We start from the raw sequence: 126904 nt of genomic DNA on the forward strand, positions 1-126904 counted from the left end.
CTCACTGTGTGTAGCTATATCATCCGTCATCATTTAAGACAAGATTTAACAAGACATGAATTATTGATAGCCTCAGACACAGTAGGTGTACAAGAGGACAACAAAAACAAATGTACATACATGTAAATAAGACAAATACACAGACAATATCATTAAATATGTGGATACATACAGATTAACATTTATATTTTACACATTCACTTTCATATGATATCAGCAATTTTTCGTAATAAAGCACACACTCTTTTGAATAATTAAACATTACAGAAAGACAATAATCCACCAAATTTACTCATATTCGGTTGCTTTGAGTAGTCATCTGGGATGTAACGAGATCGTAAAACATAACCGTTGGATTATTTCACTGGAAGAATATGTGAACTTCATCTCCCACCCCCTTTTTACAAAGATTACATATTCTTTAACTCCGTGTGACTCCAGACCACCTTCCAGTTTCTATTGGTAGTTTTAAGTTAGGACATCTTAATTTTGTCAAATGAATGCGTTCTGCTGGGGACAATCTGAGAAGATATGGTTCAATTCTGAATTCATGTTTAAAATTGGAATAGAATTCACCACGAGATATGTCAATTGGTAAAAACCAAGATTAATAGAATTGATCACATAATATCTGTTTAACTGCGTCCTTAAGCCAGTTAATATTTACTTTAAAGTGTTCGTTCCATAAGTAACTAAGACCCGTATCATCCAAGATAGATTTAACATGATCGTTATTCCACCTAAATTTGATTGGATTATTGTCATGCAATTTTAACATAAGCCGAAACATTTTATTTGACAGTCTTTCTTCTTCTTCCACAGTTCTTGTCCAAAGGCTAATAATTCTTACTTTGACTCAACTCGCCATAGACCATAAAATTTGGAGTGCTGCTTCTCAGCTTAAGGATATTTTTACAAAATTTAAGATGCACCTTTTCAATGTTTTGTTTATTTTCAACACTCCAGGCCTCAGAGGAATATAAAAGTATCGGTGTTATCAAAAGTATCAAATAACTTCAACTGTAAATATATTGGCAGTGGAATGTTTCTTAGAGCTTTTTGGGCTTGATCTATTAGACGCTTTCGTGTAACAGTGAAACTGCCGTTGTAACTGAAAACCGTGCCTAGATATGTATTCGACTCTCCTATTTCTATATTTTTGTTATATATTTGGAATTGAAAATGTTGTTTACACTTTATTTTACTGAAGACAATAACTTTCGTCTTTTCGGTATTAACTTGTAACTTCCACTCTTTACAGTAATTAGCAAACACATCCAATGCTTTTTGCATAGCTTCCTTTGTTTCTGACATTATAATTGTATCATCTGCATAAAGCATCACAAATATTTTGACATATACATCAAACATTTTTTAGCATGAACTTTCTATAAAATCTAGATTTTGTACTTCATTGTCTTGCAAAAACATTTCTAGATCATTTAATAAAATTGAGAACAAAAAAGGCGGCAAGTTTTCTCTTTGATTTGCACCAACTCCACAGTTAAAAAATGCAGAGAAATTACCTTGATGCTTAATACAAGACTTAATATTCTGATCCATATTGAAATAACTGAAAATATTTTCCCTGTTACATTGGATTCTTGAAGTTTTAGCTACAGACCATCTCTCCGAACTGTGTCAAATGCTTTTTTAAAGTCAACAAATGTGCAAAATAATTATACCTTTTGAAAAATATATAGCTTAAAGGGAGTGTAACACAAAAATGTTGTCAACAGTAGAATAACCCTTTCGAAGTCCAGTCTGTGATTGATATAAGAGTTCAATCTCATCAGAAGACTTATCAAGTCTTTCATTCAAAATGGATGAGAAGGTTTTCCCTAAGCATGAATTTAGTGCAATTCCTCTATTGTTATTTGGATCCGATACCAAACCTTTATTCTTATATTGTTCTTATAAATGGGTACAATAATTTCTTGTGACCAAAGTTCTTGTACAATACCTGTATCGAGTACTAAATTAAAAATCTTTGAGTATACAGGTATTAGCTCCAAAAACAGTGTTTTTAAGATATTCATTAAGAACATCATCAACTCCAAATGCTTTGCCATTTTTTAGATTTCTAATATTTTTTATTTTAACTATTTCGTCCTCAGTGATTGGACCACTAAGTAATTCGTTTAATATAATTGGTAAGTTGTTAACAAAATTTTCAAAATTTCTTGAACTCTACTTCGGCCTTCATTTTGTTATCAGTCTTATATTACATATTCCTGAGCGGGTGTACGCCAATGATTATCATTTTTCATCAAAAGTACACTGTAAATATCAAGCTATGACACAAAAAAAACTTGTTTTTAAGGAAAAACAGTATTTTCATGAAAAATAATGCTTCAGAAAAGGTGTTTGTTTTGTGAACTCAAAAGAAAAGTGAAAGTAGAAAAGGTCTATTTTTAGTTTGACCAGTCCTGGTGTACCAAAGTTTGTGCCTTTGTTCTAAAATGGACCTAAAATTATTTTTTGACATTTGAAAAACAAGGTCAAAAGTTGAAACTCCTTGTATATTTTTTTTTTTAAATCATGAAAATTTAAGGTATACTATAGAAGCCTATGGGGAAAAGAATACTAGACTGAGACCTGATAACCACAGTTTTGGTGGAAAGTGAGATTTTTAGTAAGTGAGTTTCAATTATCCTAGAAGCTTTCAAACAACAATATATCATATTTAGTACTAAATGGAGCAACCTTAAATGGAATCAAGTGATTCAAGGCCTTATTTTTACTTTTATGGCATATTTTTACTAAATTTGGAAATTAGCAATGTTTTTTATGGATTAAAAGATGACCAATGGATTGCAATTGCTATTATCAAAAGTTTTCTAAATACAACTATATAAGGAATAAATAGGGTGACTTAAATTGCTGCAATATAAACAGTTCTGATTTTTTTTTTACATTTTTAATACTTGGAGTAGAGACTTGACTTGAAAATCTTTGAATTGCACTTGTTACACAAGACATATAAAAACTGAAATATTTTTTGCATTTTCACTTTTATTCTACTTTAACTGCTCAATAAGTGCTGGACTACAGCTATTTGATTGATTAAAGTGAAAACTGATCATAAAACATTTTTGATCTCATAAATGACCATTGCTAATGGTACTTCCATTCAAATTTTAATGTGATTTATAAAAAAGTGGTGGTAATGACATATAAAAAATGAATTTTCTTCAATAGTGTGTGAAGTAAGTAGAAACTTTGATGTTTTCTGTGTATGTTATTTACTGTTCTTGCAAAATATAAATCTGTGTCTGTGAGATAATTCTCATTTTGTAATTACTGAGTACATTTATACATGCCCAGGGTACCAAATGTGACTGAAAATCAGCATTTTGGGAACTAAGATGTCTTTTTCATTAAAATAATGATAATTATTCAACATTTTGACTCTATTATACCTTTGTGTAAACAAGAAATTCAAGTTTGTGCAATTGGTTGTTTCAGTAAGCAGACATTAAATTGTCAAGAGGCTCCCTTGTGTTACTGCTAAAAAAGGGGGTCCAAACTTGACTTTTGTGAATATGGGCCATAAAAATTGAGATTTTGGAACAATTTGGTATTCATAGAATAGTTAAGGCATTTTTCTTATTAATACAGACCACTTTTAATGTTTAAAAAGGTAACTAATTTTTTTTATCAAAATTTGTCTTTTTTGCAAAATTAGACATATTTGACTAAATACTGTTAAAGGGTACCTATATGAAAATTGGAACAAATATTCACAGGAAAGCAGGAGGACAGAGATATTTTTGTCTTTAATTGGGAAATTGAACACAGTTATAGAAAAGCAACAACATTTAAAGATATCAAAAAATTTAGTAATAGGTATCAGTCTTGTATTACATATTCAAAACACGAAATCGTCCCATTCCGGAATCGGACGGCCTGAAACGGAATAACGTGGAATCTCGCGTTATTCCAATCAGGACGTGTCCCATTCCGGAATGGGAAAATTCCGATTTCGACCGTAACATCAATGATGACTTTACAGATAGAGTAACGTTAACCTGGAAGCCCGGGTAATATTTCTGTTCCATAAGTTTCTCTCAAATATAACCCCAGGTCACCAGTGATTTCTTATATTAAAATTTTAAAAAATACGTTGAAAATATTTTACAAATTACTTATATCTTCTTTAGATACAAATGCACAATAATTAAAGTAATTTAGATAATTTTATCTTTGTTTTTATTTTATTTCTTAAGCGGCAATATACTCATGTCGTCGCTGGTGACCCGAGTCTACATTTTTAGTTATCCTAGGGTCGCTTATGATATTGACCAGGGATACAGATTAAAGTATACCAACTGGTGACGTAAAAGACGATCTCTATAATTCTCTGCTATGCCAAATGCTGAAGTCGTCAAATACTCAAAAGAAATCACTAATGAAAATCGTTTTATTACTAGTGCAACATGAATCCACTCATTATGAAACCTATGATAAGGCTACTAAATATCTCTATTCCTTCATGATATGTAGTTTTCTATAGGAAAAACCGCCTCGATAGTTTCAGTCTGTTTGATTTACGAAATGCATGAAATATCAGCCATAGGACGTTAAACCATAAAAAATAGCCAATCAATCTTTTGTTGGTTAACAACCCAATTAACACATAATATTTCGCCCAAATCCCTATTGCCCCATGACCAATTCTAGATATCGGTGCATATTAATCATCACCCAATTTACCTTATAAGCACGGACTATTCATGTTACGAAAACTGCTTATCATTTTTTATCTAATACATTATTTTACATTTTTAAACATGAAAAAACTTCATTTATTATCAATGTAAAAATATTATCAAGATTCATATGCACCATTATCCATGTCCCCATACTCCCATCCCCGTCCAATACCCCATTGAATTGAAATGATTTTTCCCTTACATTTGCTGATACATCTGCATGCCAGAAACGTACTTTGAGCTGTAATTGAAAACAAATACAAATACACTTTACCTTTGTCAAGTGACAATATATATATATATATAAAATTACAAGCTAACATTTTATCATCAAAAGATACATATAATTTTCGGCTATGAATGTCTTCGTGTATGCATCATTGTGCTTCCATTTATGTAATAAAGTGGTAAACCTTCGCTGCATTACAACTAGAACTGGTAGTGACGTTTTCACAGATTGCAGCAACCAACATCTCGATTTTGTGCCAAACATTCCATACGACACAACACGTCTAGATCTTTCCAAGAATAGATTCCAATGTCTCAAAAACTATACATTTACGGGTTTGAGCAACGTTCGATACCTTCAACTTCATTCATCCAGAATATCTGTTATAGAATCGAAAACATTCCATGGATTATACAGACTAGTAGATTTGAATCTCAACAAAAACTCTCTATATTCATTACCAAGCACTATGTTTATAGAAACTCCATCTTTAAAAACTTTAGATATTGCGGAAAACTCGTTCGTGTCATATCCTGAGGACGCTTTACAGCATCTACCGAATTTGGAAATACTAAAAATTAACGGACTGAATAACAGAAGGTTTGGATATGGATTTCAATCACTTAAAAAGTTGTATTACCTTGAGTTTTTTCCGTGCATTATTACAACACTGCAAAACGAAACATTCATTGTTTTTAACGAATCACTAGTTACTCATTTGAAACTCAATTGCCTAATTGGAAAAATTGAGGCCGGTGCTTTAAAGCCATTCGCGTCATTGAGTTACCTGTATATTGAGTGGAACAGACTTCGGTTATCGAAACTATTGACCTTGCTGACTTCATTTGAAGATAAAAACATGACAACAATTGACTTCACAGGAAATTTTGTCATTTCAGGGGAAACCGATGTTTTGCAAGCCTCAACATTTTCTCTTTTAGGTGTTGCATGCATCAAGGAAGTTGACCTCACGCGAAACCAGATAAGTGTAATTCAATCTAAGGCGATACAACAAATGAAATACAAAAATTGTTTGCAAAAGCTTATACTAAAAGAAAATGCTATCGGTAAACAAAATATTGACTTCTTTTTTCAACTAAGTCTTCTGAACAATCTTTATTGGTTGGATCTTTCAAATCAAGCAAGTGTCAAGTCGAGACGGTCCTCCTGCAGCTCTGCAACTTCAAGTCTGGTCGAAAAACGACGGCAGAACTCTGCAGCATCCGGTCTGTTAGAGAAACGACGGCAAAACTGTGCAACTTCAAGTCTGTTAGAAAAACGACGGCAAAACTCTGCATCTCCAAGTCTGTTAGAAAAACGACGGCAAAACGTTTTAGGGGAAAGACAAATTACGTTTCATTTCACACTTCCAAAACAACTGCACCACTTAGACATGTCTAAATTTAGTGGAGGAACTAACAAAGTGGCAAATGTAAATTTTACAAATGGGTATAATTTAGAATACTTGAACTTGGCTGGATTGAAATTTGAAAACTGTGCAGGTCATATTCTTGGATTATCTTCTTTAAAGACACTCTTGATTTCGGAATTCAACTGCAGTATTCTCGATTTAAACATGCTCCGGTATTTGCCTAATTTGACGAGTTTAGTCAGTAGAAAAACATATTTAAATGTTGGTTTGAAGAATGACACAGAGGGAAAATTTTTGCAGAACCTTAACGTTCTGGAAGAGATAGACATTTCAGGTAACGAATTTGAGTTTCTACACAAACAAATGTTTGAGTCTCAATTTAAATCATTGGTTTCTTTAGATTTATCAAATAATAAATTAACAAAAATACCTTTCAACATAAACAAATTTAAAAAACTAAATAAATTGAACCTTGCCAAAAATCAGATAGATAATTTCGAAAAAGAAGACATAAACCAGCTGGACAATTATATGCTGAACACTGGTAATATGTTGCATCTTTTATTAAAAGGTAATAATTTCGATTGTGATTGTGATTCAATCCACTTTATCGAATGGCTTCAGAACACTAAAGTAATACTAGATAATATGGGGGACTACCCATGCAAATATATTGACAAAACCCGCAAAACAACAAAATATGCTTATGAAAACTTAGAGCAAATGCGAAATATTTGCATGAGTAAAATTTGGTTGAATATTTCAATTATTCTTGGCGTCATTCTTATTGTGATATTTACTACAAGCATAATAGCATATAGATATAGAATAACAATTCATTATTGGTATCTGAACATCCGCCGGAAGTACCGCCATTATTCAGCGCTTGAAGGGGATTGTAGTGTATACAAATATGATGTATTTGTTGCCTATTGTCAAACTGATCAAGAATGGGTCTGTGAAATTCTTGTAAACTTCCTAGAAGAACAGAAACACTTAAGACTGTGTCTACATGACAGAGATTTTGCTGTTGGTAAACTTATTATGGACAATATAATGGATGCTATATCAGAGAGCAGAAAAACCTTGATCGTGGTTAGTTGTGCGTTTCTTGAAAGCACCTGGTGCACTTTTGAACTCGATATGGCACGAATGAAAATGTTCCGGGAAAATAGGGATATGCTAGTTGTTATCCTGCTGGATAAGCTCTCCCCATCACAAATGCCCGTTTCTTTAATGAGGATCTGGAACAATGTCACTTGTCTAGAGGTCGATGGGGAAAGTCGTCGATGTCAGGACAATACACATGGAAACTTGTTCTGGAAACGATTGTACGAGGCTATAGTACTCTAGTATAGTATATAAACAACAAATATTGTCTTTTTTTATAAGATTTACTCTTCCACAATTAGTTCAATAAATTATGATCTGATAAAAATTAATGCCAAACATATTTTTTTATTTTTGCTTTCGTTGAAAGGATAGTTCTTAGCCAATATGTACGCATTTATTCGAGGTATGTTCCTCTTTTATCAAGAGGACCCGTCCTAATGAAGTGCAAGATAAGATGGAAATTTAGAGTAATACAGCACCGAGCATATTGCTTAAAGTACAGTTCCATTGCCAGACTGTGACGAGGGTTGTTTAACATCATTAGTGTGCAAGATAGAAACATGATCAAGGAAGTTCGCTGCTCAGTTTTAAGTGGTAGTCTTTTTGAAAACTGGACAGAAGATGATTCATGCATGTCAAAAAAAAAAAAACACACCGAATTCAGTTATATTTCTTGTTCAGAGACAGTTACTGACCACATAATCAGTCTTAGTTATTCATTTGGTTTTTGCGCTTTTGAGATAAAAATGACATAGATTGTGCACGCAATTAATTTGGCACTTTGCAAGAGTTACCGTTCTTGATTTGGTTGATTTTATTGGGAGATGAATGTATGAATTTCTAAAAATTACAGTTCGGAATTGTTGGTTATTGTTCTGTGAAAGTTTACTGAAAAGGCATCATTTGTTTGGTGGGTTTTTCTTCACCATGAATCACCTTACTAATGACGGTGTCTGAATTATATGTGGACTGGTACTTATAATATCAAAGGGTTGTGAAATCTTTCATAATTGGAACAATATGGATAAAAAAGAATGATTGGTCAGTGTGCTCGTTTTTTACTTCAATTTTGACGGGAAAAAGATTTATCTTAAGTTTTCAAAGGTTTTATCTATTTAAACCCCGAAAAAAGTATGTCATAATAATCTTCCCAAATAAGGATAAAAAATGTCATCCTACCCCTCCCCCATAAAATAAAATGAAATGAATTAAACCGGCTTACTCTTGGATTAAGGAGGTAGACCTAGGGTAAGGGATACAACTGTTACAAATAATTGGAACGTTTGTATTCAGCATTTGACACCAATCTCATGAAAGCACCAAAGTAACTTGGACTGATTTCTTTCAGTTTCAATGAAAGCTTTGATAGGCTGTGGTGAAATTAAATATAATACAAACATATCACTGATTTCAAGAGTTATATCCTTTATCCTAGGTCTACCTCCTTAAGGTGTGTTTAAAACTGTGAAAAGTGGTGTCACTAAGAATCATGCAGTGATTTATTGATGTCAGATATTTGATCCAAATTGACTTCCATTTTTGGATTTAATGGAAAAAAAAAAAATAAACAAAATAAAAAACGGAAAAATATTTTTACCGTTACCATATCAACGGCCACGCCTTAGCAACCATCGCCTAAAAATCCCAAAAATGTCACATTTTGAATGTAATTTTGATATCTAATGGTGGAAATTAGTCATGAAATATATCTGGAGTTGGGCAATTTTCAATAAAGTACAAAACAATCTGATTGGTTTGAATCTGATTGCCATAGCAACCAAAATTCTTAATTTTTTACTTTTTGAAATATGTCAAAATAGGCTATATTCAGCCCCATTTTGCCAAGACAAGGAAGAAGTCATGATAAAAATATATACAGGGTTGTGTCGCAGGACCTCTTCACTGAAACACATAAAAAAGAAAAATATGAAACCGATCTTTTGTTTTTTTTTTTGGTGACCAGGACCGAAATGACTCCCCAGGGAAACCTTTTCTTCTTCCTAACTCTTTTTTTTATAAGATTTGTCCGTAACTTTTTTTGCGTTTGTCCTAGACTTCTAATACGACTTTAGGCTACGCCTATGATGGACGGAGCTCAATGTGTGCAATCAAGCTTTCGCTAAAACGCACATGGAAGGCCGCGTGGTTATTTGGCGTTGGGTGGAGTCTCATTCGGTGAGAATAATGTGTGACACTCTTCTTGGAAAGCTTAATACATTTCTACACAGCCAGTAATTTCCAAATTATTATTAAATAAATAAATAAATAAGTATTAAATAGAATCCATTGACGTATTCAAAGAAAAAACAGCATCCCTACACTTGCTACACATAGGATGTCGCTAACACTACGTCTATAATACTTGGTATGATGGTATATTCTCTGTAAGAATCAGGATTTAGGTTAATCACACTGGAAAAAACACACCTGTCAGTTTTTCCAAGAAATCTTATTCTAATTGTTATCTGTATTGCAGAAAGGGAATTCGTTGTATTGTTTTTTCAATGGTGTGAAATTTTAGGCATAAATTACAGTAAAATCTCTCTGAACCGACCCCGAAGAAACCAAAAACCTGTCTACACCGAACCCCAAATAAATAAAAAATCTGTCTAAAACGAATCCCAAATAAACCGAAAACCTGTTTACAATGAACCCCAAATAAACCGAAGACCTGTTTACACCAAACTTCAAATAAACCAAAATCCTGTCTACAACAACTCCCCGAATAAACCCAAAACCTGTCTACACCGAACCTCAAATAAACCAAAAACCTGTCCACATCGAACCCCAAATAAACCGAAACCCTTCTTATCCGACACTTTTTGTGTCAGGTAAAATGAATTTTGAGGTAGTGAAAGCGATAAATTCCCGATACTAGAGCAAAATTCAATTCAATCTCCTTCGTTGAACCTGATTTACAGTCCAATATATTATATGCTCTGCTGTACAGGATATGAACGAAGTCACAAGGCATTAACACGTTACAAATCCGCGGAGCTGTGTCTTTTCTACTATATTAATCTGCATGACGAGGCGAGGTCAAGTACTAAGTATTACAAAAATCTAAATGATTTGGAAAAGTGCTAGGATTATGGTAGATGTATCCTTAGCAGAACGAATTTAACGGGCAGAGCATGTTTTCATTCTGTGTTTGTTTCTAAGTGTCTGATTTTATATAAAACATAGTACTTTGCTGTTAGTTTTGGACAGACACCCCTGATTTGTACTAAAACTCAATAATATTATTTTCACTATTTTACCATGGCTGCTGGATTTTATGACAATAATCACTAATTTTCTTTTAAATTACATGAACCTCCATACACGAAGGATAAAGAAAAATGTCCTTTTTTGAATAAAAATGCTTGCAATTTCTGTAGAAAGGAAAGTTGACGATAAGTTTGCAAAAACGGTAATTAGAAATTATTAAGATAATCCTTGATAATCCTTTGTTCAAAGCTCCGAACAATGTCTGACGTTCGAAGTTCACTCTAGATAGACGATGCAACCCTCTTAGAAATGCAATAATCTTGCAGTCGGAAATAATGAATGATTCTACTTGTCGGTTTCCGATTGTCAAACGACGTTTGATTTCCATACTGTCACAGAATTTCGAAAGACCTGTCTGCAGCGGTTAGTAAGAGAGGAAACGAAAGTCTGTGACTGCGTGTAGCTTGCCTTTGTGCATGTGTAACATATCTAGGGGTCAACCTTGAAATTTACAATGTTATCCGATGAAATCCATTTTTAAAACATATGTTGTAGAGAAAAATATTTAATATCCTCACTCATCAAAACAAATATTCACGTTACACTAGATGATTTTTCAAATTGAGTTATAATTGGTCTATAATTTTAAATCTTTTAACCTCTGTTGGCTGACAAAATTGTTTATTGTGGCGAATATAGGAATGCTGAACTCTGTTAAACATAACACCTGTCTCTTTCAGACCAATTTCTTTTATATCCCATATGTGTTCGGTTTAAATAAGTTTTACTGTACATTATCTTCCTGTAATGTTTACAGTGAAACCTGCGAAAACCGAAACCGTTTCTGGATTTTCATATGCAGTAGGTACAAAATGTGATAGGGTGTATTTTTACTACTTTATATTTATTTCATTATTGTGTTTTGCTTGCCAGATATTGTGTATTCATTTTAATTTCCGTCGTCTTCTATATATGGTTTCTAGTATGTTTGAGGATTTGATCAGTAACACTTCGTTGGGCTTGGTTGTACTAGTTTCTTCGTTTACAAGTTACATTTATAGCAACATTTATAGCACGGTCTTACGAGTTATTCAAATAGACTTTGAGCCCTTAGGGCGAGAAGTCTATTTGGATAACAAGGAAAACGGTGCTATAAATGATTTGTAATATGACTTGACCACACCCATTAACCGATAATTGACCAATGATAGATATATACAGGCACGGGTAGCTCGCGCTCTCGTTCCACGCTAAGGCATTTTCGTCATGGAGTCCATATGCAATATTTATGCTAATGAAGTTGGATATTGCATGGCTGAGTCTCGGGTTGATACAGCGTGTGATAAAGATTTTTACATGTAATATTCAGTATATATAATTTGCGATACTGGAATTACTTAAATGTTGTATTTTTGTAATTTATTTATTTTTTTTACTGAATAAAGATTTAGAACCACAGTGGCCGTGTTTGATACGACCTGCTTAAAGTATTCTAATAAATAAAAAGCTATTTTAAGAAGTGTCTAGTTTTTACAAGTTTGGGATTACTCGAGGTTCGGTTTATACTGGTTTGGGATTACTTGAGTGTCTGGTTTATACATGTTTGGGATTACTCGAGTGTCTGGTTTTTACAGGTTTGGAATTACTCGAGTGTCTGGTTTATTCAGGTTTGGATTACTCGAGGTTCGGTTTGTACAAGTTTGCAATTACTTGATTCGGTTTATACAGGTTTGGGATTACTCGAGTGTCTGGTTTATACATGTTTTGGATTACTTGAGGATCGGTTTGTACATGTTTGGGATTACTTGATTCGGTTTATACAGGTTTGGGATTACTCGAGGTTCGGTTTGTACTGCTTTGGGATTACTCGAGTGTCTGGTTTATACACGTTTGGAATTACTTGAGGATCGGTTTGTACAGGTTTGGGATTACTCGAGGTTCGGTTTATACAGGTTTGGGATTACCCGAAGTTCGATTTATACGGGTTTGGGATTACCCGAAGTTCGATTAATACAGGTTTGGGATTACCCGAAGTTTAATTTATACATGCTTGGGATTACCCGAGGTTCAGTTTATACAGGCCTGGGATTACTCGAGGTTTGGTTTATAAGGTTTTTGATTACCCATGCAAGGTTCGATTTATACAGGTTTGGGATTACTTGAGGATCGGTTTGTACAGGTTTGGAATTACTCTATTTTTTTACAGACAAAAAAGTTGCAATAAGAGCTGTTCTATACAAATATTGAAGATTTGCTTCAAGCTGTGTTCAATATCCACTTAAAATACTAATTACAAAATTTAAATAGCCTTTTTCTGAAAATGAATAAACATTGGAATAGTACAATTTTAAAAATGCACGAGGAAATTTTTAAAGAGAAATGTAATTTTCCGAAAAATGACTAAACAAAATCATAACAAAGTAATTATGTTTGTCGATGCATTCATTTTTTGTTGTTTTCAATTAAGATAATAAAAAAGAAAACCAAACTTGATATCATATATTTAAACAAAAAACTAGTTATCCTTAATATCTTCGGACTATATGCACGATACAGAATTGATGGTACACATGTAAAACGAATAATTGCCGAAGCCGAATTTAGAACAAGAGATCTCATCTCACAGTTCTCTCTTCAACTCGAGGCGAATAAAGGACTGTCTTCTCCCGGTTCACACTTTGAACCGAACCCACTTGGATGTCAGACCACTGACAGTTATTTGAAAACATTGTCTGGTGACCTAAGCACAACCAAGTCTGAAGGTTTTTTAGTCAGAACAATACAACTTGTGAGTACACTTATTCTTGGAACGATGTTTCATATACAAGGATAAAGAACTGTGTTTTTTTTCATAACCCCTCCCTATATATAATTTCCATGTTTCTCATACACAATCTTCTCAATCCCTACATAGCATTTCCTCATTCTCGATTATCCGCCTCCTAATTCCCAATAATCCCTTTCCCCTTACCCAAGAATATATCTCCCATTTCACTAAATCCCATCTCTTTATACCCTATATACAATCCCTTAATTCCCATACACAATTTTCTCATTCCCTTTTCCTACACACAATCTCTCAATTCCCCAAATCCCATCTCCTCACTCCCGTACACAATATCTCCTCGTTACTCACACCCCATCTCCTCATAACCCATCTCACCATTCCCGATATTTCTGGTTATAAGTTATTCTTGCATACATGCAATTTTTCGACTAAACTTTCTCATGTGTTTATTCTGATCCTGCTAATGAAAAAAAAAACATCACTCTAAAACTTCCAATTTATTTCATTATGTTGTCATCATGGTCGATGCAAAGGTATTCACGAACACTGTCAGATTTGTTTCAACACAAAATATCTAAAACAGGGTTTTGTTAATACAAGATTGAAGTCATCACTACAGAAGTTTTATGGTCGTCATCATGAAGAATTCGTTGATCGCTACGGTGTATCCGTCTGCGCCATGAAAACAGATTTGTTCAACGTGTCATAGTTTTCCTTCCCTCATTGGCTAACCCGGACCTGGCTTTTGATGAGCAACTCGGCGGGTGTTTCTAGAAAAGCAGAGGACAATTACTCTACAGGTGCACCTGGTCTATGCTCCCAGTTTTTAGTGGAGTCCGAGCTGCTCATTTGCTTTTGTTACTTTGTATTATTTTAGTTATATAACTTTACATTTGTATATACACTTTATGTTCTTTGTTGTGTATGTCTGTTTTCCATATCTGGTCTTTGTCCCTGGATTACATTCTTTGGTTCCCTTGATTACTCTTACCGTAGAACAAAATTTTAAATAATCGGAAACCCTTAAACACTGGGATGTCATTCCTTGTATCAAATACGGGGCTACAGTGTACGATAACGAATGTGATCTTCAACAAAGAAAATCTTAACATACTGAGAACGAGTACATATATTGATACCATAGTTTTCAAAATCTCAGTCAGAGAATTTCTCAGAAAAGATACAATCAATGAAAGAGGAAAAAATCGAAAAAAAATCCGAAATTGCCAATTTTTCATTCTCTGTCAGAAATCGCTGAAAACTGTTTACAAATCGTGCCATGAAATGAATGAATAAATTGTTTGGAAGCTTTTCACAAAAAGGTTAAGATTTGATAATTATTAAGATCACAGTTCAATTGAAAATTCTGTTTTCCCCAAATTTTACATATTTTTATTGGGGTAGGGCTAGTATTTTTCTTCATAAAAAAATAAAAACTTCACATAATTCAAATAACACAATGGATTTCAGAATTATTTTGATTTAAGGAAATCATTGAAACGTTTGAATTTAGCATTTAACATCAATTTCATGTAAGCATCAACGTAACTTTGATTGATTTTATACTGTTCCAAATGAAAGCTTGATAGACTTTGGTGAAATTGAATGCGATACAAACATACCACTGATTTCAAGAGTTACATCCCTTGCCCTAGGTCGACCCCATTAAGTAATAAATAGGTTTCATGCCAAATAAAAATATCTAACGTTTTGACGTTTTACTAGTCGTTTGAAAGTTAACAACCTGAAAAAACTAAAATACTAAAATTTAAACATGTGACCACCACCCCCTTTTGTTGAAAATTTTATACTTTGAAGTGATTGTCAGAAAGACAGGTTTGTAGAAATCTCGTGAGGTTATACCACTATTTTCTTTATTACAAACGAATTTCAAGTTTGAAATGGTATGTATGTATTTACCGAATTATTGGGGTATCGGTTGAGGTTATACGCCCATAGGAATATATTATATACTTTTCAGTGCGAAGCGCTCAATCAAATTGAACAGACTAATTCGGCAAGCTGAGCAAGATTATGTTTTGTGCTAGCTCACAACGAAGCTGACGATCTAACACATGATCTCCCGCAATAGAAGCTGGATCCAGCACGATACCACGTTACTACCGAGGTGGTTCAGAGCTCGTATGAAGTGAACATCAGTTATTTACTCTTTTATTACACTCCTTGAAACGTTCACCTTTCCCATTTTAGCGTTCGTGCATCGTTTATCGTGCGTTTACATCAATCGTTTTGTATTCGTTTAAACGCACGATACAAGCGTTCGTTTAAACGCACGCTGGGAGCGCTCTTTTAAACGCACGACAGGAGCGTTCTTTCAAACGCAAGATACGAGTGTTCGTTTAAACGCAATATAGAAGCGTTCGTTTACTTTTTACTTTGATTATTTCCCCGATTCAGCTTTTTTTTTTATATATTATTTGCAATTATTAATTAATATATTTTCATTAATTCAATTTTCTATTTACCCTTTCATCGTTATTTGCTGATGTTATTATTTTTCGTCTTTCGTCTATTGTGCGTTTAACGCACGTTGTAAGCGTTCGTCTATCGTGCGTTTGGTGAGGTTTAGCGTGCGTTTAGGTACCGTGCGTGCAGGAAACCTAAACATCTCAAGTAGTGTACGCAGATTCTAGGTCACATTGTTACATTAAAAATACTACAGTACAGTATAAAATTGTCAGTGTTTTCGTCAGGATTTGAAAAAAAAACAGGGTGCTGATCTTAAAAAAGAGTATTTTTACGCCCGCCGCCAACTTTGAAATACAATTTGTATTAATAAAATCTGCATTTTAAAAGACGTCATTGATACATACACAGCATCATAATTTGACTGCTAATTCGCCATATCGATGTTATTTATACAATAACACGTAGGCGGGGATCCATCGATTTGAAAAGTTGGGGGAAGAGGAGTGCCGACTATTATACAGGATTATTTTATCCCTAAAGATGCCGTTGTAAGCAAAACACACAAACACGGGGATTTTCGATCGCAAAACATCCACCTTTCCCTGGATCCGTCAAATCATTAAAGTAAATATATATATTGTAAATTCATCTCGAATCTATTTGTCTTATGAACCACTTTTGGTTATCAACGAACCATTCCTACCATATATTTATATATGCTGGTATTAATTACATGTAATCGACGGCAGCACTTCTGTTAAAGAGTTTTGTTTCCGCAGAAAATTTTGAACTGGAAATACTGTGGTCAAATGCCAGATTTAAAGCGTATTATTGAAGCTGCTTTTAATCATTAAGACCTCCTGTAAAAATCGCTCGACTTCCCGTAAATGGGTATGTTTTAATTTTGAATAAATTCCGAGTCGCTGACAGCGGAGTCGATTGAATAGGCTGCCCAATAAGAACCGAGTTCTTCGTCCGTGTCGATATTTTCCGTATCTATGAACGGTTGGTGACGGAACTGCATCCGACTGAATGAGAATCTCCTTGTCAATGTAAAGCATATACAATGTCTACAAGAACAACGTCTACAGCATTTGCAAAACACACAGCAGACCCCAATCGAAGTTGCTATGGCGACAAAAAGCACAGCACTACCGGAAATTAAAACAGTCAAATAATGAAACGGAGGCGGACAAGAACATATACTAAATTGTGTTTTCTCATTAGAGCAGTCAATATTTGATATCAGTGGTCCATGACTTTCCTGTACTATCCAAAACTGGTCGAGTACTTCTTTTGTTATGGCACTGATTTGATCATAATGAAGATGTGTATTGTTTACGATAGATAAACGTCCATATGAATTTTTACTTCTTTTGTCGGCTTTAAATGCAGACCATGTATCTGAAATTAACAAAATATCATAGTTTACTTCTATATGAAGTTTTGGTAAACTTGACAGGATATCAACTATTGATACTGCATATCTTTTAACATTTATTTATTTGTTTAATACCGAACTTCGCATGCAAGGCTAGCGATAGACGTTCAATTAAACCGGAATTATTATTATTATCATAGGTATCGGACAGGGCCACAGTTCAAATGAATCGGGGAAGCGAATTCAAAGTGAAAGTAGCTTTTGAATTTATTTGAAATTAAAATATGCAATTCAAAAACAAAGAAAAATATTTTGAAATATTATTTACAATATCTAGATCCGGTACGCTGCATTATTTCAAACAAAAATGGACAACGGTTTACCTATCCCATCTCGCCCCTATCACCTATCGTGCCTTTTTTCAATGATTTAACAGAAAGTTAAATAAGTGCGATGCTCGGTTGCAGCTGCTACCTAACTCATATTAAACTTAATTTATGTACATGTTTTTCTTAGTTGTAGAAATAAATCGTTGTAATAATCACGAGACTCGCACTTCCTTGTGATGTTCGAAATCCTGAACTATAAAATGGGTATCAAGCGGAACTACTTAGACTTTCTCGTACACAAAAAAACCTCGAATGCGCTAGGCGGAAGAACCTCTCTGGATTTTTTCCAACTGTAATTTTAAAATAACAGTTGAACTGATTGAATATTTTCCATTTCTTTTATTCTTAGCAACTCTCGTCCCGCCAAAATTCTGGAAGTAGTTATTGTTCTTTATTTTTCAGTGATAACAAATTAAAATAACGAGTGCCACCCGATGAATGGATAATTCAAGAAGAATTTCTTCTTTCTGCACCCGAGGTCATTTTCTAGTGTTACAGAAATTGACTAGTAGGTCCAATTGAAAAGGGTATTTATGTGCATGTGTTACGTGCAATTTTGGTTTGGTACTATTTATCAGAAATTTTTCAGTGTCTTTGACAGCATTTCTTCTGCCAAACTACACAAAAACTAGATACTCAATTAATATCCACGAATTCGAAAATTCACTGAAGACAGCAAAACCTGTCTAAACCTAATCTCTTTTGAAATTTAAAACTGACTCGTTTTTACACAGGTATTCGATTCATCGAGATTAAAATATGCATCTGATTGTTAAAGGCGTGTTAAAAGTAGCCAGTGATTCGGATTATTTAGAGTTCGGATTAGACAGGTTTGTTATGACATGTATGCAAAAGATTTACCTTCCCTTAATGACATTTGTGCAACTAGTAAAAAAACTAATAAATGTTGAATTCATAAAACTAAAATAAAATTGATATCCACTAACTTGTGTATCCCATCCAATCAACACCTTCGTTGTTTCCACCTGCCCCGGAAATGACGTGAACAGGTGCGCGTGGATTAATATAGTTATGCTGGACTACATCTGATCGATAAACCGGCCATAATCTCTCATAAGAATGTTCGTGAGCTTCAATTACCAAATCTACCCCCATGCCGTAGAACAAATCTTCTAATCTGAAATAAAACAAACAAAAATAAATAAAAAAAGCTTAACTATATGAAAGAGTAATCAAGGGAACCAAGGTTATAGCGGTAATCAAAAGAATGTAATCCAGCAACAAAGACCAGACATGGAAAACAGACATACACAACAAAGAAGAAAAAGTGACTAAAATCATACATACAAAGTAACAAAAGCAATTGAGCAACTCAGACTCCACTAAAAACTGGGAGCATGGACCAGGTGCACCGGTAGGGTAAGCGTCCTCTGCTTTTCTAGAAACACCCGCCGAGTTGCTCATAAAAAGTCAAGTCCGGGGTAGACAAACGAGGAAAGGAAAACTATGACCCGCAGATGGATACACCATAACGATCCACGAGTTGATGATGACGAAGGTGTGAATTCATCATTCACAAAGGTGTGAATGCAAATTAGATGTTGTACACAACTGGCATTATTTTCTTTATCTGGAGGTTAACTTGGAGGATTTTTCATCTCATACCCCCACCCCCGATGTTGTTACTTCAAATGTTGTAAATGCAAAATGGAGAATAGTTTAATTTTTTTGAAATTTTGAATTAGACTTCGGAAGAGCACATTTTTTTATCCGTTTTCTTTCTGGAGGCAACAACTTATCTAAAAATAATAATTGTCGTTGTGCATACCCTCTTTTCACCCACTGGCCCCAGAAATGAGGCGTGCAGTCGTCAAGGTTACTGTTGGAACAATACATCGGTCGGTGACCCATGGCAACAATCCATGGCGTCGTATCTCTGTTTTTATTAGCTCTTTGTAGATCTTCCAATAGCCAATCATACTGCAGACAGACGTAGTTTTGATTGTGGGTGAAATATACCTCTGTAGAAAAACTATTGGAAAAAAAATACAATTTTAGATTAACGTTTGGCAATTTAAAGAATTTTTTGTCTGACAACAAACCTTTCTTAACTGATAGTGGTTAAAACACAATAACACCTGTCTGTGTATTCCCATTTCGCCTTAGTTGTCAAATTACAGGTAAAAAAGGTAAAAAAAGTACTAAGGCGAAATGGGAATTTTATATTTTTTCTCTTATCAAAACAAAACTGTAAACTAATGAGATGTTTTTTTTATAATTCCCAAATAAACAACAAAAAATGCTAGTTTAATAATAAGTAATAAAGTGATTTTTCATATTTAAAAAATAAAAAGAAAATGGGTGTAAATTTATCAAAGATTTAATGTTTAATCTCTATTTTCTTATATTAAATCAATAAAATTAATCATCAGTTTTAATTAAGTACAACCACAAGTGATTAAATGAAATATGCTTGCAAAAAATCACTGATAATTTAATTTATTTATTATGGTCATTATGATAAAAAAAATAAGTTTGCTTCAATTAAAAAATTCTTTGATGACATAATTTGAGAATTCTCAAAATGTCAGGAAATGTATAAATAGCCAAATCCACAACAAATGACCATCCGTTTTCTAAACAACAGTGTCTGGAGTACTACTTTATGTTGACTTCCTAGAGACAAATAGAGGAGGCAGACTTCTTATATGGAATGGCTATACGTATAGTATGAATTAATATAGTATTTTGAATTTTGTTTGCTAAGCCAATCAGTCAATTGAAATTGAAAATCTTTAAAAGAAAAAAAAAATATATAAAAAAAAGTTCAGGACATTTTAAATAAATCAGACAGAAAACAAATCTACAATTAAAAATAAACAACAATAAACAACACTAAAAAATCTTTTAATTGTTATACAAACAAACTTGGACTTAATTATATGTTTACATAAGTTCCCATTTCGCCTTAGTTCACTCCAAAAACCACTCAGGCGAAATGGGAATAATTTCATTTAGTAAATTGGACAGCTAAGGCGAAATGGGAACCAGTCTACCCGAACCATGAGTAATGATAGGTAACTCAAGAACTTTGACACGGAGGGTTTCGACACACCCCTTTTTTTTCTCGATGACCATTTTTATTAAAATTTGATTAAAATTTGTACTTTTGTCAGTTTCTGGGCCCATTGATTGAAAATATCACAAAATAATGGCTTATACCACCATCTTATATAAAACAAAAATCGAACCGATTGCTTGAAAAAAACGTACTTGTTTATGTTATTACAACCAAATTGATATATTGAGGCCAACAATAGCCTAAAACCCCTACACCTTTCAATTTTAGGAATTCGCAATTTATTTAGGTAGTGACGTGTGCTAAATAAGACACGAGGTCCATCTTTATAAATTTGATACACTTATTAAAACATATCTGATTACTAAAATTTGCAGCGATGAAATAATAATCTGAATTAAGTCTGAAGAAATCAACGTTCGATTATATACATGCATTGGCAAAAAAATTACCGGAGATTCAGCAGTGGGATGATTAACATGCGTCAAAATCTAAAACATTAAACTTGAACAATACATACACAATGTAGCGAACAGAATTAAAAAAGATAACACAAAAAAACAACAAAAAACCCCAAAAAATCACTAAAAAATATACGCCAGTATCAATTAGTTTATGAACCCGCAGGAATATGATCTTGAACTTGATATCAGAAAGCAATACATCAGGGCCAAAATTTTACTTGAAGATTTCAAAAGAAATAAAATGTATATCTCTCTGAACACATTGACACGACAGCTGATGTACATGGATATAAATAAGAGGAAAAATGAATTTATTGAATCGAAAATAGTTATATTTGTTTCAGCCAGACCTGTGTAAGGATATTTGTGTTCCTGGAATAGAAATATTATACATGTATAAAAGTCAATTGGTTTGAATTTAGGTAGTTTATCGAAATATGTCAGGTAATAACTGAAAATACATGTACATGTATCAAATCGATCATACCAGAACTGCGTGACAGTTAATCAGTAGATACCATCAATTATCTTAGACGATGAGTGTGCCAAATAAATATCTACGAGACGAAGAGATCTCATCCAATAATAATAATAAAAAAAACACATGCTGTAAAGTAAATCAAATTCCCTGTTGATATAGTGTAATTCTGGTACACTGGTGTATCCGTTGAAATGAATTTTACTTTTTTGTACGCTTTCGATCTTTTATTCAGAATAAAAATAATACATATATTTTATCTACCTGATAAAATGTACAGGTCCCATATCAAAGCTGTACCACTGTTTATCTAGAGGCATCGGCCATTTTACTCCAGGCATTGAGAACCTCGTTCTGTAATGATGCAAATCGTTTGCCAATTCTGGAAATTAGTAGTGTTCATTTATATAACCATTTGTGTTAACTCTGTTCAGTCTCATAGCATTCCAAAATTAAACAACAAAAAAAATAAAATAATATTAGATAAAATTACACGTGATTACATAGCATGAACTTCATTAGTTACATATTTGGTGTAACAATATTCGTCGCTGAGAATATTATAACATTTTGTATACAATCCATTTGAACTAAAGATGGATGATAATTTGATTTAAATACAAATACCTGAAATAAAACCAAGAGAATCATCTATTAAAAACTAGACAAATCATTCAAAGAAACCAAAATAAAAATACCAACATTCACACAGAAACAAAATATAAAATTTACGAAATAAACGACTGCAGTAAACTAGAAACTGCTGTTTTCTTGTAACGTGAAACCCCCGAATAAAATCGTGTTATGAGAATGTTTTTGTTTTGCTTTGTATGATGCCCTTATTTTAAGAGGTGGAAGTCCTCAAATGGGCAACCTGTACGGGTATCACCAATTACCTTCGACTCACTCATGATCTGAGCAGACCGAGCAGTTGCGATTTTGCAAATGGAGGACAAGGTGACCTAAAGACATTCTACTTGAACATATACCCAATTTGCGATTAGTGACATACCTCTCTTTATTTCATCATGGTAGAAACGCATTATTTTAAACGCATAAGTATGTTTATTATCGTAATGACATAGAATTATGGGTAGTTTTTGAATGTACCGAAATATCCTGTTTTCGTAATGAAGTTCACTGTGATTTCCGGTTGTAATTACTAAACTTAAACTTTACAGCGGCATCACTCAAAGATCTCTGCCAAGTATCAAATAAAAAAGTCGAGGTTATATTTTCTCTTTCCATCACGCTCTTTTAGTAGTTATATACAGAATGTTATGAGTGTTTAAGGAGGTTAACCTAAGGTAAGGGGCATAACTCTCGAAATCAGTGATATGTTTGATTATATTTCATTTCACCATAGCCTATCAAGCTTTCAATTGAAATAGAATGAAATCAATCCAAGTTACTTTGAATCTTAGAAGAGATTGATGTTAAATGCTTCACACAAACGTTCCAATTATTTATAAGAGTTATGACTCTTACCCTAGGTCTACCACCTCCTTCCCCTAAGAACTTGAGATAAAGGATACTACAGACACTGTAAAGTCAGCCTCATATCTTGACCTACACTTAGAAACCGATGGTAAAGGAAAAACTGTTGACCAAACTTTACGACAGACGTGATGACTTTTCATTCAAAATTGTCAACTTTCCTTTCATCTATGGCAACATCCCTTCAGCGCCTGCGTATGGAGTGTTCATATCACAACTCATACGTTATCCCAGAGCTTACTACGCAGACTTTTGTATCGCTCTACAATTCTAACAAATAGGCTTCTGGTGCAGGGTTATGTTGCTACAAGATTGAAGTCATCACTACAAAAGTTTTATGGCCGTCATCATGAACTCGTGGATCGTTACGGTATATCCATCTGCGCCATGAAAACTGATTTGTTCAACGTGTCATAGTTTTCCTTTCCTCTTTCGTCTACCCCAGACTTGACTTTCTATGAGCAACTCGGAGGGTGTTTGTAGAAAAGCAGAGGACGCTTACCCTACCGGTGCACCTGGTCCATGCTCCCAGTTTTTAGTGGAGTCCGAGTTGCTCATTTGCTTTTGTTGCTTTGTATTTATGATTTTAGTTACTCTCTGTTCTTTGTTATGAATGTCTGTTTTCCATGTCTGGTCTTTGTTGCTGGATTACATTCTTTTGATTACCGCTAGAACATTGGTTCCCTTGATTACTCTTCCAAGAGTTCATTTAATTTTATTTTATGGGAGAGGGGCAGGATGAAATTTTTTATCCTGCCTTTTTGATTTAAGAAAATACAGATCCTTCATTTTTCCGTATGGCCTGAAATTCAGTAGTGCCTTTTTATTTCAAATTTCATGATAGCCTCCACCCATCCCCCCAAAAAAGTCAATCGATGGTTTCCTTTGAAATGGATTAAAGTTTCACAAGACACTTACCATGGTTGCCTGGTGACGTCATGTAGGGGTATCTAGCTGCTATAGGTTGTATCAATTCAAAAAACTCGTCACCAGTCTGTAAAAGAATAAAATACTTATACTAGATCATTATATTCATAATTTACATTGTAGATGGCAGTGAATTACTGAATACGTAAAGAGATGTTTCTTGTGTGTACACACCTTTTCCTTCCAGACATATGTTCGTTAGGTGGCCAAAAAGCGCGCAATATTTTATATCATGATAAACCTGAAGCAACTGTTTTATCATTATACTGCAAGATTTTCAAAAACAAAATCTTTTTTAATATTTCCAAGTCTCCGAATTAACAATTCCGTTGTCCTAGACTTTTAATGATTCTTATGAAAATGCTTATGTTTCTTGCATTTCTGGGTACACTTCTTGAAACGTTCCTTGAATTTTAGCGTTCGCATATCGTTTTGTGTTCGTTTAAACGCACGATGAACACACGATAGAAACGTTCGTTTAAACGCACGATAGTAGCGTTCGTTTATCGTGCGTGCGTTGAGGGTTTAGCGTGCGATTGGGTATCGTGTGTGCGGGAAACCTAAACGTCTCAAGGAGTGTAACATTTTCAGCACTGTAGATGATTGCTTTGCAGTGGTATTTAGTGCAAATAAAAGTCCTTAACCCTTCTTTTCCTTTAATATATTGAAAATCAAAAATAAATAAATAAATAAATAAATAAATAAATAACCCGCGGCAAAAATGTTCGTTAAGTAATAATCAAGGTAACTGAGACTATAGCGGAAATCAACAGAACTATTACAGTTAAATCTGAATTAACGGAAAATATATTTGAATTTAAAATTGGTTCGTTTTAGACAGATTTCGTTTTACGTTTAAATTGTTGTAAAATACTAAAAAACAGTGTCACAGGGTGGGTTATATAGAGTTTGATAAAAATGGTTTTCAATGAAAATTCAAATTATATTTGCCTGTGAATAATGTCTCCAATTGAAGTCAGTATATCTTACAAAGGCTTGTAATTTGACGAGTTTAAAAAATTACAAGAGTAACCAAGGGAACCAAGGTTCTAGCGGTAATCAAAAGAATGTAATCCAGGGACAAAGACCAGATATCGAAAACAGACACACAAAAAAAAAGTAAATGAGCAACTCGGACTCCACTGAAAACTGTAAGCAGGGACAGAATATCTCGTAACTCAGTACAGTGAACGCCCAGGGAGACGCAGAAAAATGATGAGACATATACATATATATGTTAAAGTAAAAGTATATAATTAGGAATTATACATAATTACTGAAAATTTCAGTAAATATGTGTAATAACTAGCATGTTTATAGATTACATGTAATTACTAAAGTTTTCATGAATTATGTATAATAACTAGCATGTATAGAGATTACATGTAATTACATGTAATTACTGAAGTTTACAGGAATTATGTATAATAACTGAAGTGTATCAAATCATTTCGAAATTTAATTGTAAAAGAAATAGTGGAAACAAAGTAACTGTTTGATGGGAACTTCAATCTTTTAAATGGGTTACAGAAATAAAGATAATAAAAGTATGAATGTTTGTTGTTCCTTTGGTAAATATTGGTCTTAAATTCCAGCAGTTTTTGACAGCTCTGTAAAAACTTAATCTGGTTCTCTGATTAATATCATAAGCGACCCAAGATAAAATAACGTCATATTCGCTCAGCCAATCAAAAGACAGAAGACGTTACTGGTGACTCCGGGGTTAATATATTTGAGAGAAACTTGTGGAACGAAAATATTACCCGGGCTTCCAGGTTATGTAAAAACTAAACATGTTGATTCAATGTATGGTTTGTATTATATCCTTTGAATGAACTAAGTGCAGTATATCGACAGTGCTAGCCATGCAACTCCCTTCCAACGTTTACAGAAGTGGCAGTTGAGGAACAGTATAATTTTATTGGCTGTAAATCTGAGTTGTAAAAGGTTTCTTCGTTTGTTTTGTTAAGTTTAGAAACAACAAATCCAATGCAAGTCACTGTGGTTTCGATCCATTTTCCTGGGGGTCGATCCATTTTCCTGTCGTGATTTTGTTGAGTCGGTTCAGTGACAGATCATTAATTCATTATCTTTAGAGATAAATAGACATTCAAATCTGTTAGTTGTCAAGAAGAAATTTACGTGAAATTTATAATTATAACTATATATATTTCTAGAGAGATTTAGTAATTATACAAATTTACTAAAATTTCAATAATTATATATAATTATACATATTTACTGAGACATACAGTATAAAGCCTATACAAAAACGATATATATAACAAGGTAACCTATTCGCTGATTTCACGAGAATCTACAAATTCTCTGCTTTGTTACTTGGTAATTAAGGCTGACCAGTGCTGTCATCTGGCTTCTGTGCTAATTTGCGCTCTATGGTGTATTGACGGTGCTGACGCCCAATTGCTATACATGCTTGATCTACTTACCAAACCTCCGTTGGAATCAAGGTTGTAACCAAAATCGCCGATGTGAAGCACACCATGATAGCGGTCTTTGGAGATTTCGTCGATTAAAGCCGGGATTGTTTTTCGTCCCGATACCGATCCCATGTCTCCATAAACCAGCATCTTTACAGTCTTTTCCTAAAATAAACAACTCGACTTATTCAAGTCTGTGAATACAAATATATTCCTATTTTTAGCCACATGAGACTTCATTAACACACACGTGAAAACACGTCACGTCTGTGACGACTTTTCCGCCATTCCACCATGAAAGACCAGGAAATCACAACCACCCTTGGTTAAGATTTCAATGTTCCTAATTCGGCAGAGCTTTGTTAGTGAACTTTGAACCCTTAGATGTTTGAATTTCTATGTCTTGCATTTTTAGCGGTTCTTGATTCTTTTTCTTGCTTTTAGAATCAATTTCGTGATTATTACGCCAATTTAGAATTCTCGGCTTGCCGGAAAATTCAAGACTACGGAATCTCAGACACATTAGGGTAAGATTGAAATGGCTTCTATGTTTTGCATTCTCGGTGGTGTTCGATGGTGGAGTGCCACATCATATATGAATTTACTTTTACGAATGGATTTTCCAATGAGGGGCTGGTACTTCTCAGCGAATTTTTTATTTTACACCACGTAATATGTATTAAATCAAACTTGTATAGCTTCCTCTGAATTTTTAGAGATGAAATATTTGATAGTTTATACAGTTGTGTTGTTGGTGACGGGAAGTGTGCTTCCTTGAAGGCGAGTGTGATGTTCGAGATGGGGAGTGGGCTTTCCTAAAGACCAGTGTGTTAATCATGACGGGGAGTGCGCTTTCCTGAAGGTGAGTGTGTTAATCAAGATGGGGAGTGTGCTTTCCTGAAGGCAAGTGTGTTAATCATGACGGTAAGTGGTACTTCATTTTACATGTACATTTAAGTTTATTTAATATATTTTTGAAATTTGTATTTGGTTCCACATTCTGTATCTGTTTTGTAGTAAACACGTGTCAATCGAAAATATTAAAGCAATGGTTATCAGAAAAAAAATAATCCTAACAATTTATGTTCCATTGCGTGCAAAAGTGATATCGCGGGAATAAATAGATATCCTGTCAAATTCTTCATAAGTTGTGTCTACTTTTGGCAAGCATAGCTGTTACGTTTATGATATATCACATAAAAAGGTATTGAGTAATTAAAAAAAAACAGTTACCTTTGAAGAATCCATTGTTTTGAAGGAATACAATTCACTTGCGTAAACAGTACCTTCATATTCGCATCGCACTTGATAATGGTATGTCTGGTTTTTCAGCAGTCCCTTGAAAATAATTACATTGTACACCTAGGATGGCCCAAGAACGATCAATGTGCTTAGATGACCTCATTTTCCAGCCAGTAATGCTTCTGAAAGCATTATTTAAAAAAAAAACAAAAACAAAAACAAAAAACAAAAAAACAAAAAACTCGAAATAAGTAATTTGAACAAAAAATAAAATAAGAGTCTTGATAGAAGGATGCTACATGCATCAAAAACAACTGGGTAATCTGAATATGTCATGGGAATGGAACCAGCTACATATAACCTTGGTGGCTAACATTAGTATGCGTGAAAAAAATCCCAACAGCAACCAGTAAGACCGAAAAAGATCGATCAAAATTTACAAGTTCTTGAACAATAACAAGGTGACTTTTGTCATCGCTCACATATTAAAGTTTTGTTAGACTATGAAGAAAATCAAATCTTAGTAAATGTAAAACTGTAAATAAATTATTTTGTTTTACTTAAGCTTTGTTAACTTTTTTTCCCTTGTATAAATAATATTTATTAACCATTTGCATTATTTTAATTATGCCGAATCACAGCGAAGCTGTTTTTTGTCGGTATGTGCGTTTTTAAAGTACCATTATGTGTAAGAATCAGGCAACGGGTGGCACATCATGTTTCCGCTATTTTTCTGTAGTGCATTTCAACTTAACTTGACCTGTCACTATCTTTAAAAAAGGGAAATTTTACAAAAACTATGATTGTTATTTCTGGTGGTTATCAGGTATAATTAATTGATTAATGCAATAAAATCTCTGCGTTTTTTTTCCTTCATGTGCCACACTTTATATACATTTTGCCCAATTCTTAGACGGAGAAGTACTTACAACATAGCCTCGGTCAACCAGACTCAATCACTCACCACAATACAGACTAAATTTACTCCACAGAACTTACCAGTGGTACTCAGTAGAACTGAATTTTTCGGAGCGGAAATTTTGAAGTGTAAATTCATTACTATCACTGGGTGTTTCTGTCTCAAATTTCGACATTTGAATCCACAAATGTTAACAAACTATTAAACGACTGAAACCAATCTACTTATTATACATACCTCTAACAAAGCTCTGTGCAAGAAAGATAACGCTTTCCAACTATCATATTTCATCCTTGAGATAGCCCCCTGAACACTTCTGACGTTTCGTGCTGTTGATATGTTCCCTATTTCCCCCAACAGGAAGTCACTGGTTATATCATACTGTACGAAACATACGACCCTTTCTTTTGTTGACCACACGACAGTCATTGATGACTCGATATTTCCGAGGCTGATATGAATTAATCGAGGAGTCATATCCGTACACAGTGTATCTGAAATATTAGCAATTGTAGATAAAGATTTTAAAAGAAAATTCGGAAGTGATTACTTTGGCAGAAAGGCAAAAAAGTTGTCATCCGACAAACCATGATTTTATATTCAGTTAACCTGTCTTAACCGAACTCTGAGTACTCTTAAAACCTGTCTTAGCCGAACACTGAGTACTCTTAAAACCTGTCTTAGCTCAACATTTTTCGAAGTCAACTTATCGATTTAAGTACCAGTCCGTATAAAATTCAAACACCACCAGTGGTAAGGTAGTTCATGTGTAGAGAATCCCTCCAAACAAGCTATTATTTTTGGGTGTACATATGTTATATTTTTACAAAAACAAAAAACAAAAAAACAAAAAACAAAAAAAAAAACGAGCCTTTCTGTGTGCAGATCTGTACTTTTGAGAAAATAATACCTTTATCTTATCTCGCACTATAATCAACCAAATCTAACCAATGATAATTCTTGCAAAGTGCTAATTTTATGTACACTATATAAATTTCAGCTCAAAAGTGCAACACCCAATGAAGAACTAAGACTTGTTATGTGATCAGTAACTGATTCTGAATAGGAAACAAAAGTAAAATTTGTGGGTTTTTTTACATGTATGAATAACCCCAGTATGATTTTTATATAGACTGTTACTTAAATGTATTTTGAACCTTACCAAATCGAAAATCTGCTCTTAAGGTGGTAGACCTAGGGTAGGGGATAAAACTCCTAAAAATCATTTGAACGTTCGGACAATTTTCACTGTATCATCAATATGCTCTTATAATGTATTAAGTTAAAACCGTACCCTGAATGATCCGTAAACCTTTCTAAACCAGACACTTTTGTCCTTGTCATCCTTGAACCCATACCCGTAGCCGGGAGGGTCGAGGGTTTCGGACGAATCCCCTCTTGGAAACCAATAAGCACTGTAGTTACAGTCGGCATTTAGATTAAAGTCTGACAATTAAAGTGGAGATTGGCACGCTTTGCGAGTCGATGTAATCCTCTCCACAAATTCCTGCCTACGGGCATGCGTACTTGATAAACGGAACACATATATAAATAGAACCACTTCTAATGTCAATAATGTGTTCAGTGTAAACAGTTTTTACTGTACATTTGAATTTCTGAGAAAAAAAAAATTGTTGTTTGACAAGTGTTGACAAGTTTTCCAATTAGACAAGTTTTAATGTAGCATTGTCATACTCCTTGAATTTTTGCAATGAACATATCTTTTATAATAGGGTTTGTAAGTCTCGTCATGTGACTCCGAGGTTTAACGAAAATAGGTCTTAGTCTACCATTCAAATGCTAAGAGATTTGTCATTTTCAGAGCGTTGGATTCAGTAGATAAAAGCAAAACATATTTTCGTGTAAAAAATATCAATAAAATGACAATTATCTATTTTCACATGATTAAAGTGTTAAGAAAAGCGTATCATAGAAGATTTACCATTGTAATACAGCGTTTCGATTTTCCGGAAGTAAAAAATAAAATGCAGACCGGTCTTCGGATTTAATACGTTCTACAGGCTAGAAACCACTAATTCCACTTCCCATAGGCTTCTATGCTAATTTGACAATATTCAATGGCTTCTCTGGACTTTACTTTAACTTTAACCTGCAGAGGACTATATATCAGCATGATTCTACATATGTTAGCTCACAATCCTCAGAATGGCATGTGGGGTTAGCAGACTTGCAGTGCAGTACTGGTCACCGGAAGTGAAAGGTCTATAAATAGCATGGGAAATCCCAGTGTTTTCACAAGATAGGGGTATATTTAGAAACCATTATGGAGATTAGGCATTACATCACAAGAACCAAAATGCACCTATAAAATGTACAGAAATGTTTTTCCTTTCAGAAACTGTTTAAATTTTTTAAATAAGATGAGAACTTTTTTCACAGCACTATGAGGAACAGGGGTAATTTCTGCGTAGGACTATTTTTGCGTACGTTCCAAATGCTCATTGGTTGAATTGGTGGTCTGTAACCTACATAAGAAATTCCGTTAAAGAAAATGAAACTAGAACGGGACTTACAGACCCTATTGAATACAGTTGCAAATCCAGTATTTCAGGTAAGAAGTAGAATATATATTAGCCTTACGAAAAGAAACAAGGGCATGTTGAGGGTATTACATTTATTTATATGTGAGATTATGATGATTTTCCTCGCGGAAGTGTATATTGAGCATGCTCCACACATGCTTACCGACTATTCCACATATAACACGAAGGGTCAATTTGTTTAATTTTTCATTTTAGTTTTACAAAATTTGGTCTTTACATTTGTTTTTTCATCTCCGCATTGAAATTACCAATCCAAATTATATTTAAGAAATTTGGATGAAATATATTATTATATAAATTTGCCAGTGAACATTTTGTACAAAATGACATGAACATATACGATCCTAAAAAGAATTCAGTATATTTTCAAATTTATAATTTGACAAAACCATTCGAAATTTGTGCAAAACTTTTATAAAGAAATCTGTCAAAACAAAACCTTGATAAACCACGAAACCCCGTCTTAACCGAACCAAGTTTAGTAAGGTGTTCGGTATAGACAGGTTTCAATGTACGTGTACATGTAATACTTCTACAAGATTAAATGAGAGTAATGTCCCTTTTCATGAAAAGGAACTACAGATGAGATCAGTTCTATCCTCTCACATCAGTGTTTAGAATTGTCAGAAAACCATTTGTATGACAGATTCAGAACAGTTCGAAAGCCAGCTCTTCTAACATTTCTAGCAGAGCCTGCTCTACTAGTCGAACTGTTCTCCTAGAACCGGCTCTGCTAGAACTGTCAGAAGAGTTGGTTCTACTACTAGAACTGTTCTCGTAGAACCCCAGTTCCCCTGAGAGTTTAGAATTGATCTCATTTGTACCATAATTAATTACATATCAGACGGGTCAATAGGAAGGACAGGTCTTAAGGGACAACGAGTCCTCTTGGCGCCTTTTGATTTTTAAATCTTTGAGGATGTTATTTTTCAAGTTAAAACAGTGAGTAATTATCAGACAAATTCGTGATTTGACTCTTGTTATTCAAAGCATAAGTGAATACAATATTTTTTTTTATCATTTTATGGCGATATGTGGTTATTTTGATCGTCTTTCTTACTGTCTCACAAAAATTACAATAAATATATATATGCAGTACAGATGTTTGAAGACGTAACCTCTCATTAGCTAAACGCACCTTTGAGATAAAAATTATATAGATTGTACATGAAATTTGCAATTTGCAAGAGTTATCATTCTTGATTTGGCTTGATTTGGTTGCTTTTAGTGGGAGATAAATGTATGATTTCCTAAAAAGTTCAAATCTGAATGCAGAAAAGATTGTTGTTGTGTGAAAGTATAGCATATGAAGACGAAGCATCGTTTGTTTGGTGGGTTTTTCTTGACTATGCATCACTTTTTACCATTGGTAGTCTCTGAATTTTACGCGGACTGGTACTTAAGCCGATATAAGGGTACTATAAAAAGTATCTGGTTTAGACAATTGTTAGGATTTTCAGGGTTTTGACTGGTTTTACGTGGCGGTTTCATTATTAGAGTTTTACATGTTAAAAACTGCCCAAATTTAAGGGCGGATCCAGAGGGGGGTTCCAGGCTAGTATTTCATCATTTTTGTCCAAAGTTTGCACGCAATTAAAAAAAATTGTAATAAAAAGGGAGGTTCCGACTCTAGAACCCCCTTGACCTGCAAGAAAACATTATTTTTATGAAATTAAATGGACTTACCTTTCAAAATAAACAAAAAGAAGACAACCCAAGAAGAAAACGCAAGCATGACGAAATTGTATATGTATTAAAGTATTTTGCGATCCAAAAGATATCTTATATTCAGTCTCCGTTTTTTTTCAGGTACTAGGAGTACATGCATATGTGCGCGTGCATGCACAAGTAATTGCGACAAATAATTATCTTTTTTATAATACACTTCGAGGTAATTTCCTTTAAAGTTCGAAGAATTATGATCAATGATCAAAATGAAAACAAGCGAAATATCCGTTGTTTTTTTAAGTGGCCATATCCTGGTTGTCCTTGTCCGTCCTAGATGTAATATAAACAAAATTATTGACAGTGATAATCCAATAAAGATGCAAATACGGATTTAATACCGATTAAATCTTAATCCGGAAGTGTACTTGTACTTGTATTGAGATACTTCGTTAACATCAAATCAACACAACGTTGGATTAAAGTATTCCATTATCTGATCAGTTACTCCATGCACTTAACATTTATGCGTTGATAATTTTTGACAAAGTTTTAGAAGTATTTTATCATTTATTCATATAAATATGATTCATTAAAATATTTTCATATTTAGTGGTCGTGTTAAGATTTGTTTTTGCCTGATGACTTCTCGGCCAGGTCATCATGTCCAACACTGGATTGATGACTCGGGTTAGTGATCATGTTTCTATGCCGCCCCGGGAAGTTTTTCCATAATGTTATTTTTTTACCTGTAAGTATTGACATCATTGAGCGATTTATTGAAATTTTATATGATCTAAATGTAATTAATTGAAATAAACACTCATTAATATATATACATGTACATATACACGGACTACATTGTACAGATCTAAACAGAACTCCTTATAGACTTTGAGAGGGCGCCCACGTAAAAACCAGGCAGTGGGTGACACATGAGAAATTTTATTCAAAAAAATAGTCATTTATAATAATATTTTATATCGCCAATTCATCCTTTCTCAAAGTTGATAGTTGGGTTTTAATTAACTACAACAGTTAAAGAGAAATAAATTACTCCGAAACCATTGAAATTCATTGAAAAAGGGAGACAACTCATTCATTTTGTACAAAATTTGGTTGCTTTCTTATGGAATTTTAAAATCATTTTCTGAGCTATCCATTGTCGATTTAAAGCATGTACTTTTTGACATACATATGATAATTATATACGTACATTACATTGGAACAAAAATTTCAGTTGGATAAAATGTACACTCTACCACCCATTTCACAGGGTCTGCCTGAATTTTACATGGACAACCTCTAAAGAATGGTTCGATTTATACAGGTTATTGCTTTATCAAGAAAAAAAAACCAAAACAAAACAAAACAATACAATAACAAAAACAAAAACAACGAGAATAGGTATAGTGTACATGTACATTGTCAAAGAGACAACAACCCCATCGGGTTGAAAATGTCACGCATGCAGTGTCCTAGTATTTAAAGGATAAACGTTATAATCTATTCTCCCATAGCCGACAACACTAACCTTTTAAAGTTTATCTATATTTTCTTAAAAAAAAAAAAAAAACACATTTTGTTCAAGCACTTTCATTTAAAGATTTAAAAAAAATCACCATGGCAATAGGGGTTGACCATCTTTTTTCTCAACCACCATAACAAAATTGAAGGCACCGGAAGTTGTGACTTTTTTTTGTCCCGCACTCAATTGTAATTAGCACTCTTTTTTAAATTTTCATAGAAAAGTATTTTTAAGGATACAAAAAAAATAAATTTAATTTCTTTGAACTTGAATACTTAAAAAATCTGAGGGAAAAATCATCAATAGAAACTTTGTCACTACACCAATCTAACCTTTTAAAGTTTGACTCAATGCAGGAACTTTTTCCTATATCAAAATGCATGAGTATATTGTTGGCCTTTATATATTATTATATAATTATATTGACAAAGGTTAAAGTTCAAAAGATGCGGTAGGGTAAAACTACCGGTCAATAAATTTGTTAAGGCTCCATCCCCTCTCACCCTCCCTGTACACTTTTTGATAGACACATGTTGTAGAAGTCAATGTATAACGAGTTTTTAAAAAGACAAGACTAATCTTATTGACAGATTTGAATGAATTTTGTAATGTGTGTGCTATTTTTGTTATGTGCATTCTTTTTCAAATATTCTGTCTTAATGGAGTTACCTGACAGTAAGTTTTCTTTGTTGTTTCGGTTTATTCCTTGAGCTTGATTTGACTCACTAAGTTATGTCATAGCCACCAAAGACCGCTCGATGTCAAGCGAGCGACAAGCGAAGTAATCCTTTAGCATGGTCAATTAACTTGCTATTTTAAAGTGTATGAGTTTGTAAGAATCAGGCAAAATGGGAAAAACACAAAAACGTATGCCAGAAACCAGCCTATCTGACAATATAATTTCACTCCAGGATAATTTTCCTATATGAAAACACCTTAAAATTTGTTTGATCTCTGCTCAGAAATAGTTCAATATAATGTCAGAAAAAATGAGATTTTCAGCAGAGTCATCTACCCTTGAAATATTCATTTCAAGTGGATTTCAATGATATTAAAACTCAATTTACTACAGTGAAATGGAATGTCTGTCTTTTTTCTTGATTCTGATGCTACAAATAAGTCAAATTATACTTTTATTAAAGTGGTGGGATTTTTCCATACAATGTTACCCTCTGCCTGATTCTTACAGAGATTTAAACTTAAATGCATGTTATACTTACTACAGGAGTAATTAAGTAAACCGAGAATCCAGCGGTTATCAAAAGAAAATGCATTGTACTTATATCTCTTAAAACCATGGTTTAAATGAACAGCCGCGTGTCTATTTCTATTTACTTCAATATTTTAAGCAAAATATGAAAAAGAACAAAATATATTCTTTCCAACCATGTATTACATTTTGCATGATTCTTAGTTGGTTAACGGTAATGCATGTGCATACTGCTGTTGTGCACCTGCTTTTTGTCTTTTAAGTTATTTTTCTTTAAGTTCGTGGTACATGTTGTATTCTTAAATTTACCGATAACTCCGATGGGAGCAGAGGGCCCTCGTTTGGTATTCTCTAGTTAAACCACCTTAGTTGATTTTAAGGAGGTAGACCTGCGGTAAGGGATATAACTCTTACAAATCATTAGAACGTTTGTATTCAGCATTTTACATCAATCTCATCCAAGCATTAAAGTAACTTAGATTGCTTTCATTCTGTTTCTAAGGAAAGCTTGTTCGGCTTTGGTGAAATTGAATATGATACATGTACAAACATATCACTGATTTCAAGAGTTATGTCCCTTACCCTACATCCTTAAGGTTATGACGAGTTACAAGTGTTACCAATATATTAAAGTGACAAGTCTGGTATTTAGAATTTTGCTTCGAATTATTGTGAAGGCTCTATTAGCATGAAGACTGCTTCTATATATGGTCTCGAAGTAGCGTTCTCGTCCCGCCTACGGGAGGCCGTGGGTTCAATACCCGATCGAATCACACCAAAGAGTCACTGCTTCGCCAACCACGTGGAAGTTTTAGGTGGATAAGTGACGACTGGTTGGCTCGTGATAATTATAATATATCCGAGTGGGCTGGCATGTCTACTTGCGGGATTTTGCTTATGTGAGCTTGTGCACAATAAAGAAACAGCTCAGTGTGTCAAGCCATTACAATAAAAGCAAGATGTATTAATGTTTTGTACACTCAATTGGGAGAAATACGTGTAATGCTATTATGATCTGTTTGTGTTTTAAAAAATATTCTTTTGCTTTGTAACTTTCATAATCGGAGCTTCGAATTCATAGGGGGTGTACCGGTGAACGGCCCAACTCCCCTGAATTTATTTTTTTGTTTGTGAAATTTTTGTAATCTTCTGACTCTACCCTCTCCAATCAATTGTCTTTTCTTGGTTCGCACTGCCTTCAATTCTATTTACGGCCCCTAACCTGAAATACTGGATTCGCCTCTGGATCGAATGTTAATATTATAATAAGTACAATATTGTAAGCGATTCAGACACATCTGGGAAGCTTAGGTCAAGTAATTGGCTTACATGAGCAGTTAATTATAATGGGGTGCTTATTTTGCAATTTGGGTTAATAGTTGGGGCACGAATGTAACGGGAGCATGATTTGACTCACAAAATTATACTACGTTACCAAGTATCGAACTTTAGACTGTTCGGTGACAAGCCAGTAACAAACCCATTCGATTCGATTCGACTAAAGAATTAACCTAGTCAAATAACTATTTAAATCTCGCTATCTACTACAACGCAGGTAGGCCGTCCTGCCACACTCGGATTATTCGCACTGATATCAGAATAATTGGAATGCTAATGAAGGAAATCGGGATTCCAATGGTTATCAAAAAGAACATAATCTAGGGATGACAACTTGACAAAGAAAAAGACACACACACAAAGAATTATAACAAAATGACACAAACATATATAGAGACGAAAGTAAATGAGCTAACCGGACTCCATAAAAAAACAGGAGGCATGGACCAGGCGCACGTGTAGGGAAACGTCCTCCACAATTTGTCACGTCCTGGGTAGACGAACTATGACATGGTGAACAAACTGGCTCGCATGACTGATGCCCATATCGTTTGTTACCAAAAATATTCAGGAAGGAGTTCAATGATCTCAATGGCTAAATTGTATAGTTCAGACACCAATAACATAGGAGAAAGACTCTGACGTAAATTGGATAAAACTGTTTCATCGAACACTGTATCTTGTGCCAGTCATAATTTCTTTTTACACTAGGGGCGAGTAAAACACAGTATATAAGTCATTTGTACCAGTTTGTCTGACTGGTTTACGGTCTTATAATTGAGTCTTATCGATTATGCCACAATTTTACAATTAAATGTAGAATAAAGTGTGTTTTTATTGTGGTTTAGTATTTTAGTGTTGATTGTGATGGAAAACGGATGTTCATCGAATAGTAATAGAACATGTATTATATCGGAATACGAAGCAGCAATATAAAGGTGCTACATGTATCCATGCATAGAAAATGCTATAGCGGTTGATCTTCCCCTCAAATTTTTCTCAAAGCGGGAGATCTTCCTCTCAATGTTATCTCAAAGCGGGAGATCTTCCTCTCAATGTTATCTCAAAGCGGGAGATCTTCCTCTCAATGTTATCTCAAAGCGGGAGATCTTCCTCTCAATGTTATCTCAAAGCGGGAGATCTTCCTCTCAATGTTATCTCAAAGCGGGAAATCTCCTTCTCAAACTTTTTTAAAGCGGGAAACCTCCCTCACAAACTTTTCTGAAAACAGGAGATTTGTCTCTCAAAGTATTCTCAAAGCGGGAAATTCCATTCTCAAACTTTTCTCAAAGCGGGAAATCTCCCTCCCAAACTGTTTTCAAAGCAGGAGATTTGCCGATGTTTTGTATACGCGAAATGATTTATGTTTAGCATATTTAACCCTTATTTGAACTGAATTCAAATTTTCAAATGCTGCTAAATCTTACGCTTTGACATGCGCACAAAAGCGGAAGATGTTTAGTTGTTTTGTGGAATATAACGTGGCTTACACCGGAGGCCGTAGATTTAACACATGTAGCAATATATAACGACAGAGCATGATTACTATGATTACAATGTATAACGCCGCCGTAATTGAACTCTAGAACGCTCGGTTACCGTCCAGTTGAATCACTCTACTCTCAAAACAATGCACAAAGTCCGGAATGAATAAAGGCAGTTCGACTCAGAAATTTATAAAAGGAGTTCCAGTACATATATTGTCCTTTTTTTCACAAAAATAAAATTTTCAAAGGAAGTGGTGGAGGGGATTCCAACCCGTTAACCTTTACTCGCACCCACCACTGGTTAGACATTGTAGGCTAGTATTGTTTTCTGTAAGCCATTTTAGCCACCTGCTTTTCCATTGAAAAATAGTCTTGCAAACGAGGAACTTTTAAAAATATCGCGTACTCAGATTTCAGATGGATGGCAAACAATTCATTTATAAATCCACATGCACATTTTTGGCGAAAGGAAAAACATATAACAGAAGTACACAATATAATAACATAATTTTTAATGAGTATACCTATTATAATAGATAACAAAGGCATTTCATGCCTATTTCATGCATACACGTACACACATATTATACAGATACATGTAGGTGTTAAAACCCTTACATTATTGCTCACATAATTATACAATAGATCCGGATTAATTGTGGACTAACTGCAAAGGGTGGATCGATTTAAAGAATTCATAACATGGGTTGGGGTCCAATCCAGAAATTACAAAGAAAGAGGAAATTCATTTTCGAGTTTTTGTGTAAATTTTCCACTTAATCAATACAATTTTTCAAAAGGCAAAGAGGAGGGGGGTCAAACCACTAGAATTGTCTACTGGGCCCGTTTCTGGCACCTGCATCATTTTGTCATTCGTTAATTAGATAAAACAGGTCAATGAAAAAATTTAACAGAAACACAATTCTTGTTTTTTTTACATTTATGAATTAACAATAACTTTTGTAGCCATATTTAAAAAAAAAATAAATAACACTGGACTTTGCGCTCTTCAAAATCATTACAGCATTATCGAATGCCATGACAAGTTCATTTTTTTTTTCATTAAGGTAATGAGAGATATTATTCTAAATAGACAAATTATACAAATTTGATCAATTCTTTCATATAATTTTTTTCTAATTGCATTATAGTGTAAAAAGTGGCGAGAAAATTTCTTTGCGTCAACGACCTTTTTAAGAGTTCAAAGGAACCTGTCTTAACTAAACTTCTAATGGACTGTAGAATGTGTTCGTTTAAGGAGGTAGACCTAGGGTAAAGGACATAACTCTTGAAATTTGTGATATGTTTGTATCATATTCAATATCACCAACACCTATCGAGCTTTCTTTTGAAACAGAATGAAATCAGTCCGAGTTACTTTGATGCTTATATGGTATTGATGTCAAATGCTGAATACAAACATTCCAATGATTTGTACAAGTGATGGATGTCCCTTGCCCTAGGTCTACCTCCTTAAGTCAGATGTTTGGTATATCTAGGTTTAAAATACTTTAACACTAATATGAAGTGACTTCACAATGTATGTGTTTAAGATGGGTATGGGTTTATTCATGGTTTGATCTATGTTTGACTGCAATTTCAGAGGATGGTCCACAATCAATTCGGATCATCTCTTTATATTTTACACAAATCGACTAAGATTCATCTAAAACTACAATATCTCTTCTACTAAGGCACTATGTGCAGAATTGCATAGCTAATATAAATTTGTAAAATACGGTGCATAGTGAGGTCACGATGTTGTCGTAAAGGGGCAACTATTTTAGCTTTGTGAGGCAAACTCAAACCCCCGTTTTTAAATTTCTGCTCCAGAAATTATAGGTTAATAATATGGTTCTTCCTCTCTTTCCGTTCGTCGGTCCGTCCGTCATAAATTGTGTTTTATCATTATAACCAAAGACCCACTTTTTCAGATCTCTCATTTTTTTTCTCTTGGCATTGTTATACGGATCAAGTTCCAGTAATACCGCTAATCAGGAGTTATACTCCTTTTCATATAGAAATTTTGGAATTGGTTGGCGTTTCGTTCTTTTCTTCTTTGTTCTAGAATTTTTACTCCTATTCACTGCATTTTTTTTCTGTCAATACATATCTTCGTGGAAGATAATTTTTAATGACTTTCAGTCAAATTCTTTAAAAAAAACAGCTGATTTGAGTCCCCCTAAAACCAAAACAGTTGCTCCTATAAAGATTGAGTACAAAAGTTCGGGATTTCGGTAAAAAGAATTTTGTGATATCGTTGTGATGGAAAACGAAGTATTTGTTGTCTTCTCTGTAGGTGTAACTGTTGCTATCCAAATTTCAAGAACTGTAATCGAGATATTCCTGTTGTTTTCGATATCCAGTTTAGAATATAAAACACACACACACGATATGACACTTACATCAGCGCACACCCTGTAATCTAACTCAGATTTAAATTGTTCGTGAGATGTAGTGAATCTTGTCTGGTTTTAATCTCAGATTCATAAGGCCAAAACTAGTATTAAGGTCATCACCAGGACCACCGTTACTGTTATAGAAACGAGGCTAATTATTACGGAAATGAGTGCACGTTTTTCGCCATCCTTTTTGTGTCCCTCACTATAAGATTTTGCAGCTGTCAATGAATAGTATGCAGCGATTGGTCCAAGGATTGGATTAAAACAGAGGGTCACTAAACACGCTAACAACAGATTTGTATTCGGAACATTCTCGGGACTGACAGGAAATAGCCGTTTTTGTTTTTGATTTTGTTTCTTATCTTTTTCAGTTTTCATTTCCATTTCCCGCCTTTTCTGTTATTTTTATACTATACCATACTCTGAAAATAAACAAAGATAAGTTGGTCTTTTTAATACAGTTTTGAAATGTAAAATCATTATGTTGAAACGCTTCATCTCATCTAAACTAAATTAACTTAGTATCAACTTAGATAAACAGTTTATATTTTTTGATTGATAGTAAATCTGTTTCCTCATTGATTGTTAACAGTTTACATTATAGGTCCACATATCGTGAATACAGCTCTTTCAATACTTCTATCATATCAAAGGCGGATCGAAGCACCCTTTATGATCTAAACGTTATTTGAATAACCCCCACTTTTTTCAGAAACTTCCAGTAGACACCCTTGTTCAATCTGTTACTTAACAAGCTCAACAGGCAGATTAATTGATTGCTCGGACGTTAAACCCCAACAATCAATCAATTTGCCTATTGAGCTTGATTAAACATGGTGTCTAGTCTAAATTCAATTTCAATTCAAACTTTTATCGCCATATCAAAATACTCTACGTACATAACCGAACGTAAGAACAGGAGTCTGACAGGTTTGATCTACATACACAATGTAGATAACAGAATATTATACTATTACATAAAAATGAAAATAAAGAAAACAAGAAAAGCTACAAACAAAAGTAAAGGATTTACACAGGCAAATATTTTTCACGTGAAATTTATGTCAATCGAGCTACACATGAAATTCATGTGAAATTCACATGAAATTAACATGATTTTCAGGTAAAATTCACAAAAGACAAATTTCATGTGAAATTCACTAAACACAAATTTCATGTGAACATTTCGTGTGAATTTCACGTGAAGGCTCCATTCACCCGAATTTCACGTGAACTCTGTCACATAGTTTATTTGCTCATTTCAGGTGAAAATCATATGAAATAATTTTGCGTGTGTACAAGAGATCCATGGTTGCCTATCCAAGCTTAATGTCAAAATTAAGCTGCCTTTTTATTCGAAAAGCGAGAAGCATTGACTTGGTTACAATTTAATGTCTTTGATGTGATTCAATCTGGGATCAAACCCACGCCCTCCCCCTCTCGAGGCGATCACGCCACCACAAGACCACCGAGGTGGTTAACTCTATCATCAGAGGTTTTCCTCTGTTTTTAGAATTCTAGATGTGCCAGCACATACAGAGTATGAAATGGTTAAGAAAGAGTAATCAAGGGAACCAAGGTTATAACGGTAAACAAAAGAATGTAATCCAGGGACAAAGACCAGACATAGAAAACAGACATACACAACAAAGAACATAAAGTAACTAAAATCATACGTACAAAATACATTTTGTAACAAAAGCAAATGAACAACTTGGACTCCACTAAAACCTGGGAGCATGAACCAGGTGCACCGGTAAGGTAAGCGTCCTCTGCTTTTCTAGAAACACCCGCCGAGTTGTTCATAAAAAGTCAAGTCCGGGGTAGACAGACGAAGAAAGGAAAACTATGACCCGTTGATTAATCAGTTTTCATGGTGCAGATGGATACACCATAACGATCCACGAGTTCATGATGACGACCATGCAACTTCTGTAGTGATGACTTCAATCTTGTAACAACATAACCCTGTTCCAGAAGCCTATTTGTTAGAGTTCTAGCGCGATACAAAAAATCTGCGTAGTTTCGACAAGCTCTGGCATAACGTATGAGTTGTGATATGAACACTCCATACGCAGGTGCTGAAGGGATGTTGCCACAGATGAAAGGAAAGTTGACAATTCTGAATGGAAAGTTATCATGTTTGTCATAAAGTTTGGTCAAAAGTTTTCCTTTACCATCGGTTACTAAGTGTAGGTCAAGATATGAGGCTGACTTCACGGTGTCTGTAGTTCTTTGGGGGTAGATGCGATGTATCAAATCCCCGAAATTAGGATTGTTTAAAGATAATACGCCATCTATATAGCAGAAACTGAGATTAAAGGATCTAGCCAAACGATATTCTTTCTTTCGGATCAAATCAGCTATAAAATCAGCCTCATAAGAGTGAAGGAATAGGTCAGACAGTAAAGGAGTGCAATTTGTTCCCATTGGAATGCCGATCGTTTGTTGAAAAACACGTCCACCACACTGGACAAATATGTTGCCGATTAAAAATTCCAGCATTTTGTAAACATCTTCCTCTTATATTTTGGAAGATGATTTGGAATTATTTCTTACAAAGTATGATGAATCTCTACCAAGAACTATATATTTGCATCTAGGTATATCATCTTTTTTGGAAAAACAACGATGTATAATGTTTTTAAGTCGGGATTTTAACTGAGTATGGGGAATAGAAGTATACAGTGACAATTGTGAGTACAGAAGTTAAAAGTTTTGAAAGAGGTATGGTGGTACATTTTGCAGATCCAGCTATGAAACGTTGTTTGTATGGATTCTTATGGAGTTTAAGAATCCAGTACATAGACGGTAAATCAATCATCGTCCTTGGTAGAGAGACCAAAAGAGGATAGCACAGATTTATGGTTTTCCACCATCTCTTCTTTGGAGTGGTAGCAGTATAGGCCTTATGAGTGCTATTATTTTCTACGTCTACCTCTGATAATAAACATTGGACGTAAAACGTTTTGCAGACAAAAACAATGTTGTTTTGGGCTTTGTCTGCTGGTACGACAACATACTTGTCATGTACAGTAGACAATGTTTTTGCTACATAAAAAATGGAAAGGATTCTAAATGTGCCCTTAGAGGAATTGTGGAGAAGGTAAAATCCGCTCGAGTGGTGTTGTAAGATAATTATTGACACGAAGCAGGAATGTCTACACACATTTTATAAGTACATTTATAATTAATGTTGGCATGTTACTCATTATCTAAATTACATTGTAATTTATCTTGGCTGGAGATCAATATGGGTTAGTCAACTGCCCATGACGATGTTAGAGATAATTTGCTATGGATGTGCTTAAATATTTCGTCGAAAAATTTCGAAAAAATCCAAGGTTAATGCCAATTTAGAACAGGATTAGTCACCTGCAGTGTCCCACAAAGTCCACAGTGATATCCCGACAAAGTCCACTGTAATGTTCCTGCCTTGTCCTAGGAATCGTCCCCATCGATACCCCTATCAGTATTTCAGCGATATCCTGGCAGAACCTCCACGTAATGTCCAGGACAAATGCCTCGTCATTTTGGCTGATTTGTTCTGATTCTTGAATTTTTATATATTGTCTTAAATGTTATAGTAAACAGATATTAACCCTGTGGCTTTTCATATAACCCTTGTTCTTAGGAGACAAATCATATAGAATGTAATGTAGAATTCTAAATTAATGAAGATAATTCTGTAAATGACACTAAAATACAATAGAAACTATCGTATTTTCAATGTGGATAATCTCCCAAGAGCAGACAGATTGGAATGGAAAAAGTTACATGCTATTATATCATATACTGTATACCCATAATGCAACTTAATACAAAAAAAAAAAAAAATAAAAAAAAAATGTGTAGCGGTGTATCACATATTACAGATTTTGCATGCTTCTTACATAGACTGCTATTTAAATTTTATACATGCATGTGCTTTCGAAAGATAAAACATTGGTTGTTGTTATTTGACCTAATTTTTAACACGCACACACACTCACACACAAACACACACATGAAAAAAAATTCAAGTAAAAAACTTTAAGGCATGCTTCTTTCCTACAAAATGTGAAAAGTGATGATATCTCCTTAACTACATGTATTTTAGCCAAATTCACGTCTAACGTAGTAGAACGATCTGATGGTGTTCCAGAAAGACAATTAAAGACAAAGCTTTAACGGTGTCAGATTCTGAGCAATAACACCATGGCAATGTCAGATCCCGAGCAATAACACCATGGCAATATCAGATTCTAGGATGTTCTGCATGGGGGTTGGGCCACCACCGGACAAACAACGCTTCAACAATCCAAAATCCTTTGAGGTTATCTGGAGGTTGGAGCTCTCCCTCGAAAAGAAAAAAAAATGCCATTGTCCGATTGTAGGAAGTGTCTCGGGGATTTGGACCCCGGGAAAACAGGGCCATCACAAGTGTAACCGTTAAATCCTGAAAATTTTTCTGGGGTTGAAACACCTTTTCATTAAAAAAATGTGCACAAATAAATGATCAGATAAACATCCTATCATAAACATTTTATGTAGATTAACATACTTTACTATTACGTAACACTTCGCCTACTAATCAGAGCCCTATACACTTGAAATCAAAGCATTGACAGAAATAGCACTAATACATAACAGTTATTATCACTGGGATAGCATGCTTGCAGATGTTGGCTGATAATATTGATTTTGACCTTCGAAGTGCATCTTATCAATTGAACGATGTAGACATTTACAGTAAAATCCGGGTAAACCGAACCTCTTTTAGACTAACTTGGTTCGGGTTAGATATGTTTTCGGTTAAACTCGGGGGGGGGGGTTACCACGGTTTAGATATGTTTTCGGTTAATAATTACCACGGGGGTTTACCGCGGTTTAGATATGTTTTAGGTTAAATACTACCTCGGGGATTTACCACGGTTTAGATATGTTTTCGGTCAATAATTACCTCGGGGGATTACCACTGATAAAATTACACTTAAAGTCATAGAAAGGTCTGGTTTAGACAGGTTTTCAAATTTTTCAGAATTACATCTATGTTTAGAATAATTTTACTATGACATGTATTTAGATTTCAATAACTCTCTTTCCCTATCATTCTATCGTAACTTTCAACTCACTTTTCTGCATTCTTAAGAGGAACGAATTGTCAATTCATCTCCAATATAGATCATAAACTGTGCCCACATTATGGAGTTCTTGTGTTTTTCCTGAGCATTACACATTTCTTTTTCAGTTTTGCCTGATTCTTACATATTCTGGCAATAAACATATACATGTATGTTCAGTTATAAAATTAGACGTAGATACTGGTTTGATTGATTGTACATGTTCTACGATACATCAATTTACAACTCTATCCCATAATTACTTATCGGAAATTGATCTTGAGTTGAAAATGAGAGTTTTTAGACAATTTAGGGTCATTGTATGCCAAGTCTAAATTACACGTGCGGTCAAGGCTGTTCAAATTGATCACAGAGGAGAAAAATGATAGTTTTAGGATTACAAACATGGTCGCTGTATGCGCAGTCTACTTTACACGTAAAACTTGCGGTCAAGGCTGTTCTATTGATCGCTGATAGAACTTAAGGGTTGCTGTATACTGAATATCAAAAACGTATGACCAATGCTGCTCAAAAAGGCACTGAAGAAAAAATGAACTTCGGAAAAAAATGTAATTAAAAAAAAATGTATTAAAACTACATAAGATTGCTGCATGCAGACTGTATTAAGAAAAAAGCTATTAAAATTTACCACAGTAAAATGTTAAATAAACCATTTTATCCGGGTTTATTTCATATCAGAAGGAAATAACTTATTTGTATTGATTAATGTGGTATTAATTAATGTGTGTTAAAATGCCAGGAAGGAATTCCCTGTACCCAGTCATTATCACACGGCCAAAATGGCTTCTAAACTCGCTCAACATCTAGAGTCAACTGGCTAGATAAGAAGTTCCCGCCAAAAGGTTGACTGACCAATAAGAAACAAGAAAGAAGTAGGACTATTTGAGTTATAATGATATAGCAGACTACACATATACTGTACATACACAAGCAAAGAAACTGATACAACTAATTTTTATTCATATACAAATCATACAAAAATGTTATATAAAGCATATACAGATCATACTAAAATGTCATATAAAGCATATACAGATCATACTAAAATGTCATATAAAGCATATACAGATCATACTAAAATTCAGTTATATCACACAAGCAAGACCACTTGGAGAACTCGAAATTTTACCTTAGTAAAATAAAACGGGAATAAATTCAACTCATGGAATATGCCTCTAAAATCGGAAGTGAAACCAATAAACGGAATATGCCTCTAAAACCGGGAGTGAAACCAATACGGAATACAACTCTAAAACAGGGAGTGAAACCATTAAACGGAATACGCCTGTGTGTAAAAGAAAAAAAAGGAAATGAAACGAACGAATGGATCTGCCTCCGATTAATAGATTAATTGACGCATTTAAACCAACTTTAACAAGTTTGCTGCAAATAAAGTGTAAAATGATCGTAGCACAATTAGATAAATTACCTAACTGGCATCTTAAGCAACTTTTTCATTTATTTTTTTTGCCTGTTCAAGATATTCGTTGTTGTAGCTTATGAATATACAGTAAAAACCTTTCTAAACCAATCCAAAAGAATCTCCAAAAACCTTTCTAAACCAATCCAAAGTAATCTCCAAAAACCTTTCTAAACCAATCCAAAGTAATCTCCAAAAACCTTTCTAAACCAATCCAAAGGAATCTCTAAAAACCTTTCTAAACCAATCCAAAAGAATCTCCAAAAACCTTTCTAAACCAATCCAAAGTAATCTCCAAAAACCTTTCTAAACCAATCCAAAGTAATCTCCAAAAACCTTTCTAAACCAATCCAAAGGAATCTCTAAAAACCTTTCTAAACCAATCCAAAGTAATCTCCAAAAACCTTTCTAAACCAATCCAAAGGAATCTCTAAAAACCTTTCTAAACCATATCCAAAGGAATCTCTAAAAACCTTTCAAAACCAATCCAAAGGAATCTCTAAAAACCTTTCTAAACCATATCCAAAGGAATCTCTAAAAACCTTTCTAAACCAATCCAAAGTAATTTCCAAAAACCTTTGGAAACCATATCCAAAGTAATTTCCAAAAACCTTTCTAAACCATATCCAAGGTAATCTCCAAAAACCTTTCTAAGCCATATCCAAAGTAATCTCCAAAAACCTTTCTAAACCATATCCAAAGTAATATCCAAACACCTTTCTAAACCATATCCAAAGTAGTCACCAAACACCTTTCTAAACCATATCCAAAGTAATCTCCAAAAACCTTTCTAAACCATATCCAAAATAATCTCCAAAAACCTTTCTAAACCAATCCAAAGTAATCTCCAAAAAACTTTCTAAACCTATCCAAAGTAATCTCCACAAACCTTTCTAAACCAATCCAAAGTAATCTCCACAAACCTTTCTAAACCAATCCAAAGTAATCTCCAAAAACCTTTCTAAACCAATTCAAGATAATCTCCAAAAAAATTTCTAAACCAGTTCTTAGTAATCTCCAAAAACCTTTCTAAACCAGTTCATAGTAATCTCCAAAAACCTTTCTAAACCAAACATGTATGAAAGTTCGTCTTTATTAATGTAACATTAAAGTTAAGTGGGGTTCAGTTTAAACAGTTTTCAGTGTATTATATACTTCGTTTTCTAGACAAAAATAAAAGTAGTTGGTGACTGAAAATTTGAATTAAGGGAAATCTTCGGATTAAACTATATTTATTTTTGCCTGTTGCTAATTCATTCCATTTTAAACAAATTTGGAATTTTGCCGTTTTTAATTTGATAATCAACAAATACATGCAATATTACGGTTAAACTTCTCGTTAGAAATTGATGAATTCTTCCATGGAACCTGTCTAAACAAGACACCTGAATAATCCTGAAACCTGTCTAAACCAGACATATGAATAATCCGAAAATCTAATACCAGACATCTGAATAATCCTGAAACCTGTCTAAAAAAGACACGTGAATAATCCAAAAATCTGTCTAAACCACACAACTGAATAATAAAAAAACCAGTATAAACCAAACACCTGAATAATCCGGAAACCTGTCTTAACCAGACACCCTTTTAAGTCCCCTTATATCAATTTCATACATATTTTTATTCTGTGTAAACTAGCCCAAGTAGGGATTGGTTAAAACAAGTTTCTATTTACAAGTCTGAACCGGAACACCACTGCAGTCTGTTTGGAAGAAAAAAAAAGCAGTGGCGTAAAGCGGCGGGTAAGGCAGGTACAAGTTCCACGCAATTACAGATGTTCAATTTCTCACTATCTTTTCACTACTGACAGGCCTTTCGATATTCTCAGATATTTTTTTAAATCAGACGTCATAAAGCAAGCGGAAAAATCATTCACTTTTTCTCGACATTTCAAGATTCTTGAAATTCAAATACTTGAAGGCAGACATGGATTAATTAGTTCCCCAAAATATGTTAATAATAGTGTGTATACCCAAACCATAGTTGTTTGAAAATTTTGATGAGGATTTTTACCCCCTTTCCCTAATAACAGAAAAAAAACCAAAATCCCGTAAAATTGACATCATATTATTTTCACTAAAGATAAATATCATATGTGCATGTACATGAACCCAAGTATTCATGGTGAACAGGTACATGAAGTATAAAATATTTTGTCCTGGAAATAATTTAGTAGATAATTCCTGTCCGACTTTTAAACTCACTTCGCTCAAAAAGCAATAACAATAAAACCTAAATACATGTATAATGTACTCACAATCTAAATACATGTATAATGTACCTAACTGAAAGACAACCTTCAACAAGGGAAAAAAATCCGTTCTACTTTCACCAAATTATTCCGTGAACAATGCAATAAATGTTGGTGTTAATAAGTGCTTCGTAAACACAGAGGACCGAAACTTTTTTTTCTGGTAGAAATGCAATCAAATGAATAATGATATTCATCCCATATACCACACAGGAATTGATAGACATTTGGTTAGCAAATTGCATAATGTAAACCCACGCAAACGTTTCAAAACACGGAAGCTATTACATTGACGTATCATTAAATTATGTGTATACTAAATTTATTTGAAAATTGTTTGATTTATTTATGCATTGTAACCAACCACTAAAGAATATAATCGTATTGATTTGAGTACTTCTTTATCTAAGGATCAGGCAAAATGTGTGCAAGAAGTGGCACTTGGAGAAAAACAAAGAGAGATTTAATTGCATTATCTAAATATTTATACTTCATAACCTCCAAAAATAACCATCAAAGTATTTGTAAAGTTTGCCTCTTTAAAATAATGATAGGTAAAGTTTATTTGAAATGCACTATCATGGGAAAATGTCGGGAAAATTTCCCTGCACTTTATCCACAAATAAGCAGTCAAAAAATATTTACGTCAAAGATGCTTCAGGATAAATTTAAATAGCTTCCCGGATGTTTCTTATACACATTGAATATATCTGTTGCAAAACGACCAAATTGCGAAAATTTATATGCCAACCACGGCCTGATTCTTACACAAAATGATACTAAAAAATCAAAATTGTTTGCACATACAGGAATATACTAGTAAATGCCACCTCATAAACTGATTGCTTTTTACTGAGAAGGAAAGCTGGTACATATGCTATAATGCAAATATACACTTCATTCATAAATTACATTTCAAAATTGTAATCCAGTTACTCTTATGAATTAATATAGATGGTGTTGTTTCTCCATGTGTCCGGATTTGAATTCAAAGTTCTACCCTGACATGACGAGTTTGTTTATCACTTTCATGTGTATTTGGAGGGGCAGATCCTGAAATTTATAAAAGGGGTAGAGGTTTCAATCCACAAAATGAAAAATAAGAAGTGGTTCCTTTTCGCCCTCATTTTGCACAAAATTAACAAAATGTCCCAATAATTAAGGTGAGGGTTTTAATCATCGGATTCCCCAACCCATTTTTTTTATTTACAACTGATTAGAATCCTTAGCTTCGGGAGAGAGTAATCAAGGGAACCAAGATTCTGGCGGAAATCAAAAAGAATGTAATTCAGGGACAAAGACCAGACATGGAATACAGGCACACACAAAAAAAGATCATAAAATAACCAAAATAATACATACAGCGCAACAAACGTCAATAAGCAAACTGGGAGCATGGACCAGGTGCATCGATAGGTTAGGCGTTTTCTGCTTTTCTAGACGCACCCGCCGAGTTGCTCATGAAATGTTAAGTCTAGGATAGACGGAAGAGGAAAGGTGAACTATGACCCGTTGAATAAATCAGTTTTCATTGTGCAGATGGATACACCGTAAGGAGTTACTGCTTTTTCGACTAGAAAATCGCGGATAAAATACTCGATAGGTCATCTTTGCTTGATGTATCATCATGATTTGTACCAAATACATTAATATTTCGAGAAGCGACGTTTGGGTTGGCATACGCTATTATGGCGTGTTTACGGACGGAAAGAATGCCGGATGAGCCGTAAAAGCATTGAATATATTAGAGGCAAAAAGATCAAATGGAAAAAAAAAATGATATGCCAACCCATTGCCTGATTCTTTCACAAAATGATACTTATCTGCTACAATTTACCAGATGTTTGCCTCACGTCCATTTTTTTTTCTTTTGTCGACTTTAAATTTGGAATTTCTTAAAGTAAAAAAAAAAAAAAAACTACTAGTATAAAAGGTTTAATAAAGTCGGAAATTCCAACTTTAAAGTTCGAAATTCCAACATATAGACAAAAAAAAAAAAAAAAAAACAGTGCACCTAATGGGCTCCGGTATAATAGAAACCAGTAAAAGTTAAACAAAAGTATATTTATTACTTAAGCCTTTTATCCCACTATTTGTATACATCTTACACAGGGCGGATCCAGGATTTTAGATTAGTGGAACGCACAGTTAAAATTTCGACGAGCGGAGCGAGGCGAAAAATTCCTTTAGGTTATTTTTTTTTAATATTCTTCTGTAATGAAGATATCTTTTGTGGTAAAATTAGCGAGAAATTTAAGTTTCAACCTAAATCCGCCATGTTCTACCCCTCACAACCCATGCTTTGCAAATTTTAGGGGGAGCACGCTCCCGCCTGAATACGCCCCTGTTACACGTATCTGCACTCAAAGAGCTATCTGTTATCAAGAAAAGATCAATCTAACAAAAGTTACTGAACAGTGCATAAACACTTGGTACTTGCAAACTTGACAACAACTCGGTTTATGCACGCAAATCATTCTGATGCCAAAGTTCACCATATCCGCCATAACTGCTTTGATCTTTTTTAATAAGTTCAAAGGCGATAAACAGGCTTCCCAGCTGTTTTATATGAATGTCGAGTACAATATGCTTGGGTGTAATGTTATGGCAGAAACCAGGTCAATACAATCCGTTATTTCGTATGCCACCTGACACACTGCGAGCCAGTCCATTTGAGAGTCAGGTGATGCCCTGTAAAACAAAAGCGATAAACAGGATTCCAAGCTGGTTCTGACGAAAGTGCAATTCATTCTATCACACCAGCGAGTGCTACCAAGCGTGTCTATCGAAAGCTCAATACCCTGGTTTTATACGTTGCATCATTCTATCTCACCAGATCGTGTGTATTCCCAAACGCCTCTGACGAAAAGTAATACGTACCGTCTTTTCATAGCACATTCTATCATACCAGAGAGTGCTTCCGAACATATCTAATGAAACGCAATACCGTCGTTTCACAACGTTTTATCACACCAGAGAGTGCTTCCGAATGCATTTTACAAAAGTGCGATAACGTCTTCACATAGCATTCTATCAGACCAAAGAATGCTTGTATGTAACTAAATCAATTACCTGCCTTCACAGTTGGTATTTCTGCGTTGTCTTATTCTTGCAATGCAGATGTTAATGTCGTTTCTACTATAAACTCCCTATAAACTATATGCGTCTGTATAAACGATTTCTAACATTAACGTGATTGTATTGCAAAACACAATTTTGGAAAGAAGTGAATGATTTGATAAAGGATGTAAGTGATTGAGATGTTTATGATATATGCAGAAAAAAGAAAACTTAATTACAGGGTAGGAAACTCTTAGAAAATATCTACCAGACCACAGGGCTGGCTACATCAAAAAGTTACTTGTCCTGATTAAAATTTACGAGCCCTGAAAATTTATGCAAGAAAATTCCTTTTCAGATTCTAATGTATTTTGATGTTTAAAATTTTAGCATGACAAAAAAGTATAACTTGATAAACCTCAAGATGTCTGTGATATGAATGACATGATTTGTCACTTGATGAAAACACACCGCAAAAAGTGCATATATAATTGAGACACTACTGGTGACTTTAAAGAGCATTTCATTTTTAGCGGGTAGATTTTTGGTCTACAACGTAATTCAGCATGCAATCTGAAAAGTTCTGCTTTAAGTAAATAAAAATTAAATTTTGAGTTCATTTATTGTTACTTTACTTAAACTCAGTCACTGTCAATAATCATCCTCAGACTCATCTCCAGACAGCTGAACGGCATAGTTGACACCATAACTTTCCATGCGGTCGTCGCAAATTAACCATTCGAAACTCCGCTTTAAAGCTTGGAACAATTAATCGTTTTGGCTAACTTAAAGATTGATTATACAATTTATTCTTTTCCTTCGGATCAAGATCGCTTTTTTGGAGGGAGGGAAGTAAAAAATATTGTCGTGAAGACTGTTACATGTGATAAAGTGGTTTCTTCAAAACTGGAGATTAGTTATTTTTCAGTTGGAGATTTGGTTTGAAAACTTGAGGTTTTTTACATTTTTTAATCAGTGTCTTTTTTTCTTCTAACAAAACAAGTAAATTACGTGTAATATTTATGGACGGCTTCATACTTGAATTTTGTTTTGTTTTAGACTATACTGAGTATTCTCTTGTCACAAATTATGTTCAAAATAATGCACGATCTTTGTTAGAAGAAGAAGAACTGTTTATTCACCAATAAAGGGCCCATAAAGGGCATGATTACAATACCATTTTGTTTTACATACAACAGTTTTGATTGAACATATATAATAACATATAATATCAACAGTTAATTTACAAACTAAATAATTGTCACATTTTTTTTTAGCTTTTACTTGCATTATGAGTAATACATCATAGTAATCAACACATAGTGTTTAGTTATCATACTGGCACACATCAGTTTCACTTACAAAATTGGATTATGATAATGGAGATTATAATTATGATCATCATATTATTATATGAATGAAGAATGTAAATGTATATTCACTTAAGGGCATATCTATTTGCAATAGTGATAATAATGCATTAAAAAGAAAGAAAGAAAAGAAAAAAATAAATAAATAAGTGCAGTGGACATAATTCTCACTAGAAGCCTCCTTGTGCCCAGTGCAGAGAAGCAAGTCTTTTCAGTTGCTTCAAGACAAAGGACACCAAGGGACAGTGCTCTAGGCTTCAAGTATGAAAATTAAGGACCAAATTTGCATATACTGGACTTTTAATTACCCAACATTCTTGCATTACATATTACAATTTAAGCAGAAAAAGATATGAGAAGTTATTAATGATAGATAGAATAAATAATAATAATAAATGACATATACAAGAAGAAAAAACATAAATATTAGCATTGTTTTTTTTTTGTTTTGTTGTGAACAACATTAGCATTGTATTTTCACGATCGGTTGGCATTATCATGTCGTATGAAAATTGAAGTGAAAGTCTTTTTTTCATGAACTGCATACCATGAGATTAAATATTTGGAGAAATGTAGCAAATATTCAATAATGCTGATACCAAATTTCCAAAACCATAACAATTCTAAAGGAGTATTATTTTCTTTACTTATTGCAAACGAAATCTGGGAAATATACCGTACTGTTGAAATTACAGAAAATGTAAAAAAAATAAGAATTATGAGGGAAGTAACTGACATTTTGAATCAGGAATGGTAATTTTAAAATTTGTTAACACACGTGGCTCTACAAGTTTCAGACTGTTAAATTGACAGTAATTAACAAATTAAATTAACCTAAAGGAAATGGCTGGTGTACATGAAATGCGGATGTGTTCAATCGGGATCTATTTTTTTCTAATTGTCAATCATCATCAATAACACTGATCAGCTGATTGCTCCACAAAGAATATTTACTTGTCATAAAACATTTCTTTGCCTGTTTTGACAGCAATTAACACCTTTTGTCAAATTTATGGCTCATTAAATAATCAAAGGAATGAGACTGAAACACGAATTTTGGGGTTTGAATACCGTGTTTCTAGATATTTTTTGACAGTTCAGAAAGCGGTATATTTTCTGTTCCCACGGTAGAACTGTAGAAAGGTTCTCATTCCGGTAGGAATGGCCTACCGACGTAGGTTCACAGATACGTGAAGACACAACTGTTACAAATTTAACAAAAAAAGAAAAAAAAATCATTTTTTTCCTTTCCGTCAATATTTTTGTTTTATAAGCGCGATCGCTACTGGTTAATTAAATTAAAAAAATAGCCTATGGGATTTGACTTGACACACACAAGGGTTTACCATGCTCCCTGCAGAGATCGAGTCAATACACGTGATAGTGTACCGTTACTTGATCGGTTTGATTCTTAAGTTCCGTTATGAATGAGGTAATGCCGAGAACTGGTTACAATAAAGGGTAATCCCAATCATCCGTAAAAATAGCCCGACCACCGGGCTGTTTAAATTTAATATTTGACCGCCCGATAGTAAACAGGCAGTCTCGGGTGGGCTTTAATTTCCTAGTCTGAACTTAATTTAGAGAGATACAAACCCCGATAATTAATTCGTACAATCGGTATTAGATCAATAGAAAATGCCAATTCAAAAGGTAAATTAGAGTGACCTATTAAGTTTGGCTATGGCCGAAAGAAAAAAATATGTGTTAAGGATTTTAAAAGAAATGTAGTTATGTAGGGATTTTTTTGTATAATATTATTTACCTCGAGTTAATGGGGAAGAAATCTTAAGTTTAACGTACGTCACTTCTGCCAAATGTCCATTCAAAGCTGGCGGGACACTCAAAAATGATAAAATGTTAAAAATATCATAAGAATTAATTATTACGAATTTATCGTTTTAAAACCAAACTTGACTTATTGAACCATTTGGACAATGACCAAATCCTGTAGGTTCTTTAATTTTTAAGTCACTAAACTTGAACGTCATTAGTTTATTACGGAAGCCTGTTGGGGTCAGAATGCTGTTTTATTTTAAGAATGCTAAACTGACAGCTTGATTTAACTACGCTGGACTGTCATGGAAACCTGTAAGTGTCATATTTCTAATTAATATTTCAATAGCTAAACTGACAGAAGAGATACATCTCGAAAATGTTACTAAACAGTACAGATACACATGGTACTTGCAAAGTTGACAATAATTCGGTTTATGCACGCAAATCATTCCGATGCTAAAGTTCACCGTTTCCGCCGTAACTGCTTTGATCTTTATAAGTAAGTTCAAAGGCGATAAACAGGCTTCCCAGCTGGTTTATATGAATGTTGAGTATAATATGCTTGGGTGTTGGTTATGGCAGAAACTAGGTCAATACAACCCATTAGTAGGTACACGTACGCAACTCGACCGATTTCGCACGAGTGCATTTAAAAGTCAGGTGATACCCCGTGAAATCAAAAGTATAATAACAGGCTTCCCAGCTGGTTTATATGATCTAAACCCAGAGGTTGTCGAGTACAATATCCTTAGGTTATATTATGGAAGGAACCAGGTCAATACAACCCATTATTTTGTATGCAACCCGACAAATTGCGAACCTGCCTATTTTAGAGTCAGGTGATGCCCTGTGAAAACAAAAGCGATAAGCTGGTTTTGACGAAAGTGCAATTCATTATATCACACCAGAGAGTGCTATCAAGAGTAATCAAGGGAACCAAGGTTAAAGCGGTAATCAAAAGAATGTAATCCAGGGACAAAGACCAGACATAGAAAACAGACATACACAACAAAGAATATAAAGTAACTAAAATCATACATACAAAGTAACAAAAGCAAATTAGCAACATGGACCAGGTGTACCGGTAGGGTAAGTGTCCTCTGCTTTTCTAGAAACACCCACCGAGTTGCTCATAAAAAGTCAAGTCCGGGGTAGACAAACGAGGAAAGGAAAACTGTGACCCGTTGAATAAATCAGTTTTCATGGTGCAGATGGATACACTATAACGAACCACGAGTTCATGATAACGAGCATAAAACTTCTGTAGTGATGACTTCAGTCTTGTAGCAACATAACCCTGCTCCTCAAAAGAGTGAAGGAATAGGTCAGCAAGTAAAGGAGCACAATTTGTTCCCATTGGAATGCCGACCGTTTGTTGAAAAACACGCCCACCACACTGGACAAATATGTTGCCGATTAAAAATTTCAGCATTTTGTAAACATCTTCCTCTGTATATTTGGAAGATGATTTGGAATTATTTCTCACAAAGTATGAGGAATCTCTACCAAGAACTACGTATTTGTATCTAGGTGTACCACCTCTTTTGGAAAAACAACGATGTATAATGTTTTTAAGTCAGGATTTTAACTGAGTATGGGGGATAGAAGTATACAGTGTTGAAAAATCATAGGTTTTAATGCTATTATATTCAGATAATAGTCTTGAACTGATTGTCTCCAAAAGATCTTTCGAATTTTTCAGGATCCACATTGAATTAATACCACTGCAGGAGTAACAAGTGTTGTGGTAGGACTGCAGACCCTCTTTGACAGATGTGAGTATAGAAGTTAAAAGTTTTGAAAGAGGTTTGGTGGTACATTTTGCAGATCCAGCTATAAAACGTTGTTTGTATGGATTCTTGTGGAGTTTAGGAATCCAGTACATAGACGGTAAATCACAATCATCGTCCTTGGTAGAGAGACCAAAAGAGGATAGCACAGATTTATGGTTTTCCACAATCTCTTCTTTGGAGAGTGTGGTATCAGTATAGGTCTTATCACTGCTATTATTTTTTACGTCTACCTCTGATAATAGACATTGGATGTAAAACGTTTTGCAGACAAAAATAATATTGTTTTGGGCTTTGTCTGCTGGTACGACAACATATTTTTCATGTATAGTAGACAATGTTTTTGCTACATCGGGGTCTTTGAAAACTGATGTAGCCTTGGCACTCATTGACCCACTTAAAACTATCATTCGTTTCAAAATTAAAGACCTCACGGCCTTTAACCACTCTGACAGAGAATCAATGTCTTCTTGTTCTCGTTTTATCCATTTTCTTGCATAGTCCTCGATGGCATCCATAAGAACTTTAAAGTTATAATACCAATTTATGGAGCGTGGTTCACGGTACATGGGACCTTTAGAAAGTATATTACGCAGAGATTCGTTTTCGGTGATGGTTAAATCTCCCGTAACGACGTGACAAGAAAGACTATATTTGAATGGAGAGGTTTTGCAAGAACAATCAGGTGGTTAAGTCTTGAAGTCCTCAATCTGGAGGTTCTGCAATAGCCTTTTATAATTGAAAATTTTGGATGCAATGGGTGAAATATAGGAATATGAAATAATTGGTATGGATTTGTCTTTGAAATATGGGGGAATTTTGTTGGTAACGTTCTTGTGATGGAGGGTGTTAGCCAAATTAATTGCATCTATACCTTTGTTGCCAAACGGTAGTGGAAGAAATGATCGTTTTTCTTCATCTTGACTTTTAACACAAAATGGTTTAAAGAGTCTGTGGAAATCAATATTCAAATGAAGGCAACAAGTCTGTATAATGATGAGGTAGGACCAGAAACAGGAGTGTCAAGACTTGTTTTGTAAAAGGAGTGTAGTAGAGTGAGAGGTATAGAATAAAGTTTGGTTCTAATGTGATGAAGACTAAGAGGTTTTTGTATGAAAGGAAGGAGACCATCTATGGAGACATCATGTAACTTAGGTGACGTATAGTGGCGATGGCCATGACTCCTTCCCCGTCTTGGAGTTTTGTCAAATAAATTCATCACATTCATGCTATTGTTATATTGGCTTGAAAGGTTTCCTATACTTTTGATGTTGTCATTGCATCCGTAAGATATTGCAGTACCTAGTATGCGTATTCAGTACTCCTCTCTTTCCCCACGATAGTTTTTACTTAGAACGGGACTGTTCGTGGGATGGTAATTTTTTTTTCTAAAATACGAACTTTCATGGAGATGATTGAATGATCTTGTTGATTGAAGTGTTGATAAACTGTCGGAAATTTGGTGGTGTTAATTCCCGAACGATGACCGCACATTCTTTTGTTTAATCGTTCTTGCATTTCTCTGACATATACTAAACCACATAAGTTGCATTCTAATCCATATATTAAGTTTGTTGATTTGCAACTTAAGTCATCGTGACTTCTTGTATGGAAGGTTTTGTTTGTAAGGGAACTGGAGAAGTAAGGGTCAGTTATAAGAATGTTGCAAAGTATGTCAAACGAAAGCTCAATACCGTGGTTTTATACATTGTAGCATTCAATTACACCAAATCGAGCGTGTTCCCAAACGTCTCTAACGAAACGCAATATCGTCTTTACATAGCATATTCTATCACACCAGCGAGTGCTTCCGAATGCATTTGACAAAAGTGCAATACCGTCTTCACATAACATTCTATCAGACCAAAGAATGCTTGTATGTAACTGAATCAATTACCTGCCTTCACAGTTGGTATTTCTGCGTTGTCTTATTCTTGCAATGCAGATGTTAATGTCGTTTCTACTATAAACTCCCTATAAACTATATGCGTCTGTATAAACGATTTCTAACATTAACGTGATTGTATTGCAAAACACAATTTTGGAAAGAAGTGAATGATTTGATCAAGGATGTAAGTGATTGAGGTATTTATGGTATATGCAGAAAAAGAAAACTTAATTTAGAGAGATATACAAACCCGATAATTAATTCGTACAATCGGTATTAGATCAACAGAAAATGCCAATTCAAATGTAGTTGAAATAGGATAGGTAAATTAGAGTGACCTATTAAGTTTGGCTGTGTGTTCAGGGTTTTAAAAGAAATGTAGTTATGTAGTTATGTAGGGAATTTTTTGTACAATATTTATTTACCTCGAGTTAATAGGGAAGAAATCTTAAGTTTAACGTACGTCACTTCTGACGCTAGCGAGACACCAAAACATGATAAAATGTTCAATGTAGGAATTCATTATAGAATTTATTGTTCTAAAACTAAACTTGACTTATTGAACCATGCTGGACGATGACCTTGAGTCGGGAGGACATCGAAGGGTTACACAGTAACAAGGACCTTAGGTTTCAGCACTCACTGGATTTATCCTTGAGTCGGGAGGACATCGAAGGGTTACACAGTAACAAGGACCTTAAGTTTCAGCACTCACTGGATTTATCCTTGAGTCGGGATGACATCGAAGGGTTACACAGTAGCAAGGACCTTAGGTTTCAGCACTCATTGGATTTATCCTTGAGTCGGGAGGACATCGAAGGGTTACACAGTAACAAGGACCTTAGTTTTCAGCACTCCCTGGATTTATCCTTGAGTCGGGATGACATCGAAGGGTTACACAGTAACAAGGACCTTAGGTTTCAGTACTCACTGAATTTATCCTTGAGTCGGGATGACATCGAAGGGTTACACAGTAACAAGGACCTTAGTTTTCAGCACTCCCTGGATTTATCCTTGAGTAGGGATGACATCGAAGGGTTACACAATGACAAAGACTTTTACAGACCATTTCTATCACTTTAAATTATTTGAAGCTTGGTAAACTGAAAATCGGTCTAAACCGGACGAAACTGAATTTTAAGTACAAAAGAATTACGGTTTAGACAGGTTTAAATGAACTACAAGTATCAGTCGGTTTATTGACGTATCGGTAGATAGAGCAACACCCCAACAATTTTCTGTAAAAGACATGTTACATACATTTACGAATAACATTCTTTACCAAATATAAAGATTCGATCAGTTCTAACCTCTCAAGCAAACTGCCCTAGACATGCCAGAAGAACAGTTCTATGACAGTTCCAGGGCTAGCTATTCTGAAAGTTCTAGCAGAGCTGGCGCTACTAGTAGAACTGTTCTCCTAGAATCAGCTCTACTAGAACTGTCAGAAGAGTTGGCCCCACAGTAGAACTGTTTTCGTAGAGCCATTTCTGCTAGTAGAACTGCCACAGGAGTTGGTTCTAGAATTGTTCTATGACACTTTTAGAACTGTCCTAGAGCCGACACTTTTGACAGTTCCTATGAGAAGTTAGAACTGATCTCATATGTTACAATCATTTAAATTTATATGTAACATAAGTTCTAATTGGTCGATTATTTTCATTAAAATTTACTATAATTGCCTGGGTGTGACGAGATCTTGTGATGTGACATAATGCACGAACTCATTTTATTGCATATAACCTCATTCACAATCACGTGATACTTTTATAATACATATTTGTAGATAATTATATCTTATACTGCTTAATAACTTTTATCATATTTTTAAAGTTATTTCTTCAAACGAACAGAAACAAAACAACAAACAACGAACGATAAAAGACACAACATAACAATTTGTTTTAAAAACTGCCTGATTCTTACGGAGTCTTGTATTTAATTAAAGTTTTGCATCAAAAGTACTGTTTTAATCATCAAAGAGCAGACATTCCATTAAAATCTGACAGATTTACTGCGCACCAACTGGTAAACGATCCGCGTGCATTTACATTACATAATACGAATAAAACTTCGCTGTTGACATTGTAAATAATTATGTATCGCCCTAATGTTTTCAAAAAATCAAAAGTCAATATATTATAAGTAATGCTATGGCAGAATGGACGAATTTACAGAAACAAATCACACAAAAAAGAAAACAAAAACAAAAACAAATCAAAAAAAAAAAATCAAAAAAAAAAAAAAAAACAATAACAAAAACTAAAGCACAAAATAAGAACACAAAAAAAGGATAAAAAAGTAAAAAAAAACAAAAAACAAACGAACAAACAACACAAAAACAAGACAACAAATACAAAAAAAACAAAGCAACAAATAAAAAAAATAGAATAAAATAATGAAAAAAAAACAAAAAAAGCAAGACAAAACAATACAAAACAAAACAAAAAACAAAAACAAAAACAAAAACAAAAACAAAAACAAAAACAAAACAAAACAAAAACAAAAACCAAGAAGAAAATTAAAAAAAAAGAAAGCACGAAAGGAAACCAGTTATGGTGTATTTGTTAAAAGTTATTTAGCAATTGGTGCAATATTCTACCACTCCAAGAGAACTTTGATTTAGCGATATGATTGGCGCCATATTCTATCACTCCAAGTGAACATTGATTTAGCGATATCATTGGCGCCATATTCTATCACTCCAAGTGAACTTTGATTTAGCGATATCATTGGCGCCATATTCTATCTCTCCAAGTGAACTTTAATCTAGCGATTACGTTGGCGCCATAGTCTATCATTCCAAGTGTACTTTAATTTAGCGATGTGGTTGGCGCCATATTTGATCATTCCGACACCATTATAGATCATTCCAAGTGTATTTTAATTTAGCGATATGATTGGCGCCATTTTTGATCACCCCAAGTGTACTTTAATTTAGCGATATGATCGGTGCTATATATTCGATCATTCCAAGTGTACGTTAATTTAGCGACATGATTGGCGCCATATTTGTTCATTTATAGTGTACTTTAATTCAGCGATATTATTGGCACCATAAGCGATCATTCCAAGTGTACTTTGATTTAGCAATGTGATTAGCGCTATATTCGATCATTCCGGCGCCATATTAGATCAATCCAAGTGTATTTTAATTTAGCGATATCATTTGCGCCATATTTATCATTCCAAGCGCACTTTAATTTGGCGATATGATTGGTGTCAATCTTATGAGAAGACGCTTACCCTACCGGTGCACCTGGTCCATGCTCACAGTTTTTAGTGGAGTCCGAGTTGCTTATTTGCTTTTGTTACTTTGTATGCATGATTTTAGTTACTCTATGTTCTTTGTTGTGTGTGTGTCTGTTTTCAATGTCTGGTTTTTGTCCCTGGATTACATTCTTTTGATTACCGCTATAACGTTGGTTCCCTTGATTACTCTGTCATATATTTTACAAGAAAAAAGAATGAACTCAATAAATAAAAAAGAAGATAAATTAATAACTATATTTTATAAATCAATCATGTATGTGCATGTATCTTATTCTTAGGAACATTTTAATTCAAATCGACAGTTGAAATGGTAAACTATGTGAAAAAAGCGCATTGAACCACGGAAGCTAATTATCACACTAAAAGATACGGAGTATTGATAAGCGCTGTCAGCTTCCTGCAGGAAATATATGCAGCTTTTGCTAACACGATATCAAAAAGAATTCGTGCCGTAATTTTCATTGTCATGTTTAATTACAAGGTAGTAAATAGACGATTTTCACACAAGTCAGCCATTAACATGTACGTAGAATCTATAATTGACAGATTAAGGGTTTTGGATTTGAAGAAAACAAGTCCAGTAAGAAATATATGTACATGTATGTGGAAATACATTTCTGAACACTAAACTATCAGAAATGTTTCTTTGTATTAATCAATTCAAGTTTGAATTCTTTTGTCCTGTCTTCCATTGCAAGTTATCAGATCTTACGCCTATTGACCCAAATTGACTTCGATATAAACGAAGAGCTTTTTCGGAACGGATATGAATGTGAGGTGGTTTTTAGTAATTCCGTCTAAATATCGGCAAAAATACCGACGCGTCAGCGGTGGGATACTACAAAAACATGGCATGAACGTAAAATCAGGAAACAATGATGATCTACATGCACAGTGTAGAAAACCGAATAAAACAGATAACACATAAAAACTGAAGAGTGAACACTGGCAAAACGAAATATGCAATAACGGAGGAATTGGATCTCCCGAGGTGTACATCTCTGTCCCAATCAGTATATAACCCCATCCTTTCATGTAATTAGTACCGTACATCACTTTTTTATGAGTAGAGCTCATGGCTTGTAATGTTTACAATCTGTATTCTGACACCAATAAGCCTCCATAATAGTCCAACGCAGTTAAATAATATTTTAATAAAAAAAGTTTAGTGATAAAAATAAATGAGCCTTTAAGCCTTTGGAATGATAAATCAGGAAGCGGTTACATGTGTGCGGAGGAAATCGGAAGCAAACCTAATATACGAAGTATCCTTTGCAAAATTTCATTTTAAGCTGAAATGCCTTAACTACACCTCACAAAGAGTAAACATACTGAACGTTACATCGATTTCAATCTGCATATTGTACATTACATCGATTTCACTCTACATATTTTACATTACATCGATTTCAGTCAGTCGACTGATATAGTGATTTTTTTATTTAATATAAGCACTTACCAATAAAGTTGTAGAAACTGATTTAAAAGTACAAGGAAATATTTCCCGCCAAATTTTATCATGTTATCAAGAATTCGTATAATTATACAGCGTTTCCAAGGGAACAGAATGTGCAACAAACACAAAACTCGAGTATTTGAAATTATCTGCTCTTCTACGTGTGTAGTAATTATTATTGAACAAAAAAAAAAAAAACAGTTTTAAATTCTTTTTCTTGGCGATTGTTAAAATGAGCTGGAATTTCATTTGAAATACGCTGCAAATGAACTCTTAAAAATCTGATTTTTTTCTAACATTCTAAAGAGAAAATTCCAAACATATTCAGTGATACAGAGATCATTATAAGGAGGCAGACCTAGGATAAGGGACACAACTCTTGAAATCAGTGGTTTGTATCATATTCAATTTCACCATCGCTTATCAAGCTTTCATTTGAAACACATTGAAATCTATCCAAGTTACTTTGATGCTTACATGAGATTGATGATACTTGCTGAATACAAACGTTGCAATCATTTGTGTTTCATTCCTTAGGTCTTCCGCCTTAAGTAGAGTGATGAATTTTGTCAACTAAAAAGATTTGAATGTCTCATATTTTTGCCTGATTCTTACAAAGATCTCTACCTTTTGATGCCTATATCAGCATTGGTTGAGACAATCTATTGTTACATCATGCAATTTAACAATGTTACCACTAAAGTCTAAGGCAATAAATCTAATACACGTTCTAATAAAATCAAAGCAATATTACTGCTGTACGTGTTTAAGTAAATCGATTGAAAAATTCTTCCTTTCTAAATAAATCAATTATTAAAATTCCAAAAACACCCATTTTTACAAAATAATAACATGATCATATTAAACCAGAAAAAGGATTTATTCCCTAGATTGCATCTGATAGCAAAACCGTGTCTCGATTAAGACACGCTGCTGTTATCATTAACATACCTCTACACAAGAAAACAAAGTATATTTTGCAACCAAGAAAACTATTCGTTCAAAGATAATAGTTCATTGTAAAATTCGTCAAAGTTTCCTAAAATTGCTGACTCAAGAAGAAAGTCACAATTCCAGTCATTAAGCTTGACATTTTAATCTGTTTCCGGTATACCGTTAAATCAAAAATTTTTGTGCTCATTAATTAAAAAATATAACATGTAAAAAGGCACACATACACACAAACAAAACACCCCCCCCCCTGGCAAAAAGCAATAAGACAAAAACACCCCCACCAAAAAAACAAAAAAAACCCCAAAAAACAAAAAACAAAAACAAAAAACAAAAACAAAAAAACAATAAAAAGTAATGTGACTTGTTTAAAAACTAATCACATGACATTTTATTTTGCCGCAAAAATTGGGTCCAATAAACAAATTTAACATTTACAGTGCTAAACCAAACAATACAAGTCCAATACTGGCTGGGCATTTTTCTTACTGTACAAATATCATGATACATGTATTTTTTTATTCAAACTATTCATTTATGTATTCGTGTACATCTATATATTTACAGACTATTTAGGAGGTAGACATAGGGTAAGGGACACAACTCTTACAAATCATTGCAATGTTTGTCTTTAGCATTTTGCATCAATCTAATTTAAGCATCAAAGTAACATGGATTGATTTCATTTTGAAATCAACGAGTAAGTCATTAAAAAGATTTGATGACATCACATTCATTACAAAATTTGTCTATAAGATGAGGGACGAAATTTTTAATCCAATTAGAAATCGTGTTACTTCTGAAATTGAATCATTCTACACGAACCTGAACAAAATCTACCAAATCTATCCTGGAAATCAGGAAAATGTCATTAAGTTCTTCTCCCTCTAAGAATCAGGCAAAATATGTACAAGATGTGGCACATGAAGGAAAAAAAACACAGATAATTTTTTGCATTAACCAAGTATTTATACCCTATAACCTCCAGAAATAACCGTCAATGTGTTTGTAAAATTTGCCTTGTATAGATATTGATAGGTCATTTGATTGAAATGCACTACAGAAAAATGGCGGGAAACCTTTCCCGAACATTTTTCCTTATCTGAGCAGTCAAAAAATATCTACATCATCAATCCTTCAGAATAAATTTAAATAGTTTTTCAGTTGTTTTCTATATGTATTGAATATATTTGAGGCAAACAAGACCTAATTGACAAAAATGATGTGCCAACCATTGCCTGATTCTTACACAAAATGATACTTAAAAGTCAAACGATGGAGTTTTGACAAAGGCAACAACGAGAACGTTAGAAATGTAATGCAATGTTAAGTAAACTTCCGGGGAAGTATCTTTATGTAAAGTATAGACAAGGAACAAAATAAAAACCGCACACATCACAGGTAGCATATAAAAAATAGAAAATAGCATCCCAGTTAAAGAATTAGTTTAAAGATGCATCCTGATGAAGGGAATGACAGAATTATCGAACTGATCAAATCTTCTACAAAGATATTCAAAAGGAATAGTTAAAAGATTTTCAAAGGAGAAATCCGTATAAGAAATGACGATACCAGGGTAAAACCCGAAAACTTGGAATCAACTGCAATGGTCTTGATTAGCCTAAATCATTTTCGATAGGTTAAACAAGTGTTATATATAGCGCCAAATTACCCGCTTTCATTACAATTCATTTACGCTATATTTCATCACAAACGGGCAGTACATGAATTGGAAAACTCCACGCAGCGGCAGACGTTTGTTTTGTCTCCCATTAACTGTTGCAGACTGGCCTTTCGAAATTTTCAGGCTTTATTCAATTCAAACGACGTTTGACAATTGGATAACGTCGTGTAAAATCATTCACTTTACCCCGTCTTTGCAAATTTCTTGCATTTTCTGAGAGGGCTGGCTGCAGCTCCTAGAGTGAATTTCGAACGTCACACGCTGTTCGGAGCTTAATAAAGTTGTAAAATAAGTATTCAAAACGGTACATAGGATATTTTCTAATCAACCTGTTCTGGATTTCTTAAACCACATCATCCTGCTTTTTATTTGAAATTTGATCCTACACCCCGATCAAAATATAAACGGTATATAGTATTTCTGTTAAGACGAAGGAAGAATATCATCACAGTCCAACCTTAGAAATAAGATCATTAAACGAAGGAAGAATATCATCACAGTCCAACCCTAGAAATAAGATCATTAAACGGAGGAACAATATCATCACAGTCCAACCTTAGAAATAAGATCATTAAACGGAGGAAGAATATCATCACAGTCCAACCCTAGAAATAAGATCATTAAACGGAGGAAGAATATCATCACAGTCCAACCCTAGAAATAAGATCATTAAACGGAGGAAGAATATCATCACAGTCCAACCTTAGAAATAAGATCATTAAACGGAGGAAGAATATCATCACAGTCCAACCCTAGAAATAAGATCATTAAACGGAGGAAGAATATCATAACAGTCCAACCTTAGAAATAAGATCATTAAACGGAGGAACAATATCATCACAGTCCAACCCTAGAAATAAGATCATTAAACGGAGGAACAATATCATCACAGTCCAACCCTAGAAATAAGATCATTAAACGGAGGAACAATATCATCACAGTCCAACCTTAGAAATAAGATCATTAAACGGAGGAACAATATCATCACAGTCCAACCCTAGAAATAAGATCATTAAACGGAGGAAGAATATCATCACAGTCCAACCCTAGAAATAAGATCATTAAATCTTAATCAAAATATAAACAAACAGTAGTATGTTTGTAAGGTCTACTCGAAAAAAAATCATAAAAAAAACAACAAAGTTCTCTTTAAGAAGGGAAAGAAAAATCATCACATCTTCAAAGTCCTACCTAAGAAATGAAATCATTACATGCAAATCAAAATAAGAACGACTAGTGGCATTTCTGTGAAGTCTAATCATAAAATACCGAAGTCCTATCTTAGAAAATTAGAATATTACATCCAATAAGATAATAGAAGATTAATAACTTTTCTGTGAAGTCTTATCATAAAATACCGAAGTCTTACCTTAGAAAATTAGGATATTATACCCAATGGAAATATAAAAAATTAGTGGCATTTCTGTGAAGTCTTATCATTAAATACCTAAGTCTTACCTTACAAAATTAGAATATTACATCCAAGGAAAATATAAAAGATTAGTGGCATTTCTGTGAAGTCTTATCATAAAATACTGAAGTCCTACCTTAGAAAATTAGAACATTACATCCAATCAAAGTACTAAAGCGAAGAAGTATCTCTTTGTACTATCTTTCAAATGATGTAATCACGTGATGTAATCATCTCGTAGAGAAAGCTACAGAAGAGAAAACAATCGAACTATCATGTGTGTTGTGATAATATTTGACGGGGAACTATAAATATACAACATTGCCAAATTAAATCTATATGTTCCATGGTACATCAATAACATATTTTGTTATTATTGTGTCTTGCTGGTGAAGTCATTTGAGACTAACGATCTAGGTACAGATGAAAAGGGGAAGATCTGGTATACCGTGAAACCTGTATAAAACGAATTCATTTTTTACTATAAAATGTTTGTTTATGAAGGTGAAAAAAATAAATCAAATTGATTAAATAAAATTGATTTAGATGGACTTTGTAAACAAAAAACCAAGAAAAACAAAAACAAAATACAAAACAAAACAAAACAAAAACGAAAATAAAAACAATCAAACAGACCAAACCCTGAATAATGTGAAAATCTATTTAAACCAGACACTTTGTAAGTCCTGTTATATCAATTTAAATGTTTCCGAATACCTGTCTAAACCGAACTAAATTGAATTTTATATTCCACAAGGGTTTAGTTTAGAAAGGTTTCAATGTATCTCTGTTACACTGTAATTTATTGTATATTGATGACGTAATAAAGTTACTGATACATATTCGATTGTAACCGGAGCATTTGAAACGTTTACCAACAAGGCTAAATCGGTCTTAGGTTATAACACAATATTGTATTTTAATTTTGTGAAATTCGGGATAGTTCAGCGTTATGGAGCAGCAGCGTCAATTTCGAATCACCTAAGTATTTAAGTCATGCCCCTTAACAACAAACTAAACACAACTAAAAGCGTGCATGTATATTACAAATTGCGCAATCGATTGACAGTATTGACACTGTATTGTGGTGTTATTTTTGTTTTATGGTATTTTGGAACATCCCAAGCTCTCCAAGCTCTTTCCGGGGGCCCCGGTCCTGGCATTCCGTAGACCGATGAGCCTAAGAGATGCCATTTTTTGCGACGTAACTTGCAAAACCGAAAATACCATATACCTTCTCCAGTGCCGATGTGGTATGCAGTACGTTGTCGAAACAGAACAACCTTTCAACAGGCGTATGAATGGTCATCGCAGTGACTACAAATGCAAACCAGACATCCCTCTGAGTCGCCATCTTAGATCTGCCGGACACAACCAGGAGGATCTCCACAACATTGTTGTGACGATCACAGAACATAATAAAAACTGGTCAAAATGTAATAGAGTATCTCGGGAAAGCTTTTGGATGAGGAAATTGCAAACAACTTCTCCAGATGGAATTAACGAGAAAAAATAATGCATTTTTAGGTCTTGGATCTAAGGCTGGTACAGCACTACTTGCTATACATCAATACGCCGTACTACTATATTTTGACTTTATTTTTTTAAATTGTTTTCCACAGTTAATTGCAACTTTGATAAAAAGACCCTCTTTGTTATTTTCATTCAGGCTCCTCATCAGTTGCTTATGTGAGCCTTTGAGAAAGATACAATCACCGACAGCGCACGCGATTCAGCTTCTGAATCTGTTTTGATCTTGAACTTTGTGAGTTTTATGCTCGTTAAGTTTTGTGAGTTTTATGCTCATATAGTTTTATGAGTTTTATGCTGAGGAAGGATATCTGTTATCCGAAATATTCAATTTAAATTTTACCATCTTCTGGTGATGTTAAACATATTTAGACGTTTATTTTATTTATTGTTATGTTTCGCATCGTTTTTAACGATCCATCACCCCGTATGAGTGATTGTTGACTATTATTTAGACGCTTTTATATATATATATTGATTTTAAACGTGAAATGCTATTATTGATGTATTGATAGTATGTCTCAATCATTGCAGCATTACAATAAAATAATCCAAATAATCGGAACAGCACGTTCAAAAGCAACATCTACACAAATAGCAACAATATTAATATCACCAACATAAGCAACAACATCAAGATCAACAACATCAACATCAACATCAACAACAACAACATCAACAACAGCAAATCAACAACATCAACTACAACATCATCGACATCAACAACTACAACACCAATATCAACATCAACATCAACAACATCAACAACATCATTTACAACAATATCAACACCAACAACAATAACAGCATCAATAACAGCAACAACATAAGAAACAACAGCAACAGCAATATCAACAACGCCAACAACTACTCAAATAGCAACAACATTGATATCACCAAAATAAGCAACATCAATATCAACATTATCATTATCAACAGCAACATCACCACAAACAACAATAACAGCATTAATAACAACAACAACAGTAGTAACAACAACATCATCAACAACAAACAAAAACAAAACACAAAACAAAACAGAATTCAAAATCACAACAGAAAACTAGCAGAGGTCATAGGTTTCTGAATGGGAACACGCATAACTTTACTGAATTCTGATTGAAAGAGTAATCAAAGGAACCAAAATTCTAGCGGAAATTAAAAAAAAATGTAATCCAGAAACAATGTCTGGACATGGAAAACAGAGATACACAACAAAGAGCATAACATAACCAAAATAATACATACAAAGTAACAAATTTAAATGATCATCTCAGACTTCACTAAAAACTAGGAGAATGGACTAGTTGCACCGGTGTAGTCTGCTTTTCTAGAAACACCCGCCGAATTGCTCATTATTAAGTCAAGTCCATGGTAGACATAGGAGGAGAGGAAAACTATGACACGTTGAACAAATGAGTTTTTTTATTGTGCAGATGAATACACCGTAAGGATCCACGAGTTAACTATGACGACCAAAAACGTCTGTAGTGATATCTTCAATCTTGTAGCAACATTACCCTGCCCCAGAAGCCCAACTGTAAGAGGTCCAACGCGATAAAAAAAAAGTCTGCGTAGTAACAGCAAGATCTGGCATAACGTATAAATTATGATATGAAAACTCCAAACTCAGGTGCTGCAGGGATGTTGTAACAGATGAAAGGAAAGTTGACAATAAGTAATGAAAAGTCATTTCGTTTGTTGTATAGTTTGGTCAATGGTTTTCTTTTACCATCGATCTCTGAGTGTAGGTAAAGATCAGATGCTGATTGTGCAGTGTCTGTAGTATCCTTTTAAATTATTTCAAGTTCTTTGGGGGTAGAAGCGATGTATCAAATCCTCGAAACTAGGATTGATTAACGATAATATGTCGTCTATATAGCGGAAACTGAGATTAATGGATCTAGCTAAACGATGTTTCTTCTTTTGGATCAGATCAGTTATTAAGTGAGCATCATAGGATTAAAAGAATTGTTCGGCAATTAGAGGAGCACAATTTGATCCCTTTGAAATGCCGTCGGTTTGTTGAAAAACGCGTCCACCTCACTGGACAAATATGTTGTCGATCCAAACCTCAAATATTTTGAAAACATCTTCTTCGGTATATTTGGAAGATGATTTGGAATCAGTTTTTACAAAGCATGAGGAATCTCTCTCAAGAACTGTTTTGGAGTAACAATGGTGTATAATCTTCTTTAAATCGGGATTTAAACTGAGTATTGGAAATATAAATAAAGAGTTGCAAAGTGATAGGTTTTAATGCTTAAAGCTGTTGTATTCTGATAATAATCTTGACATGAGTGTTTCCAGAAGATATTTCGATTTTTTCGGAATCCACATTGAATAAACTACAGGAGTAACAAGAGTCGTTGTAGGACTGGAGACCCTCTTTTGAAAGCTTTGAGTATAGAAGTTAAAAGTTTTGAAAGAGATTTGGTGGTACATTTAGCAGATCCAGCTGCTAGTATGTAGCGTTTTTATGAATTATTGTGTAGTAAGGAATCCAGTATATAGACGGTAGATCACAACCAACGTCTTTGGTAGAGAGACCAAAAGAGGAAGGCACAGATTTATGGTTTTCCTCTACATCTTCTTTGGTAGCAGTGTAGGTCATATTACTGCTATTATTTTCTATGTCTACCTCTGACAATAAAAATTGGATATAATACGTTTTGCAGACAAAACAATGTTGTTGTGGGCTTTGTTTGCTGGTACGACAACACATATATCATGTATAGAAGAAAATGGTTTTGCTGCATTGTGGTATTTGGGAACTGATGTAGCATGGACACTCATTGGTCTACGTAAAACGTTTACACGTTTCAAATTTAAAGACCTCACAGTCATTACCCACTCTGACAGAGAATCAATGTCTTCTTGTTTTCATTTTATTATTTGTCTTGCGTAGTTCTTCACGACATCCAGAAGAAGTTTAAATATACAATTCAAATTTATAGAGCGTGGTTCGCGGTACTCGGGACAGAAAGCGCCTTTCGGAGAAATTCCATTCCGATGTGTTTTAAATCTCCCGTAATAACGTGACCGGAAGGACCACATTTCAATGGAGAGTTTTTGCAAGAACAGTCAAGTGGTTTAGCTTTGAAGTCCTTAATCTCGAGGTTCTGCAATAACCTTTTGATGTGAAAACATGTAAGCATGTAAACTACCCAATTCTATTTTTGTTATTGAGTTACTTTATACGTCTATCCACATTGAAAACATAACAGTTTCTATTGTATTTCAGTGTCATTTGCAGAGTGGTGTCCTTTAATTTTGAATTCTTTGGTACACTCCTTATAATTTTGTAATTTATATCACCTATAAACAGGGATTTTATAAGAAAACTACATTAAAATTACAGTTAGCTATAACATTTTAGACAACATATCAAAAGTAAAAACATGTAGGCTTTCCAATCTTGGATCACATGTAGGCTTTCCAACCTTGGATCAGATTAGGCTTTTCCAACCTTGATTCACCTGTAGGCTTTCGCCCCGTGCAGGTCCGGGTGTTAAAAGAATAGGCCTGCAGCAGCGCTAAGCTTGTCGTAAAAGGCGACTAAATAGTGCTCAGAACTCTAGCCGGGGGCTAGGCGCTCTGCCCAAAGAGCAACTGGGATGTGTGCCCCAGGTGGTGGAATGGGGTACCCCTGGCATGTAACATGCTGGGGTTGTCAGGCTATAATACGGAAAACCTGACCGCAAACCATAGTGTTGCACCGTGTTGGGAAAGATGTCACGTTCCTAGCACGTTAAAGAACCCTGCTGTGGTATTCGATAGGAGTAGGAATCTTTGCGCTGCGCCACAGGAGGCTAAATTGCCCAACCTTATCCATCCCCCCTTTTTCTAGTGGCAATCAAAACTTGTCGACCTTGTTATCCTTGTGTCCCATCCTTTTTTTCATTTCACCATCATTTCATTTTCATTTAATCATCCTTTTCATGTTCGCCGTCTGAATATGGCTGAAATATTGCTGCTCGGACGTTAAACCCCAACACACAAACAAACAAACATGTAGGCTTTCCAACCTTGGATCAGATTAGGCTTTTTTCCTACCTTGGATCACATGTAGGCTTTTCCAACCTTGGATCACATGATTCATATCTGGAAAACTAAAGTAGAAAACGGGTTGGTCCATTTCAATGTAAACAATATGCGATTTATTTTTCTTCCATATTGTGGTGTCTGTATAAGAGAGTAATCAAGGGAACCAAGGTTATAACGGTAATCAAAAGAATGTAATCCAGGGACAAAGACCAGACATGGAAAACAGACATACACAACAAAGAACATAAAGTAACTAAAATCATACATACAAAGTAACAAAAGTACAATGGTAGGGTAAGCGTCCTCTGCTTTTCTAGAAACACCCGCCGAGTTGCTCATAACGTCAAGTCCGGGGTAGACAAACGAGGAAAGGAAAACTGTGACCCGTTGAATAAATCAGTTCTCATGGTGCTGATGGATACCCCATAACGATCCACGAGTTCATGACAACGATCATAAAACTTCTGTAGTGATGACTTCAATCTTGTAGCAACATAACCCTGCTCCAGAAGTCTATTTGTTAGAGTTCTAGCGCGATACAAAAAGTCTGCGTAGTTTCGGCAAGCTCTGGCATAACATATGAGTTGTGATATGAACACTCCATACGCAGGAGCCGAAGGGAAGTTGCCACAGATGAAAGGAAAGTTGACAATTCTGAATGAAAAGTCATCATCTTTATTGTAAAGTTTGGTCAATAGTTTTCCTTTACCATCAATTTCTAAGTGTAGGTCAAGATATGAGGCTGACTTCACAGTGTCTGTAGTATCCTTTATCTCAAGTTCTTTTGGGTAGATGCGATGTATCAAATCCCCGAAATTAGGATTGTTTAAAGATAATACGTCATCTATATAGCGGAAACTGAGATTGAAGGATCTAGCCAAACGATATTCTTTCTTTCTGATCAGATCAGCTATAAAGTCAGCCTCATAAGAGTGAAGGAATAGGTCAGAAAGTAAAGGAGCACAATTTGTTCCCATTGGAATGCCGACCGTTTGTTGAAAGACACGTCCACCACACTGGACAAACATGTTGTCGATTAAAAATTCCAGTATTTTGTAGACATCTTCCTCTGTATATTTGGAAGATGATTTGGAATAATTTCTTACAAAGTATGAGAAATCTCAACCAAGAACTATATATTTGTATCTAGGTGTACCATTTTTTTTGGAAAAACAACGATGTTTAATGTTTTTAAGTCGGGATTTCAACTGAGTATGGGGAATAGAAGTATACAGTGTTGAAAAATCATAGGTTTTAATGCTATTATATTCAGATAATAGTCTTAAACTGATTGTCTCCAAAAGATCTTTCGAATTTTTCAGGATCCACATTGAATTAATACCACTACGGGAGTAACAAGTATTGTGGTAAGACTGTAGACCCTCTTTGACAGTTGTGAGTATAGAAGTTAAAAGTTTTGAAAGAGGTTTGGTGGTACATTTTGCAGATCATGCTATGAAACGTTGTTTGTATGGATTCTTGTGAAGTTTAGGAATCCAGTACATAGACGGTAAATCACAATCATCGTCCTTGGTAGAGAGACCAAATGAGGATAGCACAGATTTATGGTTTTCCATAATCTCTTTTTTTGGAGAGAGGTTTAGCAGTGTAGGTCTTATCATTGCTATTATTTTCTACGTCTACCTCTGATAATAAATATTGGATATAAAACGTTTTGCAGACAAAAACAATGTTGTTTTGGGCTTTGTCTGCTAGTACGACTACATATCTGTCATGTATTGTAGACAATGTTTTTGCTACATCGGGGTCTTTGAAAACTGATGTAGCCTTGGCACTCATTGACCTACTATAATAATAGAATTATATTCACCTTTCTGTAGTCTTAGCTGCACACTGGTATGTCGGGGGCAAGCTCAGGACGTCTGTTCGGTACAGCTGATCTGGTAGAACTCTCTCACTCAGCTTTTACTCATTCGTAACGTGAACTTCCGGTCAGCCAGAAACCGGTTTCCACCACACTACACTATCATACCCTTTATTTATCATGCCTAGAACATGTTCTCGACGACAATTTGACAGTTTTGGTTTGATTATTTTTTAATGATAAACATCCAAATATACAACATATCATAATCATCTGTTGCTAAAATCATATGACATTTACATGTGTTCACTAGTGTAAGTTACATTATTATCAACATGTGTTCACTAATGTAAGTCACATTATTATCAACATGTGTTCACTAGTGTAAGTCACATTATTATCAACATGTGTTCGCTAGTGTAAGTCACAATTTATCAACACGTGTTCACTAGTGTAAGTCACATTATTATCAACATGTGTTCACTAGTGTAAGTCACATTATTATCATATAACTCGTATGTACATTTTGGCTTGCTAACATCTTTTTTTTTTGTGAAGCAGAGATCTAACAGTGTTTATTTCAAGAATAGACTTAGTTGAGTGAAACAACATTGACAGATTGCTGTTTTTTTTTTGTACATGCAAGTTTTGAATTTTATCTATTTTTTCTGATTCTTTGAACGATTGTGCTTAATGATTTGTTAGGCGTCAAAAGTGAATGCATTTCCTTTGAACATCACTTTTTGCACATTAAGTGGCAAATCATCGACATAAGCAATATAAATGCTCTTATAGAAAATGAAGTATTTTTTATTGATTTTCAGTCATTGAATAACAGAATTATTACTACAATTAGTCGAAAACAGACCACTTAATGTTTTATTGACACGAGGTGTATCTGAATTTCAGGAATCGCCATATCAATAAAAATAGATTGACAGAGAACAGTAACCAGAGATCCTTTAAAAAAATCATAAGAGTAAATTAGTCGTAAGTTATGACGTCATAGTAAATAAAAGTGTTGTGACGTCATAACTTAGGACTAATTTTACTTTACGAATTTTTGTGAAAAGGGCCACTGGTCCATGCTCTCAATGATTAATAGAGTCGATATTGCTCGTTTAATACTGTTGCTACAAGATTGAAGTCATCACTACAGAAGTTGCACGGTCGTCATCATGAACTCGTGGATCGTTATGGTGTATCCATCTGCACCATGAAAACTGATTTATTCAATGGGTCATAGTTTTCCTTTCTTCGTTCATCTACCCCGGACATGACTTTTCATGAGCCACTCCGCGGGTGTTTCTAGAAAAGCAGAGGACACTTACCCTACCGGTGCACCTGGTCCATACTCCCAGTTTTTAGTGGAGTCCGAGTTGTTCATTTGCTCTTGTTACTGTGTATGTATGATTTTAGTAACTTTATGTTTTTTGTTGTGTATGTCTGTTTTCCATGTCTGGTCTTTGTTCCTGGATTACATTCTTTTGATTACCGTTATAACCTTGGTTCCCTTGATTACTCTTTCAAAGTGTTACATGGTTATTTTATGTTCTTTTTTGTATATTGTGTTTCTTTTGCCGGTCTAGTCTACACTTGTAATACGTTATTTTGATTTCCGGTCGATTCTTGGTTCCCTTAATTACCTTTCCATAGTCTATGATACTTTAACAAGCAGAAGTTAAAGGAACTGATCGGAAATATCTTCACTTCTTTTAGATTCGAGTTATCATAGATCGTACAATATTTCAAGTTTTCCGAGGCGGAACAATATTGTTTGAACCTTTTGCATTGGCTACACCCATAAAAAAGCTTCAGCTTTGAAATAGAGGTAGTTTTTTTAATAAAGTTTCCCATTAAAGGCCTCTAATTATATTCAGAGAAGAAGGTGGTTTTAGTTTGTTCGTATTCACTTGCAAAATGTAAAAGGGATATATTCGTTTGTACTAGATTTAGACCCTGTTACTGATAAAAAATATCTTAAAAGATTTATTAACATATTTGTAACACTTGTTCTTCTGTGGCCCCGTGCAAGCCCGGGTGTTAAAAGAATATCCCTGCAGCAGAGCTAAGCTTTTCGTAAAAGGCGACTAAATAGTGTTCAGAAACATAGCCGGGGGCTAGGCGCTCTGCCCACAAAGCAACTGGGATGTGAGCCCCAGGTGGTGGAATGGGGTACCCCTGGCGTGTTACATGCTGGGGTTGTCAGGCTATAATATGGAAAACCTGATCGCAAACCATAGTGGCGCACCGTGTTTGGAAAGATGTCACGTTCCTCGCACGTTAAAGAACCCTACTGTGGTATTCGATAGGAGTAGGAACCTTATAGCTGAAATATTGCTGCTCGGACGTTAAACCCCAACAATCATATTCTTCTTTGTAACTTGTCGAAACCAAACCTGATTAACTAAAAAACCTGTTTAGACCAGACCTTGTTTTGCATTCTCTTGATTACTTTTCCTTGATTACTCTTTCTTGATGTCAATTTAAATGTATTTTGTACCCAACACATGTCTAAATTTAACGAATTTTTTAAGTCGAGAAAACGAGGGGAAATCCCCTGAACAAGCGATCATCGGGAAGAATAAATTGAACAATTCGAAATAAGTAAAAAAGGACAGAAAGAAAATTGAATACGACAAACCAGGCTAAACTGGTTGGTGAACTTAGGTGCTCCGGGAGGAGTTCTGGCTAGTTGCATTTTTTTCAAGCACCATATGAAACTTGTGTAAACCGAGCTGCTCTGGACCTTAATACATTGGAATGATTCAGACAGGTGTTTAAGGATGTAGACATAGGGTAAGGGATACACCTCTTACAAATCATTGGAACGTTTGTATGCGGCATTTTACACCAATCTTATGTAAGAGTAATGAAAGGGAACCAAAGTTATAGCGGTAATCAAAAGAATGCAACCCAGGGACAAAGACCAGACACGGAAAACAGAAATACACAACGAAGAACATAAAGTAACTAAAATCATACATACAAAGCAACAAAACAAATGAGCAACTCGGACTCCACTAAAAACTTGGAGCATGGACCAGGTGCACCGGTAGGGTAAGCTTCCTCTGCTTTTCTAGAAACACACGCGGAGTTGCTCATAAAAAGCATCTAATTAACTTGAATTGATTTTATTCTGCTTTAAACGAAAGCTTGAGAGGCTTTTGTGAAATTGAATATGATACAACCATATAATTGATTTTAAGAGTTATATCCCTTACCCTAGGTCTACCTCCTTAACTAACTGAATTTAAGACACATTAAAATATGTATAAAGGAACTTTGAAAAAAGTGTCTGGTTTAGATGGTTTTTGGGTTTTCCGGGTTCGGTTTCCACATAGGATTATTCAGAGTTTGGTTTAAACATGTGTTCGGATTATCCTGGGCCAAGAAAGGTGTTCGGACTATTCATGATTCGGTTTCGACAGGTGTTTGAGTTATTACGGGTTCATTTTGACAGGTTTCACTGTAACGTATGACGTAAATATGAAACAGTTGGGAATTTTGTTATTCGACTTTCTTTATGTAAGGATATATGAAGTCATGCTCTGCTTATTAGAGCTGGAGCTTTTTGTACTTATTTACATTTTACATGTTGATATTTACCGCTATGATGTCTCGGAATATCTAGAATATGCGAGACTTTCTATTGCATACACTGATTGTCTTCTTTAAAAGTACACACAATCACTTCCGAAATGCATACATAATTGTACAATGTACGCTCTGTCGGATATGCTTCACTCCCGACAGAAAGATTTCGAGCAAATTATGTCTCAGAGCACAAAATCTATATGCCGTTGCTAACACATGCATGTTTCAGAGATTTACAATAGATACAATTAGACGAATCACTATTATCGAAAAAAGTACATAATATATCCCAGACAACTCCTGACATGGTCAGTCAAATTCTGACAGAATTTCATCAGTAAATCTTTGGTTTGTGTCTGATGTACTTGTTACGTAACACGGAAGTTATTTAGTGAGAAACATTTCTGTATAATAATATCACAGTGATATCTGTCTTAATCGAATTTCTTTTGACCTTTTAGGTGTTAGACCTAGGGTAAGGGGCACAAATCTAAGAAATCATTGCAACGTTTGTAGTCACCATTTTACATCAATCTCAGATAAGCATCAAAGTAACTTGGACTGATTTCATTTTGTTTCAAATGGACGCTTGAAAGGCGTTTGTGAAATTTGATATGATACAAAGATATCACTGATTTCAAGAGTAATGTCCTTTAAAATCAGTTCAGTTTCGAAAGGTTTTTTCGGTTCACCAAAGTTCAAAATACATCTTTATTGCTATGGCAGAATTAAGCGGGTCTTGTTTTGATAGATAATCAAATTATTCAAGGTTCGGAGTTTGCAGGTTTCACTGAAAGACAAGCTGTCTAGTTGAGGGATTGTGTCTTCATCTATAAAACTTGCCACATTTAAAACACATTTATAACACATTCATAACACTTTTATAACACTTTCATAACACATTTATAACACAGTCATAACACATTTATAACACTTTTATAACACATTTATAACACATTTATAACACAGTCATAACACATTTTAACACATTTATAACACATTTATAACAATTTTATAACACATTTATAACACATTCATAACACTTTTATAACACATTTATAACATTTTTATAACACATTAATAACACATTAATAACACATTAATAACACTTTTATAACACATTTATAACACAGTCATAACACATTTATAACACATTTATAACACAGGCATAACACATTTTTAACACATTTATAACACATTCATAACACTTTTATAACACTTTTATAACACATTTATAACACATGTATAACACATGTATAACACAGTTATATCACATTTATAACACTTTTATAACACATTTATAACACAGTCATAACACATTTATAACACTTTTATAACACATTTATAACATAAACAAACCTCTCTTGCCTTTGTGGCTTTATTATATAATTTTATTTACTATAAGTTTACTGATTTGTTGGATGATTTTAACAAAACAAAAAACAAAAAACGCGTAGAGGTCTTTATAAAATGAGACGGCAGGTGATACGTGCATGTCAAAACCCACTGAATTCAGAAGCATTTATTAACCAAATAACCAGTCTTAGTTTATCATTCGGTAATTGTTGCACTTTCGAGATAAGAATCATTTAGAGTGTACATGAGATTTGCCGTTTGCGTGAGTTATCGTTATTGAATTTGTTTAAAATTGTTGAAATTAGTGGGAAATGAAGGTATGGTTTTCTCCGTATTACAGAATTGAATAAAAGAAATGGATTATTATGGAAATATAGCATATGTAGACCAAAAATAGGCACTAAGTAGCACTCTTACCAAAAATCATGTAAGTATGATTCAGCTGGAAAGCCTAAATATATTTATTTTTGATATTTTGTTTAAAATGTCATAATAAACAGTAATAAACATAAAGCTTTTCATACAACCCTTGTTTTTAGGACATAAACATTAAATAGAATGTTCTCTATATGGAAGGTAACTCTGTAAAGTACTAAAAATACAGTAGAAACTGTTGGATTTCCAATGTGGATTATCTCATAAAAGCAGACAGTTTGGAATGAACAATTATACATTATATCATATAGACATATAAAGCAACTTAATAACAAAAATGAAAATATGTAGCATTTTTATGGGGATTTATCACATCTTACAGTATTTTGCATGATTCTTACAAAGACTACTACTTAAATAGTAATAATATCAACATACACGAACTCCTGACTTACCCGTGCTCTACAAAGAAAGTGCAATTCACACGTTAGACAATGACAGATCAACTGAAAAATATATCTACATCTTATGGTAGAGGTAATGGTATATTGTCTCTATATATCTACATCCTATGGTAGAGGTAATCGTATATTGCCTCTATATATCTACATCTCATGGTAGAGGTAATGGTATATTGCCTCTATATATCTACATCTTATGGTAGAGGTAATGGTATATTGTCTCTATATATCTACATCTTATGGTAGAGGTAATGGTATATTGTCTCTATATATATAGAAGGGGATATTAACAAAATTTAGAATTAGGGATTATCCTTTAAGCAAAACAAAACAAAACAAACAAAAACCAAACAATCAAAACAAAAAAATAAATAATAACCCCCCCCCCCCAAACACACACAAATTATTCAGTTCTGAGAGTAAAGCCAGATTTCGTAGCAAAACGTCGATATATCAAACGAACGAAAAACTTTGAAAATTAATTGGCATTCTTACAGACATATTCGACTGTTACCTTAAGAAAATTGCATGTTTTTTTTTTAGTTTTTTAATCTTAAGTCCACGACTGACGCCTAAAAATCATCCATACTTTCATAGCCCAATTAAATGATGATGAATAACAAAATGTTCTGTAACACATGTTTGAATCGAACATTGAGTAATCTAAAACCTGTGGAATCAGACACTTGTTAAAATATGTTATACTAATTTTAATGTAGTTTAATTAAGTAAACTGATCAGCTACTGGTTTATATGTTGTTTTTTTTTGTTTTCAAATTATGAATGGATTTTATTTACACCGAGCATTACACGCAAGGTTCAGTACATACGTAAAGCCAAGCGGAATAGGTATCAGATAGGTTTACAGAAATAGTTCAGGGAAGTGAATTAAAATTAGAACAAGCCTTTAAATTGAATTAAAATTGATCCAGTTTATTGATCCTGTTTGCTTAACTAATTGTTTTAAATGGACAACTGTTTACCTACCTTATCTCGCCTCTTTCGGGTATCGTTCCGTTATTCAACGACAACGAATGTAAGAAAGAAGCGGAAAATGTAAATTGTAGGCTGTGCCAAACTCATATCCTGATAAAACTGCATGAATACATTTCCTAAAGGTCAGAAGGTCTGGGTCACAATGCTCCTGTTTACCATGCACCTTAAAAAGTGTATAATAGTGTTCCTTGCATAGGAAAAGCCTACAATTCTATTGTACAATGAATGAACCTTGTGTAAACGGAACCCTTTTGGACCTTAAAATATTTCCGTTCAGACAGGTGATTTGTTTACTCATATATACACCATTATGTAAAGAAAAGTGTTCCTGTAATGTTTTGGAAAAAAAAACTTCAGAATAATGACGATATGAAAGATTTTTTTAATTGCCATATATACAGTAAAATTTTGGTGCAAAAAAAATCTGTGTATTTACACGTAGTCACCATGACGTCGTTTTATAAGACCCTCTTTTAAAACAAGCTAAATGGTAGAGGAGTCCCTATATCGTTTAATGGCAATTAATAATATATTTTTAGGCCTTGTAACAACTTTGCAAGTTGAGAGGGAAGGGAGTACATACTGGTGAATTTTTTTCCGACTTGGCTAATACACAAGGTCACGGAAGTCTAACATTGCATTATCAACAAACTCCTGCGATATACGACTGATTTTGGACTTATCGTATTTGTCGACTACGACAGTCGTTCTTTTCCTCACTTACTTACCGCTACAGACAGGCCTTTCGAAATTCTAGGACAATATTCAAATGAAACATCAATTGACAATCGGCTGATATTCACTTAGCATTCACTTTTTCCCCCGATTGAAAGATTTTTGTATTTTTTAGCGGACTGGCTGAAGCGTTTAAAGAATCTGTCCCGGAGAATGACCTCCCCATATTAGATGTTCAACACTTGCTCTTTTTAATCTTTTGACCTTTTAATAGTTTCTCTGCTTTACGTAGCATCAACCACTGAACATGTTTCATTTTAAGACAACATAACAATGACATGGGCTTAAGTACATCAGTTGTAACCAAGATATTATAATTGTAAAGGACGCAACTGAAGACATATATATATATATATATATATATATATATATATATATATATATATATATATAGAGAGAGAGAGAGAGAGAGAGAGAGAGAGAGAGAGAGAGAGAGAGAGGGTCAAGGCACTTTCTATACAGATAACTTCCATTAAATATCTATTACTATCTCGAATTTCGATTCCACTCCATATGTGACGATTTCGAAGCTAAGGAGGCTTTGTTATATCATTAAAGTTAGAGTAGCAGACCAAGCTCCTATAATTATTGTGCTTGTTTGGAAAGGACACTACAGTGACTGTCTAATGATATTTTATTTGGCAATCCACAGTGTTTACTTACACTCCTTGAGACGTTTAGGTTTCCCACACGTACAATTACCAAACGCACGCTTAGGTCTCACTAACTACATCAGGGTCAAATGGCCACCCCTATGGACATGTAGTATAAAAAAACATTGAACCTAGAAATATGCATTGTAAGTACATTATTTGTGTGTATTCTGATCAAAAGTAGTCAAAACAAAGCTGAGAAGGTTCAAAACAAAGCTGAGAAGGTGTACTTTAAAATCATATTTGTAGTTTACTACAAAAGTGCATGAATATTGTTTAAATGTGTGAGTAATTTGCCTCCATACTGTCAGTTAGCAGAAAAGGTAAAAATGTTGATTTTCAGTATTTTTTATTCAAGTAAATTTTGGGAAGAATTTCAACGGTCATTGTACCGTTAGAATTAGAATTATGATTTTTATTATGAATTATAACTTTTGCAATGGTATGCAACTTTAAGGTGTCATTTGTCCTGAGAATTCACAGTGAAACTTTTAAAGTTACTTGTTTAACATGTAAAATAATGGAAACGTTAGAAGTGGTTAGTGAGACCTTCGTACACACCAAACGCACGCTAAACGAATGCTTCCATCGTACGTTTAAACGAACGCTGATATCGTGCTTTGAAACGGGCGCTCCTAGCTTGCTTTTACATGGACGCTTCTTTCGTTCGAATTTTGTTCAAACATTCAGGCGTTGGAAGTTTGAGCTATGAACTATGAGCTATGCTAAATCTAGGTTTTTATTGCTTTGTACATGATTGTTTTTGACTGTATTTCATGCACAAGCATTTGAGTTTTTTTATTGTCGTTTGATCATCATAGCAGTCGATTTTAGTGAATATTTAGATCCCTTCCAAGTACTCCAATTTACACCATCGGCGTATGAAGTATGTTTCCCTCTTAAATACAGTCCGTTTAAGTTACTGGCGTGACATGCACCATACCACCACCCGCCTTTAAATTGTTCAGCACAGTTATTTTTCCATCTATCATTATCCTTGTCTTTCGTTGTAAACTTACTTCCATTTTGGTGCTCCTTTATACAGTCTCCTGAAGTACAAATATAATGCAATTTCGACTGTTTAGATTTAACGAAGAAGTCTACTACTATACATGTTTTGTTTTAGAATTAACGAAGAAGTCTACTACTATACATGTTTTGTTTTAGAATTAACGATGAAGTCTACTACTATACATGTTGTCTTGGTGATCGGTCAAGAGACGAGGACACGGACCTTTGTATAAGCTATTTAGCTTCTTTCCGAATCATACCATGAGTTTGTTTGTTTACAAAAGTGTGTAATGTATCTGCTTGTGCTTATATACATTGTACCTGAATAAATATGTTTAAACTAAGAAACGATCTTTCCTTCAGATATATGACAATATGAAACTTTTGGTTTCAAAACGTCATATTCATACGTCTAAATGTCACACCCACCAAGCAATACATCGTATGCACTTATTGAAGGCAAATGCTTCCGCAGACCTAATAACCGCTTCCTTACTCACAACGTATCTGTCCGCTAAATAATCTTTCTGCTTAGAGTAACAATTTAACAGTGTGTGCATAAAACTAATGGAAGATTCATAAAGATCTTACCGATGAAATGTACAAGGAAACCTTTATTGGACTTAAAAAACTGTCTCGTTTTGACAGGTGTTCGGTTTACCCAGGTTAAACATAATTATAAATTTTAAAATGATTAAGCCTACGAAGTCAAAATCATTGGAAAATCCAGAGAGATCCTTTTCCCGCTAAAATTTCAAATGTTTTATACTAAAAATCGAGCACTCTGACCCACCATTGTTTTCTATACACATTGTTGTAACATAAAATAGAATATTTCATATGCCTTTGATATCCTTGTTATTTTTAAACGGAACAGCGAACATTATCAAATTAAAGAAAGGATTATAAGAATCATGCAAAATATGGTGGAAAGCCTACATATTTTTATTTTTAATATTTCGTTTAAAACACTAAAAAATTATAAACACAAATTACCAGGTGGCTTTTCATATATGACCCTTGTTCATAGAAAGTATCTCTGTTAATGACACTAAAATACATTAGAAACTGCTTAATTTTGAATGTGGAATGAACGGAAAAGCAACAAAATAACTTAATTACAAAAAATAAAATGTGAAGCCTTTTTTTTTGGGGGGGGGAGGGGGGTATCACATATTTCAGAATTTGACTGATTCTGAGAAGACCACTTTTTAATGACAGATATGACGGATATTCTTATTTCAATTGATTAAAGCATATAATAGTTTTATTTCAAATTTTGTCAACTTCCATTTTTATTTCTTTCAAAACTGTATGTATTTTTTCTTAAGTTGTCTTTTATTTTTCTCTTTCAAATTTTCTCATAAATTACATTTTTTTTTAAAACAAACTTTACTTAATTTATTAAAACATAAAATTTATTCATAAATAAAGTGCCCGAGCATTTGTATTTTTAATCCAGTCAAGACTTCAGTGCTCAAATTCAATACTTCTGCCATCCAAATATCATGGATCAATCAATCACTTTTAAAACACGAAGTTGATATGTATTTACCTGCATCCCCGCTATATCCGCTCACTTCGAGTTTAAATCCCTTACTTTCTGGTCCGACTGTAAATGTTCCATATTTGGCAAATCTTTTGTTATGTTCGAAGTCTTCTAAATCAATCCTTAACATGTACGTTCCTTGTGACGTTATTTTGTGGATGTTGTCGTTTCCTGAAATAAACAGATTCTAGTTTGAGATTCTTCTATTATCGTATTTATGCACTCTTGAAGAAGTTAAGTTTTTTGACAGTATTGAACTGAAAAAAAAAAGAAATTAATGTAACTATGTTTGCAATATGAATTGTTACAGAGTTCTTTTTGTCTTTTAACTGACGCGTTATTATTTTTTCTTCGAAACTTGTATTTTATGTTTTGTGATCTCAAATTTACGACCGGCGTTTAATGTGTAGTTTGTGTACTACGTCATGCTCTAGTACGTGATTTCATCAGATGATATCGATGTTACAATATCAACATATCAACACTCATTTGATACAAATCTCGTGTCATGTGTTTAAATATTCGTAACAATTTGAACAAGAGTTATGCGTCCACTCGGCAGCTTGATGACAAATGTAATAAAAAATAGATAACAATTAAAACTTAACAAATTGCAAATGAAGAAAAAACTGCAAGTCGTACTATATAGTCATGTTTGTAAAAAAACAATTAAAATAATTTCGAAATTCAAAAAGATAACAATAACAGTTGTACTAAGATTATTAGTTACACAGTTTAGTAGCACTCCGGCTTCGACTAAAGCAAAATGTGATACATGGTTGGACAGCCTACATATTTTATTTCTGATATTTTGTTGACAATGTCATAGTAAACAGAAATTAACATGTGGTCTTTCATATAACATGTGCTCTTATGAAATAAAAATTATATAGAATGTACAGTGAAATCCAAAATTAAGGGAGATAACTCTGTCAATGACGCTTAAATACAATGGAAACGGTTTGATCTTAAATGTAGATTATTTCCTAAGAGAAGAAAGATTGGAATGAATAATTATATATTTCATCATACAGTCCTATAAAGTAACTTTAAAACAAAAATAAAAATATGTAGCCTTATTTTAGGTGTATCACATTTTACAGAATTTGCATGATTCTTGCAAAGACTACAACTTAATTTTAATACTATTGAAAACATAGATATAGTCATGTTTTTCGGCTACGATGCCCGGTTTCAGAAAGAGATTTTTTTTTAAACCGAGGCCAAATCACCATACTGCCAATGATTCTTTAGCTGGACCTTCCCACTATTCTTCCTTGCTTTAATTTGCTCTTATATTACTACCAGGTGTATTTGAAAATGGATAAAAAACATAAAGACATTGATTCTCTGTCAGAATGATTAAAGGCGGGTGTTTCTAGAAAAGCAGAGGATGCTTACCCTACCAGTAAGCTCCCAGTTTTTAATGGAGTCTGAGTTGCTAATTTTCTTTTGTTACTTTGTATGTATGGTTTTAGTTACTTTGTGTTCTTTGTTGTGTATGTCTGTTTTCCATGTCTGGTCTTTGTCTCTGGCTTACATTCTTTTGATTACCGCTATAAACTTGAATCCCTTGATTACTCTCTAAGACAGTTGACAAAAAATAAATGAATTATGAAAAGTTTTGTACGAGTTGTTTTCATCAAACGTTAAAAAGCCTTAATTTATTGAGTTTAAAACTACAGTTGATATAAATTTAATAAGTCTTTTGTTCCCAATCTTTTCATTAAAAATTTTCTTTGAAAAAGCTGCTTTTGTGGCACTTTTGAGTAGGCTTCATATTTAAACGAAGTCCTACCGAGCCAAAACTCAGAGTTCAAAGGTCCAAATCCGTATTTGTAAGACTCCCAATCTCTAAAGAAATTTACTGTTCCATCTTTGCGTCGCTGAAAAACCTTCAAATAAGAAAACAATATGGTTTTATGATAAACAGTTGTTGTCTTTGTTACTCAATATGATACTTTATGGTCCCAAGGAAATGATATATATAGATAAAATAGGTCTATACAAACTAATATTGATTAATATTATAATGGTATTGCGAGGCTAGCCATATTGGACTGAAGCGTAGCCGAACTCCAATATTTCTAGCCAAGGACCAATAGCTCAGCCTGTATGGAAAACCTTACGCAATTATACCTTTATTGGCTAACTAGTTCAATACGCCAGGCCAATATGAATTTTAACCAGTCAAAAAAGACGTATTGGACAGCTATATCCCGTATTGGCGCACTTTTGTATTTTGTAGTTATTGGCAGTTTTGACTAGTACAAAGGAGAATTGTAACTGTTTTATGATATTTCAATATAAAAGTGAAAGCATTAAATCAACATATTATGACATTATGCACAATGTATTGTAATATATCAATAAGTATTCAATATCAAGGAATGTGAGGAATTATTGACTACCGCTCGAACATTAGCCTAAATATGATCAGAAATGCCAATACAGTACAAAATATAAAAGTTCGCCAAAACCGGATTCAGCCGTCCAGTAGAAGTATTTATACTTGTGGACGCCATTGGCGAAAATGATATATATATTGTTTTTGTACTGAATTCTCCTTCAACCTAAAGATTGATGACGTCAAAATTTAAAATTACATTGTTTCATTGACGTCAACAAATTATTTGGAGACAAATCTGGGGTGATTTCGGCCAGCAAAATTTGACTCAGTCTAATATGGTTATCCTCGGACCAATAACTTAGCCGATACGAAAAACCTTATGCAATAATACTGTATTACAAAATGACGAGTTTAATAATTCCGTATAAGGAGACTTCCGGAATAGAAAAGTTTGGTAAACACATTTTACTTGCAAATTGATTATAATATATAAATTTAATCGGTAATAAATGTAATTATGCAAGAAAAGACGTGAATATCTGATTGAGGTGTACCGGGTTTTTACTTCGCCTCGGTAGTTCTTATCATGACAAAAATGTGTTACATTCACTACATATCTAAATTAACCAGTTTTCACTTCAAGTTTTAAATCATACAGAATATTTTGTGTCGTGCTGATTCACTTTCAATTTATAATGTAAAAACACTGACTTTACTTCTGTTCTTTAAATACCATTCTGCGTAAGAATCATGCAATTGGTAGCATATCATTTTCTTCAAATTGTTTTTATTTGTCTCAAATATATTCAATATATTTAGTGAATAACCGAAAAGCTACTTATATTTATCTCGAAGCACCAGTGACGCAGCTTTTATTCTGCTTATATAGGGAAAAAGTACCCCCCCCCATTTTTCCATAGTCCATTTCAATTAAATTTGACCTATCAATATCTTAAAACAGCAAACGTTACAGACACTTTGGTGGTTATTTCTAGAGTTTATGAGGTATGATACTTAGATAATAAAGTAAATCATCCTTCATGTGCCACTTATACACATGCTGCTTAATTCTTAGACGGTGAAGTACTTAATTATATGTTCTGGGAAAAAGATAACCTCACATGCCAGTAGGTAGCATACTGAATGTTTCGGATGAGGTTTTTGAACTTATAATTATGACAAGACGAAAACATTCGTAAGCCACATGTCATAAAATACGGAACTATTCAACCTACAGTCCATCCGCCTTCATCTGTATCCATTTCACAAAATACCTCGAAACCTTGAGAACCATCAGGATAAATTGTATAAATTCCACTCCGATTTCTTTTATCTAACTCACTACAGTCAGAGAGTCTTGGTGCTGAAAAAAAGACCTAAATTCTTAAAATATATATTACATAAACTTTGTATTTTCCTGATATTTTCTGTAAGAATCAGTCCGTGGGTGCACAATAGAGGAAAAACACATACTTCTTTCCATGAAATCTAAATCGAAATGTTATCTGAAATGCAGAAATGATTGTTTGATAACCCATTAAATTGACAGTATTATTGATGTTTTATGTTTTTTGGTCAGCAGAATTAGCAAAGTACATTATTTGATTGATAATGGTTTAACGTCCTATGGCAGATATTTCATGCATTTCAGAACGAGAACGATTGACCAATCATACAAACCCTGTATTGTACAAACCCGACACGCTAAAGCCAATCGGTCGTAACACATGGCGTAAAAGCAGTGACTACCGTTTTTTAAGTCTTCCTTGCAATTGTGACTCGGTCGGGGTTCGAATCCACGACCTTCTGCACCCGAGGCGATCAGGCTAACTTGAGACCACCGAGTCAGTCCGCGATGGTACATTACATTCAAGTCGGATGTCTTAAACCGTTTCCTTTTAATTACATTTTATAATGATTCAAATAGTCGTATTTTCTAAGTACTTAGTTAGTAGACTAGAATCAAGTTGAAGATGAGGCAACCATAAAACTATTCCCACGCTAAAGTTTTACAAACCTTGTATTGAAGTAAGAAGTTCCGACTTCATTTTATCCATTGCTATGGTTACAGTTTCAAGACTGCTATTCAAAGAAGCAGCAACGTTTTCTTTCACAACTTGGTCTATATAGTCCTTGATAACAGTTTTCATATCAGTCATATCAATATTAGCCGTCAGCGATGCCGCCATTTTATCCACAAGAGGTAACGGAAGACTACTGATATTTCTTACTGTTGCACATGTTGCTACCATTGTGGAGAAAAAAACAGCGAAAGTAAATATCAAAGTCATCCTTATTTCCTTAGATTTGTTGAGAAATTAAACAAATGTATAGTAGTAATGAGTTTGTAATTTGTGAGAAAACACTTGAAAAATATGATATTTGAGAGGATAAGAAATTTTATTGGTTAAAAGTATAATAATTGTGTCATTTGGTAAACTACAGATCTGTATACGTATCTGGCAAGCCAATTCGATACACCATTTTGTGACTCGGTCGGGGTTCCAGGCGAGCAGGCGAGCAGGCTACATTGAGACCACCGAGGCAGTCTACATTTCAGTCGGATGTCTTAAACTGTTTTCTTTATAATTACATCCTTATAATGACTTAGTGGGTTTTTAGTGGAGTCCGAGTTGCTCATTTAATTTTGTGACTTTGTATGTATGATTTTAGCTACTTTGTGTTCTTTGTTGTGTTTGTCTGTTTTCGATGTCCAGGTGCTCTGGAAGGACTTCCTGCTATAGTTTTATTTTCCTCAAGCACATTAGTAAAGGTGTCTAAACCGAGTTCCTCTGGACTTTAATAGACTGGTTTGATTCAGATAGGTGTCGAAAGAGGTAGACCTAGGGTAAGGGACACAATTCTTACAAGTTATTGGAACGTTTGTATTTAGCATTTAACATCAATCTTATAAGCATCAAAGTAACTTGGACTGATTTCATTCTGTTTCAAATTATAGCTTGATAGGCTTTGAAAAATTGAATATGATACATACATACACTCATGATAACTGATTTCATGAGTTATTTCCCTTACTCTATGATCTACCTCCTTGACCGAAGTTAAATAAAAAAATATTGTCACAAATTGGCTTTAAGATGTACGCTATTTACCCTTTTTTCCTTATTAACCGATATGAAAACATGCGCCATGTTGTTAACTGTAAATTATGGACTTAAGAGGCTTACGAGTCTGTACGAAAATCGGTCCTTTGGCACAGAATGAGTTTTATCCCACAGAATTTTTGTTCCAATGTAATGTATATATCATGTAGAATATAGTATAAAATCACCTAACAATGCAAAAAAAAATGCTCAAATTAAAGATTTATTTCCCCATTTTCAATGAATTTCAATATTTTGTATGTAAATTATATCTCTTTAATCGTTGAGGTTAATCAAAAACTTTCAGTTTTGAAAAAGGATGTATTTGTGGTATGGAATGGTTGAATCTTTTTATACAAAATTGTCACGTGCCACCCACTGCCTGGTTGTTGCATGGATTCCCTCTCAATGGAATTCGCCATCATTACTTCCTATCGTTAGTCGAGAAATTATAGAACTTGCTTTCAATTTGTGACAAAGCACTTGTAGTAAGTACCTTTTTTTTCTCTGATCGTTTGTAGGATGAAAGGTACATTTCTGTGTTTAAGACATCATAATTGAATTAACTGGTTATGAGTAGATCTGTATAAGGATTGGGTAAGCCACAAAGTTACAATACGTTGACAGTTTTGTAAAACATTTTAAGTGAGTGGAATGTTATCAATGCACATAAAAAAATGTCTATACACATTATACAAATGAAGACCAAGTTTAATAAAGGCATATTTATCAAAAGGAAGAGGAGATGCGAATATATTTCCCGCCATTTCGGTTTCATGAATATTCACTCAAAGTACTCATATAAAAATATGAGCTATGACTTATAACATAGAGTAAACGAAACTCTTTAAGATGACAAACATTTTGTTAAGAAATCTGTAACCATGCCATCGTATTACAGTAGCAGTCTTTGGAAGAATCATGCAAATTCTGAAATATGTGATACACCCCAAAAAGAACACACATTTTTATTTTATTATTCAGTCTCTTTATACGTCTATATAGTGAAATGTATAATAATTCCTTTCAATCTGTCTGCTCTTACATGTAGGAGATAATTAACATAGAAATTCTTATGGTTAATACTGTATTTCAGTTCAATTGTAGATTTTCTTTCTTTATTTTGAATTCTGCAGTACATTCTGTATATTTTTATATTTTTATGATAACGGATTCTATGAAAATACACCTTTTATTTTCTGTTTTCTTGAGTTAAATTTTAAACAAAATATCAAAAATAAAAATATGTAAGCTTTTCAACCATATATCTCATTTTGCATGATTCTTAGCCGGAGTACTACTTAAATGTATCTGTATCTTTAAACACCTTACACCAGTTCTAATATCCAAAAAGTAGTTTGATTCAAACAGCTTACAATTAACAAGGATAGGTCCTAAGCTACCATTCAAATGCATGGAGATTTGTCATTTACAGAGCGCTGATCTCAGTATTAAAAGAAAACAACTATTTTTGGATAACAGTACAAATAAAAATTAAGACGCATATATATTTCTACATAATAAAAATAATAAGAAAAGCATGGAGCAGAAGATTTTGAATTGGTACATGCGCTTTGTGATCCCGGAAGTAAACAATTAAATGCAGATCGGAAAATGAAACTAAAACGAGTCTGACGTACCCTATTACTACTGCTTCCATAAATTAACACATGAAATTTCATATGTTTTTTTTTAAGTGAATTGAGCGAATTGAATTTGACAAAATTTACATTAAATTGGATAAATAGAGCGTTCATGTGATTTTCACGAAACTTGTCATGTGAAGGAGTAATCAAGGAAACCAAGGTTCTAGAGGTAATCAAAAGAATGTAATCAAGGGACAAAGATCAGACATAGAAAACAGACATACACAACAAAGAACATAAAGAAACTAAAATAACACATAAAAAGTAACTCCGACTCTACTAAAAATTGGGAACATGGACCAGGTGCACCGGTAGGGTAAGCGTCCTGTGCTTTATAACATAACCCTGTTCCAAATTGTTAGAAATTAATGTTAAGTGAATATCAAGTGAAATTCACATTAATGACGTCTGAAGTTTACATAAATTATAGGCAAAACTCGACTCGCATTAATTTCACGTGATCAATATTTGTTGTATACAGATCTTTGTTTCCTTGTATATTATTTTTGTCTTTGAGTCCATTTTATCATAGAAGACAAACCTAGACGACATAAGCCAGACGAACGCACCTTTTACCGGGTTTTGGGTTATTGTAACAATTACGGTCTTAAGAATTTCGATTATGATAAAACAAGGCTTTAAAGGTTTCGAGATTATGATGTTTTGCGTAAATCTTGGTTTTTATTTAGTTTGTACATTAAACAAGGTCTGAAGTAAAAGACTATCAATAAGTAAATATATATTTGTTTGCAACGGAATACAGCTATTTTCATTGACGCTTGATCATCATAGTGGTCGACTTCAATGAGTTTTTATATCCCCTCCAAGATTTCCAATTGACACCATCGGCATATGAATTATGATTTCCTCTAAGATACAATCCGTTTAAGTTACTGGCGTGACATTCATTGTACCACCACCCGCCTTTGTAATGTCCAGCACAGTCGTTGTGCCATGAATCATTATCTTTGTCTTTTGTTGAAAACTTACTTCCATTGTGTGGATATGTCAAAGAGTCTCCTGAAGTACAAATATGATACAAAGAAATATGATGTTATATGATTGGTAGATAATCTGTAGGTATCGGATTCTATAGACTAATCTGGCGGTGAGTCGTCATTGACAAAGCCCCATGCGGGTCCGGGTGTCAAAAGAATAGGCCTGCAGCAGCGCTAAGCTTGTCGTCAAGTGCAAAATGGGAAAAAAAGATCAGAAACATGCATGTCAAAACCCACCGAACTGGCAATATAATTTCATTCAAGGATGTTTCTTTTCTAATTGGAAAGACTATTACGTATTTTATCTTTGCATAATCGGATTCATTCGTAAATTCTGCAAAAGAATGTTAGAAAAAGAAATTTTTGATGGAGTTATCTGGCCTTTAAATGCTCATTTAAAGTGCATTTCAATGGAATTTTATCGAAAAGAGCAATATAATATGGAAAATCTTATTTTTTTCTTGATTCTGATGGTGCAAATAGTCAAATTAAACTTTCCGAATGGTGTGGTTTTTTATACCATGTTTCATCCACTGCCTGATTCTTACGGAGTTTGACACTTAATAGTTAATAATTTGGTTATTCACTTTTTACAACTTATTATCCTATTATTACCTGCATTCCCAGTGTATCCACTCACTTTGAGTTTATAACCACTACTCTCTGGTCCTACCGTAAACGTTCCATATTTTGCGTATTTTCTGTCAAGCTCGAAGTCTTCTAAATCAATCCTTAACATGTACGTTCCTTGTGACGTTATTTGGTGGATGTTGTCGTTTCCTGAAAGTGATATAGATAAAAAAATAATAATAATAAACGACGACAATAATTAATTTTGGTTCTTAAATAAATTATATATTATGTTTATATTCTATTTTTATACCATTTATTGTGTATTGCGTGAACCACGTTTTGTAGGTGATTTCGCCAGATTTTAAATGCATGTTGAAGTAACTATATCAGCCAACCGAGACAAAACTGACAAATAATCTCTTCATTTATTCGTAACTAAAATGAATAACGGGAATGTTTCTAGCTCATTGATTAATGCAATCACAAGAAAGAAACCAAACCAAAACACAAAAAAAACCAAACAAACAAAACCAAACAAAACAAAAAAAAAAAACCAAAAAAAAATAATAAATAAAAACAAAACAATTGAAAAAAAATACGCACGGGTTCTACAAAGAGCAAAGGACGAATAAACGAACGGGAAGTCGACAAATAAAATATAAGAATAGGAGATGTGATATGTTTGTCAATGAGACAGTCATCGACCAAAAAGCCAAGCACCGAAAAATAAAACGTCTGCAGGACACAACACCAACTTCAATGATGGGCAAACCAATACCTGACAGCAAGCTGTATAAGGCCCTAAAATAAATGAAAATGAAACTATTTATAAAAGACTACAATCGACCTAATCTATAAAAAAACGTAAAACGAATTACAATGAACATAAAAAACAACGACTGCCACTGGAAAACAGTTTGCTGCTTTAGAACAGGCACCTAAAGTATGTTGCGGGTTAAACATGTTTGTGAGCGCTAAACCCTCTCCTAATCTGGGACAGTGGTGGGAAACTACAACAATACAACGAACTATACAAATTTATTTAAATTCAAATAATGGGACAAAAGACAATCTGTATCTAGCTCGAGAGAGTACTCGCTCTGTAAGCTAGTTCAAAATTCAAAATCCACTGTTAAGCACATCTTGTTTACTAACACATAAATATCAATAACACACGTCCAACAGGATTTAATAAAATATATCATAAAATATCTAAGTAAAAGAGTAATCAAGGGAACCAAGATTCTGACAGAAACTAAAAGAACGCAATCCTGGGACAAAGACCAGATGGAGAAAATAGATACATACAACCAAGAACATAAAATAACTAAAATAATACAAAGTAACGGAAGTAAATGCGCAACTCGGACTCCGCTATAACGGGAAACAGGGATCAGGTGTATCGGTAAGGTAAGCGTTCTCTGCATTTCTAAAAACACCACCCGAGAATTGCTCATTAAGAGTCAAGTCCGGGGTAGACGAAAGAGGAAGGGAATACTACGACACGTTGAACAAATCGGTTACAATGGTGTAGATGGATACACCAAAACGACCCACGAGTTCATGATGACGGCCATAAAACGTCTGTAGTGATGACTTCAAGTCCAGCGCAAGTGTCGTGGTAGAACGGCCAAGATAAAAGTCAATGACGTTCACGCGACCATTTACATAGTAATGTTACGTGAGACTCATAAATCTTGAACTTTGTGAAAGAACTATAAAACGCTAACGGCATACTAGACAACATGGAATAGAGTACCAATGAAGTTGATCATAGAGTAGTCTGGATGTTTACACACAATATTTATTGAGAGCATTTAATAAAATATCTCATTAAAACAAGACCTGCATGCAAATTCCAAGATAAAAGTAATGATAGGAAGCTTAAGTAGGACGAAATGCAATTAATTAATATTTGATTCATTATCATGATCCAATTAGAACCAATAAAATCATTAATTACATGATTAACAATGATACGGTGGAGATTACCCTTACGGATAACTTTACCCAGATATTTTTTTTTCAAGACTTAAACTTTCGAGTTTTGTTACATAACCATAAAAAAACTAGTATGTCAAATCACATTTTGTTTACGTTTCGACAAGTACAGCCAAACGTCAGCATCAAACTTTTCTATTTATGGCAGATATATTAAAATCTTAACAAATTTATAGTAACGAAAACTTTGACTCCAGTAATACAGAGATTTCGATTCAAAATAACGTTTTAAAGCCTTTCTAAAAATTAATCATATTTGAGGAAAAGCTAAACGATGTTAGGAAAATCTCAAATCGATATGCTTTACGAAACCCAAAACCAGGCGTTGATTTCACAAAAAGTCGTAAGTGTAAAATTGATCGTAAGTAATGAAGTCACAACCTGAAATATCTTTATGACGTCATAACTTACGATCAATTTCACACTTACGGCTTTTCGTGAAATCGAGGTTAGATCATTAAATAACCAGTGATGTTTTATCTCCACTTTATTATTATTATTTTTTTTTATCTATTTCTCTAACCCTCTTTGCTGCTTTTTTGGTTCGCAAATTACTAATTACAAATTAGACATACTGGATGTACCTGCATAATTAAGACATTTCACATGCAGCCTCTTCGTGAGTAAGAAATAATTTGTACTTGAAAACTAAAGCCGTTTGTGAGAAATAATATTGTACAAGCAATTTATGGCCTGTCTAAGTTGATTTTATGTAAGAATATAAGTCAATCATTCTAAGCCTTAATTAATTACAATGTTACATTAAAGCTTTTCCAGTTGAATATGGCTTCTTTGTGCAAATAAATTGTTTTCATTTACAATAACTTTGAAATTTTTATAAGAAATTTAAAGGTTTTAAAATAACTGGATTTTTTTCATTGAATGTTGTGCTTGACTAGGTGCAGCTTTCTGATGGGAATTTTTAATACAGTCCTACCGAGCCAAAACTCAGAGTGCAATGGTCCAAATCCGTATTTGTAAGAATCCCAATCTCTAAAGAAATTTACTGTTCCATCTTTGCGTCGCTGGATAACCTACGATTAATAAAACATCCTGGTTTATGGTTTGTAGAGGACAATATGGAATTTTATGGACCCAAGGATCCGAAATCATATTGACTGAGGCTCTAACTTTAGTTAATATTGATTCCCGATGTCCATACAACCTCGTTTTGCCAATACAAAGGAGAACTGTAACCGTTCTTAAACCGTTCAATATAGAAAGGAAACTTATTTAATCAAATTAGAATGACATTATGCATAAAGTATCAGACTCTGTAAAAATCAGGCAATGGGTGAAACATGGAATGAAAGTAACATGGCAATAAATAGGCCATAAAAATTTTAATCAAGCAATATAAGAAATTATGGAATGACATTGTTTATCATTTCGTACAAGGACAATTTTGGAATATTCAGATGTTTTTGTGATAACAATTTTAACTACAACCCATTATAAAATATAACTTAAATTCGTAATTACCGAAACTATATAAAGAAGATGTAAATTTTTGATGGAGGTGTACATATACCAGGCTTTTATCTTAAAATAAAAAATAAAAAAAAAAAAAACAAAGGCGCATTCCATTCACCAAATATACCAATCAGTATTCCATTCAACAAATATACCAATTAGTATTCCATTTAACCAGTTTTCACTGCCAGTTGGTTATTCGGAATATTTTTGAACTTATCATCATGATAACAAGCACCATTCATTAGCCACATTTTCAAACCTAACTGAATTATTCAACATACGGTCCATCCGCCTTCATCTGTATCCATGTCACAAAACGCCCCGAAACCTGAAGAATCATCAGGATAAATTGTGTAAACTCCACTCCGACTTCTTTTATCTAACTCACTGCAGTCCGTGGGCCTTGGTGCTGAAAACCCTATAAATTCTTAAAATATAATCTATATACTACTACACTGTCTAAGAATCAGGCAAAAGATGTATAAAATGCGGCACAACAAAAACACACAGATTTGATTGTACTATCCAAATATTTCTACCTCAAAATATCCAGAAATTACCATCAAAATATTTGAAAAAATGCCTTATTTAAATATTGAAAGGTCAAATGTAGTTCAAATGCAACACGAAAAAAATAGCGGTATTTGTTTCCCCAAACTTTTCCCTATATCAGCATTAAAAATATCTACGTCATGGATGCTTTGGGACATATTTAAATAGCTTTTCGGTTGTTTTCTTAGATGTATTCAATATACCATAGGCAAAAAATGACCGATTTGCAAATACCGATGTGCTGCCCATTGTCTGATTTTCTTGCAGAATGGTATTTATGTTTTTTTGTTTTTTGTTTTTGTTTTTTTTTTTGCAATCGCTGTTTGTTTTACTGATTATATATAAAAAGAACCTGTCTTTTGAATTATCAAAGTTTTTGTTTCTTATGACTGTCCTCCAACCATGTATATATTAGCTTCAATTACCCCAACTAACCATGTATATATTAGCATCAACCACTCCAACCAACCAGGTATATATTAGCTTGGTGGACATTTTAATCATCAGGAACACCTATACATAACATGTATAATGTTTATTCTAATATAAGATGCTTAAAAGGTCTTAATACCAGAGCAGAGGTAAAACGGTGATAACATATAATGCGGTTATATTTCTTTTGAAGTCAACCGTGCTATAATCATCTATGGTTAGGACAATGCACCGCAAGGAAGAGCACTAACTTCCGAGCAGGCTATTTCTATCTCTATATGATGTATAATAACTGGCAGCCAAGTCATTCTAAATAGAATATTTATCTACCCTTGTTGGTTTAATTGTGCCAAAATGAATTATTTTTGTAAATGAAATGCTTAGGATAAACGACTTTGAAATTCTTTTACTTCCAAAATCATTATTTATGGCATTCGTTTTTGTCTTTTTTCGTAGATGCCAATTCTGGTTCCACCGTTACAGCAAAATAGTTTATTGTTCTTTCTTATCACATAAAACTGTTTGATACTAACACGATGAAAGCTAGGCCAGCTGTTCTACGATGAACCGCCCTTTCACAATTGTCAGCATCTGCTCTAAGATCTGGGTTGATGCTTAAATTTCAAATGATTAGGAGTGGGTAATGTCGTCATATTTTAGATGAGGGAATAAATCTTCCACCCTGATTAAGAACGATTCTGTTTTGCCTTTCTGGCTGAGACAATATGAGGAAAATGGATTAGCTAATAACAAATCGACTCGAATTACTTCATGTGGTAAAAAATTGATGACCAATCAGAATGATACATTAAAGTTATTCTGCACAGCTCGGGATAACCCTTGTGAATCCATGTATGCCTTATTATTTGTTTACATCAAGGATACCATTAACATTGTCAAAAGAATGTGTGAAGACAATAATCATCGTATATACTAATGTAATTACATGTACTTGTGTATATTTGTTGAACTAACAGGTAAATTGACCACAATCTTTATGCTTTGTGTGATTTCGTCAGCAAAATTAACATGGCACATTGATTGATTAATTATTGTTTCACATCCTATGTCAGATGAATTTCAGAACGATTAGCACTGCTTTGTACTAATCCAACAAGCTATGCCGGATTTTTATTGTACCAACTCACAGAAGCAGGTAGGCATGTCATCCCACTATGACGTATTGTTATGATTCAGAACCAACCAATCGTCACTCTATCCCCAAAATACCATATGCTTGGTAGAAAAGCGGTTACTGTCAATTTTGAAGTCTTTGTTATGACTCGTCGGGGTTCAAACCAACGATCTTAACGACATGCCACAGACGAGCACGCTGAGACCTCTGAGGCGGTTAACGACATGCCACAGACGAGCACGCTGAGACCTCTGAGGCGGTTAACGACATGCCACAGACGAGCACGCTGAGACTTCTGAGGCGGTTAACGACATGCCACAGACGAGCACGATGAGACCTCTGAGGCGGTTAACGACATGCCATAGACGAGCACGCTGAGACCTCTGAGGCGGTTAACGACATGCCACAGACGAGCACGCTGAGACCTCTGAGGCGGTTAACGACATGCCACAGACGAGCACGCTGAGACTTCTGAGGCGGTTAACGACATGCCACAGACGAGCACGATGAGACCTCAGAGGCGGTTAACGACATGCCACAGACGAGCACGCTGAGACCTCTGAGGCGGTTAACGACATGCCACAGACGAGCACGATGAGACCTCAGAGGCGGTTAACGACATGCCACAGACGAGCACGATGAGACCTCAGAGGCGGTTAACGACATGCCACAGACGAGCACGATGAGACCTCAGAGGCGGTTAACGACATGCCACAGACGAGCACGCTGAGACCTCTGAGGCGGTTAACGACATGCCACAGACGAGCACGATGAGACCTCAGAGGCGGTTAACGACATGCCACAGACGAGCACGATGAGACCTCAGAGGCGGTTAACGACATGCCACAGACGAGCACGATGAGACCTCAGAGGCGGTTAACGACATGCCACAGACGAGCACGATGAGACCTCAGAGGCGGTTAACGACATGCCACAGACGAGCACGCTGAGACCTCTGAGGCGGTTAACGACATGCCACAGACGAGCACGCTGAGACCTCTGAGGCGGTTAACGACATGCCACAGACGAGCACGATGAGACCACTGAGGCGGTTAACGACATGCCACAGACGAGCACGCTGAGACCTCTGAGGCGGTTAACGACATGCCACAGACGAGCACGCTGAGACCTCTGAGGCGGTTAACGACATGCCACAGACGAGCACGCTGAGACCTCTGAGGCGGTTAACGACATGCCACAGACGAGCACGCTGAGACCTCTGAGGCGGTTAACGACATGCCACAGACGAGCACGCTGAGACCTCAGAGGCGGTTAACGACATGCCACAGACGAGCACGCTGATACCTCTGAGGCGGTTAACGACATGCCATAGACGAGCACGATGAGACCTCAGAGGCGGTTAACGACATGCCACAGACGAGCACGCTGAGACCTCTGAGGCGGTTAACGACATGCCACAGACGAGCACGATGAGACCTCTGAGGCGGTTAACGACATGCTCTATGAGCGACCTAACGTCATCACTACAGTCGTGAACTCGTGGATCGTTACGGTGTATCCATCTGTACCATTAAAACTGATTTGTTCAACGTGTCATAGTTTCCTCTTCCGTCTATCCTGGACTTGACTCTTTATTGGCAACTCGATGGGGGTTTCTAGAAAATCTGAAGACGCTTACCCTGCCGATGCACCCGGTTCATGCTCCCAGTTTTTAGTGGAGTCCAAGTTTCTCATTTCCTTTTGTTACTTTGTATGTATTATTTTGGTTATTTTGTGGTTTTTTTTGTTTTTTTGTGTGAGTCTGTTTTCCATGTCTAATCTTTGTCCTTGGATCACATTCTTTTGATTTCTGCTGGAATCATGGTTCCCTTAAGTACTCTTAAATGCGCATGTCACAATTTCACAGACCTTTTAGCATGATAGACCACATCTGGTTGGGTCTATTTTTATTGACAGCTTCTTAATGATTTAAAATAATTTATTTGAGCATCCATCAGTCTTATTATTATGGTATTTAAAATTTGAATCAAGCTCAACATAAAACCTAATTATACCTTTAAATAATAGGGCATGTAAGTCTCGTTCTAGTTTCATTTTATTAACAGGAATATCCGATATAGAACGTATTGAAAACCGAAGACCGATCTGTATTTTATAGTTTACTTCCGGGTACTCCGCTGTATAACAATGTAAAATCTTCTAGTTTATGTATTTTCTTACTACATTTATCATGTAAAAATAGTTATTTTTCATTTTTATCGGTATTTTTTACACAGAAAGTTTTTTTGCCCTTAACACTGAACTCAACGCTCTCTAAATGACAAATCTCTATGCTTTTAAATAGTAGATTAGAACCCATTCTCTTGAAATCACGGGGTCACATGACGAGACTTACATACCCTATACAAACCTTGTTTTGGTGTCCGAAGTTCCGATTTCAATTTTTCCATTGCTTTAAATACTGTTTCAACACTTTCATTTAAAGAAGAAGCAACCTGTTCCTTCACTATGTGGTCTATATAATCTTTGATAACAGATTTCATATCAGTAATATCAATATTTGCCGTCAGTGGTGCCGCTATTTTATCCACGAGTGGCAATGGAATACTACTGATATTTCTCACGGTAGCACCTGTTGAAACAATTGTTGAGAAAAACACAACAAAGACGATAATCACACCCATGGTTACTCCTAAACGTTTCTGGAGTAGCTGTTAGTGTAATACAGAATTATTGATACAAACAGTAGGAAGTGATTGTGTTTTAAGGTGTTGGCAGATGATTAATGATTATAATTAAGTTATTTTGACTACGTTCCTCACTAAATGTCATTAATGTCTGAAAAAAAAAACATGTTGATGAGGTGTATATATATATATATATATATATATATATATATATATATATATATATATATATATTATGTATTAAGTAGCTGTCTTTCTAAGAATCATGCAAAATCTGAAAAATGTGATACACCCCAAAAAAAACATGTTGATGAGGTGTATATATATATATATATATATATATATATATATATATATATATATATATATATATATATATATATATATATATATATATATTATGTATTAAGTAGCTGTCTTTCTAAGAATCATGCAAAATCTGAAAAATGTGATACACCCCAAAAAAAGGCTACATATTTTTATGTTGCAATTAAGTTGTTTTATGGGTCTATATTATGAAATGTACAAATATTCATTCCAATCTGTCTGCTCTTAGGAGATAATCAACATTGAAAATCCAATAGATTCTATTGTATTTGAGTGTCATTTACAGAGTTATCTCCTTTACTTTCGAATTCTACAGTGCATTCTACACAATTTTTATCTCCTATGACCACGGGTTATATGAAAAAAACAAATGTTAATTTCTGTTTACTAAAGCATTGTAAACAAAATATCAAAAATAAAAATATGTAGGCTTTCCAACCATGTAAGTCATTTTGCATGATTCTTAGCTGGAGTGCTACTTAAGTAATTATGCAAGAATCTTGGTCGGTGAGGTTAGTATTTATGTAAGAATGTTGGTCGGTAAGGCAAATATCTATGTAAGAATCTTCGTTGAAGAGGAAAAAATACAAGAAAATGGATGGATATGGTTAAACTCTACAAGTTCACCACCAGAAAACCTAAGTCCCAAAATGGTACACACCACCAGAACGATAACAATTCTTCAAAGTCAAATTAAAGTAACATAACGTTGAAAAAGTAAAAACCTACCTGCTTTTGCTTTTTTGTGGCATCGACATTAATAAAATGCAGTATCATATTTGCACACTTAACCGCGATGTTTGAGGGCCTTCGTAGACAAGCTCAGGAACAACGTCTGACATTCGAATTTCGCACTAAACGGCTCCGCAAGCCCTCTCGGAACATCCTACAATTTGTAAAGTCGGGAACAATTAAATGATTTTAAGCGACATTATTCGATTTTCTTCCTGTCTGCAGTAAAGTTACAGAAGAAACGAACGTGCTTTATGGAATTTTAAGGAGGTAGGCCTAGGGTAAGGGACATAACACATGAAATCACTGATATGTTTGTCATATTCAATTTCACCAAAGCCTGTGAAGTTTCATTTGAAACAGAATGAAATCAGTACAGGTTACTTTGATGCTTACAATGCTGAATACAGACGTTCCAATGATTTGTAAGGGTTGTGTCCCTTACCCTAGGTCTACCTCCTTAAAGAGGGATTAGAGCATTAAAATGGAAAACAATTCATGTTAATGTGCAAGTGAACGTCATTGTTTATAATCTTGCCATTTGCACCAAAACCTTGTTTTACCTGCACATTTTATGATATATGTTCACTAAATCATGTTCTACACGTTTTTGAGTAATCAAGGGAACCAAGGTTATAGCGGTAATCAAATGAATGTAATCCAGGGACAAAGACCAGACATGGAATAGAGACATACACAACAAAGAACATAAAGTAACTAAAATCATACATACAAAGTAAAAAGCAAATGAGCAACTCATACCACATCTCCTATTTATACCAAGATGTTGCGAAAATTATATGTCTGTCACAGTAACAAATACTTTAAACATAATTTCAAATACATTTTGGGTTTTATACAGCTTCATAAAAATATAAGGACTTGCATATCCAACAGATGTAAGTGTTCTGGATATGAAAAACGGCAGTCTTATTTATTGAAACAAGACCAACGTAACTCCATGCAATCACAACAAATATGATGATTCAAAATCAATCATGGTTGAAGTCAGACTAGTTGATACCATAAAAAGGCTATACATTTTGATGGTTGTTATTAGGTTTGTTTGTAAATTTGTCCTTATGAGATTTTTCATTCCAATCTGTCTGGTCCTTCTCATCCAAAATCCACTACTTTCTATGGCATTTTAGTGTCATTTATAGAGGTATCTACCTGAATCTTGAAATTCAATGATACATTGTATATAATTTATATCTCCTAAGACCGAGATGGATATGGAAAACAGCATATTAATATTGTCAGTTACTCAAATAAATCATACTCATTTTTGTAATGTTTAAAAGCGCGTCGTAACTATGTACCCTTTGTAACGTTTAAAAACGTGTCGTAATTATGTACCCTTTGTAATGTCACGTGACTATATGTATTAGCTAGTATTCATTACGTTTTTGAGTTGAATACACAATTTCAGAGAGCTACATATACGTCTTTGTTACTCCTGTTTTACACAGTTTAAAACAGTTAATATATCCGCGACATTGGTGCCGTGACCAAACGGCTGACGAAAATGACGAAAAAGAAATCCATACGAGTAGGACATTGAGGACAAGTCACAAAGTTGATATAGAAAATTCATGAGGAGTTGTAGAATCCAAAGGAGCAACAGGGAGAAATTGAAATTTGTGTGAGACTTTAAAGAAGGAAAGAAACATTCTTTCCAAATTAGATAGTGAGGAAACTAAGAATGATTCTATAGAGACGGGGATAAAAGAAGCAGACAGGTATGATCTTGACATGGACCGTATTCTTATTGAAGTCAAAAACACATTTAGTCACAATAACAACAGTAAACCAAACATACACAAATATACATGTACCAAGTCAACAGAATCATAATCCCAGTAGAGAATTATTACATGTATTAGCTGAGTATACATTACGTTTTGGAGTTTTAGACATATACGTCTTTGTTATTCTACTTTTACGAAGTTTAAAACAGTCGAAAAAAAGAAAACAAAATTTGTCACGTGAAACTAACTACCTTGTTTTTCCATGGACTCCTTCTTAGTATTATACTAGTTTTTTCTTGAATTTAATAAACATTTTGAAAATCTTTTATCGAGTCGGTATTATGATTCATAATTAAGTGTAACTGTTCGTAAGAATCAGGCAAAATTGGAAAAATCAGAAACATGCATATCAAAACCCCACCGATCTGACAATGTAATACCACTCAAGGATGCTTTCTCTAATTGAAAAGACCATTATTTGATCTCTGCATCATTGGATTTGCTCAGAAATTTTTCAATGGAATCTTAGAAAGATGAAGTTTTTGACAGATGTATCTGCATTTGCATTTGATATAGTCATTTTCAGTACATTTCAATGGTCCGACATGATATGGAAAATCTTGTCTGTTTTCCCTGATTCTGATGCTGCAATTAGTCAAATTACACTAACAAAATTATGTTTTTTTTTGTCATACCATGTTTCACCTACTGCCTGATTCTTACAGGGACTGACACTTTAACTTTGCATTTAAGGGTTCCAAGGGTTGGCTTACCTTTCGTCAGAATACGTTGTTATGTTTTTTTTTCATACCATGTTTCACCTACTGCCTGATTCTTACAGGGATTGACACTTAAACTTTGCATTTAAGGATTCCTAGGGTTGGCATACCTTTTGTTAGAATACGTTGTAAATTATATGCAAACGACGGGAAAACATGAGCAAAATATATTCTTACAGTTTGATGATTTCTTATTTAGTCAAAGATATACATTATATACTTAAACCCCCTCCTTTTCTCTGAAAACTTTTTTTTTGATATACAAGGAATGAAGCCTCAGTGCTTTATTTATTTTGAAATTAGTAATATAGCGAACTTTTATAAACATGATAAATAGCATCTGATGCTTTAATTCTGTTCTGTTTTAATGACTTTAGTGGTGGGTATTGTAAGTTGTTGGGGCATGTGGCCAAAATACCATGCATACAAAAATGGATAGCACCAAAAAAATGCAAATGCAATCAAAACCTGAATTCAATTTTAGTATCAAAACGATATTTTGACGAAGAAATATTAATGAAAACTTCATTACTAATTTGCAATCAAATTCAATTTCTTTCATATTTGGAGATGGGTATTAAATTCGTTATTCTTGATAAGATTAAATAAATTCCCACAGGTATTTGTATTTGTAATTCATTGTAGAATTTAATCTTATTTTTGGAAGTGCAAATTTGTCGTTGGGCTTCATATGACTGACATCGTTTGGCTTCATATGAATTATGCATTTGCTGTTATCGCTTTGCAACCTTATGTAATTGAAAATATTTAACTATTATAGGACGTTGTGTTGAATTCCAGATCCTTATCTCATTAAGTTTTCTTTTTTTTTAATAGTTCTTCTGGCCAATAATTGATATTTTACAAAATACATGTACTTGTAAACGTCATGTTTTATGACAATTTGGGATGAGGGTAAGGAATGATAATTAAGGGGCATTGTAAGAATGGATACAAGGGGGATTAGGAATAAGGAAGGGAATTGTATGAGGGGATGCGGGGATTAGAAACGAGGAGAGGCATTGCATGAGGGGACGGGGGATTAGGAATAAGGATGAGCATTGTATGAAGGAAGTGGGGATTAGGAATGAGGATGAGCATTGTATGAGGGAAGTGGGGATTAGGAATGAGGAGAGGCATTGTATGAGGGGACTGGGGATTAGGAATGAGGAGAGGCATTGTATGATGGAAGTGTGGATTAGGAATGAGGAGGGGGCATTTTGTAAGGGGATGCATGGACGATTAGGAAGGAAGGGAGGCATTGTATGAGGGGAGTAGAGATTATAGGAATGAGGAGGGGCATTGTGTCAGGGGAGTTCGGATAAGGAATGAGAAGGGGCATTGTATCAGAGGAGTGGGGATTATAGGAATGAGGAGGGGCATTGTGTCAGGGGAGTTCGGATTATGTTTTAGGACATTGTATTAGGGGAGTAGGATAAGGAATAAGGAGGGGCATTGTATATGGGCAGTCGGGATTTGGGATAAGGAGGGCATTGTATGAGGGGAGTGGAGATTAGGAATGAGGAGGGGCATTGAATGAGGGGATGCATTGGTGATTAGAAATGAGGATGGGCATTGTATAAGGGGATGGAGATTTTGAATGTTGAAAATGGTCAAATCAGTTTTAAAAATCACAAAAACAAAAACACCCTCTTCCAAAAAAAATAAAAAATAAAAAAACAAAAAACAAACAAACAAAAAACAAACAAAAAACAAACAAACAATAGTTTAAAAATTTGCAAAATGTCAATATGTAACAAAGAACATTGAATGATAGGAAGCAGTATACTTAAAAAACTTGGTATGTGAAAGATATGGAACAGTCTATGGAGAGGAAAGAAAATTTGTAATGTTTTTTTGGAAAGTAAGGGAATTGTGGATAAATGTTATATTTGAATATTTGAAATGTTGAAATGTAGTTTGGAAGGAAACCGGACATTTCGGTCCACGGACAACTCGGCCCAGGACCACTCGGACCGTGTCTCTGGATCAGGATTTCGAATATAAGTGGCCGAGTGGGGTCATCGTTGCTCGTGATAGGATTGTTTTTATATAATTAAATGAAAAGAATACTTAAATAAATACATTTTAATGATGTCATAATGAAACAGTTGCATTTAATCAAAAACCAACATTTCACTTTGAGAAAGGATGCATTTATGATATAAAATAGATGAACATTATTTAAAGAAAAAAAAAATTCATGTGTCTACCACTGCCTAGGTTTTGCTTGGACACCCTCTTAAGGAGGTAGGCCTAAGGTAAGGGACATAACTCTTGAAAACAGTGATATGTATCATATTCAATTTCACCAAAGCGTTTAAAGCTTTCCGTTGAAAAAGAGTCCAAGTTACTTTGATGCTTACATGAGATTGATGGTGAATACAAACCCTCCAGTGATTTGAAAGAGTGGTGTCCCTTACCTCAGGTCTACCACCTTTACATGTACATTTACTTTTTGAACACGTATTTTACTTTTTTGTTTATTTCGATTTATTTTTTTCAGAAAAATGGAAATAAATAATATAGACGTATGTCTATCGTTTTGCAAATTTCTATCTTTAATTTTAAAATTCAATAAAAGACGTTAAATTTCATATTACGTACATAAATAGTTCAAATAACATTTTATTAAAACAATGCAACTCTTTTTACAGTAACATCACTCTTAAACCTTTCTGAACTGTAAAACGTGTTTGGTTTAGAGAGGTAGTCAGTTTACCAAGGTAAAAAAACCATTCGAATTGAAAAAATGCACTGGTTTAGATAGGTTGTCAGTAAAATCAGGTTTTACTTGACTGTCGGTGACATTTTATATATTTTATACATTTTAAAATATATATACAGTGAAAGATGTCTTAACTGATAGTCTTTTGAATTGGATCAGTTTAAACAGATGTTCGAAGTTCAAAATACATTCAAGTTGATGTAAATGTCCTTAAAAAGTGTCTAGTTCAAATATGTCTCAGGTTATTCAGGGTACGCTATACACAGATTTGGACCTTGTCATTGGATGCAGGTGTTTTAACACATAAAAATGGGGGAACGTTTAACCCCGGACTTCAGGTGCAGGTATTTTTATTACACATAAAAAAATTCTTAAATTGCTCAAAACAATGGGTAGGAGTTTACCAGTCATGCCAGTTTACACATAAAAAAGGGTCCGGGCAGCGGGCGCAGATGCTCATACCTGTAGATATGGGAACGTTTATTTCGACATGTTCTACGCCTTTCCATGTCTGGACAGTTTTGCACTTCAGTAAAATGGTGAATGTGGTTTAATTAAGCAAAATAATGAACGTACAATACAGGTGTAAGGCATGTACATATGATCCTAACAGTACGTCAATTGAGCATGCGCGAAGGCGTATTATAAATCACGGACCAAACGGTGTCCGAATTGGTATATTTCCCCAAAAAAATCGCGTTTTCCATAGAACGAAGATTGTTTCAAAGACAAATTTAGAAAGAACACCTGGGTCGGATCCAGGATTTGAGTTTGGTGGGGGCGGGGGGTGGGTGCGTTAATTGGATAAAATGCCGTGCAAAGCAAGACAAACAATATTATGGAGTGAAACTTGTGGTATTTTTTTTCTTACAGATTTAAGAGCGGGCGTGCGCCCCGCATACCAGTCCTTGAATCTGTGCCTGGGTAAACACTTTATTTATATCCTGTATCACAAATATATTGGACCTTGTATTGTTTCAGTGGAGTTGCGGCTCAAAGAAATCGGTTTCTTCCTTTAGTATTAGAGGTACTATCTACATGTATATCCTTAGTATGACAATGCAAAGTAGAGGTACTATCTATATCCTTGATATGACAATGTGAAGTAGAGGTACTATCTACATGTATATCCTTAGAATGATAATGTGAAGTAGAAGTACTATCTATATCCTTGGCATGATAATGTGAAGTAGAGGTACTATCTACATGTATATCCTTAGCATGACAATGTGATAAAGCCCTACTCATTAGTCTCCGCACCCTCCTCCTCCTGTGGCGCAACTATGACTTCCATGATCATCAAATTCGTCTCCATGCCATGTTGAATTCCACCGATCTGGTCCTCGTTTCATACGAGTTCCTGACGTCCATGTACTCCGTCGAGTCGATTTATTGTTTTGTATGCCTTTCTTTCCACAACACCAATAACCTAACATACAAAGCATGCCGAGAGCAACAACTCCTATAATCACGAAGATAATTATTTCCATCATTTAAAAATTCACTTTTTACTGATAAGAGGATATTTTCTATTTCAAAGCCACATACTCCGTCCCTTCAGAGTTTTACAAATTAATACGTAAAAACCAAAAACAGCTTGGTAGATATGAATTCGGTCGAGCATAAACTAGGTAAATTTTTCACATCGAGTTCACATCCACGAAAGCACAGGAAAGGTTGAACCATGCCATTTAATATCAGGAAGATGTCTTTTGTGATAGCCTACAAATACATATGTACATTAAGAGTAATCAAGGGAACCAAGGTTATAGCGGTAATCAAAAGTATGTAATCCAAGGACAAAGACCAGACATGGAAAACAGACATACACAACAAAGAACATAAAGTAACTAGAATCATACATACAAAGTAACAAAAGCAAATGAGCAACTCGGACTCCACTAAAAACTGGGAGCATGGACCAGGTGCACCGGTAGGGTAAGCGTCCTCTGCTTTTCTAGAAACACCCGCCGAGTTGCTCATAAAAAATCAATTTCGGGGTAGACAAACTAGGAAAGGTAAACTATGACCCGTTGAATAAAACCTGTCTAAACCAATCTCTATTTAACTTTATTGGGCCGTTTTAGACAGGTGTTTGGTATACCAAGGTTACAAGGTTAATATAAGGGGACTTTAAAAATGCCTGATTTAGACAGGTTTTGCGATTACTGATCGGGATTCTCTTTAGACAGGTATCCACACTGAGAGTTCTGTCTGGTAAAGTCATCACGGCTAAGCAAGATTATATCCATTCTAGAGAGGTCTGTCTAGTAAAGTCACCACGGCTTAGAAAGATTATATCCATCCTAGAGAGGTCTGCCTAGTTAAGTCACCAAGGCTTAGCAAGATTATATCCATCCTAGAGAGGTCTGTCTAGTAAAGTCACCACGGCTTTGCAAGATTATATCTACATGTATTCTAGAGAGGTCTGTCTAGGAAAGCCACCACGGCTTAGCAAGATTATATCCATTTTAGAGAGGTCTGTCTAGTAAAGTCACCACGGCTTTGCAAGATTGTATCTACATGTATTCTAGAGAGGTTTGTCCAGTAAAGTCACCACGGCTTATCAAGATTATATCTATTCTAGTGAGGTCTGTCTACAGTTAAATTCGAACATCAGACACTGTTCAGAGCTTAACTTCAAATTCATAAAAAAAAAAAATGATACAGTGAGTGCGACCGGAAGTGGCAAATTGTACCAACGAAAAAGTATTTTGATGAAATTTTAAAGATCGTGAAATGATTAGCACCATCAAAACATACAGTGAAATCTGTCTAAACCGACCCCCTTTTTTACAGTAATAAAAATGCTTTGCTCAGACAGGTTTCGTATTATTATTCCTTTTAAACAGGTTTCACTGTAGTTAAATACCGAAATACCAATGAAAAAAATAACAGCAACAACAACACAGAACTAACTACCGTACACATATATTATCGACAATTTGTAATAAATTACTCCTTCAGTGAGCCTCTCAAATTCTTGTGGTAAGACATCACATACATGTATAAATGTATAAAATTATATCATTGAAAATTGCTTTACACAATCACAAAATACAAAAAGAAACTAGATGAATACAAAGCAATGTGTTACAACATATGATGCCAAGAAGTAAAGGACAAGGTCATAATTGGTATAATTGTGTTTACCTTTTTGTATTAATTGCACGTGCGCAATACATTATGCTTCCGAATTATTTTGTTCTACTGCAAGCCGTATCTTCCGGAAGTAAATGCTATATATGTTCATCAACTATACATTGCAGTGACATGACAGACAAAATAAAAGCAATTTTGTACGGTGACTAACTACAAAATTATAAGAGAACCAATTCAAACGTATTGATGGTTTTTATCGTAGAAATTAAATCCGTATACATAGTGTTTTCCGAAGCAAAAGTACAAGTATACAGTAGTGTTGAATTTACGAATCATGCAAAATATCAACCTAAGTTAGGTCACCAAATAACTTTTTATTTCATTCCTCCCAAAGCCTACTGGAACGGTATTATTTGATAAATGGTATTTCTTCACTACCGGTATGTTTGTGTGTATCGTGTACTTATTCTGTCCTATATTAGATCAAACTTAAACTAAATGTAATTAATATATTACAAAACGTTACATCAACATATTTCACGCCTATACTTGATGTTGGCCATTCAGAAGATACTCCCTACTTGCGGAGCTCGGGATGCAGCCATATTTTATCCTGTTTTTGCAGAGTTACCTCCCGTAAGAGCAGGTATAATTTCGAAGTCTCTCTAATCGACTCGGGTGCAGAAAAAGAGGTAACTCGAATGAAATTGGAATCCCCAGCAGACAAACACAACGGTGCTTCTAAAATTTACAGGGTGTTTCATTTTGTTGGTAGGTTACATAAGGATGATTTTCATTTGTATCCCGGGCGAAGAAAATTTATGGTAGGGTCAGTAGAACGAGAAATTCCCTTTTAATTTGACTTTCGAGTATCGTTCAATCCAAAAAACGTTTCTTGTCTCGCATCGATCGGCCTACGTCCCTAACATAAAATCCTTGGTCCGACCCTGTTCTCGGTCTAAATACGCCATAACTTAAGTACATACATGTACATGTAAAGCTATAATAGTCCTGTCTATATGTTAAGCCCCGTTCATCATCATCATTTCACGTTGTTCATTTAATCATCCATTTCATGTTCGTCGCCTGAATATAGCTGAAATATTGCTGCTCTGGCGTTAAACCCCAATAATGAATCAATCAATCCATATTTTAAAGAAAAACATATTGATTTCCGCTAGAATCTTGGTTCCCAACCAAAGAAAGAAAGATAAATCTAAACAATAAATAAACCAGATCCCGTCAAAGCTAAACATCACGTGAAATTCTTTCATAACAAGTGAAAACTGACTCAACCGAACCCATTTTGGACTTTAAAAATTTGTTCGATTTAGACAGGTGTTCGGTTTACATAGGCTCAAAATACATTTAAATTGGTACGAAAGTTTAAAAAACTGTCTCGTTTAGACAGGTTTTCGGAAAATTAATTAAAAAATCTATATCAACACTGTGCAATGATTTCATAATAATATTTTAATACTTTTAGAATTACAGATTAAACAACGTAGGTTCTATCCACAGTGATTAAGTGATTCAGCTTTTTCCTGAATTCTCAGTTATAGGAGATGCACATCTTTGATATGAACATAATAATTCTACAGTGTCTAAGTCTGAATTATATTGGTATTTAACTGATTACACAACGTAGGTACCCCCTGAACATGAAAGACGGACAGACGGACGGTGTCGCGTGGCTACTAGACCTACTTTCAACTTTGATGACACGCGTAAATACTGTCCACATTACTGTCCACATTTTAAGTAGCATTTTAGCTACAAGTCATGGAAAATGTGATACATGGTTGAAAGGCCGACATATTTTTATTTTTTATCTTTTGTTTAAAACGTATGAGTATATATAATATATCATGTGAAATTTCATAGAATCCATGTTCAAAAGAGATATAAATTATATAGTTTGAACTGTTAAATTCAAATATAAGGGTAATAACTCTGTAAATGACACTAAAATACAAGAGAAACTGTTGGATTTTCAATGTGGATTATCTCGTTAGAGAAGACAGATTGGAAAGAATAATTATAAATTTCATCATAAAGCAACTCAATGACAAAAATAAAAATGTGCAGCCTTTTTGGGGGTGTATCACATTTTACATAATTTGCATGATTCTTACAAAGACTACTACTTAAAAAGATCCTTAAGAGGTTAAAATAGGAACCTAAATAGTCCTTGATATTAGTTCTCAGTGGACCACAATTGTTTTGGGACCTGTCGCATTTTGAAAATAGTTGTATTTAAGTACGTCTCCATCTAAGAATCAGACAAAATGTGTATAAGTTGTGGCATATGAAGAAAAAACCTATTGCATTTTCCACGTATTTATATCTAATAACCTTAAGAAACTACTGTCAAAGTTGTCCATTTCTTGCCGAAACTTTGTACAAAATTAACACAGGGTGGGGGTGGGGCTTATTCCATCCCCGGACCTTCCTTGGATTCACATTGCAAGGCCCGTATCCATTCAAAATATCCAAATAAAGAATTTTCTTATATTGTCCTAGACTTAAAATTCAAGTATGTATTTGTGTAAAATACTTTTTAATGTGTATCATCTAAGTCAATCTAATAAAGAGACTATTTTCATTTAACTGAGGTCAGCTGAATTTCAAGCCCTGCTTTATCACTTCCTAAAATCCCTCTCACTTAGCCATCTTTTGATGACATCATAACTACACATGACTCTTCTAAAGGGACGCTAACGGTGTTTACACAAATCTCTTGTAATATGTATAAGGACACTTCCCTGAAGACGGCATTAAAAATCCCCACCACCCCCTCCCCCTCCGTCATCATTTCCCCCTCCCCCATCACAACCCCCACTATCGTAATGTGAAACTGCATGGAACCCCATTGTATTCGATCTCACAGCTGTCGACCCAACACCTTGTCCACTTGATCTGGTCTTCTGTTCCACTTTAAGTCCGCAACACAAGCAGCCGCAGCAACAAATACCAATTAATGCAACAACTCCCCCAATAAGTCCGTAAACAACTTTCATCAGTATAGGATCTTCCTTACATTGGGCCGTCTTGAACACTCTCCTGAAAACTGGTATATTTTGGAAGAGTTAGGTTATGAGATGTTTGACATTATTGTGTACATACTACTGGCGTCTGGTCTTATCAAGGGGTTAGATCTAGGGTAAGGGACAAAACTCTTACAAATCATTGGGATGTTTGTATTCAGCATTTTACATCAATCTCATGTAAGCATCAAAGTAACTTGGACCGATTTAACTATGCTTCAAATGAAAGCTTGTATGGCTTTAGTGAAATTAAATTCGAAACAAACATATAATTAATTTCAAGGGTTATGCCCCTTACCCTACTTATATCTCCTTAAGTACAGTTCGGAAGAGATTGAGTGTTGATGTATGACAACAAGTCACATATGACCGACAATTTGACTGATTAAGGACTGGTCGATAACCGATGACCGATCTGGGCCTTGTTCTGTTAAGACAAATTACATGTGATCGACTCAATTTAATTTCAGAATTTTCATTGGAATAACTCTGAAATTGTCCGAACATTCCGCTTCAATTTCTGCAATGAATACACTCAATAAATATGTATCCGAAGTTGCATACATGTATTAATGTTGAGTGCAAAATCGATCGTTGACTGACATTGGACACTGATATTCCCTGTGAATTGAAGCATTTATCTATCGCCGTTCCATGCACTATCACTGTCCTTCGGGCAGTCAATTAATCGTGATAATGCTCTCTAAATAGACAACTACTTTTTTTGTACTATGTATATAAACTTGTTCCTTTTATACATGTATTTAAAACAGAGGATAAATGTATCTTCAAGTGTCGGTATTTTGAATTTTCACTTTCAATTCCAGAAAATACGTTTGTACACAGTTAGATATTTTCCACGTGAAATTCATGTTAATCGAGCTTTACATAAAATTTATGTAAACTTCACATGAACGTCACGTGAACTTCACGTGAAATTCACTTAACATGAATTGCATGCGAACAATTCACGTGAATTTCGCGTGAAGACTCGATTCACCCGAATTTCAAGTGAACTCTGTCACAAAGTTTATTTGCTCAGACCGGGTGAAAGTTATGTGAAATTCGTGCGAAAATAACGTGAAATAATTTTGCCTGTGAAGCATAGGGGAAAATATAGTCCAGATGGCCTCGTTCACATCAAATAATGGAAGAAAAAAATTATCTTCCTGCCTTAAAACGTTAATTTATAGTGTATATAAAAGAACTGGACGAGTATTTCCGATTGGTTTACATACAATGTAAATGTATCAACAAAAAATCAAGAAACATAAAAAAAATGACAATTCAGAAACATCGATTCCGAAGACTTGACAAAAACGTCAAAACAGGAAGTCAAATCGAAATAGCAAACAATGTATAGGTGACATGTACAGGTTAGTGAAACCTGTCTAATCCAAACCTTTAGTAATCCGAAAGCCTTTCTAAACCTGACAGATTTTAATGCCCTTTTGTATTAATTAAAATGTATTTCGAACCTTTGTAAACTGAACACCTGTCTCAACAAAACACTTGTCTAAACCGAACACATGTCTAAACCAAACACCTGTCTAGGCCGCACCAATATTAGTAACAAAATGGGGTTTCGTTAAGGCAGGTTACAGTGTATTTTATTGACTTACTTGTACTCTCTGATCAAATATTTAAGACCTTCGCCAAACTGGTTTTCTGTTAGATATTTATCTCGGGTTTCTTCGTAAATTATTTGTATACATTCTGCAGTCAATATTTTGTTTGCTACTTTACCAGGCGAAGAATAAACCTGTAGATTAAACAGCTCTAATTATAAACTATGTCCATGTATAGTGCTGTTATTACACACTGAACAAAAAATCTAGTTTTCTATGTTGTTTTGTATCGTTTAAGAAGGTAGACCTAGGGTAAGGGGCATAACTCTTAAACGTCGTTGAAGCGTTTTTATTCAGAATTTTACATCAATCTTATGTAAGCATCTAATTAACTTGGATTCATTTTATTCTGCTTCAAACGAAAGCTTATATCACATATCGCTGATTTCATGAGTTATGTCCCTTACCCAAGGTCTATCTTCTTAAACCTATTATTTACTCACTTCTGACTTAACTTTAAAAAAAAAAAATTACAAAAATTACAAAAATAAGGATGTTGGGGTTCTTTGTTTCAACCCCCAGATCCCTCTCCGGAATAACCTCAAATTGACAAATATATCTCATATCTATTCATCTTAAGCAGCTTTAAGTCTTATTTTCTTTTGCAGTGTAATCGGAGAAATTTCATCAGGATAGAGGTAACTGCCCCTGATTTAGCTCCAATCATTCTAGCCCAACTTCTATATTTCAGTTCTCATGTTACAAATAGTTTTAAAAATAACATTGTGAGTTGTCAGCAAAATTTTCCTCACTGTCTAATTCTTATAGAAATTGGCATACGTCTTCGGAATTAATTAACGAATAACTGACGACGATGTAGTAAGCGGAAAATAGATATACAGGGTAACAATTGCGAATAGAATCTTTATTTACTCGACATATATCTATTATGAACATTCTATTTCTTTGGTTAAAAGTATTATACTTTTGCATTAATAGCCTAAAATTGATAGAAATACATATTCTCTAATCGCCCTCTTACCTGCCTATCCTCTTTCGAAAAGAAAATGACAACATCAGCATGACATGACCCTGTAAAATCCCACTTGTTTCTTAGGGCGTCTGCAAATTGTTTGGCGTTTAACTTTTCATTTCTAAAATGATATTAAACGTGGAAAAGAGTTATTCGGAAATTCTAACGAAATGCTCGTTGTAAGGTCGAATTTCATTGGGTAACGTCAGAGTATCGATTCAACGGTTTGCCGCTCAAGATATTTCATTGCCGATCGACGTTTTAAAGTGCAAAGTTCACAGATTCATCCGACAATTACAATTAAATGGAGATACACGTACAAATAAGATGCTCTGATGTATGTATTCAATCGGAATTACATGCCTTCGGCTATTTCCGCTACACACTAAAATGACCTTGGGTGCACAAAAAAAGAAGAAAGTGTTCTTAATTGTACGGCGTTGTAGTGATTTCTGCTAATAAAAGTTGTTATACATCCACCAAGTGGGGCTGAATATCAGTATTAAGTATCTCAAAGGGTTTTGGTGCAAAGAGTGGAGTTTAAAAAATCAACAAGTTCAACTATAATTCTAGAATCAGATTGGATTAAAGTTTTGAAGATTTGCAAAATAACAAAAAATGTTCCAAGTATGAGAGTTAATTGTTCGTTTTTTAGATTTTAACCCACGTTTGCATAATTTATACTCACCCAGACACGATTTTCATTTTATTGATTACAGCGAGTGCTATAACATAGTTATCCAGTGTGTCGTCACAAAGAGGTTTGTGAGCCGGTACATTCAACAACATTTCATCTATCTCACCAGCTGTAAAACAAAGAAGAAAAGACTAAACTGAGTAAAGTGTTCAAAGTGCCTCCAATTTGCACCAGTATATTTTGTAACGTTGGTTCCCATGGCAATGGAGGTCCAGATTTACAGTGAAAGTAACAATGATGTGAGATACGTTTGTATGTCCTTCTTGCCTTCCTTTCGGTTCATGGAGAGGGGCATCACTTATTCATCACTCCTCCTACACCGCTGAATGAATGTAATGAAATTTTCACAGAATCTTTATTAATACATATGAACATTGTGTACCTAATATTTTAGATTTTGATGCGAATCAATTTGGGGTTTTCACATAGCAAAATATAGACTTCGTCATTTGTAAATTTTGGGACATGAGGACCAATCTCTTATCCGTTACCTCTTCTACACCACTGGATGGAATTTAATGAACTTTCTCAGAATCTTTGTCATATATTCCCATGTGCACCTCCAATTTTAGATTTTGATCCGAATCAATTTGGGGGTTTCACATAGCAAAACATGGACTTAGTTATTTATATATATGAGAACATGGGGGATAAAATCTCTTATCCGTTACTCCTTTAACATTGCTGAATGGAATTCATTGAAACTGTCACAGAATCTTTATTACACATTATTGATTTTGATCTAAATCATTTGGAGGTCAATAGATGCATGTTATGATCAAATGAGGAGTTTAAGGTATCAGTTTAGTGAAAGGGTAATCAAGGGAAACAAGATTCTAGCGGAAATCAGTTCCCAGTTTTAGTGGAGTCCGAGTTGCTCATTTGCTTTTGTTGCTCTGTGTGTATGGTTTTGGTTGCTTTGTGTTCTTTGTTATGTGTGTCTGTTTTCCTTGTCTGGTCTTGTCCCTGGATAATATTCTTTTGATTTCCGCTAGAATCTTGGTTCTCTTAATGACTTACTCTGACATCCCCATTCCCTCATTCCCCATCACCCTATATATCGAGGAATTGAAATTTTATCCAATACAGTTACTGTACTCCAAGAAATCAACTCTTATATGAGTAAAACACAGTCAACAACCGAGCATCGCATTTATACACTTTGCTTCCATTTGTTAAGGCTTTGAAAAAGGGACGATGGCTGAAAGGGACGATGATCGAAAGGGCAAATTCGTGAAGAAGAAATTCTCCTTCCTGCATAAGATTATTTATTTATTTTTTTTTGTGTACATGTAATATAAATGACTGATTGGAATTTTTCAATAAGGTTTCTTGACCGGTCATGAACTGTGTACGCAATTGATATTAGTTAATATGCTATAAGAGTAATCAAGGAACAAAGGTTATAGCGGTAATCAAAAGAATGTAATCCAGGGACAGAGACCAGACCTGGAAAACAGACACACACAACAAAGAACATAAAGTTACTAAAATCAAAACATACAAAGTAACAAAAGTAAATGAGCAACTCGGACTCCACTAAAAACTGGGAGCATGGACCAGGTGCACCGGTATAGTAAGCGTCCTCTGCTTTTCTAGAAACACCCGCCGAGTTGCTCATAAAAAGTCAAGTCCGGGGTAGACAAACGAGGAAAGGTAAACTATGATCCCGTTGAATAAATCAGTTTTCATGGTGCAGATGGATACATCATAACGATCCACGAGTTCCTGATGACGACCATAAAACTTCTGTAGTGATGACTTCAATCTTGTAACAACATAACGCTGTTCCAGAAGCCTATTTGTTAGACTTCTAGCGCGATACAAAAAGGCATTGTGAACAGATAATGTAAATAAAACTCCAGAATAACAATAACAGATTGTCGCTTAATTAACGTCATATCTAAAATTTCGCTGGCGGATTCGGGGGGGGGAGTAATCTCCCCTTTGTTGCAAAATTTGGACGAAAAGCAAATAAATAGTAGCCCCATTTTACCTGGGTTCCCTTTGAACAACCTTTTTCTTCAAAAGGGAATTGTATGTGCTTTACAAAAACTTTCAACTTTACCTGCCTGACCGTTCAGTATTTCACACGGGTCACATATAAAGGTATCCTTACAGCTGCGCCCGCATAATCCACTTTCTCTTTTAGGGTTCGGGAAAGAGTAACGGTCCCATTCCTCCCTGCACACGGGATCCGGACAGTCTTGTCCAGTGGTAAAAATAACCGACGTTAGGGCTACAGTAAAAACTTTAGTAATAAATGCAAAATCCATCAATTCGGTAATTAAAACAAGATTCCATATTACATATTTATTTAATCGTATGCCAACGCACTCGTTTAACACCCAATGGCAATGTTCGTCACCCGACCCGGTGGTTTTCCCAAAGATGGCGGATTTTACACAAAAATGAAAACATAAATTACCTCTAGGTGCACATATACCACACAGCGAAGTACTCCAAAGAATGCGTGAAGGTTAAATGAAGTTCATATCATTTTATAGTTGGTTGTTTGGGTTGGAAAGATTTTTAGATGTGTGGTGCATTTGATCTGCGAACAGTAATTAAGTGTTTTACAGTCTACACTTTACTACACCAAGTTATTGTACACTGAGTTCAAATATACCGTGCAAAATAAATAGCTACGCATTTGTGTTTGGCATATACACACTGTATACAACCCATTACGCGCATGCTTTCTGGTACACTGTTTAATGTATGAAGACTTCAATCGCTGCCATTTTCATTTGACACAATGGAATGGTCTCCCATTCGACGAGGGAGGTTGGGGATGGATCCGCCTCGTTTGATTTTTTTCTTTTTGTGGTGGGTAACTACTTGCGGTCTTTTTGCTCACTGTTATTTAAGGAGGTACAATGTAGACTTAGGGTAAGGGAAATAACTCTTGAAATCGGTGATATGTTTGTATTATATTCAATTTCACCAAAGCCTAATAAGCTTTCTTTTGAAACAGAATGAAATCAGAGTTACTTTGATGCTTAGATGAGGTTGATGTGAAATGTTGAACACAAACGTTCCTAATCATATTCGATTTCACCAAAGCCCATCGCTCTTTCATTTGAAACAGAATGAAATCAATCAAGTTATGTTGATGCTTACATGAGATTGATGTAAATTGCTGAATACAAACGTTATAAAGATTTGTAAGAATTTTGTCCTTTACCCTAGCTCCTTAAGTGTGAGTGACAGTGAATAAACATTTGTTTCAATCTAAGAGGTCAATTCATGTAAAAGAATTTTTTATATAATCATCACTATACTAAAACAATTGCGAGTTGAAAGTCCGTTTTACAGTGTCCTGTTGGCCTCGAACATCTCTAGTTCTGTATTAGAAGTGCAATAAGTATATTATAATGCAAGGGCGGATCCAGACACTTTGGAAATATGGGTAACAGTCGGGTATTCCTAAAAAAGGGGGGTTCTAGGACATTATTAACCAACTTTTGTCAAGTTAACATATGTAAAGGACAATTTTGAAACTTAAACAAGGAAATGGAATAAGGGTGGGGGTCTGACAAAAAAAAAGGGCAGGGTGGGGGTAAGGTGAGAGATAGTCATTTCATGTATACATGTAGACTTATTCAAACCTTTCAGTTCGTCTGATAAAATGATGAACACAAGCAAAATTATCTATGTTTTCATGAAAGACTTTCGTCAAAAAGAAGTTCAATTCTTACGTTAAAACCGTCTAACCGTGCCGGCATGGAATTTCTATGTTCATTATACAAATTGTCTTCCATAATATAGTGGATAGAATGTTCGAATGGATGTCCACAACTACAAGATGGGGTTGGCACTACATTTATATGAAATAAAGTATTTAGCGAACTGCGCATGTTTCTAAGCCTATTATGTATAGTATTATCTTTCCTTTCGCCAAAATTGAAACTCAGGGTTTTTTTTATCGAAGTTCTTTTATGATTCTTTTGAAAATTCTTATGTTTCTTGCATTTCGTGTCTCTAAATTTAGCTGATTCCAGTCTTCTACTGTTGAATAGAAAAATGGCCTGTCGGTACTAGTTAATCTGAAGTGGGGGTATAGTGTAATCCGCACTGTTGCGTAAATTATACGACGAAATCTTGTTATTAAGTGGGGGCATAAGATCGCTGAAGTATTGTGGACACAGATGGTGATGAATATAGTAAAACATGTTAAGACGTTTGAATCGTCTTTTATCTTCCAATAACTCCTAATCCGTTTCATAGTAAATAGATTCCCTGCTGGCAAAAATATGTTATTCTATAACAATAAACCTTTATTCAAGTTGCATTTTTTAAAACTATTACTAACATCAAGACCACAACCGGAAGTATATTATTTGACAGGACGAATGAAAACTAGATAAATTCGAGCTGAATATTTTCTACTCAAAACCAAATGTAGTTTTTTTAAGAACGGATATTGTTTTGCTAGCAGATTGCATCATATTGTCAAAAGGAGGGTGCCAACCCATTGTAACCCCCTCCGGATCCGCTACTGTACTGCTTGTGTGAAGGAAATCAAGGCAATAAGGATTCGAACCGCAATGAGAAGAACATTGTACAAGATAACGACTAGGTTGAGAAAATAGATTGATTGATTGTTGGGGTTTAACGTCAGTGCAGCAATATTTCAGCTATATTCAGACAATGAACATGAAATGGATAATAAAATGGACATGAATGATGATGAAAGGAAAAAAAGGAAGGGATGGGACACAAGGATAATAGGATCGACAAATTTAGAATGCTATTAGAAAAAGGGAGGGATGGGTAAGGTCGGGCACTTTAGCCTCCTGTGGCGGAGCGCAAAGGTTCCTACTCATATCGAATACCATAGCAGGGTTCTTTAACGTGCAAGGAACTTGGCATCTTCTGAGCACTATTTAGTCGCCTTTTACGACAAGCTTAGCGCTGCTGAAGGCCTATTCTTTTAACATCCGGACCTGCACGGGGCTAGAGAAAATAGATATACACAACAGACAACATGAAAGAACCAAAATAACTCGTATGAAGAAACAAAAGCAAATCAACAACTAAAATCTTGGAGCATTGACCAGGTGCGACGGTAGGGTACATTAGCGTCATCTGGTTTTGAAGAACATCCGCCGAGCACGTCCGGGTTAGACACAAGAGGAACGAAATATAATTTTTGTGTAGTCACAAGATCACCATCCCTCCTACAAATGTAAAAATGCTCCTAAAGGTTAAACAATTCCATTTCATTCTTTAAGTTAGGCCAAAGAGAGATAACAGTTAATTTCATGAACGCTCTCAAAAAATTATTGAAAAAGTGAAAATAACATACGTCACTTACAATAATATTCATATGAAAGAACTTATGTAGCTGTCTTTGTAAGAATCATGCAAAACCTGAAAAATGTGATACACCCAAAAAAAGGCTACATATTTTTAATTTTGTAATTAAGTTGTTTAATAAGTCTTTACAATGAAATGTGTAACTATTCATTCAAATCTGCTTTCTCTTAGGAGATAATCAATATTGAAAATCCAATAGATTCTGTTGTGTTTGAGTATCATTTACAGAGTTTTCTCCCTTAATTTAGAATTCTACAGTGCATCCTATATAATTTTTATCTCATAAGGACACGGGTTATATGAAAAACTGAATATTAATTTATGTTTACTGTGGCAATTTTAAACAAAATATCAAAAGTGAAAATATGCAGGCCTCTTACCCATAAATCACATTTTGCATAGTTCTAAGCTGGAGTGCTACTAAACACATTCATGTCTTCTTAAACTCAGGTAAAACGACGAAATAATTCCGCCATTTTGTTAGCATGAGGCCACCATTTGTGCATACATGCACAATATTTGATCTTTCATGGGCTTTTCTTAAATCGGTGCTCATGAAATCTTTCAGATGCAATGATGGTGCTTATTGAGGGATTTCAAACTGGCTTGACTATCCTTTCGGTCTCGCATAGACGGAAAGCAGGCAGGTGTTGCCAGGTTAAAACATAATATAGGGCTTGTAAATCTCGTCACGTGACCTACTGTATGAATACACGAGTTAAAGCATACCTGTTAGTATCAAGGCTAAAAACCACTAATTCCACTTCCCATAGGCTTCTATGCTAATTTCACAATATTCAATGGCTTCTCTGGACTTTACCTTAACTTTAACCTGCAGATGACTATATATCAGCATAATTCTACATATGTCAGCTCACAATCCTCAGAATGGCATGTGGGGTTAGCAGACTTGCAGTGCAGTACTGGTCACCGGAAGTGAAGGGTCTATAAATAGCATGGGAAATCCCAGTGTTTTCACAAGATAGGGGTATATTTAAAAATCATTATGGAGATTAGGCTTCACATCACAAGAAGCAAAATGCACCTATAAAATGTACAGAAATGTTTTTCCTTTCAGAAACTGTTTAATTTTTTTAAATAAGATGAGAACTTTTTTCACAGCACTATGAGGAACAGGGGTAATTTCTGCGTAGGACTATTTTTGCGTACGTTCCAAATGCTCATTGGTTGAATTGGTGGTCTGTAACCTAAATCAATGAGTGGGTACGTTGGAGATCTGTTAACATCAGAGAGTGGGTACGTGGGAGATCTCCTGTTAACATCAAAGAGTGGGTACACTCTTTGAGACCTTCACGTTTCCATTTTAGCGATCGTGCATTGTTTATCGTGCGTTTACACATCGTTTTGCGTTCGTTTAAACGCACGATAAACGCACAATAGAGGCGTTCGTTTAAATGCACGATAGGAGCTTAGTTTAGACGCACGTTGGGAGCGTACGTTTAAACGCACGATAGAAGCGCTCGTTTATTTTAGTACTTTGATTTTTTCCCTTGATTTAACTTTATTTCTCTGTTTTTTTTTGCTATTATTAATTTTTATAATTTTATTAATGTTAATTTCTATTTTATTTTGTCTTCATTATATGTCAATATTATTATTTTTTGTCGTTTGTTTATAATGCGTTTAAACGCACGATAGGAGCTTTCGTTTATCGTGCGTTTAAACACACGCTAGGAGCGTTCGTTTATCTTGCGTTTGGTGAGCGTTTAGCGTGCGTTTGGGTATCGTGCGTGCGGGAAACCTAAACGTCTCAAGGAGTGTACGTGGGAGAGATCTCAGATTTCAAGTATATTATGTTCGAGATTTTGCGTAACGAACTAAGACTTAAAAAATCAATAAATATGTTTTTAAAACATGTGAAAAACGCATCAATAATTTTCAAAAGGGTTTTTATGAAACTTTAAGGAAAATGACTAACACTAGTAAATCTTCAAATGGTCTTTTGCAGTTTGATCTTTTGTTTTTGTTTTTGCGGTTTATAGGTTACAGACCACCAATTCAACCAATGAGCATTTGGAACGTACGCAAAAATAGTCCTACGCAGAAATTACCCCTGTTCCTCTTAGTGCTGTGAAAAAAGTTCTCATCTTATTTTAAAAATTTAAAGAGTTTCTGAAAGGAAAAACATTGCTGTACATTTTATAGGTGCATTTTGCTTCTTGTGATGTGAAGCCTAATCTCCATAATGATTTTTAAATATACCCCTATCTTGTGAAAACACTGGGATTTCCCATGCTATTTATAGACCCTTCACTTCCGGTGACCAGTACTGCACTGCAAGTCTGCTAACCCCACATGCCATTCTGAGGATTGTGAGCTGACATATGTAGAATCATGCTGATATATAGTCATCTGCAGGTTAAAGTTAAGGTAAAGTCCAGAGAAGCCATTGAATATTGTGAAATTAGCATAGAAGCCTATGGGAAGTGGAATTAGTGGTTTTTAGCCTATATTGCGTT

At 34.5% G+C, this 126904-nt stretch overlaps 5 protein-coding genes across 11 annotated transcripts; 1 reads left to right on the forward strand and 4 right to left on the reverse strand.

The window, feature by feature from the left end:
- Positions 1 to 5042: 5042 nt before the first annotated feature.
- On the forward strand, positions 5043 to 7767 carry LOC148599986 (uncharacterized). Its single transcript, XM_088558683.1, has one exon. It carries the CDS (start codon positions 5072 to 5074, stop codon positions 7667 to 7669), a length of 2598 nt encoding a protein of 865 aa, XP_088414809.1. The 5' UTR covers positions 5043 to 5071; the 3' UTR covers positions 7670 to 7767.
- A 6142-nt stretch (positions 7768 to 13909) lies between these two features.
- On the reverse strand, positions 13910 to 68991 carry LOC148599987 (acid phosphatase type 7-like). Of its 3 annotated transcripts, none has more exons than XM_088557555.1 (9): positions 68425 to 68991; positions 28873 to 29129; positions 27708 to 27812; positions 26484 to 26639; positions 24025 to 24100; positions 21874 to 21991; positions 19417 to 19620; positions 18575 to 18765; positions 13910 to 17261 (listed from the first exon to the last, which is right to left on the reverse strand). In XM_088557555.1, exons 2-9 carry the CDS (start codon positions 29110 to 29112, stop codon positions 16756 to 16758), a joined length of 1596 nt encoding a protein of 531 aa, XP_088413681.1. In that variant the 5' UTR covers positions 29113 to 29129; positions 68425 to 68991; the 3' UTR covers positions 13910 to 16755. The 3 variants fall into 3 exon arrangements, with proteins under 3 accessions (XP_088413681.1, XP_088413679.1, XP_088413680.1); XM_088557553.1 differs by lacking the exon at positions 68425 to 68991 and adding an exon at positions 32886 to 33026; XM_088557554.1 differs by lacking the exon at positions 68425 to 68991 and adding an exon at positions 29930 to 30251.
- A 15593-nt stretch (positions 68992 to 84584) lies between these two features.
- Positions 84585 to 91143, reverse strand: LOC148599988 (microfibril-associated glycoprotein 4-like). Its single transcript, XM_088557450.1, has 5 exons — positions 90791 to 91143; positions 90009 to 90136; positions 88222 to 88318; positions 86430 to 86594; positions 84585 to 84912 (listed from the first exon to the last, which is right to left on the reverse strand). Exons 1-5 carry the CDS (start codon positions 91062 to 91064, stop codon positions 84662 to 84664), a joined length of 915 nt encoding a protein of 304 aa, XP_088413576.1. The 5' UTR covers positions 91065 to 91143; the 3' UTR covers positions 84585 to 84661.
- Positions 91144 to 94184: 3041 nt separating this feature from the next.
- LOC148599989 (microfibril-associated glycoprotein 4-like) lies at positions 94185 to 103396 on the reverse strand. Of its 3 annotated transcripts, none has more exons than XM_088557449.1 (5): positions 103062 to 103396; positions 98853 to 98980; positions 98033 to 98129; positions 95137 to 95301; positions 94185 to 94543 (listed from the first exon to the last, which is right to left on the reverse strand). In XM_088557449.1, the coding sequence occupies exons 1-5, from the start codon at positions 103333 to 103335 to the stop codon at positions 94293 to 94295; spliced, it is 915 nt and encodes a 304-aa protein (XP_088413575.1). In that variant the 5' UTR covers positions 103336 to 103396; the 3' UTR covers positions 94185 to 94292. The 3 variants fall into 3 exon arrangements, with proteins under 3 accessions (XP_088413575.1, XP_088413574.1, XP_088413573.1); XM_088557448.1 differs by having other exon boundaries at positions 98853 to 98989; XM_088557447.1 differs by having other exon boundaries at positions 98853 to 98998.
- Positions 103397 to 109000: 5604 nt separating this feature from the next.
- On the reverse strand, positions 109001 to 121521 carry LOC148599990 (uncharacterized). Of its 3 annotated transcripts, XM_088558045.1 has the most exons (6): positions 121171 to 121521; positions 119094 to 119211; positions 118415 to 118526; positions 117427 to 117566; positions 115663 to 115820; positions 109001 to 111377 (listed from the first exon to the last, which is right to left on the reverse strand). In XM_088558045.1, the coding sequence occupies exons 1-6, from the start codon at positions 121376 to 121378 to the stop codon at positions 111307 to 111309; spliced, it is 807 nt and encodes a 268-aa protein (XP_088414171.1). In that variant the 5' UTR covers positions 121379 to 121521; the 3' UTR covers positions 109001 to 111306. The 3 variants fall into 3 exon arrangements, with proteins under 3 accessions (XP_088414171.1, XP_088414173.1, XP_088414172.1); XM_088558047.1 differs by lacking the exon at positions 115663 to 115820 and having other exon boundaries at positions 121171 to 121520; XM_088558046.1 differs by lacking the exon at positions 109001 to 111377 and having other exon boundaries at positions 115659 to 115827; positions 121171 to 121520.
- Between the last annotated feature and the right edge of the window lie 5383 nt (positions 121522 to 126904).

Source organism: Perna viridis, chromosome 13, assembly GCF_037379345.1.
Source record: "Perna viridis isolate PV_CMFRI_1.1 ecotype Kerala chromosome 13, ASM3737934v1, whole genome shotgun sequence".
In the NCBI taxonomy this organism is placed as follows: Eukaryota; Metazoa; Mollusca; class Bivalvia; order Mytilida; family Mytilidae; genus Perna; species Perna viridis.

Excerpts from the sequence above, each read along its gene's own strand:
- LOC148599990 (XM_088558045.1), bottom strand. The coding sequence starts at position 121,378 with ATGGATTTTGCATTTATTACTAAAGTTTTTACTGTAGCCCTAACGTCG. Across the intron at positions 119,212-121,170 it reads AATACTGAACGGTCAGGCAG|CTGGTGAGATAGATGAAATG; the intron begins GTAAAGTTGAAA and ends TTTGTTTTACAG. Across the intron at positions 115,821-117,426 it reads TATTTGATCAGAGAGTACAA|GAGAGTGTTCAAGACGGCCC; the intron begins GTAAGTCAATAA and ends ACCAGTTTTCAG.
- LOC148599988 (XM_088557450.1), bottom strand. The coding sequence starts at position 91,064 with ATGACTTTGATATTTACTTTCGCTGTTTTTTTCTCCACAATGGTAGCA. Across the intron at positions 90,137-90,790 it reads ACTTCTTACTTCAATACAAG|CACCAAGACTCTCTGACTGT; the intron begins GTTTGTAAAACT and ends TCTTTTTTTCAG. Across the intron at positions 86,595-88,221 it reads GAACTCTGAGTTTTGGCTCG|GAAACGACAACATCCACAAA; the intron begins GTAGGACTTCGT and ends TGTTTATTTCAG.
- LOC148599989 (XM_088557447.1), bottom strand. The coding sequence starts at position 103,335 with ATGGGTGTGATTATCGTCTTTGTTGTGTTTTTCTCAACAATTGTTTCA. Across the intron at positions 98,130-98,852 it reads CAGATGAAGGCGGATGGACC|GTTATCCAGCGACGCAAAGA; the intron begins GTATGTTGAATA and ends TATTAATCGTAG. Across the intron at positions 94,544-95,136 it reads TGGATACACTGGGAATGCAG|GAGACTCTTTGACATATCCA; the intron begins GTAATAATAGGA and ends TTTGTACTTCAG.
- LOC148599986 (XM_088558683.1), top strand. The coding sequence starts at position 5,072 with ATGAATGTCTTCGTGTATGCATCATTGTGCTTCCATTTATGTAATAAA.
- LOC148599987 (XM_088557553.1), bottom strand. The coding sequence starts at position 32,934 with ATGCTTGCGTTTTCTTCTTGGGTTGTCTTCTTTTTGTTTATTTTGAAA. Across the intron at positions 27,813-28,872 it reads TGCACAGAGCTTTGTTAGAG|GGACTGCTGAAAAACCAGAC; the intron begins GTATGTATAATA and ends ATTATTTTCAAG. Across the intron at positions 24,101-26,483 it reads TTGATTCCAACGGAGGTTTG|ACTGGTGACGAGTTTTTTGA; the intron begins GTAAGTAGATCA and ends ATTCTTTTACAG.